The sequence below is a fragment of the Elephas maximus genome, chromosome 6, assembly GCF_024166365.1.
Source record: "Elephas maximus indicus isolate mEleMax1 chromosome 6, mEleMax1 primary haplotype, whole genome shotgun sequence".
NCBI lineage: Eukaryota > Metazoa > Chordata > Mammalia > Proboscidea > Elephantidae > Elephas > Elephas maximus.
This window is the reverse complement of record NC_064824.1, coordinates 134,700,960-134,807,002: the sequence shown is the minus strand read 5'-3', so window position 1 is coordinate 134,807,002 and position 106,043 is coordinate 134,700,960. Positions and strand designations below refer to the sequence as shown.

The window sequence follows — 106,043 nt, the reverse complement described above, 5'->3', positions numbered from 1 at the left end:
CCGGGATCCCCGGGAAAACGGTAGTGGGACAAAGTTTCATGACCGTTCGAGCGGTTCATCTCTGGAGGCGCTCGAGGCCCAGGACGGGTTGGGGGCAGGTTAGCGCCCCGGGGTGACACCCAGCGGTCCCAAAGGAGGGAGCCGTCCGCAGGGAGCGCGGTGCGGGGTGGGGGCTGCTGAGGTGGGGGCTCAAGGACGCACTTTGTAAAGAAATGAGCATTTCCCAGAAAATACTAAAAACAAAAAGAGCGAGAGAGCCAAGCTAGAGAAAACTCGGGCTGCCCAGTTTTCGAATCTCCGTGGGGTAAGAGGCCAGCGCAGCTTCAGCGGCCGCAGCTTGTTTCTGTGAAACACACAAGAGGGAAAGAAAAGGAAGCTTGAAAATAAAGAAAGAAATCGGCATTTTTAACAAGCGAGTGAAAACAAGTGCATCGTCATGTCCCCCGAGGAGGGCTGATGTTGGTTGTTACATCAGCCCGGCGTGGAGAAACTTGTAAACACCGAACTGCCCCTGCCCGGCCGGCTCTGCGCTGACCGTGGGTGCTGATGGCCGGGGCGGGTCTGTCACCCCGCGCCTGACACCGGGGACCAGCCTTTGACACGACAGGAAGTGATCATGCGGAGAGCAGGCGGGGACCGGAGGAAATTGGGCCATATGTATTGGCCTGAGAGGAAAAAAAAATTTTTTTTAAGATATGAGAAAAAAAAATTAGGTATTTTTACATGAAATATCAAAATCTTTTCAACTTGCTTAAAAAACAAAACCCTTCAACTTGCTTAGCTCCTGCAAAAACAGCCTTTTTACTTCAAGGTTTACCCCTCAAGAGGCAATGCCCAAGGAGTCTTGAGAAGCCCTGATGGTGCAGTGGTTAAAGCGATTGGCTGCTAACAGAAAGGTCGGCGGTTTGAAACGATTAGCTGCTCCATGGGGGAAAGATGTGGCCGACTGCTTCCACAGAGATTCACAGCCTCAGAAACCCTGTGGGGTCGCTTTTGGTTTCTTTTTGAAGCCCTTCAAATACTTCACAGGCACTAACTAGCCTTCCTGGCCTGGGGGATGGCTTTGTGTTCACTCCTGGGGCTGCACGTTTGTGTTGAACCCCTCGTGTAGGTGACATTGTGACACATTGTGACATATTTCATCAAAAAAAAAAAGCCCCATCAACAAGAAACTACACAAGTAGGCAAGAATTTTTCTAATGTTATTTATTTATTTTTGTTGGTAAAAATGTTAAAGCCTTTTTTTTACATTCTAAAATCGATAACAGTTCAAGTTATATTTAAAGACTCTAAGGGCTCTTCCTTTTCTTTCACTGGTGAAAATAATGTTGAAAATTCTTGTGTGAATGAGAGTGGATTTTGAATACAATGTAACTTTTTTACTTTATTTCCAAATGAGGGAGCCCTGTTTGCATATTGCTGCATGTGTAAGGAAAGCAGTCACCTGGGCGATGGTCAAATAGTGCCTCACCTGCAAGGGGCAGGTGAAGGGGTTTTCAGGGGGAGGCCTGGCAGACTGTATCTTCAAATCTGGCTGCAACAATATATACCCCACCTCACATGCTTTGTGAGATGGGGGCCACGCCCACCAGGTGCCCAGCCCAGCCTCCCTGCCACTGAGGCTGGTGGGGGCAGAGATGGGGCACCTCCTAAGCTGGGCACAGCCCAGGCAGCAAAGGTACGGATGCCCACTGTGCTTTCCAGCTAACACCTGGCCACGCCTAGGATGAAGTCTCAGTATCTCAGGTGGGTCGTGGTCACAGCAATGCAGAAAAGGACCCGTTCTCCAGCTTCTTTCACCAAAGTCCAGCTGGGTACCTGGCAAGGAACTCAAAACCTATTAGGTGAGTGCTTAGTCAATATCGCATCCCTGTGCAAAAATGACCCTTGTTTTGTAAACTGAATGTCTATGCAGAGAAAAAAGACTAAAAGGAAATGGTCCAAATTACCGACAGCTGTAAATGCTAAGAGGCCAGATCGTTTTCATTCCCTTATTTAATTGTTTTTATGAATTTTCTACACTCAGTATATAAAGCTATTACAACCAGAAAATAAATATTGGACTTTACAATGAAGAGGTACAGGAAGGTAGACATTTTAGCTGTCAAGAAAGTGAAAGTGTTTGGTGTCCCTCCTGTCATCCTAGGAGCTCACTGATTTCAGCATCCTGTGGGGTGGCTAAAGGAGGTTCCCCGTTGCACAGGAGAAGATCAAATCAGTGTCTTAGCTCCAGGACTTCTTGTTCAGTTTTCTTTTGCTGTGTAACAAACTGTCTCAAAACTAAACGGCTTCAAAAAACAACATTTATTTTGCTCATGAGTCTGCAATTCGGGTACAGCTTCCTGGGGGAAACTCCTCTGTAATCCCCTCAGAGCAAGTGGGGAGCAGCTCCAAGGCTGGCAGCAGGGATCATCTGAAGATTTGTTCCCTCTTACGTCTGGTGGTTGATGCTGGCTGATGGGAACACCCACAAGGCACCTCCCCGGAAGGCTCGGGCTTCCTCCCAACATGGCGGCTGGGTCCTAAGAGCGGACATCCCTAGATAGAGTCAGGTAGAAGTTGTATCACCTTTCATAGTCTAGTCTTGGAAGTCACATAGCTGAGCTCAAAGACAGGGAACATAGATCCCACCTCTCAATGGAAGAGTGTCAACATCACACGTAAGGAGAGTATGGGAGCTGGGATATATATTGTTGCAGTCATCTTTGGAAGATAGTCTGCCAGCCTTCTCCCTGAAAACCCCTTCAGGACTGAGCCTATTCTAGTCTATTTTATGGCATCTGGATGAGAGAAGACACACATTTTGACCCAGATGGGTTAGCACAGGTCTCAGGGCCCTCTGGGAAGTGGTATCCTGCAAGTCAGATTTTTATTTAAAGACTCAGACAAGTCTGAGTACACAACTCCAGAGAAGGAATAGCCTTCCAAGTAAGCAGAAACCTGGGGCTGCTTCCATCCCCACACGTCTTCCTTTCTGCCAATTTTTGGATTGTCAGCTTCTTCCAGAATCTCAGGACTTTGATTTGTTGTAGCGGAAAAGATTTTGACCTCTAAGAAAATTTGTTAAGCACTTAATTACCAAGTACTCACTCTAAAAGCTGCTTTGCCCGGTCCCTTGTTTGGTTGAAAAGATTCTGACGTTGGCTCGTAGTAATACTTACACATCCGTGAATATACTGTGTACGAAAAACCACTGAACTGTACATTTCAAAAAGATGAATTTCATGGTGTGTGAATTATGTCTCAACAAAAGTTACTTAAAAATAATAATAATAAACCTGTTACATGTTAACGTAAATGGTATCAGCGAGAAGAGAGTCACTGTTCTACATCGTTGCAAATCTCTTTACTGCCAACACATTGAAAAAGGCGAATGATGCTTTAATATTCTGAAAATAGTGACCAGAAGTCTAGGGACTGTATTTAAGGACCTTTAATCTACCTTGTTTCTTTTTGTGGTCGCCGAATTGCCTATTCTCCGTGTGTGCCGTAAATTATCTAACATCCCACTGATGGCCATCCAGGACGATTCCTGTCCGTTGCTGTCTACACGGTACTGCCAGGAGCAGAGAGTGGACTCCCATCTTATGTGGCAGTTGGGTTAAAAGCTGAAAAACCTCATTCATTCATTCATTCAACAAACATGAACTCAGTGGAGGTTCTGTCCTAGGAGTTTGGGATACATACAGCCCAGAACAGGACAAAGTCCCTGCCTTCCAGGTCTACATTCCAGTGGGGGAGATAGACAGTCAACAAGATAACTAAATTATATGGTGTGTTAGATGATGGTAGGGAGCCCCGGTGGCACAGTGGTTAAGAGCTCCAGCTGCCAACGAAAAGGTCAGCAGTTTAGATTCACCCACCAGTCCTTGGAAAACCTGTGGGTCAGTTCTACTCTGTTGTATAGGGTCGCTATGAGTCGGGATCGACTCAATGGCACATAACAACAGCAACAACAGGAAAAATAAAGCAAGGCGCGTCTAGGCATGTGTGTGCAGGTGGGGAGCAAGCTGCAATTTTCAGTGAAATGGCCAGGGGAGGCCTCATCAGGTGATGACGCTTGCAACCACAGGAAGCAAGGCTGTTTAGAACTCTACTGTCTGTCGTCACTCCTACTACCTCCAAGGGCAATTGTAGCCTTTCCTCTAACTAGTCCCAATGGCTTTTTCCTTTTCTGCAGGAATGTCCCCTCAAGAGCAAGTGTCCTGACTTGTTTGTGTTTGGGAAACCCTTGCTGTGACTCATCAGCCTTCCCCAGCCCTGACTGCCTCCTCCTCTGTGATGGCCCAGGGCACTGCCTACATGCAGTTTCTCACCTTTCTTTTTTAGCCTGTTGTTGTTAGGTGCCCAAGCAGGTTCTGTCTCACAGCGACCCTGTGTACCACAGAACGAAACACTGCCCCGTCCTGCGCTGTCCTCACAATCCATGTTATTCTTGAGCCCATTGTTGCAACCACTGTGTCAATCCATCTCGTAGAGGGTCTTCCTCTTTTTTGCTGACCCTCTATTTTACCAAGCATAATGTCCCTCTCCAGGGACTGGTCCCTTCTCACAACATGTCCAAAGTACGTGAAGGAAGTCTTGCCATCCTCACTTCTAAGGAACATTCTGGCTCAACTTCTTCCAAGACAGATTTGTTCATTCTTCTAGCAGTCCATGGTATATTCAATATTCTTTGCCAACGCAATAACTTAAAGGCATCAGTTCTTCCATCTTCCTTATTCATTGTCTATCTTTCACATGCATATGAGGCGTTTGGAAATATTATGGCTTAGGATAGGTGCACATTAGTCCTCAAAGTGACATTTTTTAGCCTAGACTATCTCAATGAGCTCTGGAGGCACAATGGTTAAGCGCTTGGCTGCTAACTGAAAGGTTGGTGGTTTGAAACCAACTAGCTGCTGCACAGAAGAAAGACCTGGTGATCTGCGGCCTAGAAAACCCTGTGGGCAGTTCTGCCCTGTCACGTGGGTCACTGTGAGGATACAAATGGGGAACAAATGAGTCTTAGATGAAACACAACCAGAATGCTCCTCAGAGGCCAGGACAGTGAGACGCTGCCTTGCTTACTTTGGACACGTCATCAAGAAAGACCTTTTGCTGGAAAAGGACATCATGGTTGGTAAAGTAGAAGGTCAGCAAAAAAAAAAAAAAAGAGATTTTCCAATGAGACGGATTAACACAACAGCCCGAACAGTGAACTCAAACGTAACAAGAAGCGCGAAAATGGTGCTGGATGGCAACGTTTCCTTCTGTTATACTGTATAAGGTCGCCATGGGTCAACACCTACTTCAACAGCCACTAACGATGTAACTTCTAAACGAGGAGCCCCTGGGTAGTGCAAACAGGTAACACACTTGGCTGTTTACGAAAAGTTGGAGGTTTGAGTCCAACCAGCAGTGCCTCGGAAGAAAGGCCTGGTGATCTACGTCCCAAAAGATCAGCCGTTGAAGATGCTGTGGAGCATGGTCTGTCTACTCTGATACACGCGGGGTCACCAGGAGTCAGAATCAACTCAACGGCACCTGTTCGCTGGTATCCAAGTGGACCCATGCTCACTGCACCTTGCCCCCAGGGTGCCCTGGGCACAGGCTCTGTCAGACGGTGCTGGCCCAGCTACACAAGAAATTCTTGCCAAGGAATCAGGGAGCAAAGCCTGGAGACCTCTCTAAACCTCAGATCCCAGACCCCAGCTCCACCTACAGCCTCTGCCCTTCAGTCTCCTAGCCCCCGGTGAGGCCTGGTCCCCAGGGCCCCAAATGGCTCCAGGCATCCATGTCTGTGGTCTGGGGGGGTGGGAAAGACAGGCCTGGGGGCCTGGGTGCTAGCCAGGGAGCTCCCAGGGGGCTGACTAGCTCAGACCCAGGTTCCACACTGGCCTCAGCTCCCTGTAGGCTCAGAGAACAAGCGGGCTCTAGGCAAGGATATGGCTAAACACAATCACTTTCCTCCTCATTTGACAGGGCCAGCAAGAAACCGAGTGGGTGAAAATGAATCCTACAAGGGTGACAGATGAGAGCCAGACCCTCCCTACCACCCTCAGGATCCCTGGATGTGGCTATTAGGTGATTCCCTCTAACCCATGCAGCCCCGCCTCCTCACGCAGCCCCACCTCCCCACCCAGGCCCACCCTTCAGGGGCCTAGCCCACCCAGCCCTACTTCCCCATCTAGCCCCATCTTCCCACTTGGGTCTGCCCTTCAAAGGGCTAACCCACCCAGCCCCATCTCCCCACCAGGCCCACCCTTCAGGGGGCTAACCCACGCAGCCTCACCTCCCCACCCAGGCCATCAGGCGCCGGAAACCCTCCGGAGCCTGTTTTTCCTAGAGCCTCCATCCCTAGTCCCTACAGCCCGTGAGTCAGCTCTTTGTTCCACCTGTAAGACAGTTCGGGTCTCTCCTCTCCTTGGCGCATCAGGCCCCAGAGAGGGTCTCACCTGGACAGCCTCAATGCCTTCCTCTTAACCAGCCTTGCCCTCTGTCCAGCCATCACCCAGCCTCCATTCATTCACCCACAGGAGAGGGGGGTCAAACCGTGCTGTCCAACAGAAAGAGAATGTGAGTCACATTTTTTTGTTGTTGGGGAAAACACACATCACAAACCAAAAAAGAAATCACTGCCATCAAGTCCATTCCGACTCATAACACCCTACAGGACAGAGTAGAACTACCCCCTAAGGTTTCTAAGGCTGTAAATCTTTATGGAAGCAGAGCACCCCATCTTTCTCCCATGGAGTGGCTGGTGGGTTCAAAGCCCTGACCTTCTGGTTAGCAGCCAAGTGCTACAAAACCCTCACCAAGTCAACAATGTACAATTTAGCGACATCAATTGCATTCTTCAAATTGTGTAACCATTCTCACTATCCTTTTCCAGATTATCCCACCATCTTTAACAAACTTACTGCTCTCTAAGCAAAAAACTCCCTCTTTCCCCCTCTTTCCCACCCCTGGTGGTGTTGTTATTGTTAGGTGCCCTTGAGTCAGTTCCGACTCATAGCCACCCTATGTACAACAGAACAAAACACCACCCAGCAACTGAAAATATCACCGCTTGGGTCAGGAACACTGCAGTCCTCAAAATGAAAGCAAAGATGTCGCCCCTGTTGTTCTTGTTGTTAGGTGCCATCGAGTCGGTTCTGACTCACAGTCCTTCTCCAGGGACTTGTCACTCCTGACGACATGTCCAAAGTATGTGAGACTAAGTCTCACCACCCTCGCTTCTAAGGAGCATTCTGGTTGTACTTTTTCCAAGACAAATTTGGTAGTTCTTCTGGCACTCCACGGTGTATTCAATATTCTTTGCCAACACCATAATTCAAAGGCATCAATTCTTCTTATTCACTGTCCAGCTTTCACATGCACATGATGCGACTGAAAACACCATGTCTTGGGTCAGTCTCACCTTAGTCGTCACCTTAGGTGACGTCTTTGCTTTTCAACACTTTAAGGAGGTCTTTTGCAACAGATTTGCCCAATGTATTGCCTCTTTTTTAATTAAAAAAAAAAAAAAATTTTTTTTGTTTTTTTTGCTTCCATGGGTATTGATTTTGGATCCAAGTAAAATGAAATCTTTGACCACATCAATCTTTCCTCTGTTTATCATGATATTGCCTATTGGTTCAGTTTTGAGATTTTTGTTTTCTTTATGTTGAGGTGTAATCCATACTGAAGGCTGTGGTCTTTGATCTTCATCAGTAAGTGCTTCAAGTCCTCTTCACCTCCAGCAAGCAAGGCTGTGTCATCTGCATAACACAGGTTGTTAACGAGTTTCCCTCCAATTCTGATGCCCTGTTCTTCTTCATATAGTCCAGTTTCTCAGATCATTTGCTCAGCATACAGATTGAACAAGTATGGTAAAATGATATAACCCGACACACACCTTCCCAACCTTAAACCACACAGTATCCCTTGTTCTGTTCAAATGACTGCCTCTTCATCAAGACCCGCTAATAATTTTTGGTTTCCATATATTTGCTCAGAGGAGCCCTGATGGCATAGTGGTTAAGCACTCAGTTGCTAACTGAAAAGTCTTCACTTCAAACCCACTAGCCGCTCTGTGGGAGAAAGACCTGGCGACCTGCTTCCATAAAGATTACAGCCTTGGAAACCCTAGGGGGCAGTTCTACTCTGTCCTATAGGGTCTCTATTAGTCGAAGTAGGCTCTATGGCATACAAAAAGAGCAAATAGCCACATCCTTCACCAAGGGCAGACACATCTTAGAGACATGATGCCTTCCCTTTAACCAGCATCAAACAACCAGAAATCCCCCTAATTGGCTTGAAACGGGTCTATTTAAAGAACAAGCCTCAGGGTCAGGCGATAAGCTTTCTGAACTGTAGTTCCCTGTGTGGTGTTGATGTAGGGGATTTGTTTGTTCTTGTTTTTAGTATTTTTATTTATTTATTTAAATTTGTATTGTGCTTTAACTGAAAGTTTACAAACCAAGTCAGTCTCTCATACAAAAACTTATATACACCTCGCTGTATATTCCTAGTTGCTCTCCCTCTAATGAGACAGCACGCTCATTCTCTCCACTCTCTATTTTCGTGTGCGTTCGGCCAGCTTCCGATCCCCTCTGCCCTCCCATCTCCCCTCCAGACAGGAGCTGCCCACATAGTCTCATGTGTCTACTTGATCTAAGAAGCTCGCTCTTCACTAGTATCATTTTCTATCCCGTTGTCCAGTCTAATCCCTGTCTGGAGAGTTGGCTTTGGGAATGGTTCCTGTCTTGGGCTAACAGAAGGTCTGGGGACCATGACCTCTGGATCCTTCTAGTCTCCATCAAACCATAAAGTCTGGTCTTTTTATGAGAATTTGAGGTCTGCATCCCACTGCTCACCTGCTTCCTCAGGGGTTCTCTGTTGTGTTCCCTGTCACGGCAGTCATGGGTGGTAGCCAGGCACCACCTAGTTCTTCTGGTCTCAGGCTGATGTAGTCTCTGGTTGATGGTGGCCCCTTCTGTCTCTTGGGCTCATAATTACCTTTTGTCTTTGGTGTTCTTCATTCTCCTTTGCTCCAGGTGGATTGAGACTGATTGATACATCTTAGATGGCCGCTCGCTAGCGTTTAAGACCCCAGACGCCGCTCTCCAAAGTGGGATGCAGTTTTCTTAATAGATTTTATTATGCCAGTTGACTTAGATGTCCCCTGAAACCATGGTCCCCAAACCCTCGCCCCTGCTACGCTGGCCTTTGAAGCGTTCTGTTTAGTCAGGAAACCGCTTTCCTTTTGGTTTAGTCCAGTTGTGCTGGCTTCTCCTGTATTGTGTGTTGCCTTTCCCTTCGATGTGAAGGGTTTTTAGATGATCTTAGGTAATCCACATATCTTGAATAGCAACATTTTTAATTTCACCTGTGTGACATCCATCAACATAATCAACAGGCCACTACATTCACCAATGGAAAAAAAATCTGCTTTGGACAAATCAAGCTTCGGTTATTGATGAAGATACAGACAACAAAGGGACTTGTATTAGCGACTTCTGCGATGAGGCTCTTCTTGTGTAATGTGGACAGATACCCCTCACGTGTGCATTCTTCACACTGAGTTAAGGCCTAAAGGAAAGACATACACATAGCATTCCACTGTTTACACTGAAATTTGTTAAAGTAAATTACAGACATTGTAATGAACAGCATATTGCATTGGGCAAATCTGCTGCAAAAGACCTCTGTAAAGTTTTAAAAAGCAAATATGTCACTTTGAGGACTAAGGTGTACCTGACCCAAGCCATGACATTTTCTTTGTTGTTGTTGTCCTTTAAGTGAAAGTTTATAACTCAAGTTAGGTTCTCATACAAAAATTTACACACACATTGCTATGTGACCCTAGTTGCTCTCCCTACAATGGGACAGCACACTCCTCCTTTCCACCTCAGATTTCCCGTGTCTGTCCCCCTTTGCCTTCTCATCCTGCCTCTGGCCAGGAGCTGCCCATTCGGTCCCATATATCTACTTGAGTTAAGAAGCACACTCTTCACCAGTATCATTTTATGTCTCACAGTCCAGTCTAATCTTTGTGTGAAGAGTTGGTTTCGGGAATGGTTTCAGTTCTGGGCTAACAGAGAGTCTGGGGGGCCATGTCTTCCAGGGTCTCTCCAGCCTCAATCAGACCATTAAGTCTGGTCTTTTACTAGAATTTGAGTTCCACACCCCACATTTCCCCTGCCCCATCAGGGACTGTCCGTTGTGTTCCCTGTCAGGGCAGTCATTGGTGGTAGCCAGGCACCATCTAGTTCTTCTGGGCTCAGGCTGATGGAGTCTCTGTTTTATGTGGCCCTTTGTGTCTCTTGGGCTAATATTTTCCTTGTGTCTTTGGTGTTCTTCATTCCCCTTTGCTTCAGGTCAGTTGGGACCAATCGATACATCTTAAATGGCCACTTACTAGCTCTTAAGACCTTAGACGCCACTCACCAAAGTGGGATACACAACATTTTCTTAATAAATTTTGTTATGCCAATTGACCTAGATGTCCCCTGAAATCATCCAAACCGTGACAGTTTCAATCACCTCCTGTGCATGTAAAAGTTGGATAGTGAAAAAGGAAGATAGACAAATTGACACGTTCAAACCGTGGTGTTGGCAAAGAACGTTGAATATACCATAGACTGCCAAAAGAGCAAACAAATTAGTCTTAGAAAAAATATAGGTAGGATGCTCCTTAGAAGTGAGGATGGTGAGACCACCTAGCTTACTTTGCACACATCATCAGGAATGACCGACAGCTGGAAAAGGACATCATATATGGTAAAATAGAAACCAAGCCAAAAGAGTTCCAGAAAGTCAGTTCCAACTCATGAAGACCCCTTGTGTTCAGAGCAGAACTGTGCTCCACAGGGTTTCAAGGCTGAGAACCTTTGGACACAACTCACCAGGCCTTTCTTCTGAGGCCATCTGAGTGGGTTTGAACTGGCAACCTTCTGGTTATTCGTTGAGCACTGAACCCAGGGGCTCCTTTTAGTAAAGTAGAAGACCAACATAAACAAGGGAAATCCTCAATCATATGGATTGACAGCATAACTGTAACAGTGGACTCAAACACATCAAGGATTGTGAAGATGGCACAGGACAGACGATGTTTCATTCTCTCATACATAAGGTCACCGTGAGTCAGAGCTGACTGGACAGCAGTGAACAAACAAGAAACAAGTAATTCACAGAAGAGCCAACATGAATGGCAACTTCAAGGGTCAACAAACATGAACAAGTGCTCAGTCTCCCTGGTAATCAGGGAGATGAAATATAAATGAAAACCATAAAGAAGGAACATTTCCTCCTGATTGGAGTGGTAAATATTAAAAGATCTGACAATACCAAGTGCTGGCTGGGATGTGGGCAATAAGTACCATGATACACAACTGGTAAGCGTGTAAATTGGTAAAACCATTTGAAAATGCACAAACCCTACTATTCTTAGGTGTGTATCTTAGAAAACTACACACATGTGTATAAAGAACTATGAACCCAAGGAGAGATCTTTAAAAATATGTATACCAGTATTGTTGTAGTAAGGATTGAATTGTGCCCCCCAAAAAACATACGTTAAAATCCTATGAATGTGATCCTGTTTGGAAATAGGGGCTTTTCTTTTGTTATGTTAATGAGGTCGTAGTGGAGTAGGGTGGGTCCTAAACCTTATCCCTTCTGAGTGATGTCTTATAAATGGGCACAGACACACAGAGACACAGACACATAAGGGGAAGAGACCACATGAGCAAACTTCTATAAGCCAGGGAATGGTAAGGAATGCCCAGGGCTACGCACAAGGAAGGAACCTCCCCTAAAGGTGATGCCATAATTTGGACTTCTAGTCCCCAAAACTGTGAGACAAGAAATTTCTGTTCAAAGTCACCCACTTTGTGGTATTTTTTTTTGTCACAGCAGCCCTAGGAAGCTAAGACATAGGGGAAACCAGAAGAAACCTAAGTGAATGAGCTACACGTACACTCATCACTTCAAATGACTCACAAGAACAATGCCGAGCAAAAAAAGAGGTGGGAAAGTACAAATATTTTCCTCAGTACAGTATATACCAAACAAGGAGCCCTGGTGGCAGAGTGGTTAAGCGCTAGGCTGCTAACCAAAAAGTCAGCAGCTTGAACCCACCAGCGGCTCCATGGGAGAAAGATGTGGCAGTCTGCTTCCGTAAAAATTTACAGCCTTGGAAACCATATGGGGAAGATCTAATCTGTCCTATACGATCACCGTGAGTTGGAATGAACTCAAAGGCAATGGATTTGGTTTGGGTTTTTTACATTTCAAACACCGATGCACACATGTGTGCACTGAAAAGCATGTACAATATTGCTCACAGTAGCTTTATCCATAAAAGCCCCAAACTGGAAACAACCCAATGTCTATCGATGGCAAAATGCATTAAAAAAAACTGTGGCAAATTCATACAGTGCAATTCTAGACAGCAGTGAAAATGAACTGCTGAACACACAACAGGGATGAATCTCACAAATGTAAGGTCAAGAGATAAGAGCCAGACATGAAAGAATGTATCCTGAATGAATTTGTTTATACAAAATTCAAATCAAGCAAAAGTAACCTAGAGTGTTAGAAGTCAGGGACATGGGTGGGGGTCCTGACTGGGAGGGGGCACAAGAGGATCTTCTGAGGTTCTAGCAAATCTGGTTGGTAACTCCATAAGTGGTTCATTTTGCAAAATTTCATCAAGCAGTATCTTCATGATTTGTGTACTTTTTGTGGTGCTTTTAAGACATGGCCACAAATGACCTAGACGTTTTCCCATTGAGAGACTGGTCTATGTCCCCATCCCTTAACTTGGATGGACTCCTGTGACTGGTTGACCAAAAGAATATGGCAGAAGTGATGCTGCAACACCTCCAAGACTAGGTCATAAGAAGCCAAGCAGCTTCCACCTTGCTTGCTGGGAACTCTCATTCCTGGCCCTTGAGACACCACATAAGAAGTGTGATTACTCTGAGGCTGCAGAGCTGGAGGTCCCACAAGTAAGAGCTCCAGTCAATGGGCCCAGCGGAGCCTGTATTTCTGTCATCCCAGCCAAGGCACCAACATGTGTGTAAAGATACTGTCTTGGAAGTGGACCCCCAACCCAGCTCTTCCAGCCACAGCCCTTGGAGTTAGCCCAGCCAGTCAAGTCACCCCAGGCATCATGGACCAGAGGAGAGCCATCTTCTCTGTGCCCAAAGTCCTGACCCAGACAGTCCATGAATATAATGAAATGGTGGTGGTTGCTTTAAGACACTAAGTTTGGGAGTGGACAACAAATAGTTGGAACAATGCTACCTCGACAAAGGATTACTTAAAAAAAAAATGACTACAGTGTTAAAAAGAAGGCATTACCCAACACAGCATTCCTTCAAAGATGAAGTGACATGCAGGCACGCCGGGAATGCAGCCCATGAGCCCTTCTTGGAAATAGAAAACCCCTCTGTACCTGAGAGCATTGACATCCAGAGATAAAGCCAATAAACAAGACTGGGCACGGGGAGCTGTAGCTGATGGTCTGGCGGTGACCCTGAAGCTACTGCAATAGGAAGACTAAAGAGGAGGGAGAATGACCTTGAGTATATCCCACCTGGATTTAGAGGCCATCTCAAGAACAGATTCGATACATTGAACACTAATGACCAATGACCAGGTGAATTGTGGGATGATATCAAGGACATCATACATGCAGAAAGCAAAAGATCATTAAAAAGATGTCAGAAGACACTCCGAGACTTGCTCTTGAACGTGGAGTAGATAAAGCGAACGTAAGATGATGAAGTAAAAGACTATGGATCCTCAAAGTTTCAGGCACCCGATGTGGGAGACGGGATTCCTGGCAGGACTGGGGCGAGCGACACACACTCAGCGCAGCCTGGCGGCCGCCATCTTGCAGCGGGCTCCACTGGTTCGTATTGGGGCCAAAATTCCGAGGACAGCAGCTTTGATGGCTGTGCGACGCTTACGCCGCCCTTGTTTTCATCAGCAATACTGAACCGTTCTCAATCGTTCCAAACCAGTTCAAAGCCCTGATTTCATTTTTCTTGGTTAATTACCTGGGAGTGCAATGGTGTATAACAGATGTATGTTTCAATTTTTAAGAAACTGCCAACCTGTTTTCCAAAACGGTTGTACGATGTTATCTTCCCATCAGCGTGTCTGAGAGCTGCAGTTGCACCATATCGTTGCAATACTTGGTACGGTTAGTCTTTCAAATTTCGGCCATTCTAGCTGGTGGGCGATGGTCTCTCACTGTAGTATTAAGTGGCATTCCCTAATGAGTAAAGCTGCTGGTCAGTTTTTCACGTCTTCTCTGGTGAAGTGTCTGTTCAAATCTTTGGCCCATTTCCTTCAGGTTGTTTGTCTTATTATTGAACGGTGGAGGTTCTTTATATATATCAGACACAAGCCCTCTGCCAGACGTATGTGTTGTGAATGTTTTCTCCCAGTCTGTGGCTTGTCTCTTATTTCTCTTATGGGTGTCATTTGATGCTCATACTTGTTTTTGTTTTTAATAATTTATTTTGTTGTTGTTAAGAATATACACAACAAAGCATACAAGAATTCAAGGTTCTACATGTACAATTCAGTGGCATTGGTTGCATTCTCGAGTTGTGCAACCGTTTTCTGAGTTGTTCCTCCCCCATTAACATGAGCTCACTGCCCCCTAAGGTTCTTATCTAATCTTCTGAGTTGCTATTGTCACTTTGATCCCATAGAATAGTTTTTAAAAGAGCATAATGCTCAAGGCAGACTCACAGTTGATTTTATGTCGATAAAATATTCACTAGACAAGAGCGGAGCTCCAAGCTGAGCTAATTTGGTATCACACAGAGATTAGAAAAAGGAAGCTGAAATGATACAGGCCCTGACCCAAGCTGAAATGATACTGACCCAGCATTTCTAGGTCTGGTTTTGAGGTTCCACATTTTGGGTCAGGCAGGCTGGCCCGTGCTGACCACTTGCTGTTTTCCATGCCAGGGTGTTGGCCTGAGGTAGCCTGATGGTGGTGGTGGGATTACACCCCTTGAGGACTCCACCATGCTGCCCCCTGCTGGATTCCACGGGGATGGCCCGTGACTCACTGGGGCAACCCTCTCTCCTGGGTGTGGCAGGGGCTTCCTGCTGGCAGCTAGCTTGGGAACAGGTCTCGCCTCAGGCACAATGGATTTCATTCTTGGAATCTCCGGGGCTTGGAGGACAAACAGAACCTCTGCGTCTGAGGGAGGGAGGAAGGAAGGGAGGGAGGGGGGGGAGGGAGAGAGGGAGGGAGGGAGGGAGGAAGAGGTAGAGCTGCAGCTGGGTGCTCCTGCTGGTTCTCTGCACCATTCACAGGACACTTTGTGTCCCTGCAGCTGGCCGGGCCATCATTTCCTCCTTCCCCAGGCGACCAGAGCCCTCTGGCTTCTGGAGGGTCTTATCTCAAAGGTGGTAAGGGTGACATGGGGGTGGACAGCCCCCTCCCAAGAAGCCACTGTGGACCAGGGTACAGAGCCTGAGTCTTGTTCATCAGCTTTAGGATTTGCACTGACTCAGTGGGCCACCCCTTCTCAGGATGGACCCCCTCCCAGGACCTGTTGGAAACTTGACCTTCCTCCTGCCAAGGACCCTGCTGGCCTCTGAAGACACCTATGGACCCTTTGCAGAGAGCTTGTAAATGCAAAAACAAAACACATAGGAGTACAAAGGAAACAATTCTGTTGAAATACAAAGATGAAAATATTAAAAACTACGGTGCTATCTGCATCCACAGCGGGTCTAATCATTTCAGTACTTTCAGAGGAGAACAGTGTTAACAGCCTTCCCAGACCCCAGCAACAGCCACCAGGCGACAGGGTCCTGCTGGGGGTGTTGCCTGCGTGCACAGTTGAAGGGAACACTGGAATTCTCTTGGAGGCTGGTGAAAATAAAGACGGAATTTTTTCCCCATTCAAGTTTACAAACGCCTTGGGTTCTGTCCATGGTTGCTGTAGCGATTCTCAGACCCTAGGGTGAGGCCCTAAAAAAAAAAAAGCCCGTTGCCATGGAGTCGATTCCAACTCATAGCAACCCTATAGGAGAGAGTAGAAATGCCCTATAGGGTTTCCAAGGAGTGGCTAGTGCATTCAAACTACAGACTTTTTGGTTAGCAGCTGAGCTCTTAACCACTGTGCCACCAGGGCTCTGGCCCCCAGGGAAAGGAGGGCAGAAAAGCAGCAGCATCCAACCAGAGGAGAAACAGCTGGCATATTGCACCCCAAATCTCACCCAGCCTGAGGCTTGTTCCAAATGGAAGGTTGGGACACACCTGGCCCAGAGCTTAGTGGAAGTTACCTGGAAAATGCACACCTGGGCCACCCACAGGTCGCAGGACCCACAGCTCAAGGCAGGCCAGCTGGTCAGGAGAGGCCACTGTACCTCACTGTACCTCCTTCCCTGGCCCTCCCATAACCCCACTGTGGGGGCCCCACTGGAGCCCAGGACAGGCTGGCAGTCCCCTGGGTGTTGGTGAAGGCGGCCTCTTCCTGATCCTCCCATCCTGAGGACACAGGGACCCCCGACCCTCCTCCTCTGTCTTCCCAGGGCAGCCTCAGTGGCCTGGGGTGGTTGCCAGCATCTGCTCCCATCTTCCTTCCACTGGCAGTACATGGAGGTGCCTCTCCCCACACTCCTGCAAAGAGCTGATGGGCCTGGAGCCTCAGCCTTGCAGAAGGAGCCCACTGCCTATGCTCTGACAGACACAGTGCCCCTCGGTCTGATTGTCCCCATCCCCCCGACTGAGCATTCCCTTTCGGTCTGTGGGGGCCCAGCACTCCGCCTGGGCCCACTCCTTCCACTTGGAACCTTTACCGCATGTGCGAGGGCCAGGAGAGGGGCCTGTCAGTGTGTCAGGCCCTTTCCCTTGTCATTCTACAGGGAGTTCAGGGAGTTGGGGGAGTGATGGGTGTGTGACACAGTGGTTTTGGTGAGTATCAAAGTCAAAAGTCAGCGCTTCTCACATGTTTATCCTCTTCTGGGATCAGGTGAACCTGGAGGGGGCCTCACCCACCACTCACCTGGCTGGCACCTGCAGACGCTTTGCTTTGGGGCAGAGCCCACCAGGAGAGTCTTTGTGTTGCTTTATTTCCTAGCTAAAGGGAAAAAGATGAGAATTTATAGTGTGTCACCTTCACACCAGAGGCCCAGGTGAGTCATGCCTCAGAGGAGAGGAGATTCCCGCTGGCCAGGGATGGAGTGAGGGCATCCAGGCTTCTCCCCTCCCTCCCCTTCCCCCACCCCCGCCCCTCCTCCTCCTTCTCCCCTTCCCCCACCCCCGCTCCTCCTCCTCCTCCTCTTCCTCGCCTTGGACTTAACCCTTTGCTGTGCTCACACAGGCCTCTCCTGTTTACCTATCCATCTCTGGATCCCTGGTCCCAACACAGTGCCTGGAACACTTACGCATTAAAAGGAAATGATGACAGAAGGAAGGGATTACTGACTAATTGAAGCAAAGTTTTCTATTTCACTCAACCTTCCCTCCCCAGACCAGAATACATCACCTAAATGGACACTTCATTTCAAGGACTCGTGATTTTTTTTTTTTTTTTTTTTTTTTTTTTTATAATAACTTTTATTAAGCTTCAAGTGAACGTTTACAAATCCAATCAGTCTGTCACATATAAGTTTACATACATCTCACTCCCTACTCCCACTTACTCTCCCCGTCTTGAGTCAGCCCTTTCAGTCTGATTTTTTTTTTTTAGAATGTTTGTCTTTTCTTCTTTTTAGAAGAATTTTTTACTGTGGCCATTTTAAAATGCCGTTTTTAAGTGCACAGCTCAGTGACATTAATTACACTCCCCGCGTTGTGTGACCACCACCATTCTCCATTTCCCAAATTTTTCATCACCCCAAACACTCTGACTCATTCAGCAATCACTGCCCATCCCTCTCGCCTCCCAGCCCCGAGTAACCTCCATTTTACTTTTGTCTCTATGCACTTGCCTGTTTGAGATATTTCATAGAAATGGGACCATACAATATTTGTCCTTGTGTGACTGGCTTATTTCACTTAGCATACTAAAAAAAAAAGTGAAATGGAACACATAAAGATCAATACCCTAGGCATTAGTGAGCTGAAATGGACTGGTATTGGCCATTTTAAATCAGACAATCATATGGTTGGTCTACTATACCAGAAATGACAACATGAAGAGGAATGATGTTGCATTCATTGTCAAAAAAACATTTCAAGATCTATCCTGAAGTATAACACTGTTAGTGACAGAATAATATCCATGCGCCTACAAGGAAGACCAATATATACAACTATTCAAATTTACACACCAACCACTGAGCTCAAAGATGAAGAAATGGAAGCTTTTTACCAACTTCTGCAGTCTGAAATTGATCATGCAATCAAGATGCATTGATAATTACTGGTGATTGGAATGCAAAAGTTAGAAACAAAGAAGGATTGATGGTTGGAAAATATGCCCTTGGTGACAGAGATGATGCCAGAGATTACATGATAGAATTTTGCAAGACCAACAACTTCTTCATTGCAAGTATCTTTTTTCAACAACATAAACAGCGACTATACACGAGGATCTCACCAGATGGAATACACACGAATCAAACAGACTACATCTGTGGAAAGAGACAATGGAAAAGCTCAATATCATCAGTCAGAACAAGGCCAGGGGCCAACTGTGGAACAGACCATCAATCGTTCATATACAAGTTAAAGCAGAAGTTGAAGAAAATTAATACGAGTCCACAAGAGCCAAAGTACGACCTTGAGTATATCCCACCTGAATTTACAGACCATCTCAAGAATAGATTTGATGCATTGAACATTAATGATTGAAGACCACATGAGTTGTGAATGACATCAAGGACAGCATACAAGAAGAAAGCAAGAGGTCATTAAAAAGACAGGAAAGAAACAAAAGACCAAAACGCATGTCAGAAGGGACTCTGAAACTTGCTCTTAAATGTTGAGTAGCTAAAGCAAAAAGAAGAAACGATGAAGTCAAAGAGCTGAACAGAAGATTTCAAAGGGCAGCTCAAGAAGACAAAGTAAAGTATTATGATGATGACATGTACAAAGACCTGGAGTTAGAAAAGCCAAAGGGAAGAACACGCTCAGTATTTCTCAAGATGAAAGAACTGAAAAAAAAGTTCGAGCCTCGAGTTGCAATATTGAGGGATTCTAGGGAGAAAATACTAAACAACACAGGAAACATCAAAAGAAGATGGAAGGAATACACAGAGTCATTACACCAAAAAAGATTTGGTCAACATTCAACCATTTCAGGAGGTAGCGTAAGATCAAGAATCGATGATACTGAAGGAAGAAGTCCAAGCTGCACTGAAGATACTGGTGAAAAACAAAGCTCCAGGAATTGATGGAATACCAATTGAGATGTTTCAAAAAACGGATGCAGTGCTGGAGGTGCTCACTTGTCTATACCAAGAAATTTGGAAGACAGCTGCCTGGCCAATTGACTGGAAGAGATCCATATTTGTACCCATTCTAAGGAAAGGATACCCAACAGAATGTGGAAATTATTGAACAATATCATTAACATCACACACAAGTAAAATTTTACTAAAGATCATTCAAAAGCAGTTACAACAGTACATTGGCAGGGAACTGCCAGAAATTCAAGCCGGATTCAGAAGAGGACGTGGAACCAGGGATATCATTGCCAATGTTAGGTGGAGCATGGCTGAGATCAAAGAATACCAGAGAGGTGTTTATCTGTGTTTTATTGACTATGCAAAGGCATTTGACTGTGTAGATCATAACAAATTATGGATAAAATTGTGAAGAATGAGAATTCCAGAACACTTTATTGTGCTCATGAGGAACCTGTACTTAGATCAAGAAGCAGTCGTTTGAACAGAACAAGGGGATACTGTGTGGTTTAAAGTCAGAAAAGGTGTGAGTCAGGGTTGTATCCTTTCACCATACTTATTCAATCCATATGCTGAGCAAATAATTCGAGAAGCTGGACCAGAGTCTCAGGATTGGAGGAAGACTCATTAAAACAACCTGCGTTATGCAGATGACACAACCTTGCTTCCTGAAAGTGAAGAAGACTTGAAGCACTTATTGATGAAGCTCAAAGAACACAGCCTTCAGTATGGATTACACCTCAGCATAAATAAAACAAAAATCCTCACAACTGGACCAATAAGCCACACCATGATAAATAGAGAAAAGATTGAAGTTGTCAAGGATTTCATTTCACTTGGATCCACAATCAATGCCCATGGAAGCAGCAGTCAAGAAATTGGAGGACACACTGCATTGGGCAAATCTGCTGCAAGAGATCTCTTTAAAGTGTTAAAAAGCAAAGATGTCACTTTAAAGATTAAAGTGCTCCTGACACCTTAATTACTTAAAGCCATGGTGTTTTCGATCACCTCATGTGCATGTGAAAGCTGGACAATGAATAAGTAAGACCGAAGAAGAGTTGACGCCTTTGAATTACGGTATTGGTGAAGAATGTTGAACATACCATGGACTGCCAGAAGAACAAATCTATCTTGGAAGAAGTACAGCCAGAGTGCTTCTTAGAAGCAAGGATGGCGAGACTTCATCTCATGTACTTTGGACATATTATGAGGAGGGACCAGTCCCTGGAGAAGGACATCATACTTGGTAAAACAGAGGGTCAGCAAAAAAGAGGAAGACCCTTGATGAGATGGACTAACACAGCGGCTGCAACAATGGACTCAAACATAGCCATGATTGTGAGGATGGCATAGGGCTGGGCAGTGCTTCATTCTGTTGTACATAGGGTCGCTATGAGTCAGAATCAACTTGATGGCGCCTAACAACAACAACATTTTCAAGGTTCGTTCATGTAGCATGTACAAGAACTTCATTTCTCTTTATGGCTAATATTCCATTGTATGGATATACCACACATTGTTTATCCATTCATGTGTTGATGGACACAGGTTATTTCTACCTCTTGGCTATCGTGAATAGTGCTGCGATGCGTATTGGTGTACTAGTGTCTGTTTGAGTCCCTGTTTTCAAGTCTTTTTGGGTATATGCCTAAGAGTAGAATTGCTGGATCACATAGTAATTATACGTTTAACTTTTCTGAGAAACTGCCATACTGTTTTCCACAACTGCTATACTAGGATTTTTATCTTTTAATGAACAAGTTTAACCCATTCAAATGTTTTGTGTAAATGGATATGTTTGAAATTACTTTCTCATTGTATTTTATCCTTTTTTCTGATTTTTTTTTTTTTTATCCTGCAGTTCCGTGGTTTTCCTTTTCTTCTCTTTTGCCATGGTGGCCTAGTGTTTTTCCCCCAAGTAATTGAGATGTTATTTTATTAGTAAAAAAAAAAAACCCAGTGCCCTCGAGTCGATTCCGACTCATAGCGATTCTATTAGTAGTTACCTTTAAATTAAAAAAAAAAGAAAAACAGACTTCTGGCCAACATGGCGCCATAGACTGAAGCACCATGCTGTCCCTCCACAGCAAAGACCAGAAAAACTAAGTAAAACAGAGACAAACATCATTGCTGGAATCCAAAGTGTCAAATGAAGAGACAAAGAACTCAGCCAAGCACCAAATGGAAGAAGAAACTGGCAGAGAACAGAGAGCGAGGAGAGATATGTTCACAGGTCCTCTAAGAGCTAATGCGGCACGGATATGCCATCTGACCCCTGTTGGAGATCGGTGGACAGGGAGCACAGGAAAGCAGCTTCACAGAGCTCCCGGCAGGAGTCACAGCACCTGGTAACCAATGATACACGCTTTCCTAAGTACCCTCCCTTCTTCCCCCCACCACCTCAGCGTCCTCTGCTTCCCACTGGCAGCAATATCCTGGCTAGAAGGCAACTACTTCGGTCCCGAACCACTTGGATTCTGTTGCTGGTGTTGCTTTTTTCCGTTTTTCTGTTTCTTTTGGTTTTTTTCATGCCTCCCACCACCCCCCCTCCAGTCTCTTGAACACCTGGCTCCATGTGCCATCTTTGCTTCTTCTCGAAAGGCTGTGAAGAGCCACTCAACTGGGGAACCACTCCCCAGGCCCACGACACCACACTGATGGGATTCCGGGGGCTTTTTTTTTTTTCCTTTGTTTTGCTTTGTTCCGTTTTTTTTTTTTTTCTTTTCGCAGCTTGGGAGCCCCTTCTAGCCAGGCTGCACTGCATGGCTTAGGAGCCACTTCCCCAGTCTGCGTAGCACCTGGGGGCATTTCTTTTTTCTTTGTTTTTCTTTTCTCTCGTTTTCTTCCTGTCTTTCTTCATTTCTCAGTTCTTGTCTCCCTATGTTGTTGTTGTTGTTAGGTGCCGTCAAGTCAGTTCCAACTCATAGCGACCCTATGTACAACAGAACGAAACACTGCCCAGTCCTGCACCATCCTTAAAATCGTTGTTATGCTTGAGCTCATTGTTGCAGCCACTGTGTCAATCTACCTCGTTGAGGGTCTTCCTCTTTTCCGCTGACCCTGTACTTTGCCAAGCATGATGTCCTTCTCCAAGGACTGATCCCTCCTGTCAACATGTCCAAAGTATGTAAGACGTAGTCTTGCCATCCTTGCTTCTAAGGAGCCTTCTGGTTGTACTTCTTATAAGACAGATTTGTTCATTCTTTTGGCAGTCCATGGTATATTCAATATTCTTCGTCAACACCACAATTCAAAGGCATTAACTCTTCTTTGGTCTTCCTTATTCATTGTCCAGCTTTCACATGCATATGATGTGATTGAAAATACCATGGATTGGGTCAGGCACACTTTAGTCTTCAGGGTGACATCTTTGTTCTTAACACTTTGAAGAGGTCCTTTGAAGCAGATTTGCCCCATGCAATGTGTCTTTTGGTTTCTTGACTGCTGCTTCCATGGCTGTTGATTGTGGATCCAAGTAAAACAAAATCCTTGACAACTTCAATCTTTTCTCCATTTATCATGATGTTGCTCATTGGTCCAGTCATGAGGATTTTTGTTTTCTTTATGTTGAGGTGTAATCCATACTGAAGGCTGTGGTCTTTGATCTTCATTAGTAAGTGCTTCAAGTCCTCTTCACTTTCGCAAGCAAGGTTGTGTCATCTGCATAACACAGGTTGTTAATGAGTCTTCCTCCAATCCTGATGCCCCGTTCTTCTTCATATAGTTCAGCTTCTCATATTATTTGTTCAGCATACAGATTAAATAGGTATGGTGAAAGAACATAACCCTGACGCACACCTTTCCTGACTTTAAACCGATCAGTCTCCCCTTGTTCTGTCCGAACAACTGCCTCTTGATCTATGTAAAGGTTCCTCATGAGCACAATTAAGTGTTCTGGAATTCCCATTCTTCTCAGTGTTATCCATAGTTTGTTATGATCCACACAGTTGAATGCCTTTGCATAATCAATAAAACACAGGTAAACATCCTTCTGGTATTCTCTTACCTGCTGGTATTCTCTTGCTGGTATTCTCTCTATACTTACCTTCTTTTCCTGTCTCCTGAATACCTGGTGCTGTGTGACATCTATACCCCCTTTAGCCAGGCTGTACTGTACAGCCTGGGAGCCACTTTCCCAATCTTTGCAGCTGCACAGGTGGGACCCTGGGTGCTTTTCTTTTGTTTCTTTCTTACAAATTTTTATCTAGGTATTACTTTTTCTTTTTTTTTTTTTTTTGGTCCTTTTTGTTTTTCTGCATTTCTCAATTTCTTATCTCTCCACTCCAATGGCAAGCTCCCTTAACACTCTTTTTGTTTGTTTGTTCTTGGCTCCTCTTTCTCTCTCTTTTCTCTCCTCTTTCCCATACCCATATTAGCTCCACATATCACAACCCCCCCCCTTCCTTCCTGCCTACCTGTACTGTACGCTGAACATCACACCCCCAAGCAACACAGGTACAGCCTACTGGAACCTGCTCAGCACTGACTACAGGCCCACCCTGTTGGCCCAAGTACGTGCCACAAACAATCCATCCTAGCCCCTCCCCTTCAGCTGGGCCTACCCTGCTGCACCACAGCTGAGTGACTGGCCCTGTCCATTGGACAAGGAGGTGAAAAGAATCACGAACACAGACAAGCAAACAACAGAGATCGCACAGCCTGCCTGCTCAGACATAACCAAATAAAACAAAAAAGCAGGATGAAAAACAGACCTATAAGCAATAAACAAAGAAAATAAGTACTGATTGTCCCAAAGACAGCAGACAATATCAGAACATATATATATATAAAAGGACAGGATGGTTCCAGTAGGCATCCAAAATAAAACACCAGATGACCTTCCAGTGGAAGAAAAGGAACTTGAACTACCTGATGGGGAATTCACATCTCTAATATTCAGAGCTATCTAAGAGTTGAGGCAAAGAGCAGACAAAAATGAGGAAAAAATAGACAAATTATGGAAAAGGCAGACAAATCCATGGAAAATACAGACCAAAAAAATGGAAGAATTCGGGAAAATAATACAGGAACAAAAGGCCAAAATAAATGCACAACTAGAAATCATACAAAAACAACAATTAGAAATCCAAAAGATAAACAACAAGATTTCAGAAATGGACAGTGTCATAGAAGGGCAGAGAAGCAGGTTTGAAATGATAGATGACAGAATCAGTGAAATTGAAGACAAACAGTTGCATACAATTCTGTTTGAGGAAAAATGAGAAAAAAGAACAAAGAGAAATGAAGAAACCCTAAGAATTATGTGAGATACAATCAAAAGCAAAAATCTGTGAGTGATCAGAGTTCCAGAACGGGGGAAAAAACAGAAAACACAGGATCATTGAAGAACTGCTGACGGAAACCTTCCCTAATACCATGAAAGATGAAAAGCTGACCATCCAAGAAGCTCGACATACCCCATATGGGATAGACCCCAAAAGAAAATCACCAAGGCATATCATAATCATACTTGTTAAAACCAAAGACAAAGAAAAAATACTGAGACAGCTTGAGAAAAACAAAAAGTCACATACAGAGGAGAAACAATGAGACTAAGCTCTGATTATTCAGTAGAAACCATGCAGGCCAAAAGGCAATGGGAAGATATATATAAAACCTTGAAAGGAAAAAATTGCCAACCAAGAATAATACACCCTGCGAAACTCTTGTTCAAATATGACGGTGAAATTAGGACATTTTCAGATAAACAGAAGTTAAGGGAATATGTAAAAACCAAACCAAACTTACAACAGTTATTAAAGGGAATCATTCGGTCCAAGAACAACCAACATCAGATCACAGCCTGAATCTAGGACACGAGATTGTACCAGTCAGACAAGAACCTAGGAAATGAACTCTCAAATACTATCCAAAACCAAAAGAATTACAACAGGGAACCAGAGAGGTTAATCTGTAAATGACAACAATGTTAGACCAATAAAAAAGGAAATAAATGGTGTAGGTACAGAATTTTCTAATGGAGAGGAAGGCAAGGTGATACCAAGTAATAATAGACTGTTCAAACCTAGGAAGATAAGGGTAAATTTCAAGGTAACCACAAAGAAAGTTAACAAACCTACTCATCAAAATAAAGAAGAAAAACATAAAGTTTCAATAAAAACAAAAAAAAAAACCCATTGCCATTGAGTCAATTCCGACTCATAGCGACTCTACAGGACAGAGTAGAAATGCCCCCATAGAGCTTCCAAGGAGCACCTGGTAGATTTGAACTGCCGACCTTTTGGTTAGCAGCTGTAGCACTTAACCACTACACCACCAGGGTTTCCTCAATAAAAACAACATCTACAAAAACAAAAGAAATGAAAAAGAAATCCACAAGCAGAAAGAACTCAGCACAGGAGAGTAAGAGGAACAAAGAAAATGTCAGCATCACAAAAAAAGTTACAAAATGACAGCAATAAACTCACACCTATCAATAATTACAATGAATGTAAATGGCCTAAATGTGCCCACAAAGAGACAGAAAATGACAGAATGGATTAAAAAACAGGATCCATTAATACTCGGTCTACAAGAGACACACCTTAGAAACAAAGACGTAAATTTGTTAAAAATCAAAGGATGGAAAAAATATATCAAACAAATAGCTACGAAAAAACAGCAGGAGTGGCAATACTAATCTAAAATAAAATCCACCATAAAAGACAAAGAAGGGCACTATGTAATGGTTAAAGGGATGACCCATCATGAAGACTTAACCATAATAAACATCTACACACCCAATGACCGGGCTCCAAAATACATAAAATCTAACAGTACTGAAAAGAGAAATTGACAGTTCCACAATAATAGTAGGAGACTTCAACACAACACTCTCAGTAAAGGACAGAACATCTAGAAAGAAACTCACCAAAGATACAGAAGAGCTAAAGGGCACAATTAGCCAATTTGACCTCATAGACATATATAGAACACTCCACCCAACAGCTGCAAAGTACACGTTCTTTTCCAATGCACATGGCATGTTCTTCAGAACAGACCACGTCTTAGGCCACAGAGCAACCCTCAACAAAATCCAAAATATTGAAATAATACAAAGTATCTTCTCTGACCACAATGCCATCAAAATAGAAATTAACAACAGGAAGAGCAAGGAAAAAAAAAAATCAATTACTTGGAAACTGCTAATACCCTGCTTAAAAACCACTGGGTAACAGAAGAAATCAGATATGGAATCAAGAAATTCCTAGAATCAAACAAGAATGAAAATCCATCACACCAAAATCTTTGGGACACAGCAAAGGCAGTCCTCAGAGGTCAATTTATAGCAATAGATGCACATATCCAAAAAGAAGAAAGGGACAAAATCAAAACATTAGCTACACAACTTGAGCAAATAAAAAGAGGACAGCAAAAGAAACCCACAGCCACCAGAAGAAAGGAAATAATAAAGATCAGAGCAGAAATAAATGAAATAGAGAAAAGAAAAACAATAGAAAGAATCAATAAAACCAAAATTTGGTTCTTTGAAAGGATCAACAAAATCAAAAAACCACTGGCCAAACTGACAAACGAAAAACAGAACAGGATGCAAATAACCCAAATAAGAAATGAAATGGGGGAACATTACAACAGACCCAACTGAAATAAAAAGGGTAACAGAGTACTATGAAAAACTATACTCCAACAAATTTGAAAACCTAGAGGAAATGGACAAATTTCTAGAAACACTACCTACCCAAACTAATGAAAAATGATGTCAAAAATCTGAACAGACTCATAACAAGAGAAGAGATTGAAAAGGTAAAAAACAAAACAAAACTCCCAACATAAAAAAAGCCCTGGCCCAGATGGCTTCACTGGAGAATTCTACCAAACATCCAGAGAAGAGCTGACGCCAGTACTACTCAAACTATTTCAGAACATAGAAAAGGAAGCGATACTTCCGAACTCATTCTATGAAGCCAGCATAACCCTGATGCCAAAACCAGGCAAAGACACCACAAAAAAAGAAAATTGCAGACCAATATCTCTCATGAATATAGGTGCAAAAATTTTCAACAAAATTCTAGCGAATAGAATTCAGCACCATGTCAAAAAAACAATTCACCACGACCAAGTAGGATTCATGCCAGGTATGCAAGGATGGTTCAACATTAGAAAATCAATCAACGTAATCCACCACATAAATAAAAGGAAGGAAAAGAATCACATGATCATCTCAACTGACACAGAAAAGGCATTCCACAAAGTCCAACATCCGTTCCTGATTAAAAAAAAAAAGAAAGAAAAACATAAATTTGAGCCTGTGTTTCCTTGATTAATGAGTCAAGAATAAAACCATTTCTACGCCAGCCCCATGAAACCGGGAGATCTAACACACTTTCTCTGTTTCCTCAGAAGTTGTTTATTCACTCAGCAATATTTCCTGGGCATCTGGCAGGTACTGGTATTGCAGTAAATACCTGGACTACTAACTGCTGACAATAATCAAAATAAAATAAAACTCGTGGCTGTCTAGTTGATTCTGACTTACAGGGACCATACAGGCAGAGGAGAACTGTCCCAGGGGGTTTCCAAGGAGGGGCTAGTGATTCGAACTGCCGACAGTTTGGTTAGCTGCTGAGCTCTTAACCACTGCACCACCAGGGCTCCAATAACCACAAAGTTCCCATTTAATGAACGCTTGTGTTTTTTTTGTGTGCAGCCTCGATTCCGACTCATATCGACCCCATAGGACAGGGTAGAACTGCCCCGTAGAGTTTCCAAGGAGTGCCCGGCGGATTCGAACGGCCAGCCTTTTGGTTACCAGCCGTAGCACTTATCCACTGGGCCACCAGGGTTTCCAGATTAGTAACTAAAAAAAAAAAAGTAAATCCGTGTTTACCTTACCTTGCTTACTGTCCGCCCCTGTCAGGGATTGTAAATTTGAATAGAGGCTTTGATTCTGTAGGACGGGGCTGTGGGGTTGGGAGAGAAACATACCAGCCCTACCTAGAAGCAGAATCTTTGAGGGGGTGAAAAAATGTGAGGCTTCCAGCTACCGATTCATCCCTCCTACAAAGACAAACCTGAGCACAGACTGAAGAACGATGTTGAATTCAAACCTCCCGCCAGGCAGGGCTTTTAAAACTGGAGCGCCATCTAGTGGAGGCAGTGAGGAGTTACTGCGTCCCTGCCGAAAAAAGATGGGCTGGTTTTCGTTTAAAATTGTACTTCGCAGGGTGAAAGGGGCTTTAAGGAGCATCTGCGGCAATCTGCCCGTTTTACGTCTGGGAAAGGTCTCACCTGCAAAGGTCATGCTCTCAGCGTTACAGAAACTAAGCGACACTAACGGAAAAAGATTGCTGTTGATAAGAAAAAGCAATGAAAAGAGAATCGCTCAGGGGTTCGAATATTTTTGAATGCACCCAGCTTGCTTGCCGGAAGCATGGTCTTGGGCTGAACCTGGCCAGTTTCAGTTCCGTCATCAGGCCCAACGCATGCCGTTTTGAGCGCCCTCTTCTGGACACCATCGGTTTGTCAACGACTCTCCTAAAATTTTTTTTTTTCCAGAACGGAATAAAATCCAATGTTCCAGTAGCATTTGTTCATGCCTGCATTCATTCACTCGGCAAATGTTTATTGGTCACACCCTGTGCCAGGCATTGTGCTTCGTGCTGGAAATTCAAGGGACACACCAGCCCTAGCTGTTGAGCTCAGGGTATTCATGGGGAGAGATTAATAAAACATTCACACGAATTCACACAAACTGTGATAAATAGCTAGAATGAAAGAACAGGACAATGAGAACATATTCTGAGATATCAGGGAGGGCTTCCTGTAGGAGGTGACATTGCTTCTGAAAAAGAAGTTTGGAAATAACAAAATGTCAGGCAGGGGGGTCTAGAGTCTCAAGGTCACTGCAGCCACTTGTCCACTGACGGGGGAGGTGACCAGAGCACACTGTTAGGTCAACACAGAACACAGGTGTAAGAAGCAGGATCCCAGCTCAAAGTCCCATCAAGAACTGTCAGTTAGAGGCCATTTTAAAAGGGAACTTTGAAAAACAATTTTAATTATGATTATAAAAGTAACCCATGTTCAAGAGAAATACTGAAATGTGTAAAGAAGAATATAACAATTTACCGATAATCTCATCACCCCAAAATACACATTTATTTTGATTCCTTTCAACCTTTTTCCTATTCATACATCTGGTTTTATTTTGCGTGTCATATTGCATGATGAAGTTTTATACGTAATGTTGTATAACGACATACGATTTGCAAATATAGTTTTCCACGGCCTCATGCTACCTTCTGGCATGGACGACAGCCCCTAACTCACATAGCCAGGCATTCCCCTGTTGCTAATTGTTTGAGATTGTTTCTGGTTTGCCCAATTCTAGGCAACACTTGAAGGTGCATCTTTACAAATGTGCGTGCTTGTCTGCACCTCCGTTTTTTCTTACACAGATCCCCAGAAGTGGAATTGTGGGCGCATTTCCCTCTCATTCGGGTCCCTGGACCCCGCTGGGCTGGAATGTAGCAAAGCAGATTCTGACCACCAGATGGCGCTAACGCGCCATTACAGTCTGCCCACCGTGCAGGGGCAAATTAACCAATAGGCAGGGGTATCAGTGCTTACCTTGCTTACCAGATCAGCTGTAGTGAACAATTTCACCTGTAAAATTGTTCACTATGGATTAGTAAGTAAGCACAAGTAAGCCCATGCTTACCTTGCTTATTGGGTCATCCGCCCCTGCCGGGGATTGTAAATTTGAAAAGAGGTTTTGATTCTGTAGGAAGGTTTTGTGGGATTTCAAGACAGATGGCCAGCTATACCTAGAAGGAGAATCTTTGAGGTGGTGATGAAAATGTGAAATTGTTCACTACAGATAAGCTGGTGAGCAAGGTAAGCACCATACTTACCTTGCCTATTGGATCATCAAGTCCCTGCCACCAAGGCTCCAACCTGGATTAGTAACCGGGCTGGCCCACCGAGCCCCCACGTGCCGGCCCTGCACCCAGCACATCTGGAATTAGTTCACGTGATGCTAAGGGAGCCTCACAGGGTGGGGCATCATTACCTGTTACCTTTCTAGATAAGGGCCTGGGGCTCCAAGCGGTCGCACAGTCAAGAAACGGCAAAGCTGGCCTGACCCCAAAGCCTGCCCCCAGCCCACCCCTATTTCACTTGTGTGTGGAAGGCATTTTTCTGGATACTGGGGACTCAAGACTGAGGGTGTCTGTTCTGTACCTTTTTGTAACAGATACAAGGCAATTCCCCATGTGGGAATTTATGGGGTCAACAGTCCAGGCTCTGGGGCCCACCCACAGATTCCATTCCTGGTCCCATGTCCCAGGTCAAGTATAAAATTTTTCTGTGCTTCAGGGTCTTCGTCTATAAAGCAGGAATAAATCAGTACCTGCCTCAAGGGGCAGCTGGGAGGGTTAAATGAGTCCGTATATGTAAAGGTCTTCCGTCAGGGCCTTGAAGAGAGGAAAGGCAGTTAATGTTAACTGCTTATTAAAATGGATGCTCTTTGTAACAACAACACAACATTGGCCATACACATCCAACCATAGAGACTGGTTGAGTATGTTACAGTAATTCACACACTGAGTTACTATATAACCACCCCCCCCAAAAAAACCCTACAGAAATGAAGGAATTGGCACAGAAAAATGTTTATGATATACTGCTGACTAAACAAAGCAGATTCAAAAACAGTAGCCATGAAGTCGATTCCAACTTCATGGAGTTGACTTCATGTGTGTCAGAGTATGACTCTGCTCCCTATGTTTTCAATGGCTGGTTTTTCAGAAGGAGATTGCCAGGCCTTTCTTCTGAGGTGCTTGAACCTCCAACCTTTTGGTTATCAACCTGGCACATAAACCGTTTGCATCACCCAGGGACCCCTAGATCCAAAGCAAAACCTACAGTTGTACCAGTGTCAATTTCCTGGTTTTGATTTGGTACTACATTGTATAAAATGTTACTATCAGGGGAAGCTGGGTGAAGGGTGCACTGGTCTCTCCAGTATTTTCGCAACTTCCTGTGAGTCTATAAATATTTGAAAGTGAAAAGTTAAAACAGTAACAAGAAGAGAACCTACAAAAAGATCTCATTTGTTAGAGGTTGCTAACATGTACCTAGTGCCAGGTTACATACCTTGGTAGTTAGAACGGTTTTTTTCCCTGTGCATGCCTATCTGTACTGCACACTTATAAAAATAAAAAAAACTTCATTTGGAAAGGAAAGAAAAAACATACCTGGGGAGACAAGGCGGAGGATGCATGTGTGCAAGCATTGGACGACAGGATCGGGTGGTCTGGTGAGGAGGGAAGTTCACAGAGGAGGCATTCCAAAGAGGCATCAGGTTGCCCGGTGGAGAGGGGCTGCGGAAGGAAGGGCGCCCTCAGGAGGCATTTAGCTGAGCCCCTGGGCCCCAGGAGCGGAGGCGGAGGCATGACAGGTGCAGAGTGGTGAGATCTCATGTCGCTCCACATTGACCTGTGCCTGGAGGAATTTCCTGTCTCGCTCACGGTGGTTTTCAATCCACCTCCCTCCCTCTCCCTGGCAGCTGCAGTCTGGAATAGCTCACTGCCGAGCCATCCTTTCATCAAGACGCTGCGAGCATTTCCCAGGAGGCCGTGGGCTCGAGCCTGGACATTTCACACCTTCGTGGCCAAACTGTCCGGCTACTGGGGTACTTCTGGTACCAGGACCTCCTTCACCAGCCAACGATCGCCCAGGGCAGGGGCAGTTGCAGGGGGCTTAGCCCTCCCAGCCTCAGTTCCAAGATTCTCAGACCCTGAGCCGAATGGGCCTTAAAGGCCATCTGGTCTCCTCCATGAGTCGGCCGCTAGGCTCTCCTCTGCAAATCTCCAACAGGTGGCCTTCCGGCCTGGCCTGTTCACCTGCAGTGCCTGGGCCAGGCGCTCCATTTTTAGTTAGCTCAGATGACCAGGAAGCTTCTCTTAAACCTAAATAAAGCCTGTCTCCCTGTAACTTCTACCCATTGGCTCTGGTTCCACGACAGGCCGCTCCACCATCATCAATCATTAGGATATTTGAACACTGTCCCCTGTCACAGTTCCCTTCTCCAGGCCACAGGGCTCCAGGCCCCAGCTGTTCTGTGAGCAGCACAGGTGGGCCTCCTCTCCCTCAGACCCTCTGCCAGAGCACTGAGTGGCCCTTCTGGAGGGTCTCCTTGATGGGCAAAGTGCCTTCCACTCTTGAGGCCACCCCCCCCACTGTCCTCTCTCTGCTGGTTCTTCAGCAGCCACACCCCCTCCATGAGGTCCCTCTCTTTATCCACCTGCACTTTGGTGTGTGCTCTGCCCCAGGCCGGGTGGGTGGGTCTCAGTCTGCCTGAGTGCTAGGATTTTTGACCTGAGTTTACCGACACTTTTCCCTTGTGCCAGGCGGGCCTCACCTTCAACTACTGTCAGGCTTAGGTTTCCCAGTTGCCAGTCAAGGCACCTGCAGGCTCTGCCGATTCAGGACCTGCTTAGGTGCAGGTGGGGCCACAGGTAGTGTGTTCCTGAGAGACAGAGAGCCTGGTTCCTGTTATTGAAGAATGGTATCAGAAACCAAGATCTGGGCTCAAAGTGTATTCGTTGCTCCTGGGGTGTCATTGCTTCTAGGTCTCAGTAGACAGAGCTAGGGACTATTTCTATGAATACTAAGCCACGTATATACACACAGCTACCTATTTTTATCTACTTATCTAAAGAGCCCTGGTGGTACAGTGACTAAGTGCTTGACTGCTAACAGAAAGGTCGGCGGTTCAAATCCACCAGCTGCTCTGTAGGAGAAAGATGTGGCAATCTGCTTCCATAAAGATTATAGCCTAGGAGACCCTACGAGATAGTTCTACTCTGTCCTATAGGGTCGCTATGAGTCAGAATCAGTGGCAACGAGTTTGTTTTTTTTTTGTTTTTGATTTATCTATCTATCTAGAAGCCTTGGTGGCACAGTGGTTAAAGTGCTTGGCTGCTAACCAAAAGGTCAGCAGTTCAAATCCACCAGCTGCTCTGTGGGGGAAAGATCTAGCAGTCTGCTTCCATAAGATTATAGCCTTGGAAACCCTATGGGGCGGTTCTACTCTGTCCTATGGGGTTACTGGGAGTCACAAGCGACTGAACGGCAATGGGTTTGGGTGTTTTTATCTATCTGTTTTATCTATCAGTTCTTACTGATATCTCCAGCTCTAACCCAGCAGGCTTCATCCTAGCATCTCCACTTCACTTGAAGAGGCTTCGTGACGTAATGACAGTAATAATGTTGTGTGTTGCAGGCAGGCTGTAATAAACTGCAATTCTCTCCTGTGACATCAGCGCCTTTTGTCTCCACATGACCTTCACTTGACAGGCATTTGGCTACCTGACATTTGACTCACTGAGATGAGTTGACATGATGCCTAAATGACACGTCAGAGTGCAGGCTCGTCCCAGACCTACCTGAGTCTGTATGGGCTCTAAGCTGAGCAGGGACAGAGCTGAGCCAGGAAGTCAGGGCTGACCTGGTGTGGGCCATCAGCACTGTACCCGTGCTCACGGTAGTGGTTGTGAAGCATCAAGAAGCTTTGAAATCCGTGCAGCTAGGATGAACCAACAGGGTTTCTCGGTCTGGTTTAATTCATGCTCCCCTTCTTCGGTGGAAAGTTAAATGAAGAAATATACGTTACGATGTGACTCACAACCCCAGCCAACATCAGAATCGCTGATGTCTAAGCCCCAACCCCAGAGATGGGTCTGGGAGGGGCCCAGACACTTGTCCTTATAATGCGAAGTCAGGCCTGGGAAGCGCTGAGCTAAGGGATGGTGTAGGCAAGCTTTACCTCGGCTTTTGGTCTTCCCTTGAGCTTCAACACCTGTCATCAATCCTGGAAGACATCATGGCCACCCAGCTCTTCCCTCCTTCATGTTCCTTGACCTTTCCTGCTCCACATCTGCCTCTCTCTGCATGGCACTTCCTCTTTAAAACCGTACCTTCCGACGTCTGTTCTGCAGAAGGTGGGAGCCCATGAGCTCATATCACAAAGGGATAATCTCCTTAATATATAAAGAACTCCTAGAAATCAATTAGAAAAAGGCTAACGACCCAATAGAAAAATGGCCAAGGATATGAAAAGCAAAGCAAATTACATATTGTTCTTATTGTTGGTGTTGGGTACCGTCGAGTCTATTTTTGACTCATAGCGACCCCATGTGGCAGAGTATAGAGCTGCCCCATAGGATTTTCTAGGCTGTCATCTTTACGGGAGCAGATAGCCAGGTCTTTCTCCAGTGGAGCCGCTGATGGGCTCAAACCCTGACCTTTAAGTTGGCAGCCAAGCACTTAACTGTTGTGTCACCAGGGCTCCTAAATTGTTTTTAAATATATGAAAATAAACTCGATCTCACTTAGAATGAAAATGACATTGATATAGGTACTATTTTTTACCAATCAGGGTTAGCAAAGATCTAGAAGTTTGATAATACTCTTTAGGTGAGCCATGAGGAGACAAGCACTCGTACACACTGCTGGTGAGAGTATAGTTATTAAAACTCCCGTGGAGAAACATGCAAACTCGTATGGGGGGCAATTTGACAATATTCATCAGATGCACCTACTCTGTGACCCAACCCAAAATCCCATCTCTGGGAATTTACCCTGCAGGTATGCTGGAGCATGTACGAAATGGTGGGTACGTATACAAACTTACTCATTGCAAGTTTTCTTCTATTAGCAGAAGATTGGAAACAACCCAAATGTTCATTATGTTAGGAACTGATTTAAAAAAGATAGTACATTCCTACACTGTCCCATACAACGCTCCCACACCCATCGTCTCTTCTTTAACAGGATACAGTATGTCTCAGGTTCAAAGCCAGTATCATGCTTCATGCGGAAACAGTAGAGGCATTTCCACCAAGTCAGGAACAGGCCTATCCCCAGAGCTACCAGTACCACACGAATGCCAGGATGAGTTAGCAATGTACTAGCGGTGCTAACCAAAGCAATTAGATAAGGGAAAGAAAATCAAGCCCAAACTCATTGCTGTCGAGTCAATTCCGTCTCATAGAGACCCTACAGGACAGAGTAGAACTGCCCCATAGGGCTGATGGATTCGAACTGCTGACCTTTTTTTGGTTAACCGCCAATCTCTTAACTGCTGTGCCACCAAGGCTCCAAAAGAAAGAAAGCACAGTTGTCAAAACAGGAAAGAAGAAAGTAAAACTTTCACTGTTTTGGAGAATAAGATTATACACCTGGAAAATTCAAGCCAATCACATGACAAACTCCTGCAAGCAGGAAGAATCTATTAATCACCAAAATCTATGTGCAGAAGTCAGCGGCACTCACCCTCCATCTTCAGGGTAAGGGGCTCTGGGTGGAGCAGAGAACCCCAGGGGCATGAGCCCGATGCTACACTTCGCTGCCGTAAAGCGAGTTCTTTGGCCAGAAGAAATGCTGTGTAAGATGCCACACTAAGAAGCCATTTTGAAGGCCAGCATCTGCCGTGCCCGCTCCAAGCCAGGCCTGCTCAGGGATCAGGGGGTCATGGCCTCTGCTGTCATGGAGCCACCCAGCAGGAGGGACAAACAAGGGGACCAACAGACACAATCTCAGGTCCCCAGTGCTGCAGGACCAGGAGGACTCTCTGGAATAGACATTATCTGAAGGGGTGGGGGTTGGCAGGTGAAGGAAAGACAAGGTTTTCCACAGCAGATGAGTTGAGCAAGAGAAGAACCACGAGGGCAGCTTCGGGGAAGACGGGCGCCTAGCCATTCCACGAAGAACTGTGGGCAGTCCTTCAGTAGCGCCAGGCTCAGTGAAGTGACGTTCCCTGACTTTGCACAGGGACGGGAGGGTGGGAGGAGGAGCAATGGGAGCACAAAGAACAGAAGAGAGAAACTGCTGGGGCACCAGGTTGTCCCAGGAGGCCAGGGCCTAGGCCGAGGGGCAGGAGTGACAGGGGAAGGCAGCTCCCTCTAGGACAGTGGTCCCAACCTCGGCTGCCCACCAAAGCCACCTCGGGAGATTCCAACACCAAGAGGCATTGCTCCAAGGGGAGGAGGGAGACCTCTCCATTTGGGCCTATCGGCAGGAGGGAGTGGCCCCTGCCCTTTGTGAAGGGTCTTGGAAGCCAAAGGGTAAAGTGGAATTTGGGTCAGGGGACAGAAGCTGTGGCTGGCATGCATGGCAGGTGTGTGTGTGTGTGTGCTGGGGTAAACCGAGGCAGAATTAGCCCAGCAAGGGGCCTTGGATGAGTGGCCAGAACTGCAGCTGGGCAGCTGGGGCTATAGGCCTGCTAGGCACAGCGAGCTGGAAAGCAGGGCGGACGGACCTGAGGAAACAGCTCGGGGAAGGGAGGCGAGACCCCCGAGGTCCCCACCTTGGTGGGACTCTCACTGTTTAACTAGTATGAACACCTGCCTTGAGCACAGTACTTTTTTAAGAACTATCTATATGGGATCAAACTGACAACAGCAACTCAATAGATAGGAAAATTCCGGGGCAGTGAGTTTATGTTAGTTGGTGAGGGATAATTCAGAAAAGGAGGGTGAGAATGGTTGCACAACTAAAAGGATGTCATCGCTGTCACTGAAGCGTACAAGTCAAATTGTTGGACTGGTGTATGTTCCGCTGTGTACGGTCTCAACAACAAAGAATAAAATAAAATTTTAAAATTCACATTCATGTAGAAGGGTGTCTACAGACGCCAAGCAATTATTAAGCCGTTGGCTGTTTCACACCCCTCTTTCTAACTTTGCTTTGTGATGCTGGGGCTAGAACTCTACAGACATTTCTGCTTGGCCAGCTGGTGTTCTGCTGGATTTTTCAAATAGGGGGCACATGAGGGAAGCATCAAAGCTGGAGGAAGAAAAAGGGACTCGTTCCTTCCCGCTCCCGTTGGCATTACTTCAGCATCATTTCTTCACCCTGCAGTAGGTGGCTCTCATAGCAGTAGTTGAATCCAGTTTGCGTTTTCCAGCATTCCCAGAAGCAGCTTCACTATCCCCTCAGACGTCAGCACCCATCCTCAGAGGTAGGTCTTCCCATAGCTTGATTCTGGTGTTTTCTTCTTGCTGTTTCAACTACTAACAACTCTTTGTATTGTTAAAAGAATGTGCATGGCTTATCTCCTGCTTGGACCATGACTGATACACACAGAAAGGAAATTTCTATCTATTAAAACTGAGTCTCAAGACACAATTGTTTTAAATTCTTTTTCAACAAACACAGAGGCTCTGCAAAGCTCTTCTTCTCCACGGTATTTCACATGGCACTGGTCGTCAGCATGCCCACCCGTCCATCTTCAGACTAAGCTACTTGGTCTAAACAAAACGCTCTGAGCTTAGGCCTGAGAGTGATTTACTTCAAAATAAAACCCTCTGAACTTCCTTCTATTCCAATATTTGTTATCCTAGGCTGAGAAGAGTTAAAATTAATAACTATATTTTGATATTAAAATTGTGTTTTGACAATAATATCAGAGTATTTTCATAATAAATTCCTATCAATGATACTGGCATTATCTGGACTATTCCACACATTTGTTCTGGAATACGCTTAAAACGGAGGCCCACACGCTGAAGGGCAGGATCAGTAGCCACCAACGCCCAGCAGCCCACCTCCCTGTATGAAAACGCCCACACGCTGGTTCTCGCTGATAGTTTCCATTTATTACCGCAGTAGACAACCGCTCAGAAAGTGCAACAGCGACCAGTCATCGCAGCCTCCGCTCCTTCGCCACGGCAAACCGGGGAGCGTCGTGGGCCACAGCTTTTCCCTGGGTGGGAAACTATTGCCACTGCCAGTGTCACTGGGAAAACACACACACACAAACAGAAAGATGGCAAGAGAAGGGCAATGGAGAGAAGTAGGGCCAACTGCAATTGGAAAGCCCAGGAAAGGGGTCCTGGGAGAACCGTCCCGACTGTGCAAAGGGGAGACAGACTCCCTGCCCCCCAGCAGCACCCTCACTTGCTTGTTAGGTTGGCCCTGCAGACCTTTTCTCCTTTGTTTCTAGAACGGGGCGGGGGGTCATGACCATAACTGTGCCGTATCACAGCGTAACAGAGGTCCACCGAGTCAAAATAAATGAAAAGACCTCTCAAGCCAAGTCTGCAGATAATCCCACGAAAAGTGGTTGGGCAGAGTAACTGGGAGGACACTGGGGGCGAGATGCTGCCTGCTGTTCTAGCCAGCATAGGCTCAGTATATTTTTGATGAGGAAAGACAACTTTCAAATTACGGCAACAGCAAAGAGGAAAGGAACACATGAAAGCTCCAGAAAACGTGGGACTCAAAAACCTGAACAAATAAAACAAAAAGCAAAATTATGGACAATACAGCAAACCACTCAGCCTGACAAAACCCTCACTCATGGACACATTAAACACACACACACACACACACACACACACACACACCCACAGTCAGGTAGATGCCCAGAGAAGGGCAAATCTCAATGTCTGCTCTCTTTGGAATTCTCACGGCAAATCTGAGTTTAGGCAAAAGTGAAGGCCTCCCTGCGGTCTGAACAAATCTTGGGGGGCTGCCTTTGCTCCCCGTTTCAGCCAACGCTGCTCCTATGTTTGCCTAAGCCCTTCCTAATTGTCTGGACAGCAGAATTCATTCTTCATGTTCCAGGAGTCTAAATAACTGCTAGATCTTCCTATCTGACCTAACGTCACCTGTAATGGAAGCACCTCCCTTTCGGCCCCTGTACTCCCCTTTTCTTTTAGGAAAAGCATCTCTGAAACAGTGGCAGCTAGAGGGTGTTCAGGAGTTAGAAAGTAGGAAGAGAGTAATATAAATACAGTAAGGAAATAAACGCCTATTACTCTCATGTGATTTCTCTGAGACCGGGTGGCTAAGGATCCCCCTAGCCGTCAAGGATATGTTTTAAAGAGAGGCCTTAATTTAAGGTACTGCAATCCTTGCTCACAAGAGCCAAGTAAGACAGTGCTACTTGGGAGGCTGCTGCAGGACTCTGCCTCGTGACTTCTTGGAATCCTAGCTGCTCTGCTGGCCTGACTTTAGTCCTTCTGGAGCCACATCACCCAGGTTCTCCATGAGTGACGGGCTATTCCTAAAACAGGCCTGCAGTAGCCTTCAAGAGCTGCCTGTCCAGACATCATAGGTCAGCATACACTGCTAACATACATACCAGGTGCTAAAGACAAAGGAGGCTTCCCAGCCACTGCAGACAGGCACAGTCATGCAACCAAGGCCATCCATCCAGGTCACCTTTCCTCCAGTGTCCCGGGTTCTTGACCAGGATTTATCATGGTAAACGTGAACACCTGGCAACGACCAGCCTGGATCAGCTGGTGTACTTCCCTTTTTCAACTGGAGGCACGCAAGAGTCCAGAGAAGGGCTACCCACAGGCCCTGCTCACGTGGGAAAACGACTGCAGTTGTTGCTCTCTGCTCCGAATCCTGCACTGGGAACGTGTATCATCACCTAAATCAAACTGGGCTCTGTGCCAGTTTAACTTACTGAGGCACACCTGAGCTGCCTCGGTGAACCCAGTGCGGCTCATTGGATTAAAATTCTAAGTGCAGCAGTGCCTAGGAAGGAAGGAGAGAGTGCCACAGGGCGGAGGACTGGAGGGCCTAAGGCAGGAGACGATACAAAACCCTGGACGGCCAGCACACCAGTGACACATGTTCAGAAAGTGGTAGGGCTGGCGGAGAGGGGAGAGAAATAAACAAAACGTCCGAATAATTTAATGGCAGAGCTAGAAGAGAGCATTTACAGCTATTCCGGACGCTCCGACAAAAAGCTTTTCCTGGGTGCACAGACATTCATAATACTGATAACTCTCAGCGGCAGCTCTGGCGCACACGCGGGGTCACGACACCTCGCACAGTATGAGAGCACAGAACGCCCAGCGGCGTCTGGACAGCACACAGCAAAGTGAAAGGCTGGACTCCCCCCACAGAACCCCATTAAAAAACAAAGTGTGTCTATTACAAAGTCACGTTTTCCGTTTCTCCACTTTATAAAGTCAGCGATGCTGGAGGCGTCTAGTGGAATCCCTCCTCCAGGAGTGAGTGCAAAACGGGAGCCTGCGGCTCAGGCCGTCCCTTCAGTGAGCAGATGGAAGGACTGGCTGGAGACCTCCCATCCATTGTGGACACACACACACACACACAGAAAACGATTATTGCCAGCTTGTGTACTTTCACAATGTGATTTTTGTATTTCGAAAGCTTGAATTGTCCCTGAAAGAAAAAAATGGGAGAAAATGGAGCATTTAATACACAGGTCATCTCTACACGACCACCCATTCACAGGCTCGAGGGCCCCAGGACACGCCCCAGCATCTTCCCTCCTTCCTGATCTAGCGTCAAAATAGTAACCTGCTCCCCAAGTCCCTTCAACAGCAAAAGATTAGAAACAACCCAAATGCAAATCTATAGGGGACTGGTTAAATATTAAGGCTATGGCACATTCTGATAATGTGACGCTGTGAGGCGTAAAACAATCCATAAAAAAAAAAAAAAAAAAACGAGAAAGCTCTCTACCAACATGGAAAGAAGTGTAAAACGTATCAGTAAAGGGGCAGGACAGTGCGCATATATAGTCAGCTACCTTGTGTGTAAGTGGGGGGAAGGGGATATATGTTCACATTTGTTCATATAGAAAGAAACCGTAAGAATACATGACAAATCAATACTAGTCGTTACCCGGGCGATGGGGCGGGGCGCAAAGTAGAAACTACACTTAAAATTGTTTTTTGAGCCATTTGATTGTATTACCTATTCAAAACACCAATTAACCAACTGAACATAAACACTTAAGTTAGCTGCTTACAAAAGGTATTCAAGGTGAAATCTGGGGACCCTTTTCACTTTGGAAACTTGGCTATAATTCTTGAAAAAGAGGGGTGTGCACGCATGTGTGTGTGTCGGGACAGGGTTGGGGACTGATTGTAAACAGTGTTCCTTTAGTTGTCTTCTGGGTGCAGACAGGCCTGACCATCCAATAGTAAGCTTTCCCAGTCACACTAAAAAGCCAATGGCTTTGCGGCTAATTGCCTCCATGAACAGATGCCTCCTTTGCTATGAAACCAGGAGAACTGGATGGTACCTGGCTACCACCACTGAGTATTTTGATCAAAGATTCTACAGAAGAATCTTCATCAAAAGAGGAAACTATAGAACAGAATTTCAAATTCTCATGGAATCTGGACTTTATGGAGCCACGGAGATTAGATGAACCCTTGAAACTACTGCCCTGAGATAATCTTTTAACCTTAAACCAAAAATAACCCCTGAAGCCTTCCTAACGCCAAACAATAGTTTAGCTTAACTAGTAGCAAATATCTGCCTGGAGCACTGTGTTCTTTTAAGAACCATTTATACGGGATCAAACTGACAACAGCAACTCAAAAGGTTAGATAGGAACCTTAGCAGGTGGTGAGATTACGTTAATGGGAGGAACAACTCAGAACAGGGGAGTGAGAATGGTTGCTCAGCTTGAAAGAATGTAATCGACATCAGTGAATCATACATGTAGAAACAAATTGGTGTATGTTTTGCTGTGTATATTCTCAACAAAATAAAGTTAAACAAACAAAACCCTACGGAGCACAGTTCTACTCTGACACACATGGGGTAGCCTTGAGTCAGTGCTGACTCAACAGGCCAAAACACACACACACACACACACACACACACACACACACACACACACACAAAACCAATGACTTCTTAGCAGTTCACTTTCCACATGAACCTCAAATCCCAGGGCTGGAAGGGGTGTTAAAGATCACCTAGTCTATCGCATTGACCCAGTGCTGAAACTTAAATTTGCCTGAAAATTTTCAAACAGAAATTCTCATTAACCTGGATTCTGGAATCATTATTTCACTTTCATTTTAAAGGGACATTTTAGAAACTCTGGCTTTAACTGACCTATCTTAAAACTGCTACAAACGATTGGGCGCATGGCAAGTGGTCCTGAGTAAGTTAATACTGACGGCAAACCGTGCTCAGCCCAGCCAAACAGCGTGTCCTCCAGCCACTGGCTAGCAGGTTCTCCTCCTTGACAGTGGCGAGCTGACAGGAACGACGGCCCCACTCAAGGGAGAATGGCTGCAGACTAGTACACCAAGAGGCTCACAGATGCTGTGCAGGTGAGCTCAGGCTTGGGAAGGAAATGCATTTATCTCAAAAGCTCACTGGCACTTTCCTAACTGGCATTCCTGACCATGGGCTCAAGTTGTCAATGGCTACTGGGCCCTTCCTACCATTCCTATCAGAGGAGCTAAAGGCAGAACAGAGACAGAACTTAATGGAGTGACTGTCTTTTTTTTAAATGCCGATGGTATAAATAACCTTTTCGAAAGGACAGACTCCTCTGAGGGGCCAGACGTTCTGAGTAGCCACCAAAGAAGAAGGAACTTATCTGCTTATAAAGCAGAGAAAGCAGGCATGACTGACGTGTGTGTGTAACAGCGAGCCCCCGTAGGGACAACGCACTGCTCTACTGAGCCTGCATCCCAGAAGACACTTTATCCTGCGTCCCTCTAATAAATAAAGTGATGTCAAAGGGCTGGACCTTTGCTCAGCATCACCTCTAGCCCCATACAACAACTGGCTAACAAGAGTGAATAGGAAGGCAGGGTACAGAAGGTGGAATCAGAATTTTCTGCTGATTGAATGAGTTCTCTATCTTGGAGTACGGGGTAGGGCGGACAAGTATCTGATCCAGCCCTTTCAGCTGTTCAGTGATGGAAAGAAGGGATTTTCAGGGCAGGTCATCACCAGAAGCAAGTCATCTTATCTTTTGGAAGTATTCCAGGCCTGTGCTGAGGGTGGTCCAGAGACAGAAATTCTCCTCTCTGTGACAGGAAAATGAAGAACATTCTCCCATCTTGGTAGGTAATATTCATCCTGTTAGCACAGATCTCTTTGTGATCAGAAAATCCATCGAGTCACAGTCGTTCTAAGGTCTATTTGCAAAAAGGAAGAGGAGAGAGAGTAGAAAAGCCAGGGGACTCCGCCAAGTTTGCTACAGTTTGGGGGGCATGACATGCTCCCGACAAGGACAGGCTGCAGCAGGCTGGTGGCGTGGGGTCCTCTGGCTTTGGTCTAGCCTTTCTACAGGAAGTGGGTTGAGAATAGCTCGATGTCACCAACTCCAGTCTGAGCAATCTGTTCACCTCCAGCCAGCTGGGCACTAACCCTTGGCCCTACCCCTCACCCCAGAGACAGGGGAAGGAAGAGTGGGGACAGGAGGCAGAGGCCACAGGCTGATACAGTTGTTTTTAAGATGGAATCCTGTTCTTTTAAGAGCAAACTAAAATTTAGAAAATCCAGGGTGACTTCCAAAAGCTAGCCCTGTAGCCCCCTCACAGTGTGTGATGGGTTATGCCTACAGTACTGAGTAGGACCCAGGGGCTAAGGCCCCAAAGGAAGCCACAGGAGGATTCTTCCTCTGATGCCTTCCCTTTGTCCTGATGACGGAACCTCAGAAACACCAGAGAGCCCCCACCCAAACTGGTTGCCAACATCACATTCCCAGATGTCTTGGGGAAAACTGTTACCCTAATACTATGAAACAGGTTTCTAATCTGCTCTGTCTCAAAACCATCTCTTCTAGAGAAATGGACAATAGGTTCAGACTCTGGGAACAATGAGCTATGGCAGGGTTAACTCCAAGGTGGACGACAGAGAGGCAGCCGGTCATGCAGAGAATGCCCCCTGCCCTCCTCTGAGCTACCTACCACAGTGGTGCATCCTCCATGAGCCCCAGGTTAATTCTAGGTCCTCAGGTAAAAGCTGAGTCACCCCAGGTGGGACCTCATCTGAGTGTCAGCTCTAAAGAGTGGCTCTGAAGGGGCACTCACCCATCGGCCTATACACTTAAGGGCACCGAGGTCTTCAGGAGAGCACTCTCTGGCTGCCAGTTGTCCACCCACAGGCCGCCACCAGCTTCTTCCTCTCTCTCTGCACATTAAATAAAACTGCAAACCCTTTCTAGGGACGGGGAGCAAATTTCTAACCAAGAGGTTGGGAGTTCAAATCCACCAGGCGCTCCTTGGAAACTCTATGGGGCAGTTCTACTCTGTCCTATAGGGTCACTATGAGTCGGAATCGACTCGATGGCACGGGGTCTGGGTAATCTCCCACCAAGTGACCACTGCCAACCTCACTCCCAAACCAAAAACACTGCTCTCCAAGTGCTGGCACAGAAGTGCAAGTAACCACAGTCTCCTGCCAGCAGCAAACTGGAACTTGTACTCAAGGCCCAGTTAAAGGACAACACTTATTTGTAATAGAGGCCAAATGGAACAGTCCTAAAATACTAGCTATCCTGTGCAAAACCATAAAATATCAACTAAATTGAGGAAAAAAGTATTTGTGGTTCTAAAATAATTATTTAAATGAGAGTTTTTCTACCAAATTTCTCCAAAGATTATGATCTGCTTGGGTGTGGGACGAGAAGGTCAAAGGGTCAGAGACTGAAAGGGCAGCTCAAACATAAAAATGAGCTGGGTGTGCATCTTTCTAGAATACATCCCGCACTCAAGCAAGAAGTCAGTAGAGATGGAGCATGAAGTCCTTTTCAAGGCTGTTGGAACTCTTCTGTCTGGACTCTAGCGCCTTCTCAGACGTCCTCAGCTGGGCTTCAAGCAGTGGCACCCCTGAAACAGGAGGTGCTCCCTCGGTCTGCCTTCTCGGCTGACATGGGCAGCATCCTGAGTGTGTGCGGGCACTCAGGGCTCCACAGAGCACTCAGACCCTGGCCGCCTGTGCTGACCCTCCAGGGCCATTCTCTCTCTGCTGGCCTGTCAGAGGGGGCGGGTCTCCTGTTGTTGAAAACGCTTCCTTTCCCTCCTGGGAAAGGGTAACTCTGAAGCAGCTACCTCAGTTGACAGTGCTGCTCCAATTTTAGAATTACTCTATCTCTCAGGGATTGGGGTGGGGATGGAGGGCAGTGGATGGCCAGGAATACACTCCCACCTCATCTGTTTCTCTCACTCAGAATAAATTTACCCAATTCCCTCTGCTAAAAAGACAGACAAGGACTCAGGACCCTCTGAATTGAGATACAAGTATCTTTTGAGTGACCACTCCAGCTGACCCTGCCTTCATGATGCCATGCCTCTCCCTGCCAGGTAACATGATGGTCTACCCAGCTGTACCATGGCCTAAAACCAGGTCTCTTTCATGGCCCTGAAATCTGCCCCCAGGTCACTTTCATGGCCGAAGCTCCGAGTTTACGTCACTATTTCCTCGGCCTGACAAACACCACGAACCAGCAAACAAGAGACACCTCTCCCTCTCCATAGTGGGGCCTGTGGAACAGGCCTGCAAGGTACCGGATGGCTTAAAATGGCCATGCCAGGGAGAATGCAAAGCTCTGTGGCACACTTCTAATCATGAGAGGCTGGCCTCGGAAGCCAACTGAAAGATCTTCCAGTCCGTGTGACCTCATTTTCCAGTGAGAAAATGGAGGCACGGTGAGGTCACGCAAGCCGCTGGGAGCGCACCGTGAGCTGACCCAGTGAGGCCAAGTCCCGCGGTTCCGGACTCAGGTTCTTCTGAGTCTGCAGTAGGCTCGGTATCGGCCAAGGTCAGGCTGGGGTAACCAGGAAAAGCCCACCCACCGGGGAAGGGGTCCTGTGGCTGAGAGGTATGTCACAGGGTTACAGAAAGATAGACAAGGCCCTACCCTGAGTGTGACAGACAGAGGGGGAGCGTCCGATCAGCGGCCGCTGCTGTTCACCAGGCCATGAAACTCCTCCCAGGCCCTGGCAAACCAGAGACAAAAAAACACAATAGCACATTCAGATCAAAAGCTTTTCAACAAAGAGAACGCAGACACAATAACCCACACCCTGTTTCGGATATCCTCCAAGTGGGGCCCACAGGTACCTGGATGCACAGTGGCCAAGGCTTTCCCCCCAAACTGACCTTCCAACGAGCAGGGGAGCCAGCACCGGCCTCCCTACTCCACAAGCATTTGCACCTGTACTTCGACACCGCACTGCCCCAAGGCCTCGGGAGGCCAAAGATGGCAGGGCTGAAGAAGTCATTTTCGAACGCCTGCATTTCACCGCAGCGGAGGGCACCATCGCTGCTCTGCCTTGGGTCCGGGGGGACAGGTGGTGGAAACCATCTTTCTCATCACGCCACCCTCTGAGGGCAAAGGTCATACCCAACAGTCTTATGATGCCTAAAGATGCAATGAGGAACCTGCGCCATCTTCTCTGCTTTTACAGTCCCAACCTTCTAACTCTTCTCAACTCACACCTCAGGTCTCTATCGGGTTCTACCTGATTCTTGAAATACCCAGGCCACTATTATCTTTAACATTCCAGGGGTGTAGGTTAGAGCAGCTCGAATTTTCTGGGAATAAAGCTCGCCGCAACTTTCATGCTGATTGAGTATGTGAAGCTCTTAAGAGGTCACGGTTAGAAAAAGGTAAGAGATGTCACTAACTGGGTGGAGTCTCTCAGGGTGCTCCGTGTAGAATAGGTGCCCAGTGATTGCGAGACAAGCAGCAAGAGAAAGTGAGATCCCTAAACCTCCGGAAGCTCCAATCCACCTGAAGTTTTCTCAGTGGAGCTCATTTCCTACCTTTTTGGCTTAGCCTCTTTTCAGCCCCATTAGGGATGTGTCTGGTAAGTTCCCTGGGAATTATATATAAAATGGGTCACTTGGTGCTTTTAAATCTAATGTTTCTCATTGACAATTATCACTCTTGGTTAAAGGGATGACATCGTGCTCAGGGTGACAATATCATGTGTCACTTACTACAGGTTCAATATTACGGCCACTAAAACATGTCATTACCAGGTCTTCTATGGGTAGCTTTTCCTTCTTTCCTTCAACAGGGAGGGATTAAGTAGAAAGACTTGGCACAGGACTTCCCTCCTTCGAACAGCAGCATTTCTAAGTTAATTATCTACCTCCGAGGATGAGCAGGTGATCTGTGGTTAATGGTCTCTTCAAGGTATTACCAAAGCTACTAACACACACTAACTGAATTAAAGATGAATGAATGGAAGAACGCCAGACAGGCACGCTGGTCTGCCTATTCACCAACTCAATCTCCACAGAAAGACATCTGTTCCCTGGCCCCTTCGGGAGAGATGGCAATGTGATGCATTTTGTGGGCTCATGGGCGACTTCAGAAGGCAACTCCACTCTTCGCTCCAAATGAAGATTAAGGGCAAAGCAAAACATGCTGCTTGAGCAAGGACCGTCTCTCTAACAGTGAGATTTCAATTCTACTTCAAACAACTTAGATGTCAATGAGAAATTCCATGGCTCTGTTGAAGTTTCACCTTTTTCCAGAAAGGCCCATCCCGACACTAGCCCCAACAGAGCAGCTCTGTGTCAAGGACCTGTCAAAACCGGGACTTCCGAGCTCCCCTCTAGTCCATTCCAGCATTAAAGTGTCCTCCCAGTTTTCCTTACAACTATTTTCTCCATATGTTAAACCTCAACATGAAGAAGCTGGGTTAATGTCCTCTCATGTATTAGGTGGAAATAAAATTATTGGTCATAGTCCTTGGTTTGAAAAAAAAAAAAAACCCGTTGCTGCCGATTCCAACTTACAGTGACCCTAAAGGACAGAGTAGAACTGTCCCACAGGGTTTCCAAGGAGTGGCTGGTAGATTTGAACCACTGCCCTTTTGGTTAGCAGCTGAGCTCTTAACCACTGCACCATAAGGGAATAATCACTCTTATTCTCGGAGATCAGCAGCTTGGTTATAGAGGCAAACCTGCTGCCTAAAGATGGGTGTGAATATTCTATTTTCCACCTGGCGTCCCAGGCATAGGGAATAATATTAAAACCTTCTCCTTTTAAATGTAAAGAAAAAACAAGTTAAATGCTAAAAGTGTTATATGACTGGAGTTTATAAAAAAAGAAAAAAATTACCCGAGATTAATATAGCCTATTTTGAACACATTCAAATGACAGAATAACAAAGAGCCCTTTAAAGATCACTCTTGTCCCATCTCACTTACCAGAAAGCAAATTCTGCGAGCCCGAGATCTCCTTTCTGGGTGATTCTGCGCTCCCCCTGGCCCCACCCCAAAGCCTGGCTCTCAGCCTTGCACTTGGCTGATGACTGTGAGCAGTGCAGCCCCCTGGTCACCTGGGCTGTCTGTGCTTTGAACAGCAGTATGGAGAGGCATTTCATAAACGCAAAGCCTGACCAGCAACCACACTGGCGTGACCCAGAGCCACAAGGCTATGATTTAGCCATGACAGGAGAGGGAAGGGGTAGGCTGTTCCTTGCCTGTGTAAGTTCAATGTTTAAATACACTAGAAATTGGATGTGGTGAAGGGACGTCACTGCCACTCAACCTGTTTCTCTTCTAGAATATAGGACTAAAGAAAAACCACCTAGCCCCACCCTTCCCTGCAGAGCAGTCTGGTCACCCTCCCCCCACTGTGGCCCTGTCTTCTCCTTTTCCACTCCAGGCCAGGTGCACAAGGTGACTACTCCCAAAAGGACTTTTCTCACAAGACACCTCTGTCTTATGTGGCTCTGGGCCCACAGTTTGATCCCGGTGGTCCTATGCCTCTGGGTTGCAAGTCTGGCTGGGTAACGAACTGCCTCCTCAGACCAGAGGAGACAGTGAGTCACTTGGTGCTTTCAAGAGCCCAAACTAGGAAAACTCCATTGGGAACTGACCTCCTGAAAAGCATCATGCACCTGACCTAACCCTCATCTAGTGTCCCATTTCTCCAGGGGCCCTGTTCAACTTGGAGGGGGAACTCTTCGCAATAAACAAGGGCAGAGGCCAGCAGGTAGGCACCCCTGGGCAGCAAAGCCAGACCAGGCGGAGAGGGACGCTCGTCACCCGGTTCCTGTAGCAGCACACCCCTCTCAGCTCGCCCAGGGGTGCGGCAAGAGAAGGCCACAGCAGTGTGATTAGGGGGAGGCTGGGAAAGCCAGCTGAAAAGGGTCACTGGAAACGGGATCAAAACTTAAGAGTGGAGGCAAGAATACCTGACTGAAAAATCTAAGCCACTCCTAAAAACATTCCTCTTACCATTTCCAGCAGCCCTAACTGCTAGTACCTGGGGGAGAACAATTCTGGGTTGGCTCTCCCTTCCTTTTCACTGGAATTCTCAAGTCCCAGTAGCTGCTGTTCCTTGGCTCAAACAAAGCCATAGCTGGGGAAGAGCCACAAGGAACAGACGGGGCAGACCCAGCTGACTTCTGCCCCCATGTGGCAACGATCACAGGGTGGCAGGTCAGTGTGGTGCTTTCTGACAGACTCTCACTCTGGAAAGTGACCTCAAGCTCATTTCCAGGACTAGGTACAATACTGCGGACACCAAGGTCACTACGTGAAACATAATCATGGAAGGCAAGAGGGAAAGGGCTAATGGAAGGTAATTCTTTGACAAATGCTGAAAACATAGAGAAAGGGCCTTTCCACAGTCCAGCCAACCTCTCGTTTTCTAGGTACTTCGACCAATTTGGGGTATGCGATAAACAAAGCAGCAACGACACAAATGCCCCCCAGAATGTTGAGCCCGAGGTGCCAGTCCCAGTGTGTGTTCTGTGGGAGCCCAGGCCACACAGGGCCTGGTGCAAAGTCAGGATGGTACAGGCGCAGATGTTGCTGCCCAAATGGGACAGCCACCTTGGAAAACTCAACATTCATCCACGGCCACTTTCACTGATGCTATCAGGCAACCTGACCCTTCTTTTTTTGGATGGTGGCTCCTAAGAAAACTTCAAGGAACATGAGGCTTGCTGCAACTCGACATGCAGGTCAGGGGCCTAAAGGCCAAGCTGCAGCACATATAAGCCAAAGCCAAAGCCAAAAAGCACGTGAGAGGCCAGTACGTGCTCTGGTCAGATATCCCACAAGCCAGTTCGTCCAGGATGAAGGCATCTCCCCTCCTGGATCCTGATGCACCAGGCTGGGGCTGGGGGAGGGAGGGAGGGAGGAGCTGTGACCCTGAGATCTAGCAAGCAAGGCTAGCACAAAGAGGAAGATGAGCTGGTCCTGGAGGGAAAGCAGAGGGAGAAGGCCGGCAAAGAGCTTGTGGGTTGGACGGCTTTGGCCCCAGTGAGAAAAGCCTCTTAGCACAAAGCAAGGAAGCTGGATACATACAGCCACACACAGGCGGAAGCAGGGCTTTCCCTCCAAGCGAGAGATTTCTCTGAAGTAAAGGCAAGCAGAGAAGTCAGCGAGGCAAAGGCAAGGGTCCCCCTTCTAACTTGAACCAACTTTCAAGCTCTATCCTAAATCACAAATCACTCCGTTCTGGTCATGAGCGTGACTAGACGGAGGTGAAAATTCAAGGACCAGAAAATGGGGTCTCATTTCGAGAGCTAGACGTCACCTCATTATGTCAGACCTCAGCAGCTCTTGAACTAGATACCAAGTGACAGTCTACAATGGGCTTCTGGAAATCAGGCTACGTTCCCTGGCCGGCCCTGCACGGGGAGGCCTGTGCTGTCCTTTCACGCGGTGGCGGTCAGTCTGAAAGGCCACTTCTTTGATACGCCATAAAGAGCGAGAGCATGAGACAAGCTAGTTTAGCACCATTTATTAAGTGAGCTCAGCAGCTGCTGTGGCCGCTGTGTGTCAGCCTGTTCTGAAACATCAAATGCTCTTCCAATTCCTCTCGTCCAGGACAGAAGGATCTTCCAGGTAGCACGCCAACAAAACAAGAGACTCCGATGGTGCCAGCTCCAGTGATGGTGCCATCCAGAAAGGGACGGGGTCACGGCACATTCACCCGCGTCTTCCAGAGGTTTTGAAAAAGGAGCCTTTGGGGGCCCAGCCTGCCTGGCATTCTAGTGGGAGTGCAAAAGGTCGGCACGTTGGGAGAGGAAAGAGGGAGACGCGAGGGAACGTAGCATCTGGCTCCCCAGAAGGGCTTCTTGGTCTCTGGAAGGGCAGGGCTGGCGTTCTAGAGGCAGCCCTCTGCTAAAGCAGGGGACAGCAGGCCAGTCTTCCTAGGATATGGGGGCAAAACGCCCTCTGGCTCTCCTAGCCTCCTTAAGGACGGGGACACGTTTCCACAAAGCTGAGCAAGAACTGCCTCGGGTACGAGAGGGAGAACAGAGGAAAGGGGAAAGGTGATGAGCGATACCTCTTTCCTGTTCCCACCCAAGTGAAGCCTTGCTTTTGGGAGGGGCGGCATCTGGGAACCTCAAAAATAAGAATCCTAGAAAAAGTAGGTGTGGCTCTCTCCAGCCTGGAACCGAGTCTGGCTCGAGTGCAGGAACTACTTCTATCCCAGAACAAAGGGTAAGAAAAGTCTGCCTAGAGAAAAACAGTGCTAACACAGGACTGCTAAGGCAAGCAACCGGGCTGGCTAATAACTGTTGGGAGCTCAGAGTCACGCCTAGCTATTTGATTATGGACCAGCTCCGGTGGCAGTGTTCCCAGTCGACAACTGGCACTCGGCTGGTTAAGCCAGCCCCACCCACATTTTCTGAGAATGCATGGGAAAGCAGATTCCCAAAGGCCTGCCTGCTGAACCCGGTCGTCAGGCTTCTCAATCGCCTTTAATAAGGATAACATGATGCTGATGTCATTACTAATGACCATGAGGACAATAAATTCCCTGGCTCTGCAAGAGTGTTCTCCATCTGAGGAACGTCAATCCATTACCAAGGTTAAACTGGCCTCCCAAGAGCCCTATCAGGCAACCCATTATAGCCCCCCATTTTATAGACAGGGAAACTGAAGCAGAGCAGCTAAGAGACTTGCGCAAGGCACATACTGCTGTCTGGGTCAAAAGAGTAAACTCAAAGCCTGACTCCTAGCTGGTGAGCTCTCCCTCCAGGGCTGAGAAAACCTGCCAGTCATTCCCCACAGCTGTTCGTCAGCATCACCTCAGCTCATCACTGAAAGAGCAAGCTTTGCCGGTGATTCTCCGCATGTGTCTACAGCTCACTTCCTAGGGCCTGGTTAGCTGGCTAAGCAGATCCCCCTTTACCATCCTGCCTCCCCTCAATGATACTCCCCCAAACACACTACCCTGCAACTTCAGCTCTACGCACAAGGAGACGGAGTCACTAGGCCTCGTAAGAAGTCAATTTCTCAGGACAAAGAAAACAGACTGAAGCTAGCAGGTTAAAAAGACATGCAAAAGTGGGGTGAGGAGAGAGGACTTTATAGTTCGGTAAAATTGTCTTAAAAGACAGCAAGAAAGAGAAGAGCGCTTTGTCTTTCATTTGAAGGCAGTAGTTAGCGAGAGACAGCCTGAATAAGTAAAGCAAGCCCGGGCAGTGCAGCTGGGTCTGCAGAAGGGCTCTCTCTGCTACAAAGACCTGAGGTGTGGTGGGCAGGAAGCCTCGCAGACAAAGAACTACTCCAGGTGGCTGAAGCACTAGAGGCTAAACTGGTCTGTACCTTCTTCACCATCAGTCTCCTGTACAACCAAACTCCTCTGGGCCCAACTACGGACCTACTTCTGCTGAGCTCAGGGGCATCCCCTCCCGGATCCCCCACAACACGTACTTGATGCTGTCGGTGTGGGTTTTGTATTCCATAATGGTGTTGGGAGGTAGGTTAAGCACTCGCCGGAGCGTATCCCGGATTCGGGCTGTGGTTGCTTGGTCGCTGGCAGTTTTATTCCATATTGAAATAATGTCCTCCTAGGGGAGCAGCAGAGGAATCATCAAAGCACACTGGAGGCAGCAAGGAGAGCACAGACAATACAAGAAACGAGATTGGCCACGGGGAGGCTTACCTGAAACCGCACAGAGACCACAGCCCCACAGATCTCCTCCCCGACCATGAACTGCTCCCCCAACATGGCCAGGATGAGATTCTCCCAGCAACGGGATGCCAAACCCTTCCGCAGCCGAATAATCCACTTGCCACCATTTTTATTTGCATCGTCCTGCACAAAGAAAGAAAGCGATAAACTGAAAACACAGCCTCACAGCTCTTTTTCTTTTGCAGTTACCCAAACCCACTGCCGTCGTATCCATTTCAACTCATAGCGACCCAACGGGACAGAGCAGAACTGCCCCATAGGGCCTGCAAGGCTGTTACCCTTACGGAAGCATACTGCCACATCTTTCTGCCGTGGAGCAGCACGTGGGTTCGAACCACCAACCTCTCGGTTAACAGCCGAGTGCTTAACCACTGCTCCACGAGGGCTCCTTCTTTTGCAGTTAAGGCAGCATTTTTACTGTCAAGAATCACTTAGACACTAAGAACTATTGTCACTTTCCAACTACTCAACTTTACAGAAAGAATGGTGCAGAGCAGGTAGAAGTAACTAGACAAGAAACAGGAAAAAGAATAAAGCAAACAAACGAAAAGGCCGGGATCCTTGGTACAAATCCTTCCCCCTCAAAAGGCTAACCAGGTCCTTTAAAAATAATCCTCTTTCCTCCAGAACTACTCTAGGAATCAGAACAAAATGACATCAGACTTCACATCCAGATCCCTCACTACTGCAGTTGCTAAATGTCTCCTGGGTTTCCCAGGTGCACAGACGGGAAGCCACCACCTCTCCCCAGATCCAGTCCAGCAGAAGAGACAGACAAGAAACCTTTTACAGCAATGCAGCCCGACAAGTGCCACTGAGCTGAGACATACACAGAGTACTAGGAAGAACAAAGCACGGTCGGGACCCTCTCACGAGAAGGAAACATTCCAGCCGGGTCTGGAGGGCAACAGATGAAGGGCCCCGCAGGTATGGGAAGAACACGTCTGAGCAGACGCTGGCCGTGAGACAGGATGATGCCAACGGGAGGGCCTGGCTGCACAAAGAGAAAACGCAGAGACGATGGGGGACAGGACTTGGAAAGTAGATGTGGGGCAAGGCCAGGTGAACAAGGGGAGCTGGGGAGGAGTTTTAACTGGGGTGGCGGTGGGGGAGGCTTGATCAGATTTATTGTCTAGAAAAATGCTCTTGCGTCAGGATAGGCGACAGAAGACATCAGAACATCACCAACAAACCGCTCTGCGAAGACATCAGAGAGCTCAGCTCTGAGTCTCCAGTCCCGCCTGTAAGCTTATTTTTGACCCAATTATACTATGTAAAATATACGTTCTTCATACTATAATTTCATACACACACACAAACACTTCCATGGGAATAAGATTAATTTTTAAAAATAACATCCTTTAATATTGTTACAATAGCATATTAGCAATAAAACAATCTTTAAAAACCACCCAGCACCAGCCCACAGAAACCAGCAATGGTGTCTCTCCCTGGAGGGCCTGGTTCCAAGGATGCACCAAACAGTGAAGCAATTCTGAGTGAAGACTTTAAAAAAAAAAAACTTGTCCAGACAAGCAATCAGAAGCCCTCGTTGCTCACCTCCCACATGGGCTTAATTCCTTCTTTGAAGAGATGGAAGTCACTGTGGCCTGTCAGGTCCCCGGGACGTACCATGTGGCTATAAAACCTCCAGAACTGCTCCACCTGCAGAGAGAAGACCCCAGAGTAGAAAAGCTGTTTTTCCTTTTGTGCTGCACCCAGCTAGATTGACTTATTAAGGACGTAACATGGAAAACCAAAAACTCCGTTGCCATCGAACTGATTCCAACTCCACAGGGTTTCCAAGGAGCGGATGGTGGATTCGAACTGCCGACCTTTTGATTAGCAGCTGGACTCTTAACCATTGTGCCACCAGGGCTCCCATAACATGGAAGACACTCTAAAACAGGCTACACTTCTCAGAGGCAGCATTTTCATTTGGGGGATCGTGTGGGAAGGAAGACATGTTAGAGGAAAGCATATCCTACAGTTTGATAAAAGAAAAACGTAACACTGGCAATACAAAAAAGAACTCCTCAGGTGAGAAAGCCCAGCCTCAGCCAAGAGCCTCGGCTGGTGAAGTCAGGCTGATACACGCCCTCCGGCTGAAGCTGCAGGGGAATCAGCATGGGCCAAGGAGGACCGCTGCTTCGCACAGTGGCAACCCTTCACTCCTGAGGTACACTAAGCTACAAGGGACGTTAAGTGCCATATAGCCTCCGCCAGACTGAATTTTTTAGAACCAAATCACTTCTTGATCAAAGACTGTTTTACTGGCAAATACAGGAGTAGCTAGAATGAAACACATTTTACTTCTGCTGAGTTGCTGAGTACAAGGGGTGGAATCGACGACGTGCACTACTCTACGCCGTGATGCTCCTGTGAAGACCAAGACAATCCAGAATCGATCGGGCTCAGCTTCTCATACTTAGGGGTAAAGCCCCTCTTTCTATGCTAAAACAATTTTTTGTTCTTGCCCCTCCTTCGCAATCCTATCGGAAAACTAGACTTAACATTCTTCTCTCAAATGTATGCATATTTATACTCATCATGCTGGTTCTGTTTCTCTCATTAGCGTCTTGGTAAGAGATTTTTTCCCTATTCCTTCGTAACTCACAGAGAGCACCTAATAAGTACAAGCAGTAAGGGGGCACGTTTTAGAGGAAAAGGGAAACCTGGAACACCCCGGAGAGAAATAGAGGCGCTGAATGAACACACGGCAAGCCGCCAGAGTGACGCAGCTGAAAACAGCTGCTGAGGAGAGAGAGGTTCAGGTCGTCCTTTCGGATCTCGGCAGCAAGTGAGGAGAAGCAGACCTACCCGTGTGAGCCTGTTGCTCCTTCAGGTTCACACACAACGGGAACAGGTGAAATTTCTCACATATTAAAAAGGAGTCAGGACTGAGACTACAAGAATCCTGGCGGTCACGGTCCCCAAACCTTCTGTTGGCCCAGGAGAGGAACCATTCCCGAAGACAACTCATCAGACATGGATTGGACTGGACAATGGGCTGGAGAGAGATGCTGATGAAGAGTGAGCTACTTGTATCAGATGTACACTTGAGACTGTGTTGGCATCTCCTGTCTAGAGGGGAGATGGGAGGGTAGAGGGGGTTAGAAACTGGCAAAATGGTCACGAAAGGAGAGACTGGAAGGAGGAAGTGGGCTGACTCATTAAGGGGAGATTAAATGGGAGTATGTAGTAATGTGTATATAAGTTTATATGTGAGAGACTGACTTGATTTATAAACTTTCACTTAAAGCACAATAAAAATTATTTAAAAAAAAAAAAAAAGAGTCAGGAGCGAATCCCATTCGTAGAACCTGCGCGCAGCGCTCTCTTCGAGGCAGCAACACACAGTGCTGCAGAATGCTGGCTGGCCACACGTCCGCAACAGCAACGAGCGACACCTTTCCCACTCTGACACAGTTAAAAGAAACAAAGTGCACAAGCCAGAGATAGTAGCTCACTGTGAGTTAAGAACTAGAGGGTGATGATGTGGAGAAAGTACACCAAACATCCTCAATCCCCCAATCAAGAACTGTTTTATTAAAGTTTTGGTCTCCTCCAATCTTACAGCCAAACTATGCAATCTTCTTGCCATAGTCTTATATCCAAACCACAAAAGGAATGAAGCAGCTTGAGAAACAGTGAACTCTGAAAGAATTTTTTCCTCCTTTTTCTTAGGCAGTTTTGGTTTTCAAAAGTTCTAGCTGAAGCCAAAGAATAAAGGCTGTAAGAAACCCAGAGCCTGCATGTCATGACGGCTAAAAGGACACACACGCACAAGAGAGCGAGGAACGCTCAGACTCAGGACATAAAGGCGGAAAGGACTTCAGAATCATTTCAAGTTCCTTCTTCATTTTTAGATGAACTTTATGCGTAAAGATAAACTTCGTGTGTAATCACTAACATAGCCAAGGAAACGGTTTTAGAGCAACTTGCCCCAGCCCACAAAGTCCAGCAGCAGAATAAATGAGCCTTGTGACTCCCCTCTACACTCTTGCCATTTCAGCACACTACCTACCTCCTTAGTCACCCTGATTTCAAAAACTTTTAAATGTTAAATATTAGGGTGAAGGACCACAGGGAAATACTGCATCGGGTTTGATCAAAAGTTGCAAAATGTAATTATTTTTCTGTGAAGTATTTAATATTGTGAGCCATTTCCTAATGACGTGAATTACTTTGTTGTTGTAGATGCCCTCGAGGTGGTTGCGACTCATAGCAACCCTATGTACAACAGAAACCAAACACTGCCCGGTCCTGCGCCATTCTCACAATCCCGCTGTTATGTTTCAGCCCATGTTGCAGCCACACTGTGTCAATCCACCTTGAGTGTCTTCCTTTTTCACTGACCCTGTACTTTACGAAGCATGATGTCCTTCTTCAGAAACTGATCCCTCCTGACAACGTCTAAAATATGTAAGACGTAGTCTCGCTATTCTCACTTCTAAGGAGCATTCTGGTTGTACTTCTTCCAAGACAGATTTGTTCATTCTTTTTGCAGTCTACTGTATATACATGGATTACATCTCAACATAAAGAAAACAAAAATCCTCACAACTAGACCAATAAGCAACATCTTGATAAATGCAGAAAAGATTGAAGTTGGCAAGGATTTCATTTTACTTGGATCCACAATCAACACCCACGGAAGCAACAGTCAAGAAGTCAAAAGATGCGTTGTATTGGGCAAATCTGCTGCAAAAAACCTCTTTAAAGTGTTGAAAAGCAAAGATGTCACCTTAATGACTAAGGTGTACCTGACCTGAGCCATGGTATTTTCAGTCTCATCCTATGTGCGTGAAAGCTGGAAAATGAATAAGGAAAGCCAAAGAATCGATGCCTTTGAATTGGGGTGTTCACAAAGATACTGAATATACCATGAACTGTCAAAAGAACAAACAAATATGTCTTGGAACAAATTCAACCAGAATGCTCCTGAGAAGCAAGAATGGCAAGACTGCGCCTTACATACTTTGGACATGTTGTCAGGAGGGATCAGTCCATGGAGAAGGACATCATTTTGGTAAAGTACAGGGCCGATGAAAAAGAGGAACACACTCAACAAGACAGATTGACACAGTGGCTGCAACAATGGGCTCAAGCATAGCAACGACTGTAAGAATGGCTCAGGACTGGGCAGTATTTCTTTCTCCTGTGCAAGGGGCCACTATGAGTTGGAACCGACTTGACAGCACCTAATAACAGTATATTCAATATTCTTCTCCAACACCACAATTCAAAGGCGTCAATTCGTCTTCAGTCTTCCTTATTCATTGTCCAGCTTTCGCATCCATATGATACAATTGAAAATATCATGGCTTGGATCAGGCATGCCTTACTCTTCAAGGTGACATCTTTGCTTCTCAACACTTTAAAGATGTCTTTTGCAGCAGATTTGCCCAATGCAACGCATCTTTTGATTTCTTGACTGCTACTTCCATGGGTGTTGACTGTGGATCCAAGTAAACTGAAATCCGTGACAACTTCAATCTTTTCTCCATTTATCGTAATGCTGCTTACTGGTTCAGTTGTGAGGATTTTTGTTTTCTTTATGCTGAGGTGCAATCCATATTAAAGGCTGTGGTCTTTGACCTTCATCACTAAGTGCTTCAAGTCCTCTTCACTTTCAGCAACCAAGGTTGTGTCATTTGCATAACACAGGTTGTTAATAAGTCTTCCTCCAATCCTGATGCCCCGCTCTTCTTCATATAGTCCAGCTTCTTGATTATTTGCTCAGTGTATAGATTAAGTATGGTGAAAGCATACCATCATGAAGCACTTTTCCTAACTTTAAACCATGCAGTATCCCCTTGTTCTGTTCAAACAACTGCCTCTTGATCTATGTACAGATTCCTCATGAGCACAATTAAGCGTTCTCGAATTCCCACTCTTCACAATGTCATCCATAAATTTTTTATGATGCACATAGTCAAACGTCTTTGCGTGGTCAATAAAACAGAGGTAAACATCTTTCTGGTATCCTCTGCTTTCAGCCAAGACCCATCTGACATCAGCAATGATATCCCTGGTTCCCTGTCCTCTTCTGAATCCGGCCTGAGTTTCTGGCAGTTCCCTGTCAATATGCTGCTGCAGTCGCTTTGAATGATCTTCTGCAGAATTTTACTTGCGTGTGATAGTAATCATATTGTTTGATAATTTCTGCACTCAGCTGGATCACATTTCTAGGGAATAGGCATAAATACGGATCTCTTCCAGTTGGCTGGTCAGGTAGCTGTCTTCCAAATTTTGTGGCATAGACAAGTGAGCACTTCTAGCACTGCATTCGTTCATTGAAACATCTCAATTGATATTCCATCAATTCCTGAAGCCCTGTTTTTCGCCAATGCCTTTAGCGCAGCTTGGGCTTCTTCCTTCAGTATCATCGGTTCCTGATCATATGCTACCTTCTGAAATGGTTGAATGTCGACTAACTCTTTTTGGTATAATGACTGTGTATTCCATCTTCTTTTGACGCTGCCTGCATTGTTTAATATTTTCCCCACAGAATCTTTCACTGCTGCAACTTGAGGCTTGAATTTTTTCTTCAGTTCTTTAAACTTGAGAAATGCCGAGTGTGTTCTTCCCTTTTGGTTTTCTATCTCCAGTTCTTTGCACATGTCGTTATAATACTTTTTCTTCTCAAGTGCCCCTTTGAAATCTTCTGTTCAGTTCTTTTGCTTCATCATTTCTTCCTTTATGCTTTAGCTCAACGTTCAAGTGCCACTTTCATAGTCTCTTCGGCATCCATTTGGTCTTCTCGTTCCTTCCTGTCTTTTTAATGACCTCTTGGTTTCTTCACGTATGATGTCTTTGATGTCATTCCACGACTTATCTGGTCTTCAGTCACTAGTGTTCAATGTGTCAAATCTATTCCTCAGATGTTCTCTAAATTCAGGTGGGATATACTCAAGGTCATACTTTGGCTCTCTGAACTCGTTCTAATTTTCTTCAGTTTCAACTTGAACTTTCATATGAGCAATTGATGGTCTGTTCTGCAGTCGGCCCCGAGCTTGTTCTGACTGATGGTATGGAGCTTTTCCACCATCTCTTTCCACAGATGTAGTCGATTTGATTTTTGTGTATTCCATCTGGTAAGGTTCATGTGTATAGCTGCCGTTTATGTTGATGAAAAAAGGTATTTGCAATGAAGAAGTCGTTGGTCTTGCAAAATTCTATCATGCGATCTCCAGCATCGTTTCTATCACCAAGGCCATATTTTCCAACTACCGATCCTTCTTCGTTTCCAACTTTTGCATTCCAATCACCAGTAATTACCAATGCATCCTGATTACATGTTCAATCAACTTCAGACTACAGAAGTTGGTAAAATCTTCCGTTTCTTCATCTCTGGTCTTAGTGGTTGGTGAGTAAATTTGAGTAACAGTCATATTAACTGGTCTCCCTTGTAGGCATATGGATATTATCCTATCACTGACAGTGGTGTACTTCAGGATAGATCTTGAAATGTTCTTCTTGACGATGAACGCAATGCCATTTCTCTTCAAGCTGTCATTGCTGGCACAGGAGACCATATGATCGTCCAATTCAAAATGGCCAATACAGCTCACAAATGCCTAGGATACCAATATTTATGTGTTCCATTTCATTTTTGATGATTTCCAATTTTCCTAGATTCATACTTTGTACATTCCAGGTCCCAATTATTAATGGATGTTTGCAGCTGTTTTCTTCTCATTTTGAGTCATGCCACATCAGCAAATTAAGGTCCCGAAAGCATGACTCCATCCACATCACTGAGGTCAACTCTACTTTGAGGAGGCACTTCTTCCCTAGTCGTCTTTTGAGTGCCTTCCAACCTGGGGAGTTTATCTTCCAGCACTGTATTAGACAACGTTCTGCTGCTACTCTCAGGTTTTCACTGGCTAATTCTTTTCAGAAGTAGACTGCCAGGTCCTCCTTCCTAGTCAGTCTTAGTCTGGAAGCTCAGCTAAAACCTGTCTGCCATGGTTGACCCTGCTGGCATCTGAAAACTGGTGGCGTAGCTTCTGGCATCATAGCAACACGAAAGCCTGCATAGTACAACAAACTGACAGACACGTCCATTACTTTAATATACAGTAATTTGTGTTTCAGGGCTACTAACACAATAGCAGACACCAAACGCTACGTCACACAGCCAGCGAGTAATGAACGAGTACAAACCCAAGGTGCTACTGCTGTTAATGCTACTCAGTCCAAAAGACATAACACAAGAAGAGAAAACAAAACTCCCTTTGCACACGTGCAGTAAATTCATATATGCTTTTTTTCAAAGAGTGAAAGAAAAATGCTAGAAATATTCATAGTACCCCAGAATAATTGAATAGGATCTTTAATGAACGCCCACCCCTCCAGCTCAGTTTCTTCTCCGATCCCCTGGTGTTTTACCAGTTGTTCATAACATAGTGGCTGCCACTTTACCTGCGATGTCCAGATATTCCGAGAGAGCCAGCAATCAAAACTTCTGCGATAAATTCAAGAACGTTAGAAATGCATCGATATCTTCAAAGGCTTAATTCTATTGTTCCCTTTGCCAAGAACTCCTTTCTCTTCTTACTATCTCTTCAAATTCCTTAAATTCAATCTTAAGCCCATCTCTTCCAAGGGGAATATCCCCAAGTTGGAATTAATTCCGTTTTTCCTCTGAACTCAGAGATTTCTAGCCACGCCTTTCCCACAGCACTCTCTGAAACTCCTGGGTATGTCTCATTTCCCTGCCTAAGGGCAGGGCCTGTGTCTTCATTTTAGAACCTTGAATCCATTCCACAAACATTCCTTGACCCAAATATGCATCAGTATATAAGGTATTTTTAATATGTAAAATAGCCTAAATTTAACCACCGATAAGGCAGTACAGGACAATTTAAGCAACAAGATCTCTGCTTTTGGCTGAAATTATATCAACTCAGCAGAGCCATGCTGTTGATCTCACATCAATCAAATGATCTGATTACCAGTTAAACATGTGTATCTGCTAATAATATGCTGAAAAATGCAGTTTGTCCAGCGGGCACTTATGTTCAAACCTGAAGCTCATGGCAGGACAGCCGTGGGGCCCCTCAGCATGCATTTTGGTGTGCTGGAGGAGTGAAACAATATGGGTTTTGGAATCTGACTTCTACAACCTACCCACCGGAGTTTCCAGACTGCTCCACCACTTCACCAAGGGAAGCCTGATGGCCTTCTGACTTGAGATCCCATTCTTAACCCAAATGTCACTTTCCTCATTTGGAAAATATGGATAACATCACTGACCTCATACGGCTATCACAGTGATCAAAGGAAATTGCACAGATCACGTGCTGTTATATATCCTTCCTCTTTACTTACTGCAGTGTTTACTGTCTATGATTCTTTGCCCGTTTTGCATTTTTAACAGGACAAAAACCTCAAGATAATGACAAATCCTGTATTTGATTCTGCGCAGAGATGGCACGCACAGCACACAGAAGGTGTGTGAAAATCTTTTTTGAGTAAGGCTGGCTTTAGTTGCAGACAACTTCTCGAGCATGCTAACCCTGTGAGGAAAGTGTGACGGAGCTTGCGATGCTAGTCTGACAGCACCCACAAAAACAACTATTAGAGATTACATTTTCTTTTTGAACACAGGAAAAAGAAGCTTAACATATCCAAAAGCTTAATGGGAGGTTCTTAAACACAAAAGAAACTTTTGAACCTTACTCTCAATTTTACTGTCAGGATTCATGAGGGTAGACACCATATACTATAAAAGTCTGTATCCCCTATGGTACTTTGCATAGTAAGGACTCAATAAATATCTACTTAAAAGCAAAAACAATCCCAATTCATAAAGAGAATTACGTAAAATCTTGTGACTCGTTTATAGTGTGTCTACTGTATTTTTAAAGAGTACCTGTATTTTTTTTAAGCACTTACATTTGTGTATTGTCTCCTTTTGATCAATTCCACAATTCATGTACGGAAACCCTGGTGGTGTAGTGGTTAAGTGCTATGGCTGCACACCAAAAGGTTGGCAGTCTGAATCCACCAGGCGCTCCTTGGAAACTCTATGCAGCAGGTCTACTCTGTCCTATAGGGTCGCTAGGAGTTGGAATTGACTCGATGGCAACAAGTTTGGTTTGGCTGTTTTTTATGTATGCTATTTGGAGGAGCCCTGGTGGCACAGTAGTTAAGCGCTAGGCTGCTAACCAAAAGGTCAGCAGTTTGAATCCATCCATGGCTCCACAGAAGAAAAGACCTGGCAATCTGCTCCCATAAAGAGCACAGCTAGGAAACCCTATGGAAAAGTCTGTTCTGCCCTATAGGGTCACTATAAATGGGAATCGACTCGACAGCACACAACAACATGTAAGCTACCTATAGGTACCTAACGAGAAACCTAAGAATGAACAAATCCTGCCCCAGGGGCTCAGGTCAGCTGATTAAGGAAACCAGAATGCTAACTAGGTTACCAGAAAGGTAAGCACACAACGATACATATATAGGTCCGAATGTACCACCAAGGGTCACTGCGTTACACCACTAAGTACTCACGGAGGCAAAGGTGCCGATCTGTTTGATATTCTGCTCATAGCTCTGTGAGCTAGTGGGCCGGCCGGGGGTCCTCCTGGAGTACCAGAAAGTGTAGTTGTACTGCAGGGGATGCTCTGCTGGTCCAGGAACAACAGCCTGTGGGGTGGAGAAGGTATGTTCATCCTGGGTGTTTCTCCCATGCTCTCAGACTGAGAAAACATTTACAGTGCTCCCCGCTACTGCATCCACAGTTAACAAGGGCACACCCTCAATTGCCCGCAAGGTGCCCAAGGTTCCGCTTGCACATGACCTTCTTCAGTGGTTGGCTGGCTCTACGTTTCTGTACCTTTTCTGTGTTCTGATAGTTTTTATAACTTTCTACCTCACATCAGAGGTGTTTATGTTCTTATCTTATTTGAACATACTCCCAGCCCGAGCAGTGCCTTCTCTACGACATTCTACCACATACTGGCAAGTGGCCTTGTGCTAGTTGCTTAACCTGTTTGTGCCTTAGTTTTCAATCTGCAAAGTGGGCAAATAATAATACCCACTCCATAGGGCTGCTGAGAGGATCAAGTGAGCTAACACATATAAAGTGCTTAGCACCGTGACTGGCATGTAGCAAGTGCTCACTAAAAGCCAGCTACTGTTGTTATTGCTACTGCTAATGCAAGCTCCTTGGAGTGAGCCTCACTCACCTGTGTCCTCTCAGCACCTAGCACAACGCTTGCACTGGGAGAGCACTCAGTATTGTGGAGTAAATGAATTGATGATTGCTTTGATGTTTCCAGGAAAAGAGGAGCCCATCTATCTCTCACTCTCTAAACTTTCTCTTTTCCAAGTGACTTTCAGCTTAGACTACTATTGACTAAAAAATAAAAAGTCTTAAATTTCAAGGGACATGCAGGATCTGAAATACTCAGCAGCAGCTTATGAAGCGGCTCCCAGCCTTGTTAAGCTCCAAGGTAAACCTCCCCTACCTCGGACTAGGAGAATGCTAGCAGCAAGGCAGCACCTCAAGATCCTGTGGCAGGAAAAAGTTCTAAATCCCAAAATGAACTCCAGTGATTCCCCAATCTTTTTTTTTTTAGAACAAAATCACATATTCCAAATAGGGTACCATCATATTAATCTGACACCTACCAGATAAACAGAGTCCACAAGATAAGCAAGTCTCATATCCAAAAGCAAGTTCACCTGTACAGGCAGCACAACACCCACCTTCCTCTTGCTGCTGCTCTGACTCTTGTCGCGTTCTGTTTTTTCCTTCTCACCATCTTTCTGTGTGCTGTTTTCTTCATTCTGATCATGGTCCCCACTGTCGTCATCTTTCAAACTGAAGGGGAAAGCAAAACAATGTCATCCCATGGCTAAGCTGACCCTTACTTACCCAACAGCCGCCAGGTCACGTGAACTGCCATGTAACCAACCTGAAGTCACTCAAAATACAGGCAGGGAGATGCATATGAGAAAAGGTCAAGGGAACGCAGAAAAACAAACGAGGAGGATTAACACAAAATGAAATGCCAATCTGCTAACTTGTGAACTCCAGAAAGCAATGCCTTACTGGTTTTTAAACGGCCAAGTGAGGAAGTAAGAGGTGAAGAGTTTAAAGGATTGTTTGATTTGCTAAAAACAAAAGGTCAATAATAAGAATATTTCTGGATTAATGGCTGCTTGGGCATTTCAAATGAAATTTAAAAATTTACCTATCCGTTTCACTATTTCTCCTTCTTACCACCTCCTCTATCTATACTTCCTCACTGTTACTGCTCCAGTTCAGGCCCTCTTCTCCTGTCTTCTCAACTGTTACGGTAAATTCCTAAATGGTTTCCCTCTTACCCTCTAGTCACCCTCCACATTGCCACCAGCATGATGTTTCTAAATGAAATCTGGTCATGTAACCTCCCTCCTTAAAACTCTCTAGGGCCCCTTGCTCTTTGACACCCAACCTCCAGGACAGGGAGCCCTGGCGGCACAGAGGATAAGAGCTCAGCTGCTAACCAAAAGGTCAGCAGTTCGAATCCACCAGCTGCTCCCTGGAAACCCTATGGGGCAGTTCTACTCTGTCCTACAGGGTCGTTATGAATCGAATCAATGGCAACAAGTTTGATTTTTGGTTTTGTTCTCCAGGATAGAGTACAAGGAACTGTAAGATCCTCTAGAACCCGACTCCTGCCTGCCTCTCCAATGTCATCCCCTTCCCCTCTCCTCTCAAAGCACCCTGTACTGCAGACTCCAGACTACATTCTCACACCTGAGCTATTAGCAAACAGTACCCTTTTTTTTTTATTGTGCTTTAAGTGAAGGTTTACAATTCAAGTCAGTTTCTCATAAAAAAAAACTTATACACATTATTATGCGACCCTAGTTGCTCTCCCTACAATATGACAGCACACTCCTCCTTTCCACACTGTATTTCCCGTGTCCATTCAGCCAGCTCCTGTCCCCTTCTGCCTTCTCATCTCACCTTCAGACAGGAGCTGCCCACATAGTCTCATGTGTCTACTTCAACCAAGAAGCATACTCTTCACCAGTATCATTTTATATCTTACAGTCCAGTCTAATCTTTGTCTGAAGAGTTGCCTTCAGGAATGGTTTTAGTTCTGGGCTAAGAGTGTTCGGGGGCCATGTCTTCTGGGGTCCCTCCAGACTCAGTCAGACCAAGTCTGGTCTTTTTACGAGAATTTGGGTTCTGCATCCCACTTTTCTCCTGCTCCATCAAGGTCTCTCTGTTGTGTTCCCTGTCAGGGTGGTTATTGGTGGCAGCCGGGAACCATTTAGTTCTTCTGGGCTCAGGCTGATGAAGTCTCTGGTTCATGTGGCCCTTTCTGTCTCTTGGGCTCATATTTTTCTTGTGTCTTTGGTATTCTCATTCTCCTTTTCTCCAGGAAGGCTGGGACCAACTGATGCATCTTAGATGGCCACGTGATAGCTTTTAAAACCCCCGAGTGGGATGCGCCAAACCGGGATGCAGAACATTTTCTTCATAAACTTTGTTACGCCCACTGACCTAGATGGCCCCTGAAACCACAGTCCCAGACCACCACCCCTGCTACTCTGTCCCTCCAAGTGTTTGGTTGTACTCAGGAAACTTCTTAGCTTTTGCTTTGGCCCAGTTGTGCTGATTTCCCCTGTACTGTGTGTTGTCCTACCCTTCACCTAAAATAATTCTTATGTACTATCTAACTAGTGAATACCCCTCTCCCTCACTCCCCACCCTTGTAACCATCAAAGAGTGTTTTCTTCTGTGCCAAACACTACCCATTCAACCTGAGGTGCCATTCCTTCCACATCTGTTTTTCCTTTAAACTAGGGGGGATTCCTTAGAGCAGTGTCTTATTCATCTCTGTGTCTCTGGTACCTAGGACAGGAAGATGCTGGATAAATGTTGAATGAAAAGGAATAAAAAGTGCCTGAAAGAAGGAATAAACATTTTCTTGCCTTCTACCTACCGAGTCAAATGTATCTTGAGTGCTACCCTTTAAGGAGTGGTGATACTACCTGAAGGCATTCGGGTACACTTAAAGTTCACTGGGTTTAGGAAAAAGAGATACACAGGTGTTCATGAAGACAATGAGAACACTGTTTGTTGTAGAGCTAGATCATTAACTCACCACGGATCCTCTCAGAAACCAATCACGTTTGGGGCCCTAATGACTCCATGTATAGTCAGACTGAATTAGGCAATTCTCAAGAAAGATACTAGAAATGCTCAAAGTATACTCAGGTGATACTGCCCTACAAAGACACAGAAAGGCGTTGTACAGTCTTTTGTATTTTGGTTATGAACCTCCAATGCTTGTAAAAGGGACCCAACAAATACTAACCAAAAAAACCTGTTGCCATCAAGACAATTGTGACTCACAGCAACCCTGCAGGACAGAGTCGAACTGCCCCACAGAGTTTCCAAAGAGCTCCTGGTAGATTCAAACTGCCAACCTTTTGGTTAGCAGCTGTAGCACTTAACCACTAAACCACCAGGGTTTCCCAATAAATACTAGAGCAGATAAATTAGCCATGTTTTGGGGCAGACCCGTCAAGTTGATAGTTTCCACTGCCATTGATCCTATCAACATGTAAAACCTTTACGGGGTGGAACTGCCCTGCCCATTTCACAGCCCTAGCTGTCAAATATACTGAATGAGGTGGTCATGCCCTGTGCCATGAACCTCCCCATCCCCACCCTGGCCAAGATACAGGCCTAGGAAGGGCACCTGACCAAAGGGCAGCCTCACCTGGCCATTAATCACACCTTGGGGCCTTCTTCAAAAATCTAGGCTGATTCCTCCCTCAGCTTTTCCTCCAGGTGATGAAAGGTCACAAAGGCTCAGAGGCTGGGCAGCCACGATGGGCCCCAGACGTGGAACGCCATGAGGGAATAAAGCCAACGAGCAAAAGCCGAGGAAGCCCGTAGGCGGAAAGAGAATGGAACAGATGAGTAGAAATTAGTGAGGAGACTGGTGTTTGTCGCTCTGGCTTAGTTCAGCTTTCCCTGAACTTCTGTGAGATCACTGTCTGTGCTTACAACACACTCGCTCCCTTGGTTAAACTTGAGTTGGTCTGGTTTCCTTTCCCAAAGAAGCCTGGCTAGTACAAAAGCCTCTGGGATCAAAAACTAACATTTACCAAGCATCTACTATGTGTATCAGCTTCTAGGGATAACCAGGAAAGAGTGCCTGTCCCCAAGGACCTTACTTGAGGATATGAAGTACACACGCGCTCGTGTCTCAGCATGGTACAGGCCTGGCCGTACTGCTCCCTACTCTGCCCACACGTGTGCCAGTATCATCTCCTGCCCTGACCCAAAAAGCTCTTTTTCACTCCAGTCATATGACTCCACCTGCAATTCCCTGAACATGCAGGTTCTTACCCCGTCACGCTCATGATGTGGTCTCTCCTCAGAAAGCCCCCCTTTCCCAGCTAACCTGTCCTTCAGGACTCAGACAGAGGGCTACTCCCTCTCAGCAACATCCTTTACCTCTCCTAATTCGGGCTCAATCAGGCTTTCCCCTCCTCAGCCTCCTCGTATAAATGTTTGCATTTGTCCCAGCTATTCTACATGGCCAGTTTTCTGTCGCTACTGCTTCAGCCCAAAGCAGCTCTCTTTAGGACCACCCCAACAACTCAAACTATTTTCCTCTCACCTTAGCTCCCAACTCCCACCTTATACTCTGCGGCTCCCTTCTTTTAAATCTTTGTTGAAGAGGGGCATAGTCACCCCAGCAGTCCCTGTACTTGCTAGCTTCAATGCAAAGCACTGAAGTGCCTTTCTTTTTAGTGACTTTGCTGCTAATCACCACTAGGAAACAGAAAAGGAGTAACGAAAATAAAGATCATAATGATCTCAGAGAAGAAACAATGCTACTGCGATTCCTGGACCACATCTCCCTTCTGGGATGTAAATGGAAACCTAACAGGCCTGCATCTTGTGCTTTTATTTCTTGAGGGTGGAGCTAACCAATCCCCTGCCTCTGAGCCTACTCTTAAAAAAAAAAAAAAAAAACTCTTAAGGAAGGTTATTTGCATCCTCTCTTCCAGCGGCTAATCTTCCCAGCATGAAGCTGGATTTGAGCCAAGATACAATCCAAACTGAAAACTCACTGCTCCCTAGACTCAAGCAGGCAATTAATACCTCTGAGGCTGTCCAGACTGCGTGGCACCTCATTAGCTCACCTGGCTTCTGCCCAGGTATCTCCTCGCACTCTAGGACTAGACCCATTCCTTGAGGGTAGGAGCTCCACCTAATTCACCTTTGTATCTCCAGCGTTAGACAGTGGCACAAAACAAACATCTGTTTAATGAATGGATTTTTAAAATCAAACATTACAAGGTAGTGTAGGTAAGTGCCACGTAAGTGGATCAGACAAGAATCAAAATGGGCCAAAACTAACATAAGGATGTAGGATAGGGACAAAACTCATGGCAGTTGGGACTGTAGTCCTTGTGAATGCAGGTGATGGGTTTCACATGTTAATGAGATGGAAGTTAACAACTTGACGGGTCTACCAAAAAAAAAAAAAAAACCAGCAATTACAACTTTAGGTTATCTTCATAGACGTACAGCGCCCATCAGATTACACTCCTGTACTCAGCTCCCGGTACCAGACTTCCAGCAAGCTGGAACCTGCTCTTAGGAACAGTGCAGTACAGACTGCAAAAGATAGACGAATGGTCTAAAAACTGCAGAATTTTTGCATGAAAAAGCAAAAACAAAGCTGGGGCAGGGTGCTGTTTTTGACTGCTAATTTCAAAAAAAAGTTCTTTTTTTTTTCCTGTATAGAGAACAAATGTTTTAAAATTCTGGCTCAGTATGAGGAATAGTTAATAATTAAAACAAATTAAAAATGACCCAGGTTAGTTTTTTGTCAACAGAGTGCTTGAACCAACATTAAAAAACAAACCTGAGTTTGCATCCCACCCTGTGGCCCTTATCTGATGTGTTGGGCAAGTTACTCAACCTCAGAGAGCCTCATTTCCCTTATCTGTAAAAGGAGGTAACAACATTCCCTTTGCAGGGTTCTTAAGAGGAAGAGAATACGTGGAAAGGGTCTAGCAAGATACCATTACTACTCTTCTTAAATTAGCTTACTAATTTGGGTAGGATTGGGCCAAACGACCCAAAAAGTACCTCCTTAAGATGAAATTCTGATTTATTCTACTGAGGAAGGAGTATAGGATTGCAGAAAGCTCCACTGAGCTTAAATCTGGAAGTATGTGTTGCCAGGCTCATGACTGGGGATGGGGGGGTACAGGGTATAAGGATGGGCTCAGCTGCAGGCTGGAGAAGTGGTCTCCCAAAGACCTTCTCAAGTAGTAGAGACCTCTGAGCAACGAGGGAGTATTCCTAGGGGCCGCCTGGAGCGTTGGAAATCCAGCACCCCCTGCATCTGCACACTAGCTCTCACCGTATCAGAAAAACGCCAACTTCACATTCGCAACAGCAGGTCACAACCTAAACTAAGTCCGCTGAACATTTATATCTCACTATTTAGCAATTCTAAACTAAACCCGTGGCCGCAGAGTCTCAGTGGGCTCAAACACAGCAACGGTTGTGAAGATGGTACCGGGTCAGACAACGTACGGTTCTGTTATACACAAGGAGCAGGAGCCAACTCGAGGGCAACTAACAACATCTAGCAATTCACAAAGCACCTGTAAGCCTGGCTGAGTGTGATTTAATCCTTATCACACCCCAGTGAGACAGCAAGACACCAACCACTGACTGGTTTGGGCAACGACGGCTGGAGAGAGGGTAACGTGCCTCCTGTCAAACTGCTGGTAGATCTGGGACTGGAAACCTAGCCTCCAGATGGGGGAGAGTGATTCACTAGATTTACAAGACTATTAGAAAAGAGATGAGAACATAATCTACCTAAATATACACTATTTTTGGATTTCCTCTCTGCACCTCCAAATTGTACGAGACCGGAACTAGCAGTGGTGGCATCTATACCAGCGCGGAGGAGGGCAATGACCTGGTATACCAGTTGGGCAAGAAACTGACCAGCTCTTGGCAAGAGTGTTGGAAGAAGGGAATGGGAGGGGCAGGAGAGAGGAAGTAGAAGTCGTCTCAGGAAGGCGATGACAATTCTGTAACTGGGCAGCCACTGTGCAGACCGCTGCAGCCACATCACCTCGCTGCATCTATAAAACCCTACGAGACAGGCTCTGTCACCATCCCCACTTTGCAGATGAGAAAACTGAGGCTCAGAGAAGAGAGGTGACCAGCCCGAGCCACAGATCGAGTTTAGGGAGAAAGCTGGATTCCGAGGCCGGGCGGCAAGGCTGCAGAAAACACCCACACCGCCGAGGTCTCCACCCTCCACGCCGCCGGCGACCCGCGCCCACCGGGGCGGGGCCTCCGAAGACCTACTTCCCGGCGGCACGGCCGGCTCCCGCGCTTCGCCCTCGGCTCGGACAGCCCTGGGGTCCCCAGGAGCCTGCACCTCGCGCCCCCCGCCCCCTCCCCGCCTGCCGCCTGGGCCCGGCCGGCCCGCACCCCAGCCCGGAGGGAGGCCGGAGCGGCCGAGTTTGCGCCGGGGCCGGCGGGCGAGGGCGCGGGGGGACGGTTGGGGGAAGGGGCCCCGGAGGGGGGAGCCGCCGCGCGCCACTCACGCGTCGAACTTGTTGTTCATCCTCTCGCCGCCGCCGTCGCCACTGCCTCACGGAGTGACTTCCGCTCCGCCGGGTCCCTCGGCCTTGGGCCCGGCCACTTCCGGTTGCGCTGGGAGCAGCGGAACGTCGGCGCGCAGGCCCGGCGGGGGGCGGGAATCCCGGGACGCCTGCGGAGGGCGGCTGCGCGGCGGCGCGGCGGCGCGGCGGCGCGGCGGCGCGGGGCGGGGCGGGGCGGGGCGGGGCTGCCGCCTCAGTTCTGTCCTTGTCCCCGTCCCTGCGAGGTCGTTCCCCCGGCTCGGCTCCTGAGAAGCAGCCGTCGCCCAAGGGAGCGTGTCCTGGCCTCTGCCTGCAGCGGTCTCGGGGAAAGTGGCAGCCCCGCGCGGAGCTGAGAGCGCGGCCTCCGCACTCACTCCGTTGTGTGCCCTGGAGTGGATTCCGACTCGTAGTGACCCCGTGTGATAGAGTAGACCTGCCCCATAGGGTTTCCTAGGCTGTAAGCATTTCGGGAGCAGGTCGTGAGGTCTTTCTCCCCCAGAGACGCTATGGGTTCGAACCCCGACCGCCTGGAATCACTGGAATCACTGTGTGCAGGCTGCGCGTTCCTAGTATCTATCTCTGGTAACCTTTCCGAGTCTAAAGCACCTACCACTTACGGTGTGGATTCCACAAGATTACCAGTGTCAAGCGCTGGACTCAATCAATGCCTGGTACAAGTAACCCTTAATAAATGGTAACTATTGTAAAAAAAAAAAAAATTTTTTTTATTGTTATTCTGTGTCATTCTCAGTAGCCAGGAGCTACTGAGCTAATCTCTGCCCTGTGAGACATTCGAAATTTTAAGAGACTCACTCCAGGTGATAAAGCTAGTAAGGGGCTAGAGATGGTCCTTCCAGGCATCAAACCCTCCCAGATCTGAGGCCCCAGCGCTGCGACCACTCGGCAGGAGGGTGCACTCATACACAGGAGTAGATGAAATGCCTCTGCTGGTGACTGAGCCCTAAAGCCAGCAACCCTGGAATGGGTGTCATTTCCAGGGTCTTCCCTCCCCTGGCCCCCGTGTCTCACTTCCAGGCTTTTACGTGGCGTTTTTACATTTTTCAATCACCCTCACCCACACCTTTGAGCCTGCGGTTGTAGTGAGGGAAGATAGGAACTGACATCTGTGCCTATATTACAGATGAGGAGACAGGCTCCAGGATGGAAGTGACATGCCCAAGGTCCCAACTATACTCTCAAACCAGGACCTTGCCTCCCCCATAAGAAGACCTCAGTTGGTCACCTTATTTCCCGGTAAATGGGGCTAAGGGAGGCAGCTCAGGGACCCATCCTGGGAGGCAAAAAGGCTCCCGTTAACTCCAAGCCTTCCTGCCTGGCTGGCTCCACCCTGAATTAACCACTCTTTGGGACCAATGCAAACACCCAGCCTTTGAGAAGAAAGGGAAGAAGGGTCCCGTTTTCCAAGCTGTAGAAGCATTCTTAAGAGTGTCCGAGATTGGGGCAGAGAGTTGGCAATTCTGGACTCTACACCTTGTGTAACCACCAGAGTTCTGGGAAGCACCTCTTACTCTGGGCCCCAATTTGTACATTCGAAACATTGAGGAAGAGTGACTCTTGCTTGTTCATGATGCTGTGAGGAGCTCGCCTCTCAACAATGAAAAAGGATAATAAAACTCAAGAAATCTTTTGTGATCAATGGCAAAAAGTGCATGTGACTGGGAAGGTGCTGGTGAGTATGGGGAGCTGCCGCGCCCAGATGGTAGGAGAGGAAAACGCCAGCTGGAGTGGGCTGTCACTACTCTTCACATCATCTCTCTTGACACCCCTCCATCAGGAGCCTGTGGGGAACTCAAAAAAGGGCTGCCAGGCCCAGGCCTGGAGGGTAGGACCTTACTGAGTTGGGGGTGTCATACAAAACAGAGCCCTTAGGGCCTCAAAATAGATGGGAGTTGATACTGCTGTGCTGGGATGAGGGGAGGGTGCTCAGTGGAGGGATGGGTTGCCGATGCCACATGGATGCTGACCCCAACAGCACCCCTACCTACCACCCATCCCCAACCACTCCAGACTCCAGCTCTGTCTCTTTATTTGGCTCCCACTGCCCTGAAGGGCACCTTCCAGAGAGCACGCTCATGACCTCAGCAGAATAGAACACAGCTGCTAAGACTCAGCACAGCCGTGGCCAGGAACCCTCCGTGCCCAGCAGTGGTTGGTGGGCTCAGTCAGGTGAGGGCAGGTAGGGGCGGGGGTCTCCGGGGAATGGTAGGGCAGGCACCTGGTTGTAGTGGGCCATGAGGAAGATGCCAGCCGTGCCGCAGATGAAGAGGGAAAGCATGGCCAGGAAACAGACACGGTCCAGCACGCGGCCCACCAGGAGCCACTCCTCGTTCCCCTGAGGGCCGGAGGCAGGGTGCGGATGACCCACGGTGGTACCGAACCTGCCCTGGATCCTTCTACCATCCTTGGGCTTCAGGCCTGCATTCTCCATTTCCTGGGACCCTTCCGCCTGCGTCACGCCCCAACCTGGCTTCTCCATGGTTCCAGGCCTGGATGTTCCACCTCAACTCCACTTTTTCCACCCACTGCCCCACCTTATCCCATCCCCACCCCAGTCCGAGGCCCCATGCCTCTACTTCCCCTGGCTCACATTGTCAAAGTGACTCTGCTGATGGCGGGCGCGGGCAATGAGGTTGCAGGCTTCAACACAAGCCTGTATGGCCGGGGCGGCCTGCTTCAGGCTGCCACAGAGCTCCTGGCTCTGCCCCGGCTCCGGACCTTTCTCTGATAAAGAGGGTAAGGTTTGGGTGTAGCATGGAGGGGAAACAGTCAGAGAAGGTGGCCTCTCTCCAGGGACCCCCGCCCCTCCCTCCCCACCCTGGACACTTGCCCATCATCCATCTGCTGTGCCTGGCACTTTGGCCCACAGCCGGCCCTTCCCTGTGGAGCCCCTGCGGAGTGGAGTCCTCTCACATCCCGGCCTTACCGAGCTTCTCCAGCGCCGCCCTGACCAGCCCGTTCCGCTGTCGCTGCCGGAAGAGGAGCTCGCTGTGAGGCAGGTACAGGGCCACCTCCTCCCCGGCTGTGACAGACCACCCAGAGAAGCCATTCCGTAGGCGGGGCCGGGCATCCTGCACCGCCGGGGCCAGCGGGCGCACATGCATCCGCAGCAGCTGGGGCAGGAGCCGCAGGAACACCTGGGGGTGGGGGTGTGATCAGGGTGGCTTAGCTTAGACAGCCAGCAGGCCCCGTGTTTGGCCCTGCTGGAGGCTGGCATGGAAGGCTCGTGCTGCCAGGGGCTCCGGGGGCAGCAGGTTGGGGGCAGTGGCTGGGTCCAGCTGGGCTCCTCTGTGCCAGACACTGAGCTGGGTCCCCATACTTTTATGCACATCATAATCACTAGGGCCCCACCTGCTGTTCTGACCCAGCTTGTCTGGGGGGGCCTGGGGGCAGGGGAAGGATATGTAAAAAGAATGGCTCCTCCAATTTCCAGCCCTGGGACTTTGGGCAGGCTACTCACCCTCTCCGTGCCTCAGTTTCCTCATCTGTAAAGTGGAGATGATGATAATGTCCACTTCACAGGGTTTTTATGAAGGTGAAATAAGTTAACGTGTGTTAAGTGCTTAGCATGGTGCCCAGCCCATAGGAAGCCCCCGACATTATTGTTCATCCATCCTGGCAAATGCCTTAAGTGCGGAGGGCAGGTTTGCTGCCGAGGGGGCATGTGCGTACGTGCAGCAGGTGAGAGGATGGTGGGGGGACAGAGAGGGGCCTTGCCTTGCGGACCCCTCGGGCCATGGAGTGCGTGTGTGGGGACCGCAAGGACACGTTGAGCACGACCACGGCATTGACGACAATGAGGATGGTCACCACCAGGAGGAAGGTCAGGTACCTGTAGTGGGGGGGGGAGGCCAGGTCGGCCTTTAGCCACCCCCATTCCCTGATGCCACCCCCACCCTTTAGGTCCCCTGGGGTGAGGGGCTGGCACTGAGGGTGGTGGGGGGTGAGGGGCTGGCCCTGAGAATGGTGGGGTGTAGGGGGTGGCACTAAGGATGGTGGGGGGTGGGGGGCTGGCACTGAGGATGGTAGGGGTGGGGGGCCAGCAGGTGGGCAGTACTAGGAGTCCCCCAGGAGGGAGGGGAGAAGGTGGGCAGGTGGGCAGGCAGGCGTGAGGACAGCCATACTTGCTGATGAGTGGCACCGCCTGGGAAGTCTCGGGCACCTTCCTGGCCACCAGGAAGAGGAAGACTGTCTGGGCCAGGAGCACGTTGATGGCGACAGTACACTTCTGGCCACCCGCTGCCCACAATCGAGAGGCTACTCAGAGCAGGTCTCAATCTCCCCACTCTGGGCACCTCTCTCCCCGCCCACAGAGGAGCCCACTGTCTGGTCCTGGGTTGTACGCCCCTCCAGCCACCCAGTTGTCCCCTGCGCTGCTGATGGGGACATGGTTCCCGCCCCCAGGCTCCAGGTACCCTTGGCAGGCAGGAAGTAAATGAGGATGGCCACAGAGGAGATGAGCACACAGGGAGCAATGATGTTGATGACGTAGAAGAGGGGCTTCCGCTGAATGAGCAGGTAGAACGCCACCTTTTGGTGGCCCGCCTCCTCGGCTGGCACCGCTGCATCCAGCAGCATCTTGGCCGGCCGGTGCCGGATGGCCCACTCCCCGTTCTCTGTGGGCAGGAGGGGTGGGCACAGGGAGGGTGGGGAGCACCATGGAGGGATGGACAAGGGGCCAGGAGATTGGATATTTGATCCCCCCAAAAATGAAGTAACTCTCATGAGGAAAACCTCATGGTCAGATTTTTTCAAAAACGTTATTTCACAGTTTGTTGTTGGCTACTGCCGACTGTGACTCATGGCAACCGCATGTGTGCTAGAGCAAAGCTGCCTCATGGAGCTTCCAAGGCTGTGACCTTTCAGGAGCAAATCACCAGGCCTTTCTTCCTGTGGGCAACTGGGAGAGTCTGAACTGCCAACCTTTCAGCTAGTAGTTCAGCACCTAACCATTTGTACCACCCAGGGTTTACTGTAGTTTTTCTTTTGGGTTACAGGGAAAGGGGTTCAATCTTGTCAGTAAGGTTTGGTCTGGCCCTGGTCCTCCAACCGGGTCCCAGAGGGCCCTGGGTGAGGCTGCTCCAAGAGCCCAGGGTGCAGGTTACCTGTGAAGGCCTCGGGGTCAATGAAAATCCACTCAATAGTCTGACCATCCTCCTGGCTCAGCTGTAAATTGATCTCGGTGGTGCTGTAGGTCTGGGACCTGGGAGTTGGTAGGGAGGAGGGTAAGTTTTTGGGTGTGGAGACGCCCCATGAGCTCACAGAGGCGGCCACTGGAAGGGCAACTGTGGGCACTTTTGCCTCCAAAATTGCAGTCCCGCGCTTCTGAATTTGCCCCAGAACCTCCCGGCCGTGTCGTGGAAGGGACCTGGGGCTCTCTGGGGGTTGTGTGAGTTGGGGGGCCCCTGCCTGGCATCCAAGAGCACAGGACCACCCTGTGTTCATCCAGCTGCTGTCATTTCTCCAGCTGCCACCCAGGCAGGAGGGGCCCCCAGTGAGAACGTAGGAAATAAACTCCTACCAAAAGGGCAGCTCTCAGCCAGTTTATTGAAGGGGTCTCCCTCCAAGAAGTTCTCTTTGTCAAAGACTGTTGTTGCTAGTTGCCATTGAGTTGGTTCTGACTCATGGTGACCCCATGTGTGGCCGAGCAGAACTGTGCTCCACAGGGTTTTCAAGGCTGTGACCTTTTGGAAGCAGATCTGCCAGGCTTTTCTTCTGAGCACCTTTGGGTGAGTCCAAACTACCAACCTTTTGGCTCCAGTGGAATGCTTAGCTATCTGTGCCACCCAGGTCACCCGATCCCCTTCCCACATTTGTGAAGGGGGAAAATGAGACCCAGAGACCCATTCCTCCCCCCGGTGTGGCTTAGGTCACACACACGGGCTTCAGGCCCTGATTCCTCATCACTCGCAAGACAGCGCCCTACCTGTGAGTGTGTAGTGGTCTTGAGTGTGCTAGCACACGTGTGTGCACACATGTAAGCTGTGTGCATGTGTATACCTTCTCACCCACCCCAGACATGAATTTCTTTCCTTGGGCACAGGCAGGGAAACTGAGGCAGTGAATGAGGATGAGTGAGGGGACGGGGGCACATTCAGGTGTCTCTGCCTGAGATGGCACGGAAGCCCTGAGGAGGTGGTGACCAAGCAGAGGCCAGAAGCCTCACCTATCCGCTACTGGCCAGGGCTCCGCCACACCCGCCCAGGCCCCTCTTAAAGCAGCTCGCTAATCCCCCCCAACTCAGGCTCAACTCCAGGCTGACCTCCTTTACATGCCCCGCCCCCCCCCAAAGAAACTCAGTTGCCATCAAGTCAATCCTGACTCATGGTGACCTCAGGTGTGTGAGTAGAGCCTATCTCCACAGGGTTTTCAAGGCTGCGACTTTTCGGAAGCAGGTCACCAGGGCTTTTTTCTGAGGTGCCTCTGGGTGGGTTTGAACTGACAACCTTTTGGCTAGTCATTGAGAGTTTAACTGTTTGTGCTACCCAGGGACTCCCCTCTGCCCCTCCTCCCCCCATAAATAGCCTCACTGGAAGACGAGGGAGCAGTTCTGCCAGTCGAAGGGGAAGTAGGTGACAGAGATGGGGCAGGAGGAGCGGAAGATGGCAGGCGGCAGCCAGTAGATACAGCCATCAGGGGACACAAGCACGTTGCAGTAGAGGGCCACCTCAAACACACCGTCCACGCTGTAGGCACAGGGCAGGCCACAGGGCTGGGGCTCAGACCTGGCCAGCCCTGGCTGAGACCCTGCACCCCAAACCAGCTCTCTGCCAGTGTGGGTGGGGGCCAGAGGATGCCACCCCCCCACCCAGCCTGCCATGCCCCTGGCTGGTCCCCACCTGGCAAGAACCACTACATCCCCCAGATCTCCCTGCCACCCCCACCCCAGACAGGCTTCCTCAGGCCCTGCCTTCTAACCTCCTTAATAATAACAACAATGGTAATAATGGCAGCTAACATCTGTTAGGAGCCCTGGTGTTGCAAGGCAGCCTTAGTGCAACGGGTAAGAGCTCGGCTGCTAACCTAAAGGTCAGCAGCTTGAATCCACCAGCAGCTCTTTGGAAACCCTGTGGGGCAGTTCTACTCTGTCCTGTGGGATCGACTGGAAGGCAATGGATAACATCTGTTAAGCTCTTGAAATGTGCCTGTCTGGTTGACTCCTCACAGCCTTTCTATACATGTCACTGTTTTCCCCTGCTTATGGTAACTGAGGGGACAGCCTCAGGATCAGAAGTAACCCCCAGCTGACCAGCTCAGAGGTGATGGAGCCTGGTCTAGAACCAGGTCTGCTGGCCCTAGGGTCAGAGGCCAGGCCCCTACCATGTGCCTGCACCATCTAGAACTTTCCCAGGCCCCTTCTTCTACTGTCCCCAACCCCTGTGTCCTTTTGCCCCACCGTGCCTGCCCCCTCCTCACTTGTTCTCCAGCACGACATCTGGCTGCCACACCATGGTGGATGGCACCCGTAGCACCCACAGGCCCTCATAGTCTTGCGGGTCCCAGCGCAGGCGGTAGTCACACCACTGCTGTAGGGAGCAGGGGAGGAGATTCCGGGCCTCTGCTGTCTGCTGCCCCACACCCCAAGAATGCAAAGGGAGGCCAGCCCAGGCCGGACAGCAGAGGCAGGGAGGGGGATGGGCTCTCAAGAGGCCTTATGGGGAGCTGGGGTGGGGCCCTGATAGCAGGAAACAGGGCGGCAGACCTCTTACCATCTCTATCCAGACATTGGTGGTGAGGGCCTCCTCGCGCTCATTCTGGGGGTGCAGAATGGAGTGCTAAGTGTCAGTTTCTACAGGCCGCCATGAGGCCAGGAGGCCCCCACCCCACCACTGCTGGTATGGCCCCTTCCCCTCCACAGCAGGCCCTCCTCTGTCCAGGCCAGGGCTCACCAGGGAGATGAGGTTGGTGAGGGTGAGCTTCAGGCTGACGTTGACCACGTCCGCTTCGCGCTCAGCAGGCCGCAGGTGGGGGTTGTAGTTGCGCATCAGGTCTGCCAGCAGGCGCTCCTCCTGGTTCCGACCCTGAGCTCCTGCAACAGACAGCAGTGAGCAGGGCAAGGAGGCTTCGAGGTAGACATGAGGGGGAGCCATGGAGAAGCAGGGGGCTGGGGTGAGGGCAGGCCCAGGAGCCCTCCAGATACAACCTGTCCTCTGAGTTTTGGACCCCTGCTCCAGCCCCCCAACCCGTGGTCTCCTGTGTCCACACCCAGACAACCAGCCAGCAGCAGCAGGAAGAGCAGTGGCCCTGGCCCCCCATGCATGGTGCCTCAGCTCTCAGCAGTGGCAGTACGGGATGGCAGCTCCCAAGGTCTCTGGATCCAGGGCTCATGTGACACAATCCCCACTCCCACCCAGCCTCCCGCCAGCCTGGCCTGGCCCCACCAGCTGTCTGACCACAGCATTGTCAGCTGTTCCAGGGTGGACACAATGCTGGGCTCAGGTTACCTGGGCTGGGAGGGGAGAGGGGCCCCTTGGCCCCAACAGAGACAGGCCACCTCCATCCCCACTCTCAGACCCTTTGCCCCAGGCCTATGTTCATTTTCGAGCTGGGGATTAAGGACACAGCCAGGGACAGATGGCTGTGGGACAGGGGGCAGGGCCATGATCCCAGTGCCAGCCTCTTGCCCTCCAGGGAGCTGGGATCTGTGAAGGGCTGAGGGCTGTTTGATAGACATGTTTTATACATGCGTGTCTTTGTCACGAGGACTCTGAACACTTCCCACCAACCTGACATCGTCATGGGTTGCTTTATTGAGCCAAGACTCTAGGGGGTCAGGGGGCAGCCAGGAGGGGATACGTTTGCTCCATTGAGCGTTCACACCTTGTCTTCATCTCCTAGTGCTGCTGTAACAAAAATACCACAAGTGGGTGCTCTGAAGAACGGGAATTTACTGTCTCACAGTTTTGAAGGATAGAAGTCCAAATCAGGGCATTGGCTCTGGGGGAGGGTCCTTCATTGTCAGTAGCCTGGAGCATTCCTTGGTGTTCCTTGGCTTGCAGATGGTTCCTCACAGGGTCTCTTCCCCCGTCTCTGTGTCTCTCTGTGTCTGTTTTCCTTTTACAAGACACCACTCAAAAGTGATTAGGTTTAGGACCCACCCTACTCTGGTATGGCCTCACTAACATAACCAAAAAGCCTCTAATTCCAAACAGGGCCACATTCACAGGTACTGGGGTTAGGATTCAACATGTTCACAATTCAATCTATAACACACCTGAAAAAGAACTAGGGCACCGGATCAGAGCCCTCCCCAGTGCCTCAGGAATGGGACATAGGACTGGTAAGCTTAGAAGTGGGGGGCTGAGAAAGATCTAGAACTCAGCCTCTTGTAAGTAGGGCAGCCTGTGGGGGCTCCCCCAACAGACACTTATCTAGCCCCCCCACCATGTGTGGCAAACAGGGCTGGACCATGGGGACCAGATAAGCCTGAGCCCTTGGGAGGTGCAGTCAACGGGGCAGGTGGGCAAAAGCTGAGGTGTGGACCCCAGAGAGGCACACGGGGGACCTAGCAAGGAAAGGCAGGACCAGAAATCAGGCTCGTTCCTTTGTAGTTTGTGATCAGCAGGAGGGTGTGGCCGAGGCTGGCTCTGGGAGCCAGAAGCCTTGCTGCCAGCTGCAGACATGGGCTCGAGCCACCTGCCCTGGAACCATCTACTCCAAGCAGACAGGTCAGCCTGTCCCAGTATGTGGGCAAGACAGAAAACCCAGGTCCCATATGTGTTATCGACCTGTGGAGCTGCCTCTGGCATCCAGGGCACTGGGGGCCTCCGAGGACTGGAGGGTCCCTCCCCCCAAATGAACGACATTACAGTGTATGCCTGTAAACGGGAAGTTGCCAAGGTTCCCTTCCCCTGGAAACCCAAATGGAGCTGGCTGTGATACTAGCCCCCGGAGAGGGGCCACAAGTCCCTCCTGTCCTTGACAGGATTTCATGGGGTGGGGTGATAGTGGCAGGACCTGCCCCCCCAGTCATCCCTGCCTTTGATCCTGCTTCCACCGTTAATCCAGGGCGCCTCCTCTGCAGGCCTCAGTCCTGGTCTGTGCCCCCCCTCCCAGCTGCACTCTCACCACCCAGCTATGTGGGAAGCCACCTTTCCCTGGAGTTTACAAAGCCAATGGCTCCTCACTTCCAAGTCACCTCCAAGACTCCTTGCCTCCCCACTTGGCCATCCAGTGGCACCTCCAGACTCAATTCCCTTACCTGCTTTGCAGAGCAATCTCTCTCCACCTCTCCACTCCCCTCTAAGCCCACACCTCCCCCAAAGACTCACCCATGGTCTCTGCTAACGAGGACCATCTACTCCAACCGCCTATATCCCCCGCCCCCAACCCTGGGACATAGGAGGTTGGAAATTTCTGACTTTTCCTTTTACCTTCCCCACAAGTCTCCGTGAGGGAAAAGAAGACAATGGAGATTGATTTCCCTTTTGGTGTGAATTATGCAGCCTCCCTTATGTGTGAAGATTTACACTCCTGTTTTCTGCCTTCTCTCTGCTCTGGGGAGAGAGGGCAGAGAAGTCTCCTAGTAGTTCTTAGGAAGGCCTGTCATCTTTGGAGCAGTCTCCTCCTCCCTGGAGGGGCTAGGGATACAGGGTCCATTAAGATAGAATCTTATGAAGACACCATTCATTGTCTAACAACTACTTCTCCTTTGCCACCTCCTTTTTTTTATTTTACTGCACAGGCTGGAAAAGCGAAATATTCATTTCCCAGGCTCCCTTGGGGGTAAGCGTAGTCCTGGGATAATGTTTTGACCGATAGGAAGTTGGCTGAGAGACTTCATGGGAAAGCTTTTACTTCCTGAAGACAGGGGTCAGAAATGGCTGGCTCCTTTCCTACCTTGAATGTTCACATGAAGTGTGGAGCTGTGGCAGTCATCTTGCAACCTGGAAGTAACAAGCATGAGGACAAAAACTAAGGAGGAAGGACTGGGCAGATATCGAAGGGCCTGGGTCCCTAATAGCTTTGTTGGACAGCTGAGCCAATATGGCAACCACTGCCTCCTGACTTCTTATTATGTGAGAAAAAGGAACTTTTTGTTTAAGCCACAGTTCATTAGGTTTTCTGTTCCTTGCAGCCCAATGCATTCCTAGCTGATTCACTGCCCTTTGAAAGAAGGGTGGGTAGCCCCAAAGGCCTGGGTAGTCTGTAGGGACACCCTTTGGTTTCATGGGAAGCTGGCCCTTGTGGGAGTGATTTTCTGGGGAGGGAAGGAGATAAAAGTTCCAAGTCTATCAAAGAGTGGACCAGTCCTAACTTACCACCTTGGAATGGAAACTGCTGTGACTCAGAACCTGGATAAGAGGCCCCCTTGGTTGGGCATGACATTTTGGGGTTGTCATCTCTGGAAGGTTCACAGCCACCTGAGCAAGGCCTGACACAACCGAGGATTCACCTGGTGGTCAGACTGTGTAAGACCTGCTGCCAACAGCGCCACTGTGTGGCAGAGAGAACCAACAACAATGGCCAAGAGACCTGGATTCAGGCCTCTTCTCTGTCCCTGGGTGGCACAACGATTAATGTACTTGACTGCTAACTGAGTTCAAGTCCACCCAGGGGCACCTCAGAAGAGAGGCCTGGTGATCTACTTCCAAAAAATCAGCCATTGATAACCCGATGGAGTGCAGTTCTACTCTGGCACACATGGGGTTGTTTTCTTGTTTTTTTCCTCATCTCTATGCAACAGATAGGGTCCCTCTCAGAGTTTATGGTGGTTCTGGGGAGGTCCTGGACTTTCTGCTCATCTGATAGCTGAGTCCAAGCTGGTCCCTTTCAGAGGAAAAAAATTAAAGATTGGTACTCTGGAGATTGTCAGCAGTTCATACTGCAAGACAGAAGCAACTAGAGTCAGTTTTCTTTTTGACTGGATTTTCCTTTCCCTCAGTTACAGGTAAAGATTAAAAATCTCACCCTCTGTGCAGGGTAATAAAGTACACAATACTGGGGAAGTCAGCACAACTGTCCAAAGCAAGTTCATACAAGCCCCACAGACAAATCCAAACTCCCTGAGGGACCAAATTGCTGGGCTGAGGGCTGTGGGGACCATGGTCTTGGGGAAAAACTAGCTCAACATAGTTTATTAAGAAAATGTTCTACATTCTACTTTGGTGAGTAAAGCCTGGGGTCTTAAAAGCTTGTGAGAGGCCATCTAAGATACTCCACTGGTCTCATTTTGTCTGGAACAAGGAGAATGAGGAAAACCAAAGACACAACAGCCTCCACCAGACTGAGTCCAGCACATCTAGATGGTGCCCAGCTACCACCACTGACTGCTCTGACAGGGATCACATAGAAGGTCCTAGACAGAGCTGGAGAAAAATGTAGAACAAAATTCTAACCCACACACACACACAAAAAGAACAGACTTACTGGTCTGACTGAGACTGGAGAAACGCCGAGAGTATGGCCCCTGGACACGCTTATAGCTCAGTAATGAAGTCACTCCTGCGGTTCACCCTCCAGCCAAAAATTAGACAGGTCCATAAAACAAAACAAAACTAAATGGGCACACCAGCCCAAGGATGCGAAAACAGGGGGAGACAGGAAAGTTAGTAATGAGGAACCCAAGGTTGAGAAGGGGAGAGTGTTGACATGTCGTGGGGTTAGCAACCAATGTCACAAAACAATGTGTATTAATTGTTTAATGAGAAACAAGTTTGCTCTGTAAACCTTCATCTAAAGTACAATTCAATAACTATTGAAAAAAAAAAAAACACCCTCTGTAAACCTGAGCTAATGAGGTCATCCATACCCCCCAAGGGAAATGGGCTGAGCTATGAAGACCATAAGTCTGCACATAGAGGAGGTGAAAAATGGGCCCTCTGTGTCTTGTTCAAGGAGTGCTGGTGGTACAGTGGTTAAGCACTTGGCTGCTAAACAAAAGGTTGGCAGTTCAAACCCATGGGCTGCTCCGTGAGAGAAGGATGTGGTTGTCTGCTTCCATAAAAATGACAGCCTTGGAAACCCTACTCTGTTCTACAGATGTGGATGTGGCTGTCTGCTTCCATAAAAATGACAGCCTTGGAAACCCTAGTCTGTTCTACAGGGCCACTATGAGTCAGAATCAACTTGACACCAATGCATTTCTGTGCCTTGTTCTAGTCCTCTGTGTCACCGGGCCAGATGCGGATGCAGAGATGTGGCCGCAAGCCCCTGGGGGAGGGGGCAGGAACCCATCTCCTGTGACCCAGGCCCACAAGTGAGAAATAGGTTAAAGAACCACCCTTAAATCTGCAAGACACACACAAGTACCTTCACTCCTATTAGCAAATCCAGTTTTCCTAATACCCCACGAGCAGGACTTCATATACACATTTTGCAGATGAGAAAACTGAAGCTATGGAACAATAAGCAGCTTGCCCACGGTCACACGGCTAGTGGTGGAGCTGGGACCAGACTGTCTGTTATCTATTGCTATGTAACAGAAGATCCCAAAGCTCAGTAGTTTAAAACAACAGTTTATTATCTCACATGGTTTCTGAGGGCAGGGAATCCAGGAGCAGCTTAGCTGGGTGGTCCTGGCTCAGGGACTTCCATGGAGCTGCAGTCATCTGAGGGCTCCACTAAGGCTAGAGGATCTGCTTCCAGGCTCACGGCTGTTGGCTGGAAGCCTCAGTTCCTCGCCACATGGACCTCTCCATGAGGCTATTCAACATGGCGGCTGGCTTCTCCAAAGCAAGAGATCCAATTCACTCATGCACACACACATGCCACGGTGTCTTTTATAACTTCTGCCTGACTCTATCAGTCACAGAGACCACCCCTGGCATGTTGTGGGAGGGGACTACACAGCATGAATACCAGGAGGCAGGCTACCACACAGACCCCTCCCTGTCTTCCAGTTCCTGCAACTTTGGCTTTGGCTCTTGACCCTTGGGATTAGATTGAGTGGGGGCTCCCGGCGGGGGGTGGGGGGGAACGGGTAGAGTTGCCAGGATTAGCAAATAAAAAAGCAGGATACCCAGTTAAATCTGAATTTCAGATAAACAACAAAAAATTTTTTCGGGTAAGTATGTCCCAAATATTGCATCACAATTCTATTTGGGGAGGAGAAGGTGCCCAAGCCTGGGCTCCTGGGGGTGGGAGACACTGAGTTCTAGGGTTGTGCATGTAGCCTGAGGGTGATGGACTGACCTCTGGCCTTTGTGGACAGAGCCTGACCCTTCCACCCCAGACAGGAAGTGCCCAGAGGGCCCCAGACACAGGGTGGTCAGGCCTAAAGGGCAGGGGAAGGGGCATACTGCAACCCTGGTGCTCCCATCGTTTCAGAAAACCTCTTTTTTTTTTTTTAAGGCACAGGTGCCATAGTGGTTAGGTGCTACGGCTGCTAACCAAAGGGTCAGCAGTTTGAATCCGCCAGGCACTCCTTGGAAACTCTATGGGGCAGTTCTACTCTGTCCTATAGGGTCGCTATGAGTCATAATCAACTCGACGGCACTGAGTTTGGTTTTTGGTTTTTTAAGGCGCAGCAGAAAGGTAAGCCCCCTAACCTGGCCCCAGCTGGGGCCTCAGAAGCCTGAGCCTGAGGGATGGGTGGCAGGAGGGCGGCTGGAGGACCTAGGAAGTGAAGGCCCAGAATCTTGCTGGCCTCTCCTCATCCTCCAAGGAGAGGAGGCAGAGAGCCCACACCCCGTCTGTCCCTTGTCTTTCTGACCCCTCACAGAGCTCTCCGATAAGGCTGGCCTCCTCCCTGGCCCCTGAGCCAGCCTCCTGCCTCCGTCACACCATCCTGGGCCCTCCTTCCCTGGCTGATGACCACACTCCAACCTCACAATTAGCAAAGGAAACACTGTGGAGGAGTGAGCCTTCCCCTTTCTCCCTTGATCCCGTGAGTGCCTACACTCCTATCCTTTCTGCCCTGGCCTTGCGGGACCAGCTGGGCTGAGGCCTCAGGGCCAGGAATTGGCCTTCCCAAAGGGAGCCGGTGCTTCTTCTCTCAGACACCACTGTCCACATGGCTGCCCCCTCAGGCAAAGGCCCCACCCGGTTGGTGCTGCCTGGCCCACCCTATACAAATCGCTTGTCCTTCTCTTGGTAGGAGAAGGGGTCCCCAGGGAAAGGCTGAGGGGGAGGCTGATTGTAGGCTCCCTGCAGGAAGATCCAGGCTGTGCCCACCACCATGATGGGCGTCACCACAAACAGGCAGAGTCGGTCCACAGTGCGGGCCACCCGGTTCCAGCAGTCCTTCTCCTGAAGAGAGGGGGCCAGAGACAGTGGAGTCTCAACTAAGGCGAGCTGGCACGCTCAGTGTCCTCAGCAAGGGCCCAGGCCCCTCTGGCCACAGTCAGGCCTGGTCACTGGGGTCTGTCGAGGGCACCAAATGAGGCCACAGCTTCCCTCCCCACTCTACTGCAGGGCTTAGGGGGGCTGGAGAGGAGGTGGATGCCAGGGGTCTGAGGGTGGAGGACTGAAGAAGGGGGCAGGCCCATTCCTCCTCTTCTCAGCGCCCCCACCCCGCTCCTTGGGGCTGCTGCTAGCCCAGTCTTTTTCAAGAAAGAATTTGTAAAAGTTGGTAGGATATTCAAAGCCATATATGGCTGCCTTTGAAATGTCTGGCTCTGTCTGGAGTGTCAAGCTTGGAATCAGGCAGAGGTAGGAGACAACTAGCAGCTGGGCAAGAGAAGGGCCCTAGGGATGCCCAGAGTGTGGCTGGGACAGGGAACAGCCGTGTGCCTGTGTGTGTACCTGAGTATATGCCTGGCCCAGTGTGCAGCTATGGGGGTCTGCAGGCAGGGCTGGGTCTCCCTCCTTGGGGGCCTGGAATCTGTGCGCCCACCATGAACTCCTTCATATTAACTGGTATATATCTCTAAGGGGAACCGTGCCCCCTTAAGATAGGATACACCTGGGCAGTGCGCCACTTGAATAACTATACATGGCAACCCTGTGGCACTCACCTCATTGTAGTTGTTCTGGTCCCTCATGTGGTTGACAATGAAGTTGGCCCCATCCACAGCTGGCTTCAACTCACTGAAGAGCTCCTGCTGGCTCTGCTCAGAGCCCGGTGGGGGCCGGCCTGTGGACACCAGACCAGAGGTGAATGTGAGGCCAGTCCCCGCCCCACCTCCCAAGGATAGGCTGGGACCCACGTGCGGTGGTGAGGCGCCTGGCCAGCCCGTGCCGCTCCGACTGCTTCTCAAACATGAGGTCACTGCGGGACTTGAGGGAGAAGTACTCCTCAGCCTTGGAGATGTAGCCCAGGGAGCTGCTCCTGCGGACCAGAGCCCTGGGATTGGGCCCATCCTCCACTGGGCGGGACATGTGCAGGAGTTCGGGCAGGGTCTCCAGGAAGAGCTGTGGTGGGTCAGGGTGACACAGGAAGGCCATTTTACCCATGCAGGGTCCACTTAACACATCCTGAGTTGTTACCTAATGGCTGCACCTCCATTCCTGGCTGCCACAAAGCCTTCCCCAGATGGACCCTCTGTCATTTATTCCCTGATCCCCTACTGATGGACACTTAGATTGCTTTCAACTTTTCCCCCACTGAACACAACACAGCAGAACTCATTCATTGAAAACGAATTATATAACTGGCCTCATAGCATGTTTACTGCTTCTGTTCTACCTCCTAGTTTGCTGTGTAGTGCCTGGGGTCTTAAAAGCTTGCAAGCGGCCATCCAAAGCACAACAGTTAGTCTCTATTTGCCTGGAGCAACAGAGGAAGAAGAAGAGTCAGGAATAGAAGGACATGGAATGTGTGACTAATTGCCTCCATGAACAACTGCCTCCTTTGCCATGAGACCAAAAGAATTAGATGGTGCCCGGCTACCATTACTGAACATTTTGATCAAAGATTCAATAGAGGAATCCTGATCAAAAGGGGGAAAATGCAGAACACAATTTAAAATTCTTATAGAATCCAGAATTTCTGGAACCATGGAGGCTGAGATAATCTTTAAGGCTTAAACCACAAATATCCCCTAAAGTCATCTTAAAACCAGACAATAGTCTAGTTAAACTAGTAAAAAATATCTGCCTTGAACATTATGCTCTTTTAAGAACTATCTAGCTGGGATCAAACTGACAACAGCAACTTGAAAAATTAGACAGGAACTTTATCGGGCGGTGAGATTATGTTAATGAGGGAGAAACAACTCAGAAAAGGAGGTGCACAACTCGAAGGCTGTAATCAATGTCACTGAATTGTCATGTAGAAACTGCTGAACTGGTGTGTGTTTTGCTGTGTATATTCTCAACAATGAAATAGAAAGATAAAAAAAAAAGAAGAAAATGAATTATATATTGAAAACAGTAAGAAAAATATCCAAAATGCTGAGCCCTCCTCCAATGGTTTTGTTGTTGTTAAGTAATGTCAAGTCAGTTCCAACTCATAGTGACCCTATGTACAACAGAACGAAACACTGCCCAGGCCTGCCCCATCCTCACAATTGTTGCTGTGTCAGCACATCCTTGCAGCCAGTGTGTTAATCCATCCCATTGAGGGTCTTCCTCTTTTTCACTGACCCTCCACTTTACCAAGCATGATGTCCTTCTTCAGGGACTGGTTCCTCCTGATAACATGTCCAAAGTAGGTGAGACAAAGTCTCACCATCCTCACTTCTAAGGAGCATTCTGACTGCACTTCTCCCAAGACAGATTTGTTCATTCTTTGGCAGTCTATGATATATTCAAAATTCTTTGCCAACACCATAACTCAAATGCATCAATTCTTCTTCAGTCTTCCTTTTTCATTGTTCAGCTCCCAAATGCTTAAAGACACCAAAAGTTGCTAAACCTCCCTCAACTGTTCCAGAACAGCCAGTTGGCCCTGAAGCAAAGGCCCTGGGTGGCGGAGAGGCAAGAGCACTGCCCCACTCCCCATCCCCTACCCCTCAGTCCTCACCTTCTTTTTAACTGAGGTAAATCAAACATACAGCCCAATGATTAAACCTTAAGGGTATGGCCAAATGACTACATTTACACAGAGGCCTTCACTGTGTAATCCCCACAAGGTAAGATGGTGAACATTATCTCAAGAAGGTCCCTTATGCCCCCTAATCAATTCCTACCCACTCCCAGAGGTAACCACTTCCCTGACTTCTATCACCAAAGCCTGGTTTTGCCTGTTCTTGAACTTGATGGGAATGAAGCCATGTGGTTGCTCTCTTGCCGCTTGCCTCTTGCACACGGTGTTACTGAGACTTATTCACACGGGTGCATGGAGCAGTCATTGCTGGGTGCACCAGGAGTCGCAGCCGGCTCTCCTCTCCGTGGTCATTTGGACAATTTCCAGTTTTTTTTATTGGACCCCTCACCTTTTTTTTGTTGCTAATTTAATGTTTTCACCTGTACCATTTAGTGACATCAATTACATTAATCGTGTTGTGCAACCACCACCAATATCTGCTGCCAAATTTCCCATCACCATAAACAGAAAGATGAAGGCTTGCTAAACAATGGCTCCTCCTTTCCCCCCTCCTTCCCGCCCTGGTAACCACTGATAAAACTTGGTCTCTATACATTTGCTTGTTCTAGGTATTTCATAGCAAACCTCACCTTCTTGACGCCCTCGGACAGCACGTGGGTGCTGGGCGTTCGAAAGTGGATGTTGAGCACGATGACACAGATCACCACGACTATGGCCACCAACACCATGCCAAAGAGCAGGAACCTGTGGAAGCACGCTCAGCCTGGAGCCCCCTGCCAGGCTGGACCGGAAGAGGCGGGGTGGGCTGACCCAAGGGGTGGGGCCTGGAGGGGCGGGGCCCGGTGGGTGGGGCGGGGCAGGGTGAGGCGGGGCTGGCCCAGCAGGGCATGCCGGGAGAGGTGAGGCAGGGGTCTGAGCTGGCCAGGGCAACTAGGAGAGGGTGTGACAGGGTAGGGTAAGGCCAGGGGGCGGGGCCGGGAGGGCAGGAGAGATGGGTGGGGCCTCGGGGGCGGGGTCAAGTAGGTGGGGCGGGGTGGGAGGGCAGGAGAGATGGTGGGGCCTCGGGGGCGGGGTCAAGTAGGCGGGGCGGGGTGGGAGGGCAGGAGAGATGGGTGGGGCCTCGGGGGCGGGGTCAAGTAGGTGGGGCGGGGTGGGAGGGCAGGAGAGATGGTGGGGCCTCGGGGGCGGGGTCAAGTAGGCGGGGCGGGGTGGGAGGGCAGGAGAGATGGTGGGGCCTCGGGGGCGGGGTCAAGTAGGTGGGGCGGGGTGGGAGGGCAGGAGAGATGGTGGGGCCTCGGGGGCGGGGTCAAGTAGGTGGGGCGGGGTGGGAGGGCAGGAGAGATGGTGGGGCCTCGGGGGCGGGGTCAAGTAGGCGGGGCGGGGTGGGAGGGCAGGAGAGATGGGTGGGGCCTCGGGGGCGGGGTCAAGTAGGTGGGGCGGGGTGGGAGGGCAGGAGAGATGGTGGGGCCTCGGGGGCGGGGTCAAGTAGGCGGGGCGGGGTGGGAGGGCAGGAGAGATGGTGGGGCCTCGGGGGCGGGGTCAAGTAGGTGGGGCGGGGTGGGAGGGCAGGAGAGATGGTGGGGCCTCGGGGGCGGGGTCAAGTAGGTGGGGCGGGGTGGGAGGGCAGGAGAGATGGTGGGGCCTCGGGGGCGGGGTCAAGTAGGTGGGGCGGGGCTGGCAGGCGGGGCCAGAAGAAGTGGGGTGGGGCTGGCCGGGCACGACGCACTTGCCGATGAGCGGGATGGCCATGGACGTGGCGGGCAGCCGCTTGGAGATGAGCAGCAGGAAGACCGACTGTGCCAGCAGCACTGAGATGGCCACCGATGTCTTCTCACCACCTTGGGGAAGCCCAGACTGAGCTGTGACATCGGGCCCAGAGTCAGGCCAGCGGAGGGCAGAGTCCCACTGTGGCCCCGCCCACCATTTTTCACCCGCTATTGTGCCATTTGCGCCGGCTTTAAAAGCACAGGCTATGGAGCCAGAGGGCCTGGGTTCAAATCCTGGCTCTGCCACTGACTAGTTAAGCGACTTTGGACAAGTGGCCTAACCTCTCTGTGCCTGTTTCCTTAACAGGTAAATGTGGATATGAATAATGTCTCCTCACAGGGTTGTTGTGAGGATGAGGTAAGAGGGTGTTTGTGGAGAGGCTGTTTGCTCCTCTATCTGCCTGCTACTGGATAAGAGCTCCCCAAACACCAGCTGTCATATCTGACGCCCGTGCCACCCTTCCTCCAGACACAGAGACCTCCTCCTAGGGTGCCACTGCCCTGTGTGAAAGACTCCAGGGTGTCCTACTAGCCCGGATAACACCCCACCGTCAGGCTCTTCCCACCGGAGCACACTGTGGCTGCCGTGGTCTCGGGTCCATGCCCCTGCCCCAGCCTGGGCCCTGGGAAGCTGCTTCCCAGGTGGAATGCCCCCAACCACCTCTACCTGGCACAGTGCCCACCCAGTTCTGGCACTGCCTCTTCCAGGGAGCCTTCCCCTCCCCCTCAGTCATACTCCTAGGCCCATGGTTTGCACCCTGTCATGTCCAGGTGCCAGGTCAGTCCTGGGGATGTCCTGTGACGGCCTCATAGTTAATAATCTGAAACTATTAAAATGTTTCTTCCTGGAGCCAAGTTAGCATAGATCGCATGCCCATGACCCCCTGGCTTCTGAAAGACCCCAGTATCCACCCCTTGGCTTAACAGCTGAGGACCTACCGGGAGCCAGGCCCATGGCCACACAGTGGTGATCATGACAGCCCAGTGTACACCCTGACACAAGAACAGCCTAATGGCCCTCCCTGGTGTTCTCTGGAAGCCCATCGTGAGAGGCAGAGTAGTGCACAGGAGGGCTGGAGCCCCCAGGAACCCTGTCCATTTGGGGATGTAGGACAGGGTCACAGTGTCTCCCCATAGATGGCCATAGGGAACCTGAGGAGTGGTGGCCCCCTGTGGCTCCCAAGAGGAAGGCGAAGGGCGGAGCTGGGACACCCGATGCTCAGGTAAGCCTGGGGAGGGCGGCACTGAGACTCACTGTCCGCTGGCAGGTAGAAGACCAGGTTGACCATGAAGGAGATGAGCACACAGGGCACCAAGATGTTGATGACATAGAAGAGTGGCTTGCGGCGGATTATAAGGTAGAAGGTGACGTCCTGGCGGCTGGGGCTGTCCAGTGGGACGCTGGGGTCCACGTTGACCCTGGCTGGCCGGTGTATGATCTCCCACTCCCCGTTCTCTGCAGGCAGCACATGGGGAGCACTGGGGATGGGCCTGGGCAGGGGTGCCTAGGGGGTGGAGCAAGCAGGACCAGTGGCCCCCCAGGCCCATATCCAAAACCCTAAACGAAGGGGGTTTCTAGTCTGCAAAGGGGGAGTTCTCCTCTGTGACTGATCTTTTTCTCTCCTGGGAAAAATTCGAAGCTGAGGCCACTCAGGGTCCAAGTAGTGGTATGTTTTGGCTCAAAGTTATCATGAACCAAAAATAGGCCTGTGCAGATGAAAGGGACAGTCAGATAAATAATCTCTGTTGTTAAACTTGTCTTCCTAAGAAGAGTGGCTAAGTCAACAAGTCCTCCTTGCCTGGGTCTTGGGGGTGATGAGACAGTCAGAGGTAACCTCTCTCACCAAGATGTACCAGACTTGGGACCAGCAGGACCTGGGTCTCTTCTGATGGATAGGTAAGCAGTGGGGACCCCCAAAAAATCTGAGCCTGGTCACAGGGGCGGGAGGTGCTAGGAGGGGGCGACATAGAGCCCATCAGGATGACACCTCTGGCTCTCCCTGGGACATCAAAGAGCAGTCCCCACACTGCCAGCCGCGTTCACCCCAGGGAGCCCTGCCCAGACTCAGAGAGGCTTTTAGCCCGGGGCGGGGGCGTAGGTCTGCGGCACTGGCACTGTGTCTCTCTCTGCCATTGAGACACAACCCCCCCCACCCCCCGTCAGGCGTCTTTCCTTTTGACATGCTGAATTTGTGTGGTGTCTTTGTGTGTCGGGAGTGCATGGGTCTGTGTGTATGTGTCTGTGTTTCTCTGTGGGTCGGTGTGTCTGTCTGTTTGTGTCCATCTATAGTTCTGTGTACCCGTGTGTGTGCACACACATGCGTCTCTGGGTGTGGCTTGTCCTGTGTATGTCTGTTGGGGCGCATATTCGTGGGGGGATATGTATCTGTGGGGGGCATCTATTCACAGGGTTGTGTCTATCTGGGGGCGTGTATCTATCTGGGAGGTGTATCGGGGGGTCATCTATGTGGGGGGTGTGTATATGTAGGGGCATATCCATTCGGGGGGGCATCTATCTGGGAGGGGTGTCTATCTGGGTGTATGTCTATCCCTGGGGATGTTTCTCTCTGGGGGGGTGTGTATCTGTAGGGGTGTATCTATCTGGTGAGTGTATCTATCTGGGGGGATGCCTATCTAGGGGTGTGTATCTATCTGAGTGTGTGTATATCTGTGGGGGTCTGTTTACTTGGGGGGTGTCTATCCGTGAGGGTATGTCTATCTAGGGGTGTGTCTATCTATCTGGAGGACATCTATCCCCCAGTATCTTTTGGCTCAAAGACATCATAAACTGAAACAGGGCCGTGCAGATGAAAGGAACAGTCAAGTTAGCTCAGTTATTAAGCTTGTCTTCCCAAGAAGGGCCTTGCGCCCGTAGGAAGCACAAGAGTGTGTCTTTCCGGGGGAGGTGTCTGCTCCCGCACCTGTGAAGCCCTCCGGGTCAATGATGATCCACTCCACGAGGTAGGTACGATTCTTATACATCTCCTGCTTCAGGCTCAGGGTGATCTCCTTGGCCGTGTACTTGAGCGAGCTGGGGAGGGCAGTGGGCAGAGGTTGGCACCCAGCCACTGGCAAGGCCACTGGTAGGGTAAGCCAGTAAGGGAGGATCATGGTCAGAAAGGGCCACTGTGGGAGAGGGACTGAGCAGGATGGGCAGGGCCCTCAGCCTGAGGGTGCTCCATTACCTCCCGCAGCCCCAGCAGGGTGCCCTGAATGGGGGTAGCTGGAGAAGTGGGTGCACCTGAACTTGAGGGAGCAGTTCTGCCAGTCAAAGGGGAAGTAGGTGACGGAGATGGGGCAGGAGGAGCGGAAGATGGCAGGCGGCAGCCAGTACACATTGCCTGAGGGGTAGATGAGCACGTTGCAGGGGAAGGAAATCTGGAAGGAGCCGTCATTGCTGGGGGACACAAACAAGGGCAACAGTCAGCGCTGGCCAGCTTGGAGCTGGCAAGGCTGGGACCGCAGGGGGAGGCTGAGGAGGGAGGGCAGTCAGAGCTGGGGCATGGGGCAGGGGGGCTGAGGAGGGAGAGCAGCTAGAGCTGGGGGCACAGGGGGTAGGCTGAGGAGGGAGGGCAGTCAGAGCTGGGGGTACAGGGGGGAGGCCAAGAGCTCTTAAGGGAAGCTGAGCGATGGGAAGGGAGGGTGGGGAGAGCGGCCGCCCAACTTATTCTCCAGCACGATCTCTGGAAGCCACAGCATGTCAGAGGGCAGGCGCAGGACGCTGATGTTCCCAAACTCCTCGGCATCCCACTGCAGCCGGCTGTCTGTCCAGCCCTGGTAGCCCCAAAGGCATGTCAGTAGGGGCTCTGCTGCTATTCAGGTGCCCCCCCACTCTCCCCTTCCTCCTCCCTGGGGGCAGCCTGGACAAGGTCTGGGAGCTGTGACAAAAGAGGTTTGGGGGAGGCGGGCACAGTGGGGACTCAGGTCTGTCATGCACAGCCCTGTAGGATGCGCACTGCACAACTAAGGGAACATGGTTTCCATTGTGGACACAGAAGACTTTTGTATGTGAACTTCTAGCTGGTGGCAGAAGAGAGTCTTCTAATAAAATCAGAATGCTGAGACAGTTCTCCTACAGATGAAGGATCCTGATGGGCTCCAAGGCGCCATCTGGGCTCGTGGCTGCACTAACCCAGTGCCCTCAAGTGGATTCCGACTCATAGCGATCCTATAGGACGGAGTAGAACTGCCCCATAGAGTTTCCAAGAAGCGCCTGGCAGATTCGAACTGCTGACCCTTTGGTTAGCAGCCGTAGCACTTAACCACCAGGGTTTCCATGTGGCTGCACTAGGGAGGGGGAAGGGCAGCTGGGTCTGGGGTTTCGCTGTTGGCAGGAGTCAGTTCTTCCTGAAGGACGGTGTCCAAAGCAGGCTGGGGACCCCCAGTGGAAGTGGGCATAAAGGAGCTGGGGCCCTGCACCCCATCCCCAGCTCTGAGTGATGCATCTCCTTACATGCTCAATCCACACGTTGGTGGTGAGGGTCTCCTCGACTTCTTTCTGAAATCAAACGAGAGGGCCGTCCCACAGGGGCCTGACTGGTTCCTGCACCACACACGTTCACTAGGCACCTACTCCCTCTGGCACCCAGTGGCAACTATGGCAACCAGGCCCACCAGGCCCCTGCCTGCGCACTTGCTGGAGCAGGTGGGCTGACCAGTGAGCCAGGAGAGCAAATGGCCTCTGAAGCGTGTCGTGGGGTGGTATGTTGGGACACCCCGGAGCTAAAGTCAGGGGGACAAAGCACCAGCCCTGCAGGCACCCTGGGCATGAAGAGCAGCCCAGCATGTTTCCCAGGCAGAGGGCAACCCTGTGGCCATCTCTGGGGGCTCAAGCCTCCTCCAAGCCTCCTCCTTGGCCCTGCAGTCCTGGAGACACTGGGCCTCGAGGGCTCTTCCCCCCCTTTCCCCCAGTCCAGCCCTGGGAGAGGCTCTCACCAGGGAGATGAGGTTGGAGAGCGTGAGGCCCAGCGAGATGTCCAGGCTCTCCTCCTTGTGTGCCACGGGTCGGAGCTGCTTGTTGTAACCCTTCTCTTTGAAGAGGTACTGGATCAGCCGCTCCTCCTCGTTCAGGCCCCAGCTGCCTGGGAGAACGGGGACCAGGATGGGTGCTGGGTGGGGGCCCAGGAAGGGAGCAGCAAGGACCGACCCCTTCCTGGCGGTGGCGGCCCTGAGGCCGGCCCATCATAGGAGATGGCAGAGTGGAGCCAGGCATGGTGCAGGCAGGGCAGGAGGGTGCCATGCAGTGGAGGGCCCAGTTGGAGTTGTGAGGGAGCCCCAGGGAGGGTGACACCCTTCTTACCACACACCACCAGGGCAACCAGCAGCCCCAGCATCAGCACAGACCCCTCCATCTTGTCCCTCTGACTGGGGCTTGTGTCTGCCCCTTCTGTCCTTATCTGTGGGAGTTGGGGAATGTGGGTAGGAGAAAGACAGGACAGGTGCGGGGTGGAGGGGAGCCAAAGGGAAGAGGCAGCCGGAAATGCAATCTGACGCCTCTAGGCTAAGCTTTGGGGTAGAGAAAGGGGGGCTGTTGACATGGGGGTGGGAGCAGGGACTGGGGAGACGGCCAGGAGCCCAAGGACATAAGACAAAGATTCAGGGCTGGGACTCCCACAACTTGTGGTGGGGGTGGGGGCTGGATGGAGATGTCACCAGACACTGGAGGCAGCGTGGTCAGCCATGGATGGGGGTGAGGGGTGACAGGCAGGCCAGCTGCTGTCATTTCTTGGCCTCTGCAGACAGCTGTATTCAGATGGGAGGGCTTGGTGGCCCCTCTCCAGCTTCCTTGTGACCCCTGCCAACTGCTTTCAGGGGCTGCACTCAGCCTGGGCCCTACCCGAGAGACCTAATGTCCACCCCACCTGGTTCCAATCCGAAGAAAACTCCAGAGTCATCTCCATGGGTCATAAATAATGTTTATTAAAGCAGCTGTGATTCTCTGATCACACACATGGAAAAACACATGAGGCCCAGGACCCCACAGTCTTCCCCCCCAGGGTAAACTCGGACACAATCCCAGTGCCCTTCCCTGTCTCCAACTGTAGCAGTGAATCAAGATCTTTAGACACCCTAGGTGCTAAAGGCCACCTGGCCCAGGGAAACTGAGGGCTGAGTGCATGCGGCCCCTTTCCCCCTGCCCCCAGCCCACGGCCCTGATTCTCCCCCACCCTTCAGGGTCCCTCCAGCTCTCCCTCTGCCAGAGCTGCCAAGCGGAAGGCCCGCAAGGCCTGGGCCAGCAGCCGGGGGAGGCTCCGCGCCAGTGTGGCGGGCTCCAGGCCCACCAGGCCACCGAAGACCAGGCGCCGGCCCCCTAGGCCTGCCCGCACCCAGGCGTGGAAGAGCCCGCTTAGTGTCTTGGAGCCCAGATCGGCCAGGACCTACAGGGGGAGGCCCAGAAACCCTCTTCTGAGTGGGAATCCCAGTTGCCCCTTCCTCCTGGACCCTGAATCCCTCACCCAGACCCATCCAACGACCCTCCCTCACCCCAAAGGATGCTGCACACTTCCTACCCACATGCACACCCCACAAAGCCTCCACTCACACCTTGTCCCCCAATGCCCAGTGCCCCAGCTCACACACAGCTGCCCTCCCCACCCCCTTCCCCTTGGACTCCCAGAGCTGGGCAAAGGCACACCCACGCTCTGGGGAACAGCCTTCTTCCTGCTGTGGGGTGGACACCCCCTCTCTCCCTGTACCCCTCAGAGCCCCAGCCAGGTCAGCCAGCTCTGGGCCACTGGGAAGGAGTCAGGGAAGTCTGGGTCCTACCTCATGGAAGTCCATGGCCAGGCGCTCAGAGGGCACCTGCAGGATCCAGGCATGGGTGCCCTGAAGGGCCGATAGCTTCTGTCGCAGGGGCTCCAGCCCTGGGCAGCCTGGCAGGAGGGAGGGGCCGGGAATAACAGAGAACCGAGGAGACATGGTGCGGGCTGGGCACCTGCATTTCAGGAGGGGCTCCCCAAGGACAGGCTTACTATCATATCATCCTAGTGCTGTGGGTGGGGGAAACTGAGGCTTAGAGAGCTGAAGTGATAGCCCCGTCATCTGCCCTATTCGGGGAATGGGGAAAACGAGCCTGCCCCGCTGCTCCTTGGAGTAATAGTAATTACTTCCCAGCGCAGACCCTGGGAGAAGCCCCTCCCGGCCTCGGCCTGCCCCGTGGCTTACTCCCCTCCTGACGGCCGGCAGGGGGCGTCATTACCGTTTCCTTCCCCGCGCCGCTCTGGTCTTCGCCTAGGGGAGCGCACGCCTGCAGTCCGCCATCCTGGGGAGACACAGGGTTAGAAAGTAGCTCCGTCGCACAGGGGTAGGGCCATGCTGGGCGGCCAAGGCGCAAGGTACCTGGGCGCTGCCGCTGCTCGCGGGTGGGGTGCCCTAGCGGCTCCCGCAGAAACGGCGCGGGGCGGGCCGGGGCCAGGCGCCGCAGCCCCGGGCGCGGGCCGAGCAACTCCTGGGCGTCCCGAAGCAGGCCCAGCAGGGTATGCGCCAGGGAGCGCAGCTCTGCGGGAGAGCAAGGGTCCGGGCGGGGTCAGGCGGGGCCGGGCCAAGCGCCCTGCTCCCCGCCCCCCGCCCCCTGCCCAGGACGGGGACTGACCGCATCGCCGCCGGCGTTGCAGGCACTGTTGGTGCGCCTGGTGTGCACAGGCGCCCCCGGACCCCGCGCACGAGCGCGCGTAGAAGGCGCAGGCCGAGGCCGCGAGGGCCAGCGGCTCGTCCGGCGGGTCTCCGGCCAGAAGCTCCCTGCAGCTGGGCTCGCGGCTGGAGGGGGCCGCTGCGGCCGGGGACAGGGGCCAGCTCATTCCCTGCTTCCGGGGCCCTGGCCCCGCACGCCCTCCTCCGGAGAGAGACCAGCTTTCTAGACCAGAAGGTGGCTGGGGTGGGTGGGGTGGGAAGGGCTTGTCCCGGGAGGGTGAATCGGAAGGGGGCGCTCACCGCTCATCTGCTCCAGGAGCCAGTCTCTGAACACGGCCACGCGGGTGTAGACCCCGGGTTTTCCCGGCTCCCCGCAGCCGTCCCCCCAGGAGGTGACTCCGTACAGGACCTCCCTGGGGCGGGGGCCGGGCTCGGAACAGGTCAGGGGGCCTCCAGAGTCACCCTACATGGACCGGAGCCAGGCAAGAGGGCACTGCATTTGACACGCCCCCCTCTCTTTACACCTGGCAGGGTAAGGCAGCTCTGAGCTCTACTACGGTTTCCAGTCTTGCACCCATTTCAGTGATGAGGACATAGAGGCTGAGAGGAATTCAGTGACAGCCTGACAGAAGAAGGTAAGGAGGCTGTCTCGCCCCTAGAGAGCCCCACCCTGCACCCTCATACCTGGCACGAGTCGATGCCCCCCGCCAGGTAGCCGGCACAAAGCATGGTGCTGGGGCGCAGCCCGGGCCCCAGGGCATTTCGGCAGGTGTCTGTGCTGAGCAGGGGCACGCGGGCCTCCCTCACCGCCCCAGCCTCTGGCCCGTCTACGGGGAAGGGGTCGAGGGGCTCAGGTATGGGGGGCAAGAAACCTGCTTTGAGGATCCCCACCACTGCCATCCTTCCTTCTGGCGTAGGCTAGGTTCCCTACATACCAGCCTCCCCAAACTCCATTACTCAGCGCCCCTGCCACTCTTTCCACCCACTTGCACCTCACCCAAGCCTTTTCCCGCCCCTACCTTCGAAGAGGGCCCCCCAGCCCGCAATGGCGCAGGCGGTGCCGGCTGGGGGCTCCCGTGGCGCCTGGGGAAGGCACACGGGGCGCGCTGGCCCCGCCGGGCTCGCGGGTGTCCACAGCTGCACCAAGGCCAGGTCATTGTGGAAGGTCCGCGGGTCAAACTGGGGAGGGAGTTGGAAGGGCAGGTCAACGAGGAGTGGGGGGTGGGGTCCCAGGTCTGGGGACCTAGGGGCTACTCTCTAACCTTGGGGTGGGGCAAGATACGGTTCACCGGCACCTCCTCCGCCTGCTCGCCCCGGGGCCCCTCGGCCAGCGTGACGGTCCACAGAAGCTCGTTCTGGGCGCTGTGGGGCGAGAAGCGGTGAAGCGCGGGACAGGGGCGCAGCAAGACCGGAGATGGGGAAGGGGACGCGGAGACCCTGGCATTCCGCCCATGGGCATCACCCAGCAAGCCCGCACTCCTGGCTCTTTTTCCGCCCGCGGACCGGGCAGGCCGGAGAGGGAACAGGCCCCAGAGCGGGTCGAACACGCCACCTGTCCGCGAGGGGGCCTTGCGACTGGGGAGCCCGGGGGTGCGGCAGCCAGGCGGCAGCAGAGACCTGCGTTCTCAAGCGCCGCCAGCCCGCCAACCCCTGGGGGCGGGGCTGGGGCGGGGCCTAGGCGGGGCGGGGCCAGAGCCAGGCTAGGGACCCAGCGGGGCTGGGGCGGGGCATCGGCAAAGGCGGGGCGGGGCCAGAGCCGAGCTAGGGATCCGGCTGGGCGGGGCCGAGGGCGGGACATCAGCGGAGGCGGGGCTATCGACGGGGTGAACCCTGCGCTGCGGACCCGCCTGGGCCCGGGCCTGGGGAAAGACCTACCCCGCGAAGCAGTGCGCGGCGCTGAGCACCCAGGACGCCGCCACCAGGACGCCGCCGCACAGAGGCTGCCCGCCGAGCTGCAGCCTCACCAGCCAGGGCCAGGCCCCTGGCGGCGCCGCGCTGCCACCCACGATGCGGCCGTGGGCCCGCGTCACGTTAGCGGTTCCCGGGCGCCGCTCGCCACACGGCCCTAGAAGGACCGTCACGAGGGACACCACTGAGTGCCCGGGGTCCGCCCCTCTCTCGGCCCTCCCTCCCGAGCCCTTTCAGTCTCACCTGGCTCAGGTGGGTCCTGGAGCAGGGAAGCTTGAGGCCTGGGACGCCGAGGTCCTGCTGAGAAACAGACTTGCAGCCTCACAGCCGCCCTCCCTTCCCTTCACCACCCTACCCTGGGCCTGAGCTCTCCCTTCCCCTCTCGCCCTCTCGCACCCCACCCACCAGCAGGCAGGTTTTACCCCAGGATAAACTCTTATCGCATCAACATCGCCCAATGAGCCCAGGCTGTTTCTGCGGCGGTCTTTGCACTCGCTGTCCAACCTGAAAGACCCTTTCCACTGAGGGAGACCTGCGTGCACCGCCTTGGTTGCAGCCTCACCCCCTCCCTGCCCCCAGAGGGGAAGTAGGGTCTGAAGGAAAGGCTGGGGATGGGCAGGAGAAGGGCCCAGGGCAGCGAAGCTCACTGGGGCACTGGGTGGTGTGGTTGGCACAAGCTTGGCATTCGTGCAGTCTGTGCCGGATCTCCATGGCGACCTGCTGCACCGCCCACCGGGCGCTCCTCTGGGCAGCCTGCAGTGCCTGGGTCCCTTGTGCTGACAGAACTGTTGGGACCAAACCAAAGATCTCTTGCCTTCTAGTCGATCCCGACTCGTGGAGACCCAGTGTTACAGAGCTGAATTGCTCCCTAGGGTTTTCTTGGCTGTAATAGTCACCAAAGCAGATCACCAGGCCTTTCTTCCGTGGCAGCACTGGGTTCAAACCACCAGCCTTTAAGTTAGCAGTGGAGTATAAACCATTTGTACCACCCAAGAACCTTACTGTTGGGACACGGGGCACAAAGTCATGGAGAGTTGGGGCAGGGCTGGCTCATCCCCTTGCCCCAGCCCTGAGCCCTGCGTTGGGAGACCAGCGGAAAGGCAGGCTGGGCTCTGGGAGCACTTGGGGAGAAGAAGTGGGAGAGAAGGGCTCTGGGCGTCACTCAGAGCAGATGCTCCCAGATCCTCAGCCCAAGATATCTCTGTAATTTGCCTGGGCTGGGCCAGGATCTTTGAAAAGCACCTTTCCTTAAAAACTTTACAGGAAAACAGAGCCCCAAAGATAACGACATCACAGGACTCAGGCTTGTTGACCTCAAGTTAACTGGTCAAGTTGCATGCTTTTGAGTCCAGACAGCCCATGCTGCCCTGGGCCTCCTTGCTAAGCCTAGAACCTTCTCTAAATGCCCTTTGGCAGTGCTTGCCAGTTCCCGGGCCCCTTCCACTGTCTTCCTCCCTTTCCCTCTTCTACCTGTGTCTCAGTTCCTAGCAGGGTGGGCAGAAGGGGCCACAGGTCCTGTGAGTGGGAATGGCAAGCTCATCTTTCCTTGTCTGGGACTCCTCTCCTCTGCTTCCCCAGCCGCTCCCCAGACCAGCCTGGCTCACCTTGCAGGGTGCTGTGGGGCAGGCGCACGTACAGAGGGTGCCCAAGGGCTGACCACGGGTCTCCGAGGGGCAGCAACAGCAGCAGTACAGCCAGCAGCATGGTGACCAGGACTGTCCTCTTTCCCCCTTAGGGTCCACCCTCCAGGCGCTTGTCCTTTGGGGCCTGCCTCCCACTGCCTTTCTGCCCCTGGGCACTGTCTTCTTGTTGCTCAATTCATCTGACCCTGCTGTCTTACATCAAATTGCCCACTTCCCTTGGTCCATCCCGTCCCTTACCTGGCCCTTAACTCCTGGGAGCCTACAGGGGCCTGGGGCTGCGGGGGCTATATAGAGGACAGACTGGGGGGTGCACGGGAAGGGGGCCAGCGGGGAGAGAGGGGAGGGAACGAGAGAGTGAACTCAACTCTCACCTTTGAAGTCTCATCATCCAGCTCTGAGCCCCCCTCTGTCAAAGGGGCCCTTGTTTCTGCGGCTCCATCAAAGGGGCCTAGACAGGGAAGAAGAGCTGACGGTTGGGCTAGGGGCCAGGCTGGGGGGGGGGGTGCTTCTGGGGACCGGCTGCCTCTGTCTTCCAGGCTGCATGGGGGAGGGGATCCCCATCTGCACGTTACAGCAATGCTGGGGGCAGACACTTCTAGAGGGAGCAGGCTGGTGACATCTGGGGGTCCTCGCAGCCCCACCCCTTAAGGGGCCCCCAGCTCCCAGCCCCTCTGCCCCTAATTGCTTGGCTGTGTCCTTCACCAATGTGGCCATTTCTAAAGATGATCAAAGCACCCTAATTAGCGCCGTAATTGCTGCACTGGGGGTGGTGGGGTGGGAAGAAGCAAAGCCGGGGACGCTGCAGTGGCCCCAGAGGGAGGCGGGGGATGAAAGGCCCAAGTGGCCCAGTTCGTGAAGGAAAGGCCCCAGCCGCTCCTGATGCTCTCCCAGACCCCCTACCCCTGCCCAGGGCCCACTTCTGCCTGTCCAGTATTGTTCGCAGTTGCTATGACCAGTGGGTCTGGCAGGAGGGAATCCTCTGGAGCCTCATGGGAAGGGCCCTGATGGGTGGGCAGCTGTCCTGGGGCATCATCACCACCTGCAGCAGACAGGAGATGTCCTTCAGCCCCACAGAATGCCCTGAGCCCAGTTCATGCAGTGACCCAGGCCTTCTCTGGCAGCCTGGTCCTCTTCCAGAGTAGGTTGTTATGTTTCTTCAGGAACATATGTCCTTGCTCCCAAATGGCCCGTCTCTTCCTGCGCACCGATAAGGCAACCTTTAATGGGAATCTGCCCCTTTAGGAAACAGAGCCCCAGCCTGCGGAGAGCCCTGGGCTGGGCCCCAAGCGTGGGGGTGATGGGTAGGGTACAGGGACCAAATACCAAAACCTGTTGCCCTTGAGTCAATTCTGACTCCTAGTGAGCTGATAGGGCAGGGTAGAACTGCCCAATTGGGTTTCCATGGGTATAGTCTTTCCAGAAGCAGGCTGCCACATCTTTCTCCCATGGAGCAGCTGGTGGGTTCGAACTGCTGATGTTTCTATTAGCAGCCGTGCGCTTAGCCACTGTGCCACCAGGGTATGCCAAATTCAGCAATTTCTCTGACCTTTCTATGCCACTGGGCAGAGAGCCAGTGGGGGACCTCTTCTTCCTTCTTGAAATTCTCTCTTCCATTGATCTCTGGGGCACACCACCTCTTGCCCCCTGGAATTCCATCACAAGTTGCCACCCACCCTGTGGTGTGCTGAGCCAGCTCTTACTCGCCCCTGAAAGTCTGTCCTGGGTGTCTCTTCCCAAATCTGCACTCACTGACATGACAGCTTGAATTCAGCCAAACCAAAAAACCCATTGCCATCAAGTTGATTCTGACTCATAGTGACTCTGTAAGAGTAGAACTACACCATATGGTTTCTAACTGGTGGATTCAAACTGCCAGCCTTTTGGTTAGCAGCCAAGCTCTTAACCACTACGCCACCAGGGTTCCTGAAATCAGCCAAGGTGGGAGTATTTACACCACGGAAATCAGCAAATGCTATAAATCAGAGCTCTTTGCCCCTGGACAGCAGTTGTTAAACATTTATCGGCACACCCTGGCAGTCACCAGTCACCACCACCCTTGGTAAAGACAGTACCCGTGATTCAGGAGTGAAAATACTGAGGATGGATTGTTATGAGTGACTTTTAGTAAGAAATTGTATATATCAGCATATCTATCCATCTAGCAGGGAATATGGAGTCCCTGGGTAGTGTAAATGGTTAACATGTTTGGGGGCTAACCAGAAGTTTGGTGCTTCAAGTCCACCGAGAGGTGCCTGGGAAGAAAGGCCTGGTAAATCTTTGAAATTTGGTAATTTAACTCTGTTATGGATTGAATTATGTCCCCCGAAAAAGTTATGTTGAAGTCCTAACCCCTGTAGCAGTAAATATAACCATATCTGAAAAGAGGAGTTTTCTTTTTTTAATGAAACCATATCAGAGCAGGGTGGGTCCTAAATCTAATCGCTTTTGAGTGGTGTCTTATAAAAAGAACAGAATAGGCACATACACGCACACGGGGAAGAGACCCTGTGAGGAACCTTCTGCAAGCCAAGTGAACGCCAAGGAACGCCCGGGGCTACTGACAAGAAAGAAGCCTCCCCAGAGCTGAGGCCCTGATTTGGACTTCTAGCTGTGAGACAATAAATTTTTGCTCTTTAAAGCCACCCACTTGTGGTATTTTTATTACTGCAGCACTAGGAAGCTAAGACAAACTCCTTCAATTTCTGCTCTAGTATTCTCATTTTCCCTTCTCCCATATAATAGGTTTTCTCTCTGATCAGTATTTCCCAGTCTGATTGCTTTCAAATCTGTTAACATTAGACGATCTTTTTAGGAAACACTATCTCCGTAATGAAACGACAATTGCTGGAATATTGCAGCTCTCTTTGGTGTTACTTCCACTCATTTCCTTTTGTCTAAAATAAACTAAAATTAGATTTAATAAATTGTGTTTAAAAAATCCAGTATGATCCCTTTGAATAGCAATATTTCAATCGATCTATCTTTCTAAACTTCTGTCTGTATCAGTGCAAGAAGAGGCTTCTAGAAATGGTGGTTATTTGTTAATGATGGCTATTCCTCAGTGTGAGATTTATTTTTATTTTTCTTTGTGCTTTCTGGCATTGCTTGAATTCTTTAAAATCAGCAGGCAACATTTATATAAATACAAACTATCGGTAGTATAAAAGTGTAGGGCGTCAAGTAGAAACCCTGTCGATGGTAGTTTCTTCAGGCAATATATTACCCAATAGATATTAAAACCAAAAAAAAAAAAAACCCAGTGCTGTTGAGTCAATTCTGACTCATAGCAACCCTATAGGACAGAGCAGAGCTGCCGCATAGAGTTTCCAAGGAGCGCCTGGCAGATTGGAGCTGCCTACCCATGGGTTAGCAGCCGTAGCACTTAACCACTACACCACCGGGGTTTCCCAAAACATATTAAGTGTCAAAAAAAGGTGGGATTGACAATTTCCTGTGGTTCAATGTATTACAATGTATCAAACCTTCACACTAACTGAGGCAGGTGTCAGCAG

At 49.6% G+C, this 106,043-nt stretch overlaps 4 protein-coding genes across 9 annotated transcripts; all 4 read right to left on the bottom strand.

Annotated features, from left to right (window-relative positions):
* Window positions 1-36,463: 36,463 nt before the first annotated feature.
* On the bottom strand, window positions 36,464-71,770 carry EIF4E2 (eukaryotic translation initiation factor 4E family member 2). Of its 4 annotated transcripts, XM_049888459.1 has the most exons (8): window positions 71,663-71,770; window positions 64,766-64,880; window positions 63,566-63,700; window positions 54,602-54,706; window positions 53,012-53,164; window positions 52,780-52,916; window positions 45,998-46,076; window positions 36,464-40,536 (listed from the first exon to the last, which is right to left on the bottom strand). In XM_049888459.1, exons 1-7 carry the CDS (start codon window positions 71,680-71,682, stop codon window positions 46,031-46,033), a joined length of 711 nt encoding a protein of 236 aa, XP_049744416.1. In that variant the 5' UTR covers window positions 71,683-71,770; the 3' UTR covers window positions 36,464-40,536; window positions 45,998-46,030. The 4 variants fall into 4 exon arrangements, with proteins under 4 accessions (XP_049744416.1, XP_049744417.1, XP_049744415.1 ...); XM_049888460.1 differs by lacking the exon at window positions 45,998-46,076; XM_049888458.1 differs by lacking the exon at window positions 36,464-40,536 and having other exon boundaries at window positions 40,543-46,076.
* A 2,107-nt stretch (window positions 71,771-73,877) lies between these two features.
* CHRNG (cholinergic receptor nicotinic gamma subunit) lies at window positions 73,878-79,976 on the bottom strand. The gene is made up of 12 exons (XM_049889026.1): window positions 79,922-79,976; window positions 79,606-79,745; window positions 79,426-79,470; window positions 79,133-79,242; window positions 78,247-78,402; window positions 76,822-76,919; window positions 76,132-76,332; window positions 75,841-75,955; window positions 75,434-75,548; window positions 74,643-74,853; window positions 74,307-74,440; window positions 73,878-74,051 (listed from the first exon to the last, which is right to left on the bottom strand). Exons 1-12 carry the CDS (start codon window positions 79,974-79,976, stop codon window positions 73,878-73,880), a joined length of 1,554 nt encoding a protein of 517 aa, XP_049744983.1.
* A 6,746-nt stretch (window positions 79,977-86,722) lies between these two features.
* On the bottom strand, window positions 86,723-96,702 carry CHRND (cholinergic receptor nicotinic delta subunit). 3 transcript variants are annotated; one of them, XM_049889023.1, is made up of 12 exons: window positions 96,651-96,702; window positions 96,287-96,432; window positions 95,805-95,849; window positions 95,016-95,125; window positions 94,593-94,748; window positions 94,273-94,382; window positions 92,607-92,807; window positions 91,312-91,423; window positions 90,215-90,329; window positions 87,805-88,009; window positions 87,613-87,731; window positions 86,723-86,905 (listed from the first exon to the last, which is right to left on the bottom strand). In XM_049889023.1, exons 1-12 carry the CDS (start codon window positions 96,700-96,702, stop codon window positions 86,723-86,725), a joined length of 1,554 nt encoding a protein of 517 aa, XP_049744980.1. The 3 variants fall into 3 exon arrangements, with proteins under 3 accessions (XP_049744980.1, XP_049744981.1, XP_049744982.1); XM_049889024.1 differs by lacking the exon at window positions 95,805-95,849; XM_049889025.1 differs by lacking the exons at window positions 92,607-92,807; window positions 94,273-94,382; window positions 95,805-95,849; window positions 96,287-96,432; window positions 96,651-96,702 and having other exon boundaries at window positions 95,016-95,097.
* An 819-nt stretch (window positions 96,703-97,521) lies between these two features.
* On the bottom strand, window positions 97,522-102,592 carry PRSS56 (serine protease 56). The gene is made up of 13 exons (XM_049889022.1): window positions 102,493-102,592; window positions 101,563-101,673; window positions 101,132-101,188; window positions 100,856-101,045; window positions 100,243-100,342; window positions 100,000-100,159; window positions 99,665-99,807; window positions 99,281-99,443; window positions 98,943-99,119; window positions 98,690-98,848; window positions 98,550-98,612; window positions 98,117-98,223; window positions 97,522-97,728 (listed from the first exon to the last, which is right to left on the bottom strand). Exons 1-13 carry the CDS (start codon window positions 102,590-102,592, stop codon window positions 97,522-97,524), a joined length of 1,737 nt encoding a protein of 578 aa, XP_049744979.1.
* Between the last annotated feature and the right edge of the window lie 3,451 nt (window positions 102,593-106,043).

Bases quoted from the DNA above. Each gene is read 5' to 3' on its own strand.
- CHRNG (XM_049889026.1), bottom strand. From the start codon at position 79,976: ATGCATGGGGGGCCAGGGCCACTGCTCTTCCTGCTGCTGCTGGCTGGT. The intron at 74,854-75,433 runs GCAAGGCCCCTC...CCCCACCCCCAG, and splicing joins TGGCCCGAGGGGTCCGCAAG to GTGTTCCTGCGGCTCCTGCC. The intron at 74,441-74,642 runs GTAAGGCCGGGA...CCTCTTTATCAG, and splicing joins GGCGGCGCTGGAGAAGCTCG to AGAAAGGTCCGGAGCCGGGG.
- PRSS56 (XM_049889022.1), bottom strand. From the start codon at position 102,592: ATGCTGCTGGCTGTACTGCTGCTGTTGCTGCCCCTCGGAGACCCGTGG. The intron at 101,189-101,562 runs GTGCCAACCACA...TCTGTTTCTCAG, and splicing joins ACTGCACGAATGCCAAGCTT to CAGGACCTCGGCGTCCCAGG. The intron at 99,120-99,280 runs GTGAGCGCCCCC...CCCCGGCCGCAG, and splicing joins GCTCCTGGAGCAGATGAGCG to CGGCCCCCTCCAGCCGCGAG.
- EIF4E2 (XM_049888457.1), bottom strand. From the start codon at position 71,682: ATGAACAACAAGTTCGACGC. The intron at 64,881-71,662 runs GTGAGTGGCGCG...TTTCCCCTTCAG, and splicing joins ATGAACAACAAGTTCGACGC to TTTGAAAGATGACGACAGTG. The intron at 54,707-63,565 runs GTGAGTACTTAG...TTCTCTCTGCAG, and splicing joins AGATCGGCACCTTTGCCTCC to GTGGAGCAGTTCTGGAGGTT.
- CHRND (XM_049889023.1), bottom strand. From the start codon at position 96,702: ATGGAGGGGTCTGTGCTGATGCTGGGGCTGCTGGTTGCCCTGGTGGTG. The intron at 88,010-90,214 runs GTGAGGTTTGCT...GACCCACCACAG, and splicing joins TGTCCGAGGGCGTCAAGAAG to CTCTTCCTGGAGACCCTGCC. The intron at 86,906-87,612 runs GTGAGTGCCACA...CCCTCTCTTCAG, and splicing joins ACCAGAACAACTACAATGAG to GAGAAGGACTGCTGGAACCG.